The sequence below is a fragment of the Coffea arabica genome, chromosome 8e, assembly GCF_036785885.1.
Source record: "Coffea arabica cultivar ET-39 chromosome 8e, Coffea Arabica ET-39 HiFi, whole genome shotgun sequence".
Lineage (NCBI taxonomy): Eukaryota > Viridiplantae > Streptophyta > Magnoliopsida > Gentianales > Rubiaceae > Coffea > Coffea arabica.
The window spans coordinates 38,269,300-38,413,478 of NC_092324.1; the positions used below are offsets into that span (position 1 = coordinate 38,269,300).

Genomic DNA, 144,179 nt, shown 5'->3' on the forward strand with positions numbered 1-144,179 from the left:
TGTAGCACTTTTTGTGATGTGATGTATGTGAGATAAAAAGATGATTGGAAAGATAAAAAGGTGATTGGGATTTGTGAGGCAAATTATTATTTTTTCAAATATCTCAATCCAAACACGCTCATTGCCTCTTGTTGCATGCCGATCTTTTATGGTAATTTGGTTGAGTTTCAGTGGTTTGCCTGAGTTAGTTATTCAGACAAACATATTGTTTGAGTGGCAATATGGATTTATAGAACAGTGAAAGCTGGTAATCTCCCTCTCACCTGCCCTCACTCTTTGTTTCTCTTATAGTCTCTGTTTCTTTGTTGCTCAAATTGTACACGTTATGCATACACCTTTTTTTTTTTTTTTTTTTTTATTAATACCTCTGTTGGTAAGCTTACGTACCCCTTCTATGATGTTTTCATGCTGGCCCTATGTTGATTAAGTTTTGCCATACCTCTAAAGGTTCTAATTTGATTTTGCAAAATATGGTCTACCTTCGCTACTGGAGGGAAGGTGGCACAGAAAACCCTTCGGTTTAACTGGAGACTTTCTTCCGGCTGTCTCATCTCTTTTTTTCTGTGTTCCCTTTTAATCCCCATTTCCTTCTCTATTTCTTTTAGAACGTTAATCTCAGATCGTCATTAACATCAACAGTGTAAGATGCTGATGGCTAGCCTAAGGTGTTTGCTGGGTCTCAGTGTCAGTTGTGCAATTCCATTTTAGTGCTTCCCAGAATATGAAGAGAAAATAATAAAGAAACAAGAGGCTAAATGCAATTGGCAATGCAGAAGTAGTGAAAGCAGACTGAAAATTATGACACCAGTTTAAAGATTTGCTAAGTTGTTTAGCGCGACATGGATGATTCGCTGAATAATACATTGCTGACTTCACCACAATCGGTCAACTTCAATCTCACTTCTTTCATTCTCCTTGACTGTGGGACTCGAGTCTCTCTTTTTTTTTTGTAAAACCATTCCTCTCTTCCTTGACGTCTATTCACACTGAATTAGAATGAAAATGGTGGATGGCATTGGTTATTCTAGCAAAAGAAATATCTAGCTTCTACACTCAAAGAGTAGCAAGACTATGCAATGATCTTGTAATATGTTTTATACCTATTTCACAATATTTTTGGTGACTAATTGATGAAAGTATTGGAGATTTACATATAAGCCCATGACCCCAAAAGTAACGCTGTCCCCATGTCTGTGATTGCAGGAAGCTGGAAATGTGCCATATGTTGTTGAAAATGGATGCGGGAAGTATTCAAAATCTCCAAAAGACATAGCTAGAATAGTTTCTCAATGGTTTGGTCCAAAGCAAGATGAGCTAAAAGCCATGTCACAGAATGCACTGAGACTGGCAAAGCCAGATGCTGTATTTAAGATTGTCCATGATCTACATGAGCTCGTCAGACACAGAATTTTTGTACCGCAATACTGTTAAACCTACTGACTAAATTTAAGTTTTGATTCATTTTAATAAACAATGCGTTTTTACACAATATCTTTTGCTGTGTGAGTATTTATGCTGATTAGAAAAGGGTAAGGATAGAAAGGAATGTGACTACAAGACTTGTTCCTAGAGATGATTATTTTCCAAGGTTGCCTGTTGTTATGTTTCTGTTTTAGAAGAAGCAAATGCAAGCTGATATAGATGTCGTCTCTGTGTCCATTGGTCTTTTGCTTGATCATGGTTCGATTTCCGCAATTGCCTTTTCCCACACCTTTTCCGGTTAGATGACAGATCAAGAAATGGATGTCCAATTTTCCAGTAAGTATCAAGGCACTGCCATGAATGAATCCTGTCATGCGATCAGCTTGAGTATTGACCTACTAAAAGTGGAGAATACCTAATATGCCTTGAAATGGAATGGCCCATGGAATAGACTAACAGCTATTATGGAGTTAATCTGACCATTTTGTGATGGTTATACTTTAGCCTGGTATACTTTTTTAGATCAAGTCTTTCATTCTAACTATGATGTAGGTCTTACATGAAACTAACACACAATGAACGAGCGGAAAACAAAAGAAATTTATAATAGGGAGTCAAAGAGTGATTAAATTATGAAGGGACTTTGGGCCTATTTTGGCTCTGTCCAAGCGCACAATTTAGTACTTTATTATGCATTTAACATTATTCGTTTTTATAAATTAGTGATAAATTGCAAATTGTATACATTATAACATATATAATCAAATTATGCATATTTAAATGAATTACTTTTTGGACCGAGCTTTAATATGATCGAATTTAGTAATGCCCAAACTTGGTCACAACTAAATTGGGTTTCATAGTAATGTTCAAGTTATACTTAATTCAAAAACACATAAAGCTCGGACTCAAATTCTTTGGGCCAAGCTCAGATTAATCCAACCTATTAACAGTCCTAGATTGTAATGTGGATGGGATATCTTTCGACAATTTTAGATTGGCTAGCATAGGGGGTCTTATAAGGGACTTCTCAGGTACTTGGAAGGTGAGCTTGTCTAACAAAATAGGGATTGCTAGTAATTTTGGCAGCTGAGTTTTGGGCCATAGTGCTTGGATTGCAATTGGCTTGGACTCGGGGTTGGACAAAATTTATCCTGGAATTTGACTCTCTTTTTTTTGGGTACTGAGGGAGAGGTAAATCCTCTAAACAGCAACAAAAATTTTTTTTTTTATTTAATATAGCTCTAGCGTAAGGTGGGAGATTTCGAACCTGAAATCTTTCACTTACACTCCTTCCTCCGTACCACCTAATCAGCTTGTTCAGAAGCGTCCCCACTATAACTTAATCCATAGGTGAGGCATTAGTTGGATATGCCTTGTGATGGCTCTTTTAAGCAGGCTCGGAGAGAAGGGAATTATTGTGCTAATGGAATGACAAAATTGGCATGAGAAACGGGAGAGTGGCAAAAACAGTTTTCAATGCAATCGTTCATGAACAATGTAATATTTTTTTTGAATAAGTTGTAATTTAGAACATCTATTTCTACAACTTTGTAACAACGATATTATATTCAGATAGTATTCACATGGGCTTGTACACATCAGCTACATTAGAGTTAGTGGCGTGATTTAAGCTGTACATTTTCAAAATTCCACCAGCTTGCTAAATCCGGATAGTTGAATCTCACAACCACCCCCTTTCCCCAGAGAAGCTGCATGGGATTGACTATATTTGCTATAGGAATAATTTCATAAACCTTCCCTGAGGCATTTTTTAGTGTCATTGGTTTCCTGTAAAGTTTTAGAAATATTACATACCTTCTCTAATTCATATGTTTTTATAACATGTCAATCCAAGTGAGACTAAAAAACTGTTGATCTTGATCCCTATCTTTTGATGTTTACCAAACAAATGGATGTTACTAATATCTCTTCAAAGATCTATTCAGTTATGAAGCAAATCAGTTCCAAAGATCAAGTGCAATTGAAAGAAGACAAAGTATGCTGAAGCTGTCGGGCGCTCAAAAAGACTGCATCGGACGTCCGGCAACCATTGAGTATCTTCGGACGCAGAAAACCAGCCTATCGGACGTCCGAAAGAATTGAAGAAAATCTCTTAAACTCTCTGCCTGCTGTCGGACGCACAAAACAGGGCTATCGGACGTCCGACACTGCCAACGGATAGTTGACTGTTCAGCTACTTTCTATCTGTTGGAAGCATTAATGAGGCACTTTCTTGGTCCTATATAAATAGTGGTTGGTCAGATACTTCAAATAACTTTGGCACACTGAAGATACAAAAGATCTAGAGAGATTTTAGTGAGAAAATACTCTTCAAAGAAGATTTGTAGTCTTAGTGGTGTGAGTTCATTGTAAGCTTTTCATTTGTGAGTGAATCTTTCATGAGTGTAGCTCTGTGAGGGTTGTCCTGAGGGATAGTAAAACGTCCTGGCTTGACCGAGTGGAGTTCGGGGCAAGGAGGAGGTGAACCTTCCTTTGTACACAAGAGTGATTGTAATTCATCAACTTGAAGTAGTTTGTTTGAATTTATCTACAAGCTCAAGAGGAGCTGAGTAGTTAATTGGTTTGCAATCCTTTCCCTTTTATTTACTTATTGTTATATTGCGATCTTTTAATTGCTTATTGATTGGCTTTTCGATTGGTTGTCTTCGATCCTTACAATTGGTATCAGAGCTTGGTCTCCTAGAGATTAAGCTCAATCGGCTTGGGAGTAAAAATGACAACCAATAATGCTATGTTTTTTGAAGGACATTCTGTTATTAAACCACCTATGTTTAATGGGTCAAATTATGTGAGTTGGAAAGAAAGAATGATTATTTTTTTGCAGTCTATTGATATTGAATTGTGGTTTATTATTAGTGAAGGTCCTTATGATACCTCTCTTATAGATGAAAATACTCACAGATCTAGACAAAAAATGAGAAGTGAACTGACTGCTGCGGATAGAATTCATCTCACCTTAAATGCAAAAGCCATGAATGTGTTATATTGTGCCTTAGATTTAAATGAATCTGCTAGAGTCAAAGGCTGCAAGTCAGCCAAGGAAATTTGGGATAAATTGAGAGAATTTCATGAAGGTAGTGAGAATGTTAGAGAACAAAAGAAATCCATTCTAATTACAAAGTATGAATCTTTCAAGATGCAACCTCATGAAAACATTGATAAGATGTATTGTAGATTCAATGACCTCATTAAGGATTTAGAGGTGCTGGAAAAAGAATATTCTCTTGGTGAGAAAAATAGAAAAATCCTGAATGCCTTGTCCAATGATTGGGAAAATAAAGTGACTGCTATTGAGGAGGCTAAAGATTTGAATACCATGCCTATTGAATCTCTTATTAATTCTCTAACATCTTATGAGTTGAAGCTTAAAATGCAAGAGGCTGAGGATGCGAAAGTAAGAAGGAGCATTGCTCTAAAGGCATCTCAAGATGAAGATGATTCTACCTCCCCAGATGAAGAAGATGTGGAAGTTGATGACAGTGATCTTGCTCTCATCACAAGAAGTTTCAAGAGGATTCTCAACAAAAAGAGATTTAGAAGAGGAGGATCTAGCAATTCAGATTCTAATCAATTCAACAATGCAAGAAATAAAGGAAGATATGAGGCCAACAAAAAGTAAGGTGACAAGTGCTTTGAATGCGGCCAACCTGGACATTATGCAAGTGAGTGTCCAGTGAAGAAGAGAAAAGGTGAAAGAAAACCCAGATTCAATAACTTCCAGTTCACATGGAATGAATGCAACTCCGATGGTGAAATTGAAGAGGAAGAAGAATCTGCTCAATTGACTTTCATGGCCATTGGAGATGATGAGGTAACAACTTGTAACTCTCAAGTTGAAAGTGATGATGAAACTGATGATGATCTTGAATCTTTCATTATAAAATTGCATGATAGTTTGAAAGAATTCTATGCTAGAAACAAGGAGTTAAAACAGAAAATTAGTTTTTTGCTTCGAGATAATGCAAATCTTTTTCAACAAAATAAAAAGTTGAAAGCTGAAAATGATTACTTCAAAAAGAGTGAGACTGCTTTACATTTTGAACTTGATAGAAAAACAAAACTTTGTGAATTGTTCAAAAAGGAACAAGGTGATTTGAAAAGAAGAATGAATGGTCTAAATGAGTTGCTTAAACACAAGAAACAAGTCTGTTTTCAAAAGAATATGTTGAATTCTAATTCCAACAAATTTGCTATCCATAGGAAAAGGCAAGTCAGATTTATTAAACCCGTTCATGTGAATAACTCTTTGGTTATGTGTAATTTCTGTTGTCAAAAAGGTCACATGAAAAGTGATTGCTATGTGAAAAAGAATATAAAAAAAGGCATGAAATGCATGTGGATAGTTAGACATGATGCTAACTCTAACAAGTAGGAGATTTTGTTAATCATTGCAGTGATTCTTGTTCATAATGTTTCTTTTTTGATATTTCTGATACTTTGATATGAGTTTTTGAATTTTACTGAATCTGTATGATATCAAAAGGGAAAGAAAAGAACAATTCTGATCTAAAGATGATTTTCTTTGTCAAAACTCTCTGTCATATGTTGATACTTCTTTTGATATCAAATTCTCTGTGAAATGTTGGTGATTGCTGTCATTTTTCTATTTTTTTACTCTGTTATTGTTGCTGGATTATGGTTGCTGGTTATTACTCTCATCTTATGATGACAAAAAGGGGGAGAGATGAATGCTATGTGTTAGGGGGAGTTATTCTGAAATTATAAGTTTGGTTGCTATGAGTGAGGGGGAGTTTATGCTCATATGCTCAATCTTTTTCCTTCCTTCCATCCATTGTTTTGTCATCATCAAAAAGGGGGAGAATGTTGATCTTGATCCCTATCTTTTGATGTTTACAAAACAAATGGATGTTACTAATATCTCTTCAAAGATCTATTCAGTTATGAAGCAAATCAGTTCCAAAGATCAAGTGCAATTGAAAGAAGACAAAGTATGCTGAAACTGTCGGACGCTCAAAAAGACTGCATCGGACGTCCGGCAACCATTGAGTATCTTCGGACGCAGAAAACCAGCCTATCGGACGTCCGAAAGAATTGAAGAAAATCTCTTAAACTCTCTGCCTGCTGTCGGACGCACAAAACAGGGCTATCGGACGTCCGACACTGCCAACGGATAGTTGACTGTTCAGCTACTTTCTATCCGTTGGAAGCATTAATGAGGCACTTTCTTGGTCCTATATAAATAGTGGTTGGTCAGATATTTCAAATAACTTTGGCACACTGAAGATACAAAAGATCTAGAGAGATTTTAGTGAGAAAATACTCTTCAAAGAAGATTTGTAGTCTTAGTGGTGTGAGATTCATTGTAAGCTTTTCATTTGTGAGTGAATCTTTCATGAGTGTAGCTCTGTGAGGGTTGTCCTGAGGGATAGTAAAACGTCCTGGCTTGACCGAGTGGAGTTCGGGGCAAGGAGGAGGTGAACCTTCCTTTGTACACAAGAGTGATTGTAATTCATCAACTTGAAGTAGTTTGTTTGAATTTATCTACAAGTTCAAGAGGAGCTGAGTAGTTAATTGGTTTGCAATCCTTTCCCTTTTATTTACTTATTGTTATATTGCGATCTTTTAATTGCTTATTGATTGGCTTTTCGATTGGTTGTCTTCGATCCTTACAAAAACTAATTTCATGGGAGAGAAGATAATTTTATCCCCCAAATGCCCTTTTACTATCCTCAACATTAGTTTGTTTACATATCTAATTTTTGGCTTTAATTCAAATTGCCCCCAATAATTACAGGTGTATAGCAATTATACCATGTGCTTTCGTATCCATATTAAGAAATTTTTAATGCTCAAATACATACTTTTTATTTCTTATGAAAAATTTTAATCGCCATAATTAAACATCATAAATGAAAAAGTTAACAACCTCATATCATACAATAAATGTCAACAACAATAAAAGTTAAATGATCGATAACAATGTTGCACTTTTAATCCTATTTATTATTGCCTCTTATCTTTTTTTATCCTTATTAACATTTCTCTTTATGCTCAAATGTATATTCTTATTGTTTCAAGGAGAATATATAATTATGTGAAATTATATAAGAAATTAAATATATGCATATAGTATAAAAGTTTTATTAATTTTCTATTTTTATTAGTATTGCTAGTTATTAGCATACATTACTTTTTATTAACAATTAATGCTTCACCTAGAAATTAGTAATTTATTTTTGAACAATAACTAAAAAATGATAAATTAATTGTTAAAAATGTTAAAATGACATAAATGACACTATATATGAGAGAAGAAGCTTATTCAAATCAAAAGTTTACTTGAACATATACACCTGAATATAAAATAAAATGCACTAGCAACGTAAAAAAAGGAAGAAGAAAAAAGATGAAAGAGAAAGCAGGAAAAGAAATATGAATGTTAAACTTATAAGAAAAAACACATATAGAGTGAAACTTTAAAGAAACATATATGAAAATGTCGGCATTTCTATCCAACATATAAGTGGAGAATCATTAGAAGGTTAATGGCGTTAGTCATCGTGAGGCATTCTTTTATTTTGTAAAAACATGAAGAAAATTGTTATCAACGCCTATATATATTGGTGTAATCTGTAATTAATCCAAAATATATATCTCAATCAAAGTAGGGTGTAAGAGTCATTTCACTATTACTAATGTCAATAGTGGGCCCAATTGACTGTTAGGAGAGGTATGTGATATTTTTTTAAAGTTGAGGGCGAGTAATGACATTGCCAAAAACCTTAGGGGAGAGTTCAAAAATTATTCCTTTACCATACCACCATCTTAGTTAGGAGCTCGTTGGACTTTAATCTTGTGGGAGTAGTTTCTCCGCGTTTTGCACATTGCTAATGGCCCATTTGGCCCTCTTACCAAAAGCTAAAACTAAAAGTCAAACATGTGATTATTGGTAGCCGATTAACACACACAAACCCCCCCCCTCTTCCCCTCCTCCTCCTTCTTCTCCTTTCTTGGTGGATCAAAAGTTGTCCTATTTGTATTGTACTAATTGATTAATTGTATCCAAAAGTTGCAATTTAGCCCAAAGTCTCATTCTGCAACCTATATACCAATCCATAATTTGGAGGAACCCCACCCCCACCCCCCCCCCCCCGCTCCCGCCCTCGGGGTTTACTGATTTTGGATTTAGACTTGTTAAGTTCTTACATTAGAAAAAAGAAAAAAGAAAAAGAAAAAGAAAACTTTGTTATGTTAGAACTGGGTATTTGACTAGGCGACCACGAAATTATTATATTCTCCACTAATCATTGGGGAAATTTTTATTGGGATACCAAAAACACAAATGAACGTAGAGATGCCAGCGGATCAAACTCTTAAAAATCCATCATATCAAATCCTAACCTGTATATTTAAATCTTTTACAAAAATCTATCAATCAATCCTATGACTTTTAATTCTCATTACCAAATCCTTTCGTTTTGAGTTTGGATTACCTGTCAGGTACTCTTTATCTGCTAATATGAATAATTAAAAAAAAAGGAATTAATTTTTATGAAACTAAAATCAATACACATCATCTTAAACTAACACACTACATTGAATTTTAAACTTGACCAGAGCTATAAAGAAATTCAACATTTTTATGAAGGGTGAATTTACCAATCCTCTAAAAGATGATTTAAACAGCTATCTACAAGAATTGTAAATAGAACATGATAAATAACAGTTTACAAGACAAACATGTGTATCAACTAAATATAAATTAAAGAGAATAAGCAAGTTCTATAGACACACCAATTCCTTAGTACATACATACATACATATGTGTATATGTGTGTGTATGTGTATTATTGGTTTTTTGGGATTCTCTTATTAGGGAGAGGGTGGACTGGGTGATTTAGAAAAAGGGAGTATAAGTGAGAGATCTCGAGTTCGAACACTCCCGCTTATATTAAAAAAAAAAAAAAAACTCTTGTCTAATCAGATTAACCACCATTCATCAATATCAAACCCTAATACCAAACTCTAATAGATTATTTATGTGTCGTCTAAACTGATTAACCATTAGGTCGAATACCCACGGAGACTGGGTTTTACCCTACTCATTGCCATCTCTGAATAACCATGTTCAAAATCAAATGAATGACAATTGTATTCAAGATGCAATCCAATTTTAACCCCTTGCCTTGATAATTTAAAAAATGTTACTATATTTCCCATGTGCGTGTGTATATATATATATTTCCCATGTGTGTGTATATATATTGTGTAAATGAGAGATCTTGAACCCAGGATCTCTTATAGTTTCCATGCATATAGCTTGGAATGCAATGTAATTCTAATCCTAGATACATAAACACTTGTTAAGTTATTTACGATTTTAGTATAAAATTTTGGAGAAATTTTGAAAAAGGGGATAGAAAAATTGAAAATTCATAAACAGGGTATACGTTTTTAAAAATTTAAAAATAGAGTATGAGACACAATTCATGAATTAAAATAATTAATTTTTTATCATTAAATGACCAAGTTACCCCCACAAATGTGCACTTTTTTAAAATAAAAACATGTACCTTACCAAATGAGAATGTATATCTTGGTAAATATAGATATACATCCAAATGTACACATTTAAATTGATATATGTGCACATACATACATATATATATATATATATGCTCGAATGTGCATATTTCGTGTTTGTGCACACAGAAGTGCTAATCGTGTATGTAAGGGCAAATTCATAATTTTGACTACAACAAAAATACTTTTATAAATTATGAACAATAGTCCATACCCATTCACAATTTTTTTAAAACTTGAACACGGTTATAAATTTCTACTTTTCCTGTCTTCCCCTTTCCGGTTTCCAAAATAAACCGAAGCTCTAAAGCTATAAATAATTTTTTTTTTTGGGTGTGTAGTTTTGTCTTAAACTCCACTAATTAAGTTATTAGTACTCCGACTCAGATTATTACTCCAAAACTGCACACAAGGGAACTGAAGGCGAAAGCAGGAATCCTAACCGAAAATGCTTAAAAATTCTTCTTAAGGTTAATACTTTAACGTAGCTAACGTTTGACATCAGCCTTGTCATATTCACAGATGTTAGAACATAGAAGCTAGAACAAGTTCCAGTCAACCGCGCCAAGCTCCAAGAAAACCCAACTAACTTTCTACCATTTTGTATGCAGTGCACCTTTCCTAGTCAAATTGTTCTACTAAATTGAAACTCCTCCAGGGCATTAAATATTACGTTGAAAACCAAGAATATTTAATATTTTTATCCCTTTAAATAGTGATTTTGCTGGCTGGATTTTTTTTGTTTTTTGTTTTTTGAAATTTAATTGTTTCTCCTGTTTTGGGGTGATGGGGTGGAAGTACCATACCGGGTTGGGGTTGATTGGAACTGTTGTGTTGATATGGGTTGCTTCTGCAGAGATTACTCAGGTTGGATATATCTTGTTCATTTATTAGTTTATTGGTATCTGAATTTTTTCTTTTTTTTCTTGAATTTGACTGATGTATTTGTTATTTTTTCTTGGTTAATTGTTACTATAGCTTTTCTGATGGTAATTGATGCATGATCTCCTTGTAGCTATGCTAGGACTAATTAGGTATGTTTCAGGCATGCAAGGTTAGCTTAGTTGATTACCAGTCATGAAATGTTAGAAATTGTTGGAGGGTTTATTCTCTCTCTGTCTTCCCTTCCCCCCGCTCCCACTCCTTCCAACCCTTAATTTCAGTATTTTTTAGGTGGAGGTAGCAATTTTTAAGAATTCATATGAATTTGGGTGGGACAAGGGGCCTGATGTTAATACAAAAAGTTTCTTGTATGGTCTTCACATGGACTTATAAGAACAAAGAAAAAAAAGTAAAGAGAAAAGAATTGTTGATTGTAAAAGCAAGAAAGTCAGTTTTAGAAATGTTGAAAGGTGTATTCCAGAAAAAGAAACGAAAAAAAAAGGGACATTGCAGGAGGCTAGATGTTGTCAACAAGTCGAAGATTAGATGTCAATCAAACATAAAGATAGAAGGGGACGATGTTTAACATCTTGGAAAGCTGGATGGGTTGGGGAAGGAAGGGGATGGAGTGGACTGTACTGATATGATCAAGGTTGATATTTGAGAAGTTCTAGGATAGTGGATGCGTGGAAAGGAGGCAAACGATTAGAATTCTCAAAATTGAGGAAGAAGCTTGACAAAGTTGCAGAGAGAGGGGTGATTTGGAGTTTCTAACATGATAAATGTTAATCTTGTACAAATGTTTTACGATAGAGGATGTGTAAAACTGTGTCGTAACCAGTTTTAGGCATTCCCATTTAGCATTTTCTGGTTTGGGCTTCTTCATGAATTTGCTCACTGATTGGTGGTATAATTCAGTTCCTGTGTAAAAAAAGTGAGGAAAAAAATTATTAGATGCAATCATATGCAATATGGGAGGTATATTAGAAGTCTCATGACTCGAATTCATTCATAGCCTTTGACTTGTGAATTGCATTTATTTTGTCCAGTGCTTCCGTGCATTTTGATTGCCTGGAATTAGAGTATTATAATGTCTGACGGGCATTAATTGTGGTGTTGCTTGTGTGGCTTCTTCAACTCTGGTATGTTGGATATTCCAAATTTCACCTGAGTAAAAGGTTATTATAATTTATGGATATCTTTCAGGTACAGCTATGGTGCATACCGTGCTTAACATTTCACTAAGAAAACAAAGGAAAAGAGAAGTGAGAAAGAGTGCTAGTTTTTGTTCTGCTTTTTTCTGTCAGATACCTGGTTATAGGAGTGATAGTACTGTTTTCATTGATTTAGTACTGGACATTGAACAAGTATCTTAGATGCCTATTAAGATGGACTTCTATATCCTTCTGTGAAATTCTAGTGTCTAGCCTATCTATTGTAACCTATAGTTTTCCTGGAGTCATGGTCACTCTACATTCAGTAATCATTTGAGTTTAATCTTGTGCCATGCAATTGTTTGCCCTTTGAGTTTGTTCTTTCTTGCTGCTTTTTAATTTTAGATACTATAGATCAATCAGCTGGCTGTATGAAGACATATTTGTCACCAGGCTGGGTATTGTTTCTAGGATAATTAGTCTCATCCTCTGATTTAATTGGGAACCAGAAAGAACTTCCCTTTTTATATACTTTGGAAAGGACTACAATTCTTGAAATTTATGTCAAGTTCATATAAGTTTCACGAATGTCAAGTGCCAAAACAAATGCCATATTTCTTTTATTATTGGTTTAATATGTGATTTTATCCACTTCTAAATGAAAGTTAACCAATTTGTGGGATTCGATTTGTGCATTAAATCTCTAAAGTCAAGCACCTGCAACTTCTTGCAGAAAATTTTTGCTCAGTATAGACAACCGTTTGCTCTTACTTATCTGGGGGTATCCCTAATGGTGCTATTCCTGCCAATAGCAGTTTGTAAAGATTGGATTTTCCATTTATTGGGCAAAAGCTCGTCTACTAAGTTTTACGGGGACAATCTACTCATAGATCCATCAATTGAACTGGATGTTCCTCTAAGAGCAAGTGAAACTACCTTTGATTCAAGGGACATGTTGAAGAGCTGCGATCTTGATGATACAGACCTAAATGCAACAGAAGAAGGGCTTTTGACGTTTAACCGAGATGATGAAATTCCTATACTTGAAAAGGCTTATAAACTTAGTTCGTGGGAAATTGTCAAATGCAGCTTTTATCTTGCTCCAATATGGTTTGCGACTGAGGTAATTGTTTTTATTCGATTGTTGGCTTCAAAATCACATCTTATCTTAATACACACCCTCAACACAGTTGTAGAAAAAGTTTTGACTATACTTGACTTATTTTAGACTTCAAAACATGCATTTTTTGCCAACCAATTAAGAATTTTAAAAAAGAAGGAAAAGAAAGGAGAAGAGGAGATAGAGGACTCCGTAGAACAGGGTTTAAGAAATTTCAACTCTTACCTTAAACATCTTAAGCTATATGCAGGCCATACTTTTTTAGTCATAACACAAAAAATCTTATTCAACTACAATTTGATATTTCCACATTCACAAAGTAATCTTTGAAAAGTTTGCAAAGTGGTAGAGAGGTAGCAATCAACCTAAAGGATGGCTTGCTATTTGTTAGAAAAATTGTTTTCAATAGACTCGTATCAGTGCAATATTGATGTTTTTCATGTGATGTAAAACAGTTTTGACTCGTATCAGTGAAAATGAGTTTTGTTTGGCCAATAATTGTTATCCTAAGTTGCACAATGAAGCTTTTCAACATTTTGTTTGAACAAGTAAAAAAGGAGCTAAAGAGGTGGGAAATGCAAGTATTTAAATGATTCTCTTAAAAGTCAGCCATATGCACTGTTGCATGAATTGTGCCTACCATCTGTACCTATTGATGCTGGATCCTTTAGATTATCCGTTAGATGACCAACCATGATTGTCCATTAAATGTTGACCACTTTGAAACTTTTGCAGTATTTATCAAACTCTGCCCTTGCTAATACTAGTGTGGCCAATACGACAGTGTTGACTTCAACATCAGGGCTCTTCACTCTATTCTTTGCAGCACTCATTGGTCAGGATTCCATAAATGTTGCTAAGGTTCTTGCTGTATTTGTTAGTATTGCTGGTGTTCTCATGACCACCATTGGGAAAACATGGGCTTCGGATGAAATGCTGAGTGCCTCTCAGTAAGTATTATTCGTTGAAAGCTTTCTACATTTTCCCCTCAACAATCATGTACAATAAATTGCTCCCATTTTTATTTTTTTTGGAAATTCTCTTTATTAAGTTGCATCTTTGACACTTGATTTCTCCATATGGTGTAGACTCTTTTTTAGTATTTCACCTTAGTGACTTCTTCCAGAAGAATATCTGGCAAAATAAATGTTTTCCCAATATGCAAGCCCTCTAAAAATTTATGACAAGTTCTCCAAAAAAAGTGGAAATCTCTGAAAAATAAAGCGAACTGATGGAAACTAGATTACTATATGGCATTGACAATGGTTTGAACCTAAATGCTTAGTGGTCAAACTTGTTTATAGTACGATCTTATGGTGTTTCATTATCTGATGTGAACTCAACTTCAATGAATAATGGATGTAGTAATAATCAAACCAAACATATTGTATAAAAATGTACACCGTGTCAGAAATATCAAAGATTTTTTTTACTGAAACACAGACGGTAGGTGAAAATCTCAAAAGTTGGTACATATGTATGAAGATATATACGGTCATCTTTCTTTGTCAGTTGCCGCCATAACTAAAACTCTCACAACTAGCGGTGACGTTTCTTTCTACCCTCAGGAACTTTGCTCAGCCCAAAAAGTACCATTGTTGACAATCACTAATTCTTTTGAACACAATGTGATGGATATCACATCAGTTGTTAACTTGGCGTGTATGTCTAACACATCATCTGTCATGCTCTGAACCTAGGCATTTCTTGACAGTGCACAATTACATATATGCCCATTTTCATGAAAACCTTGGACAGTCTCATGCCTACAAGGCTACCAATCCCAAACTTAGCCATATGGAAGCTTATCATAAATACACACTACTGTCACCCAATCCTTTTAATAGGACATTCTCATTTTCTGCCTAGTGTTGATTTGTCTCTTTTTGTTTGGCACTATCTCAGTCCTGCCAAAACTTTGTGAGCCTCCTAGAATAACTGACCAGAGATTTACCTCAATGACCATTACTTTCCTCAGTATAAGTAGTGGAAAGAGTGTATTAACTGGCAAGAAATCCCACTCAGAATTTTCATAGCTTTCGTATTTGCAAATGCATGCATCTGAGTCAAAACATCAGGCCTACTTATAACTCGCCTGCACCTAGGGTCATGCTGATTCTCTGAAGCAAGTTTTTCCTGCACTTTTTATGTACTATTTGAATAAATACCACTAGGCGTTGTTTCACTTTCTATATTTGGACTGATTGAGGTTCCACATGTGGTTGGGCTGCTGGACAGTTAGCATTCCGCCATATTCAAGATGTTAAAACTGCAGAGCTCTATTTTTGTCAAGAAGATTACTAACTGGTGCATACAGTGGAGATCTGAAGTTTCCAAAGTGAGCTCTTGTAAATCTTGTACCTGAAGAAGGAAGTCAAAGGAATGTTTTGAATTGACAAAAAGCTATGTGACACAAATCATAAACATGCAAAGTTCTGAGTAATATACTATAAATTATAATAATCTAGTAGTACTGAATACATGCACTAAGCACCCATGCTTGTCATTCATCAGCTAATCATTTTTCAGTAGAGTATCCTCGCAAGTAACACACTTTATTTTCACTTAACACTTGCATTATTTCCCTTATACTGGCATTCTCATGTCAGGACCCAATGGTTATGATTTAATTTGCTTTTGAAGACAGATTATCAAGTAATATTTTGAAATGCTTTTATGACAGTGTTAGATATTACATTTTTTTTTGTTTTAATGAAATATATTCAGGTATAGCATGTGTCTCTACATTTTTATGTTCATGATATCATCCCGTTGTTAACTATGCTTTCCAAGCAGAAACCACGGGGGTGCTAGGATAAAGTTTCTCCCATATTGTTGTTTCATGTAGTGTACATTTTCACTTATCTTTGAATTTTTCCTATAGAATGAGGAGGCTTTTCCTCATATAGGACATTTCCAGAAAAAAACATTGTGATTGGAATTTACCATGCGAATTCAACAGCAGAAGCCTCTTCTATGTCTTTCCACTAAAGGGCAAACAGAAAGAGAGAAACCAAAGCTTTTACTCTCTACCATAAGAGTTACCTAGACTTTTTTCTTATTAGTCAAGTGGTAAGCTAGGGCACTATTTGACGAAGAAAATATACTTCAGAAAAATAGTTCACGTAGCTCAGCTGGTTAGAGCAAAGGACTGAAAAGGTAGCCACTACAAAGAAGTTCTGGGAGCTTAAGAATGAAGCGTCTAGCTCATATTGGTCATGAGTCGAGAACAGGAATTGAATTTATCCTTCGCCTCCCTCAGCTTCTCTTAAGAAACTTGAAATTGGATTGATGACAAAAGAGAATCCTGGGTCTCCATTGGGCCCTCTTATCTGTTCCTTCTCTGAGCTTGCACAATACGTCCAATTGATTAGAATTAAAAAATTCTCTCCCTATTGTTACAAGCATACAATTCATGGGGAGATAAAGAAATAGATCTAGCTGAGTGCCTGTGGAACTCCTGTTGATGGTTCAATCAATTACTTCGTTGGAATGTTTGCTAATGATTTTAATAAAATCTGGCCCAAATCCTTTTTTCCTTATTGATTTTATTCTTTTCTTTCAACTTCCAAATAAAAAGATCTAATGTTTATTCAAGTTCCTAGTAAATACCAAGCAAGATTTCATTGGTTCGGTCTTTTGTTTATTTGGATCATAAAAAATTATCGATTTGAAGAGGCTGTAAGAAAAGAAAAATCAATTTTTTCCATGTTTCATAATATGCTTAACCAACATGGCGACAGTCATGCAGTAAACAGAGCTACTGATCCATGCCGCTACGAAAGACATTGGAAATCTAAACTGCCTGGAAGTAACCATTCGGTAGCATTGAGAAAGGGCAGATGTATAGAACTTTTCGACGTGATAGTATTAGACATAACACGATCCATTACTTTATGAGGGAAAAAAGTCCACATCTATTCTTTCTTACAATTTCTTTGTACTAACATGACTTGCATGTCTATTTACTTGACAAGTCCAGTTTATGTGCTAGATCTTAATAAGATCTTCTTGCCTGATCGTCCTAGATTAGTTTTAATATCTAATTGCTCAAGAGGTCTCTGCTTTTTCCTCTAGTATTTCTTTATTGTTCACTTTATTAATTAAATTTGCTTTACATTGCCTAGGAGTAAAAGACATAGCATCATTGGAGATTTTTTTGGTCTTCTCTCGGCAGTGTCCTACGGCTTATTTACGGGTATAGAATATACTTTCATCGAGAGGTTCTGTTTATTTATTTTAATTTATATTTTGCTTCAGTGAAGTGGACGACTTTTTCTAAATAAATGCAACCTCAAATCCAGTGCTACTAAAGAGATCTGCTGGATCAGATGGCGAGAGAGTTGATATGCAGAAGCTTCTTGGATATATTGGACTTTTTACTCTTCTTGGCCTTTGGTGGATTAGTAAGTGACAAGTAATGCATTCCCTGCAGAATTTTGTGTGGCTAAAGAGGACTATCATGCAAAATTTGGAACATAGAATTACTACATTAGTTTTGGCACAATGCGATCACATTTGTATGGATTTTGATGTTAAGTTGGTGGAAAAAAAGGCCAACTAAATGGGCTTTAAGATGTCCTGGTTCCACAATAGTACATCGTACAATGAGGAGCCAACAATAGCGTTTCACAATAGCCTTCTAGAAAGGAGATTAATACTGATACTGTTCCTATGCCAAAATAAGGAACCTCCAAGTCATCACACCATCTGTACTTTTTAAGTGGTCATACATCCATAAAGTCCTGTACTTGTTCAGTTTTGCTAAAGCTTCTTCCTCCATAGAACAGTTTTAGCTTTTAGACCACTGCACTATCTTCGTTGTTCAAAAGGAAATCCAAATGCTCATTGTTTTTTCCCATTTTTTTCCCTCCAAATACTGTCTCCTTTGAAGTTCATTTAACTTTTAACTACATTGCTTTATTTACTCTCGAGTTATGTTTTTTCAGTATGGCCACTTAATGCTCTTGGAATAGAACCGACTTTCGAATTTCCAAGTTCAGCATCCATCAAAGAAGCTGTGCTGTTAAATGGCTTAGTGGGGAGTGTTATTTCAGATTATTTATGGTATGGTCTACCTTTCATACTATTACAAGTAGTTAGTCTTTTACATTATATATGGTATATTTTCATAGATATCTTCTGTGTCTTGGTTAATCTGCCTTGGCTCTTGGTTCCAGAAATGTATTTAGTGTGTGAGAGATATTTATTGAAGTTCTATAACTGGGATATGTAAACAAAGAACTTTTGGTTTGACACAATGTCAAGTGGCTTATGCCACCAAAGCACTTCACTATAATACATTTGCCTGGAAAACTCTACAAAAAAGCAGTTTAGTCATTTATGGTCTAAAGGGTAACAGGAAAATTAAGACCACTGGAGTTACATTTCCTTCTACTAAGGTAATGAATAGAATAAAGTGCTGTACTGGGTGATTTGTGAGTAGATCAACATCACTGGATCTTCAGTTGCAGTATTTAGTCAAAGCAACTTCAGATCTGTTTTCCCATTCATAGGACTTACTACTTTTTTTTTTTTTTTGTGTTTTTTTTTGGGGGTGGGGGGGGGGGGGGAGAAGAAATCATGTGTTTTAATAAATGTGGACATTTATCTTTTTGATAACCTCCAAAAGATATGCTACATGGACAATGTATGACAAGTTTAATACAGCAGAAAATTTATAGAAATCAGACGTTGTTTTGCTACTATAAAATACAACTTCAAACTTGACCAATAACAGAAGCTAACTAAGAGGTAACCTTGCTTTCAACTTTCAGGGAAAGCCCAACACAATGTCACTGAACTTAATCAACAACATTCATTTAATTCCAGTATAATTTTTGTCACAGTAAGCAGACCAGAGATCGGAAATCATAGTTATGGCTTCACGAGATGATTAAGTGGTTCCTGCCACTGATGTTTTGACTAACCTATGGTATTTTCTATTAGTTTTCTGCTTTTGAGCAAATTAATGAGCTAGTACCTGTTACTTAGCTGGAAAAACAGAAGTTAATAAAATGTATAAGGTATATCTACATGCATAAAAAAGAAGTGAACAAGAAAAGAGAAAGATTACAGGAAAAGGATTCCAACCATGTAAATCCAATTTGGAGTTTTACATATTTGGTAGAGTCTTCTTTTTTTAGTTCTTCCCAAGAAAGCAGGGAAAATTTACTGGAGATACAGATAGAAAAAAGACAATATGCTCTGTGTTTTGCGGTTTGTCATATGTGAAATTTTAATAAACCATCTGAGTCTATGCATTTCAGTATTTCCTTCATGCATAGGTTATAACAATTAATGAATCCCTCATCCTCTCTTCGTGGCTATGATTTTCTATTGTAGTTGTCTCACAAAGAATTTCATGGCCACAATTTAAAGGTGAATTACCAAATTTCATAAGGCACTCTTCTTCTTTTTCTTTTAATGCACTCTTCTTCTTTTTCTTTTCAAGGTGCTTAATCTCAATATTTTTATTTGAAATTGTTCTCATGAGAATTAGTTTTGGAATGTCTTTGAAAAAATTAACTATTATGTATACCTATTGAAAACTATGTGGCTGCCAAAAGTGATAAAAAAATAATAGGGCTAATATGTATTCATTCGTGTTTAGTTAATCAACCTAGGAAAAAAGAGAGTAAAAAAAAAAAAAAAAAACTAAACCCCCACTTGAATTAAAGCAGCACTATGAAAAGGATAGATCTTCTTGTTCGGATTTCCTAACTGGTCGTTATGAAACGACTGTCTCCCTACGGCGAAAGATGGAAAGATCTACCTTAAATAATGGATGTTGGTTAGATTGTGAGTAGGCAAATTGTTCGAGGTAGTCAGCTCTCTTGTTGATTAAGCTTTGCAGGTAGCAATAACTGCTGTTGATTACCATTTGTATTCATACGTGCCTACTAGCTCTACTCTTTGGAGTAGTCTTCTGTTATTTGAGTGCCTTACGAGCTTGATTTAAGGATATTTTGTATGTTTGACTGCAAGTCATGCTTCTATGTTCTGATGTTTCAATTTGTAATTTGCTTCTACAGCAAGTAGTTAGCCCCATGTGAGTGACTAAGGTTGTGAATTCGATTCATCTTAGCTAAACTTTAGGACAAGATTCTAATCACAACTGGATTAGCTTATTTTACTTGTGCAATTGTCTTTCCTATTCAATCAAACTTCCAGTTTTCTTTTATATGTCCCCTCCAACATTGTGGTACTATTATGGATTTATCTAGTGTTCTCTATGAAACAGGGCGCTTTCTGTGGTGTGGACTACGCCATTAGTCGCGACACTTGGCATGTCCTTGACAATCCCCTTGGGAATGCTGGCTGACATGCTTATCCATGGCCGTCACTACTCTGCAATCTACATCCTTGGATGCGTCCAGGTTTAGTTAACTTATTTTTCTGACTGACTTGGATATGGTGTATTCAGTTTGTAACTTACTGATAAATGGAGGACGCAATCAGGTGTTTGCAGGTTTTGTCATTGCTAACCTCTCTGATAAGTTTGGGGGTAACAGAAGATGAAGTGCTTTACCAACTACATGACCTTAACCTTTTGACAACGCTGGAAGAAAGTTAATTTTTCCTATACAGAATATTATCTATGTGTTAATATGATTAGGTGATAGAACTATATTCCCATATTTTTTGTGGTCAGTATGTAAAGTGTGTGAGGGCTGCAATGTTATGCATGCCTCTTTCTTCAACATCCTATTGCCTAGTGTTAATTAAGGTGTAATCTTGGATACTTGTTTTAGTATTCTGGAACAATGTTTGGTCCTTAGTCCTTTTCTGATGGAAAGCTGCAAATGTGAAGTAAATCCTCTAGCTTATTACCAGCAATTCTCATAATTGACCTACAACTTTGTCCTCCTCCTTGCTCAGCTGGAGGATATGAAATGCCAGAAAGATTGGATCCTCAATGGATCGTTTTATTTCTTATTAGACGACAAAATACGTAGAAAGCTAGAGATATTCAAGTAAATCACAATGTTTTACTTCTTTAAAACTTTTCAAGATGAATTCCCAAGTTTTGGATAATAAAAGGGGGTAAAAATAATCTTTTCAATGCACCCAATTTGAATTCTAGTTTGCTTCAAAGTAGAGTTTTAACTTTCTTAAACTTTTCTTTGACTTTTCGTATTCTTTAATTTTTAGGGATAATTTCAGAAACCTCCCCTGAGGTTTCTGACAATTTCACTCACCTCCCTTCAGGTTTGAATAATTACACTAACCTCTCTTTATGTAGTAAAATGATTATGATATCCTTCACTTATAAATAATTTTTACATACAAAAAAAGTCTACAATCACAACTAGTCTTTTATTCTAAAATAGCTGCTGACACACAAACTAAACTCTTGTTCTATCTCTCAAACTCTTTCTCTTACCTTTTTTCTCCTACATCTCTTTTTTAGCAAATAAACACACTCTCTCTTTTTTGTTTTATAAGTATTATTGAATTGAAATTACAAAATGACAAGTTGTCGGATCATATTTGTTATCAAACTAAATGAAGGTGAAAAAGATGGCCGGTAATACAAAGTACATACAAGAAAATAAAAATGATAGCTAAAAAAGGAATGTGGATTAAAGAAGGTTACGATATTATACCAATTGAGTAAAAAATAATTTTGAGATATAAAAACTATAATCAAATTTGCCTGGAGACATGGGATGTGGTCTTTAGTGTTGCTTTTGGTTGTTCCGTGTTGATATTCTTGGAAGGTTACATTATTTTAGTAACAACAAGGTTGAATACTGACATTGGTCAATTCAAACATTGAATTTAGGCAAAAAAATGAGGCTAAATATTAGGTTGAATGCAGACTTTAATTGTCACAATTGATTTGCATGGGAAGCTTTGGGGCGGCAATAGTAGGATGTCAAAATTGTAAGAATATGGGAATTAAGGTGAAGTGATTTATTGAGTTCGTTATAATGGTGGTTATGTTGTTTACAATAGTTGCAATGTGAAAGAAATTTATTAGTTTGTTTTTCCCCCTTCTAATTAATAAAAGAGTATTTTAGGATTTTTGAGGAAAAAGTTAGCATATTGGTTCTATATTGTAACTGAAATGCTAATCATAGGAGAGGTAAGTATAATTTTTTAAACTAGAAGGGAGCTTCTTGCAATAGTCAGAAACCACAGGGGAGGTTTCTGAAATTATCCCTAATTTTTATGTGAAGGTTCAATTTCAATTTTTAAAACATATTAGCAAAATTACCATTTTCTTGGAGTTCCAACCTTGAAAGCATCCTAGCCAATACAAATTAGTTTTTAAGTTTCTTGGCGCATGCCCCTGAAATTGCATTGTCAAATTCATTTTGAGACCTTAGTTTTCATGTCCCAAAACTAGATTGCGAATGACTCAACCCACGTTTTTAAATCTTGATTAGACCCAAAACTACTACTTACAAGACACATTGTCTAAATCTTGGATGGACACATAAATCCTACACTTACAAACCACATTGTCAAATCTCGAATGGACACATGACTACTACTCACGATTGGATCTGGCTAAAAGTCTACACAAGTTAAAACTAATGGTTAAATGCCAGGAGGATACTTATGATGTGCTGAATGTTTAAATTAGCTCTCTATGGTTTAAAAATCTATATTCTAACTATTTATAGTTTTAAATAAATTGAAACTCGGACAGAAAATGTCTAAACTAAGGGTTATTTGTAATTTGTCGAATGTTTAATTTAACTTTATATGATTTAGAAACCTACATTTAATTACTTGTAGTTTTAAATAAATTGAAATTTGGACAGAAAATGTCTAAACTAATGATTACGCGTAAAATATCAGAATTGTCCTTTATAAATATTAAATAATAACACTGGAAGCCTCCTTATCCATTTAGTCTTGTAATCTATTGCTGCTTCTGCGTTGCATCCATTCACCAGCAACCCACTGGAAGCTAGAAACCGTCAACTTCGTCCAGCATTGGATTGGCCCAAGTCACCTCTCTACTTTCATGCTCAAAATACACAATACACAGACTGAATCCTCACAAAAAAATATAGAAAAACAACAAAGATAAAAAGGAAATAAACAAAGAAAGACCCTCGAGCTTCAACTCTCCCGCCTCTCTTTTTGTTCTTTTTTCTTCTTTTCTTCCGGTTTTTCCCTTTTTAACTTCGATGGAAGTTAAAAGGTTAAGGCTGAAATTTTAAAGGTTCATGATAAGAATCAAATGGATGATGCCGATGATGGGTCTTGGGATTTTAAAGGATCAAGATGATGGTGAATGGGGAATCAAAATGATGAAAGGTGATGAATTGATAGCTCCTTAGCCACAATTGATATGAGAGTGATCGGATTGGTGCTTTTTCTCTATAATTATTTGTTGACTTTTGTGCAAATTCAAAATACCAAATAACCGCTGGGTCAGTAGTAAATTATTCCAAATAACTGTTTGAACAACACAAATGGTTATTTAATCTCTTATTGACTCTTTGGATCCAGTCAACTGCACAACTAAATTGACTAGCATATTTATAGTTAGACTACTACCATGCATATCAGGACAAACAGCCAACTTACAAAAATGATCGGGGAAATTACTACACCACCGATAAATGAAAAATGACATGATAGACACTCTAGCCACATGCAAACTTGATTGGCTATTATTCCTACTAAGAAGAAATTCTTTGGCACACGTTGCACCCCATTTAGGAACCACAAACGGCTAACAAAAGGAGCAAACAACAACATCGGTTGATCTATATGACAATTGCTTATGACTTGTTTGCGCATTCTCCTATGCTACACTCCATACATTTCACTCGCACTTGAGTCCCGTCTTGTTTCCCTGCTGTAACTTCAGCTCAGGAAGCATTTAATGGCTGAATATTTGGCATTGCAGCGCCTCCATCTTCATGCTTCAATCCAATGTTCTCTTGCTCATAGAATTGAAAGTGGAGTTGCCTAGTTGGTTCAACTTAAGAAAGTTGTGTAATGCACAACAAGCTATAACAACACTTATCTGAGTGGTCATGTAAAAATTGGGAACTAGTCTTCTTAAGAATGCAAATCTCTTCTTCAATACTTCAAAGGTTCGCTCAATGACATTTCTAAGCTTTGAATGACATATATTAAATCACTTCCTTTCGAGCCCCCTAACCTACATTCTTGTATGTAGGTGGAAACTCAGGAACATTCTTGTGTGCAACATTGACAAGGTACTACTTGCCTAAAATATGAATAGTTTGGCATTACCAAAACCATGGCCAGTGCCTCCTCAATCTCAGCATGATTTTGATAGTTCTGAGGAACATAGTTATTTTGCCTAAGTATGTCACATAGGAGGAGGAAATTGTTAATGGTAATACGATAATTCTCCATTATACGTTTGTTAGTAACCGTTGATCAATTCTTCTACGCATTGGCGGCTTGTTAATGATCCATCGTGGTGAGAAATTTTTAGTTTTGGCTCTCCATATCTTTCCGCATCTGGATATCCCAATTCAACTCCTCTCCTAGTGCAATGAACAAATCCTCTTCGTTATCATCAGATGTCCATGTCTTGCTTGAGCTCCTGATGCCACTACTATAGTCGTTCCAATCCATAGCCCTTGCATTAGTCAAGGAGACTTTGAGTAACCAGGAGATTCAGGTTCAATTATAAACTTCAAGTTAATTGAATTGACTTACTTTGGTGACCTTAGTTGAGCCTCCACCGAGTATGGTTGACTGGAGTGTACTTGGCCAAAATGGTGGACTAGGTGACAATTTCGGGCACTTGTAAAATGGCCATTTGAACCACATATAAAGGGCTCGAGAGTTGAACCAACTATTGTACATTTTGTATAATAAAAAAATAATGTATAGAAATGATGGACCAACTATTCTATAGTTTATGCAATCTTAAAAAATTGGATATGGTGCATTGAATCAGCATTTCTCACATGATATACTAAAGAAAGGGCTATTAATAAATGGAGATGCATATTGCAAACTACATCAGCCCAGCTAAAGACGTAATAACTTTCATTCAATAGTCGATAAAAATGGTCACTTCATCTTTAACAAAGCTGTGACCCGTTTGATGTTCCCCCATCGTATGAAGTTCATGTTTGATAATAGTAGCAATTGGATGATGTATCCAATTCACAAAATAGTCTATAAATCAGTAGTGGAATGTACATGTCAGGCCAAAAAAAAGTAACATATCAGACGGGTTGGACTTTTATATGTTTTTCCACTTTAACAACCTACTCATGTTCTTTTTTAGGCCTTTCTTTTTTTAATGAGTTGTTCACTCTGTTATTGAAATGTACTGATGCACATTTCATCTTCTTCAAATGGGAGATAATTTAAAAAATGTGAATCAAATTCAGGCTATACTTATTCAAGTCCGTTATAACGTGAACAATTAGGTGAGCATTAAGTAATTAAGCATTTGCCGACAAAAATCCAAGTTGTGGCATCTGTCTAGAGCTATTAATCGAATCAGGTAGCTCGCGAGCCGAGCTCGACCCGACTCGATAAGGGCTCGACTCAGCTCGTTTACTGAGAGAAACGAGCCGAGCTTGAGTTCAACTTTAGGCTTGTTTAATAGGCGAGCCGAGCTATGCTCGACTCGTTTAAGCTCGATAGGTTCGAATAGTAGGGTCATTAGCTTCATTTCATTGTATATTTGATACTTTTATCTAATTCATTCTTCCATTTCTAGCCCTAATTTTTTCTTTCCTCTTTCGATCTTGCCCTAATGTTCATCTCCCAAATAAGCTTGAGCTCGATAAGCTCAGCTCAATTTTGAGCTCGAGCTCGAGTTTTCGATCGAGTATACCGAGTCGATCTCGAACAGCTTGTGAAGCTCGAATTACTCGAGCGAGCTCGAGCTAGCTCGATTAGAGGTTTGAGTCGAGCTCGATTATCATGTGCTCGAGCTCGACTCGGCTCGATTAACAGCTCTACATCTGTCTAATCCATTAACAAATATTACATGCGTGCTAAAACTTGGACGATAAGGAAAAAATGAAAAATGAGAACCAACAAATGTAAGACACTCATACAAAGCAACGACCATCAAATAATAGCCACCTTCCAAGGGTTATTACACCCAATTCACAGTAAACCAAATATGTGAAAGAATAGAGGTCTCCAGTACTGACAATCAAACACTAGAATGCCGATTCACAAAGTACGTAGAAGAGGACTTTATAAAATAGTACAATTAGGAGTTATAGCTTCTCTTCAATCCACATGGAGCATATAAAAAATTCTCCGAAGTTGTCGAAGATCACTCACTGTAGTGGCATGCCACATTCAAGTTCCTCTATTATCAATCCAATATGGGCATATCGTTGAGGTTCATCATACCAGACGAACCTAATGCACTGCCCCTTGTTTCTGTCTTGAACAAAGTACATGGTTGCTTTCAACTTCATAGGTTCTGACAATTACATGGCATTCACAAGGTCCTGAACCATAGGCACACCATACTTAGCATTTTTCTCATGCCTATTGTGCTTATCTTTCATGGAGACAGTAGTGAAAAGGGTAATTTCACTAATTATATCATCTAGTCTTTCCCTATCAATTGAGGATCTAGTTGATTTTGTCCCTTTAGAACTCTCACGATCATAACTTGTTCCAAGACTAGAAATTGGAAGCTTTTCTAACACCGCTTATTTATTCTCACCTTTGGTGTATAGATGCTCAACTGAGGTGGAAGTCATGGCCTTTCCCTTACGACTCTTTCAGCTTTTGCGGTTTGAATGCATTGGTTGTACTATTGAGACTGGTTAACTAGTAGATTGGGCATAGTTGCCTATGGCAGTTTTCTCCATATATTAGGAGTGTAAATGTTATAAAGGAGGCAGCTTTTAGGCAATTTGAAATCCTTATAATTAGCATTCTCGTATGTTGAACACAGTATAGCTAAAGATTAGGCCATTCCTGAGGTCATTTTTAAGGGTTGAGGTACAGGCTATATGCTCTTCTTAGCCCCTACAATGGACCGAAATATGATGAAATTTGAAATTTTGTATTATGCTCATGTTTGCTTATTAAAACATAGGAATGGGGCATAGGGAAGAAATTATAATAGATAACAATCAACTATTGCGATAACTTACAAAGCAATGATGAAGATGTCGAGAGAGGAAGGAGAAACATAAGAGAAAACCGGCAAACATATCGATTCCAATTATTGGCTGTGAAGTAGTTACTTTCTTCATCCCAACCAATCTCAGTCTTGAATTTAGAGGACAACCCTCGAAGGTAGGTGAACAGATACCAATTTTTTATCAAACCTGTACATTCTAGACTGGCACTATCCACTTGAGACAGGCATGTCAAATTTTTTCCTCAAATAGGCTGCTAATAAATCATAATTGTGGGCAAAAGTCTTATTCTTGTCCCATGTTTTGGTGGTTTGCCAATCTATATAGGCGGTGATGAAATTATAGTCCATGGTGGGAGTCCAGACCAATTTTTCAGCCAATTACTAGGGTAAAAAGGGGGATGTGCAGCTGTAAGGATGATTGGAGTATAATAATACTACGACTTGTCAAATAGGAAACTTTATTTGTTAAAATTAAATTATTATTATCAATAATTTTTTCATCTCATATACATCCTATGTATTACATATTAATTGAAAAAAATCACCATTTTCCAACCAAATCCCTTCACTAACTCCCCACTCTCTCTGTCTTTTTTTTTTTTTCTCTCAACACATTGGTACAATAACAACTCCAACCCTCTCCCTGAATCTCTCAACTCTCGGCTCTCTCTATCTCTCAGTTTTTTTTTCCTTTTTTTTTTTGGTTCAAGAGGCCAAGACACAACCTAACAACTCTAACGACACAAAAAAAACTTCCCCTCGACTCTCTCAATTGGTTCTCTCAACTCTCAAGACACCATTACAAACACTCCCACTCAAAACTCTCCTGCACTCTCTCGGCTCTATCCCTCTCTTTTCTCTCAATTCACACAACACACCCACACACAAATCAAACACAATAAAGCAAGCAACAAAGGGTTGAAACCTGGGAATTCCTTCAAAAAATTTGACCGAGAAACTCTTGCTCACATTGAGGTATTTTCCAACTTTGTTAATCATGTTAAACCCCTGTTTTAATTGTTTAATTTCTCTTTTTTTTTCTGGTTTTGTTGTCATTATTATGTCATTGAAATCTAGGGCTAAGTTATAAACAAGATTAAGGAAAGGGAAATGATTTTTGTGTATGTATGCTAAGTGTTTGGTAAAATGCCTAAATGACGATTAAGTTAAAGGAGTAAGTTTTTGTACACATTTTCGTTAAAATAGATGATTATAGCTAGTATGTGGCCTGAAAAATGTTTGGTGATTCAAATTTTTGGAGTTTTTGAGCCTTAAAAAAGCATTGAAATATTTTTCTTGATTTTTTGGGTTGTTTTGCTTTAATGTATCATTTTGTTGTTTTTTGGCCAAACTAAGGTCATAGTTGTACCCTAGAATCCATAAGAATTATTTTGGTATAGATTTTATGAATTTTAGTGGTGATTAGAGTGGTTTTAAAAAATAAAAGCTGGACTGTTTTTTTTATATCAATTTTGCCATTTTTCTTTTTTTTTTTTGCAAAAACTAAGCCAAGAACGGATTCTATGCAAAAAATCGAATTGAGGATGTATTTTGGTGAATTTTCTGCAAATTGGAGAGGTCGCCGGTGATCGGCGACCGACGGTGGTCCAATGACGACCCCATCGCCGGCATCAGCTATGATCATTGGATGAAGCTTCTGTCTTCTCGGAAAAGAAGAAGAAGAGAGAAAGGAAGAAGAAGAAGAAAAAGAAAGAAAAAGGAAAAGAAATAAAGAAAGAAAAATGTTGGGTTTTTTGTTTTTTATTTCTGGTAGGCTGCTAGTTTATTTTTGTTGGGTTTGTGGTTGGATTGTTGGAGCTAAACCCAACGTTTTATTATCTGTAATTTTGTCCAAATTTTCTTTGGGCTTATTTGTATTTTTTTTTTATAGATTAGCCTGAGTTTTCTTTTGGGCTACAGAGTAGTCCGGCCCAACATATTAAAAAAACGGCCCAATTTTTGTTTCTCCATATTTTCCCCAAATCAGAAACTGAATTTTGCAAACTGGGTCCTGATCTTTTGAGTAATTTTATTGTGGCTCAAAAATTTTTAAATTTCTTTCAATTCTTTACTTAAATTAATCGCATTTTGGCCCATAAACTTTATCTTGATGTAATTTGACCCTTAAACTTTTGAAAAATTATATTTTGTCCCCAAAAATTTTCTAATTTTTGCAAATTAGTTCCTAGTGACTTTTTTATTTTCTTTATTATGAATGTTTTTTTTCTTTAATAGCTAATTATGTTACTCTCGAATATTTTCAACTTGTAATTTTTAAATGTTCTTAAGTTTCTTTATGTTTGACATATTTATGTGAATCTAGTACATTTATTATTATTATTATTATTATTATTTTCAATTAAATTGGTACCGTGATCTTTTATTGATTTTTAGTATAAATAGGGCAACTTTACCTCATTTAGTCACCACTTCAAAAGGGAAGTACCCCTATTATCCTTTAAATTTCGATTATATGTTCTTATGTGCTCCTCTATATTTATAAGTTTTTACATGTTTTGTTATTTATTTAATTTAAACGTTTATTCAAACTTGTTGATGTTTGTTTTGTTAATTTTATAATTATGTGGGAGGTACTTAAATACCTCAAGATGATGAAGGACTCAAGGCTGTGCAAACTCCACATGCTCAAGTTATTCAAGTTCTAAGTTGTGTCATTTAATTGGCATTGATAGCAAGGCTATAAATGTCAATCTTTACTATTTTGGGTCGTTTAAGTTAGCTAATTAATTCGGCCAGCTTAACCTTTAATTGTGCCGAATTCTAGTTGATTAATTTAGTTGTTTTAAGTCATTTATTTAGTATTTTAGTTTCAGCCAGATTAAGTCCTAATTGAGCCGAATTTTAACTAGAGTTTTAGTCACTTAAGTAAGTCCAAATCACATTAAGTTTTTGAGTCCATGTAGGGCTATAAACAACCTAATCTTTCCAATGTTTTTAGCTAATAAAAAAAGGACAAAATTCAGTGAGTTTTTTTATTCACTTTCTTTTGTCCAAGAGAGCCTTCTTGAATACTTGAGAGTTTCTTGAGAGTATTCATCGAACTTATCAATCAAGTATCCACCTTGGTTGTGGCGTTCTTTTACAAACAATTTTGGTTCGCTAAATTATTAAGTTGTGGGTTAAGAAATATTCTTAGTTCATAGTTTCGTGATTTAGAGGGGTCAAGAGTTCTGCAATTCAACTTGATTCTTTGTCTAGGTCTAGGGATTGGTGGAATGCGAGTTCATACCTTCGGACGGGTTAATATCACAAGATGTAATAGATAGGTAATATTTTGCAAAAATTATAACTAGATAGGACAATGTAATAGATAGGATAGATAGATTTATTTTATTATATTTTTTCCCATTTTAGATTGTAGTTAGGTCCCTCATTGTAATAGATAGGTTTTGCGTGTCTATGTGTTTATGTGTTTTACCGCTATTCTTAGGATTTTTACATCTAGATATTACGCTTATGTGTTATGTGCTATGTGTTCTTACATGTTTACTTGTTTTAATTCATGTTTTATTTGTTTTATTATGTATTGTGAATGCATGACATCACCACTCTAATTCAACGCTAGTTGTAATTTCTCCCTCTACTTCTTGACTAGTCCAATGTTAGTGAGGATTTCTAGAAATGGGTTAGTCTAACGCTAGATTTTTATGTCCTTCATGTGTTAGATTCATCTTTTGTGTGTCATTCATCGCATTTTCACTCATTTTTCCTATTTTAGGCCATTTTTCTCATTTACATAATATTTTCTCTTATATTATTCCTTTACCCTCTATATGTGTAAATCACATCATTTAGAATTGCAACTCATTTAGAAGATTAAAAAATAAGTTAATTCATTTGCTTGTCTAGGTTAGAAGAGTCGCTTTTCTAATATGGGAAATGGACAATTATAGTTTTTTAGTTTAAATACTCCATTAATCATCTTATAAGAAAGAAAATTGTGTCATGAGTTTTTGTCCCCCGTACCGTTATGTTGCATTCTTTTTTTTTTGATCACTTATACCTATATATATAATTTAATTCCCTTTTCTTCGAATTTCATCTTTGTATATTCGTAACTCTTTCAAGGGATTATTTTGGACTTCTCAATAATTTAATTGATACCAATTAAATTTTGAATGGATATTTTATCCCTTTCGATATCTTTTTTAAATTTAAGTTTGCATCCATATAGGAAGCATCTAAATGTGATAAATTTAAGAGTTAGATTAGGAAAATTTTGATTAAATCTGTCATTTTTTTTGTTAAAAACATTTTTGAATAATTTGGTACACCTAAATTTTCTTAACAACCCTTTTGGACTCAAACTATCGACTTCTTTAAAGTCCCATTTTAAGCCTTTTTTCACTTATTTTATTTTTCAAAAAATAAAAAACACATATTTTTTGTAAAAACCTTTTTCATCGCAAAAAATGGGGCGTGACAGTTTGGTGACTCCATTGGGGACCACTAGTGAATCCAAACATTTGGTTTAGTCACCTTTTCTTTTTCTAACCCTTTCGCTTACCATATTTGGATATTTTAGATTACATTTTTTCTTTTACGACTTTTTTATATTTCACACTCGTATTCGTTTCTCGTTCTTCGTACATGTGAAGGATGGTTTACTTATTTACTTTTGTTTATTTTATTTGTATTTATTTACTTGTATCGTGCTTTGCATTTTGGATTGGGGGTTAATTACTTTAGAACTTCTATGCATATTTAATGGTATTTAATTCCTCCCCTCGAAGGAAGCAATTCATACGTGCATGCATTACTTTTATCCTATTTTTATTATTTTTGTGGGCGCCATCCCACATTTTCTTATAAGATTAGAATTGATTTTTCTTGGATATGCAGATAGTGTGTCTTGCGCCCATAGCGGTACCTAAGGGATCACTCAAGTCATCGACTAGAGGCCTTGAGATTGATGACCCATTGGCTTTTGGTCTAAAGGTTTGGGAGTCTGAAACCTTATCGATTTTAGATGTATTAGTGAACCCCAATCTCATGCATCTATTTAGAAATCATTTAAGATAGAATTTACCTTATCCTATTAGGAGTACCGGACATGAGGGGAGGGATTCTACCCCTTTTTCTTTATCTTATATTTTCTGTATCATTTTGTTACTCCAATGTGTTATGTGTTATTTATCAAATGAGCTAACCATTATTTTCTTTTCTGTCTTGCATTTATAAGGTTTAAAAATAAGAGTCCTGACATAGTACTCATTTAGGACAGATTCACCTTTTTTAAAAAACACGTTTAAATTTCAGTTTATCATATTAATACTATATAAATTGCATGTCATCTTTAACCTTACTCCAACATTTAAATAGGGCACCTTTAGATCATGTTTCAATTATCGTATTGCACATTTATTCGTTTTAATAAACTGTCATCATGTATCAACCATAGAAGGAATGTCACGTAGGGGATCCCACGTTAGGGATAAGCTACCTTTTTGTCTCGGATATGTAATCCAATAAAACTTGCACATTTATACTTTTATACTATTCTAAGAGGTAAAATCCTAAGATAAGGTATTAAAAGTGAATTTCTGCTCAGATGGCTCTTTGTAGAGTACTAAATTAGATACCTCGAGAATTAATTGACTGAAAAATAATATGTCATATGAGGTGAAAAAATTGTTCAAGTATATGGGGTACTTATCAAGTCTTCTGAACGTGACACCTAATGTTGCAATCATTCGAGCTTTACTCGAATATTGGGATCTAGAGGGTTCAGTCTTTCGATTTGGAAAATGTGAATTGACACTGACTTTGAAAGAAATAGAAGGTCTGTTGCAAGTACCAGGGAAAGGTCATCTTATGGTGTATCCAAGTGGTGGGACGAGAGAGTAGTTTTGTAAATTTTTGGGATTGAGCCAAGATAGCATGGACCGACATCCAGATATAAAGTCATGTCTGTTGGAGTTTCTATACAAATGGTTTGGAAAAAAAGAATCTTAAGAACAATGTCGTGTCGATTTCTTCATAAGTAAAGATCAATGGGAAGAGAAGCGTGTTCAAGTATTTGGGTTAGTTTTAATCAATCTGTTATTGTTTCCGCAAAGGTATACAAAAATAATTTTCTCAACTATCAACGTGATTTAGAGTCTATTTTTAGGAGTCAACGGAAAGACGCCTACTTTGGTACCTGTTATCATTGCTGACATCTTTACAACCGTTACTGAATGTCAAAAAGAGGGAGGGGTTCTTATATGCATCAAATTTGATACTCCAAATGTGGGTAATGAAACATTTAGTGAAAAGAACGCTTAAACCCTTGGGATCTTATCTCTCAACAGAGGATTGGATCGAATCACACCAAAAAAGGGTAAAAGGTATACCAAATAGCATCTCCAAGTTAGTTTGTTCAAGAGTTTGATAGCTTGACACCGGATAAAGTGCAATGGATTTTGGATTAGACAAAAGTTAGGGATCCGACTTTCAAAACTATTTAGCATAATTTTATCCCTTTGGCAAGCACCAACAGATTGGTCATTTATATTCCACAAGGAGTCATGAGGCAAATTAGATATTTATAAAGAGTTCCGATGATACAAGAAATTGAGAAGGTCAGATTCAACACAGTTGTTAAGAAGATGCCAGATCGCAATTAAGAAAGAGACAAGGAAAACTAAAAAGTTGGAGATTGCATTGGATGCATTTGATAGAATTCAAGAAGAAATTCAAAAATTTAGTATAGAAAACTCTAGAGAGTCTCAACGTACCAATTTAGCAAGACATAAGAATTTTATAAAAATGGTTAGCCAAATCATCAATGAAGTTGTAAAAAATTATTGAACTTATCAGTGTTTTATGAGAATCTTTATTCTGATATCTACATTCAATTAAAGGTTTGGAATTGAGATTTTGTTCCGAAGGAGTTGCATCACGTTAGGCTTACTCTTGGCATAAAAGAGTTCTTCCATACGATATGCATCCGAATTATTTAAATACTTACTAACTCTATCCTTTTTTCTTTTTCTTTTTCTTCTTTTTGAACAAATGTTTGGCAGGTTTCATCGAGAATAAATTTTGAAATCAATTTCTCTTCTAAACCCTCAGGTACTCTTAAACATAACTTCACAGAAAAGCTCCATCATCATCAGGTCTCGAAATAGAGTCTTGAGACAACCTGCAAACATGAGTTCAGTGCCAAAAATTTTGAAAAGATCTGCTATAGTTGTGTCATCGGATTTGATAGCATTGGGAACTCAGTTAAGTGAGGTATTCGACAAGTTCAATGAATTGAGTGCTGATCAGTTGGTTGCAAATAATAGTGATGGTGGTGTGCTGAACGATCAAGAACCTATTGATAATCATCCACCTATACAAAATAATCAACCATCCCACACATCCAATATTCAAACAACTTTTCTTCAATCTTTCACTAATCCTCTTAAAAATGTCTTTCCCCGACTGAATCCAGACTTTTCCCATATGCACATGAGTTATCTATTAATGAATTCAATCAGTAGTCAAATTCTTCAAATTCATCCACAAACCAATCTGAATATTTCATCCAACCCTCAGAGTCCTCACCACTATATTACAGGATTTTTTGTGCTAGATACTGCCTCTCAAGGGAAGACAACGATGGAGGAATAGCCCGCACCTATTGACAAAGATCTGTTAAGAAAATTGGATCGATTCAATGAATTAATGAAGAAGAATCAAGGATTGAGCAGGTATGGTGGTTTGAACTATGATGAATTGTGTCTTTTCCAGATCTTAACTGTCGTTGGGATTCAAAACCCCTCAATTTAGTAAGTATGATGGAACTGAAAATCCTAAAATGCATCTCAAGATATTTATCAACAAGTTAGGTAAACCCATGGATGATGAAAATTTACCTATGCATCTATTTCCAAAAAGTTTGAAAGGAGATGCTCTAGACTAGTACTCAAATTTGAAGCTCGAAGAGGTCAAAACCTGATTGGATTTGTCAACAGATTTTGTAAAATAATATTAATTCAACTGAGTTGGCACCGATGCGAACAACACTAGAGGGTACTAAAAAAAAGTCATCGAAAAATCACAATACCTATGTAAAGTGGTGAAGAAAGTTAGCTACCAAAGTAGAGCCTCCTATGACTGAGGAGGAGATTATTTGTACTTTCATCAAGACTCATAACCTACCTTATTTTGAAGAGATCTTTTGCATGACTGAAAATTCATTTGCTGCTATCATTAACAAGTTAGAGGACTATGATGAATTTGTCAAGGTAGAAAAGATTGTTAATGTATCAGCATTGAAGTTGCAGTTTGAGGCTCTACAGAATCAAAACAACAATAGGAAAAAGCCCCCATTCAAGAAGAAAGAAGGAGAAACTACTTTTATATAGGTCAAGACCCGTCCTTCAGACCTAGAGTTCAAAACTATCCCACCTATTCTGTCCCTTACCCATATTATCCTAACCCTCAACTGATTTACCACACTACTACCCAATTTCATCATTCTCGACAAAATCATTTGAATACTCCACCGTTACCCCCAACCTCACAATTTACCTTTCAAAATCATTCTCGTCCTATTTATCATCCCAGATCAGCCCTACAAAACAACAATTCCATTCAAAACCCATTCCAAGTCAATGCCAATCAAACCCAAAAGTCATTCCGAACATTCACAAATTTGAGTCGACCAATTGACCAATTGTATAAGCAACTTAAAGCAGCAGGTAAGATAGGTATTGTACCCCCAAAAATCTATCCCAAAAGCGTGCCTATTGGCTATGATCTACAAGTTATTTGCGCTTGCCATTTCGAAAGTTCACATCCCCGCTTAGTACATTATTGATGAAACTGAGATGTTTGGCATAATGGAGGCTAATCATGTAAGAATAAAAAAGCTACTATCTATTGAAGAGTGTATGAATAAGAGTACGAATGATATCTTTGAAGGAAAGTTGGAATCTCTTGTGATCGGAAAAGATGAGCCGTTTGTAGTAGAAGGAGGACTTTCTGAGATTGACAATTCTAAAATTCCTTTTATTCTGAATCTGTCATCTTTTGAATGGGATATATCAGACCTTGTTATCCTCCAATTTTTAGAAAAAATGCCTGTCAACAACTTGCAAGGGGTGCCATGGAATTACGATGAGCCTATTCTATTGATTGGAAATAAGAAGTGTTTGAAGGAAGAAGAATATACTATCATCAGGTCTAGGAGAATTGTGAAAAATCTTGAATCGATGTTCAATCCAGAGCCAAGATTAATTCCCTGCCACCCAAGCCTCTTGTATCTAAAAATGAAGTTGTGAATTTTTTGAAAATGTTGAAGAGAAGTAAGTACAAAATAGTAGAGCAGTTGGATAGGATGCCTGCTCAGATTTCTTTTTTGAACCTACTCTTGATCTCTGAGTTACATAGAGAAGCACTAATCAAAATTTTGAACGAGGTTCAAGTGCCAAAAGATATCCCTGAGAACAAATTTTCTAACATCGTGGGAAATGTGCTTGCTGCCAATTATATCGCCTTCTCCGACGATGATCTGACTGCAAAAAGGATTGGATATAACAGAGCCTTATATATATCAATATGCTGTAATGAAAAGTTGTTGTCAAGGGTTTTAATGGATAATGGGTCAGCGTTAATTATCTGTCCATGAAACACCCTCATCAAATTTGAATTTCTTAACATCAAATTTCGTCCGTCTACAACTGTGATTATAGGATTCGATGGTTCAAAGAGAAAATCCATGGGTGAAACCGATTTGGTATTAGAAGTAGGGCCTGCTTAGTTTTAAGTTACTTGCCAAGTCATGAATTTTTTCAGTTTTTATAATATTTTACTTGGAAGACCTTGGATACATGCGTCTAATTCAGTTCCATCTTTTTTGCACCAAACGTTGAGATTTATCGTGAATGATCAGTTCATTACTGTGTTTGCTGAACTGTACTATGATCGTTAATACAAAATCCAAAGGTGAAGGTAGTAAAAGAACTCTAATTTCATCTCATCATATTACTGATATAGTTTCTGTGGGATAGGCATCCAAGGATAAGTCACTCACTAAATCAGATTTGTCAGAGGCTAGTGTCATGATGCTAAGGAAATGATCTGAGACGGATTTGAAATAGGAAAAGATCTTGGTCAAAAATTACAAGGAATCTTGAAACCGATAGAGATTCCAATGTAAAATGATACATTTGGACTGGGATTTCATTTAACTGCTAAAGATAGGAGGAAAATGCAAGTTCGAAAGTAAGTTGAAAAGGAGGAAAAGCAAATTATCTTATATGTCCCACCATTACATCACACTTTTTCTCCTCCGGCAAAGGTGATCAAGTCAGAGAAAGAAGATCCTGTTGAGGAGGTTGAAGTGGGCTTATCCGAATTATTTGTTAGGACTACTTGTCAGGAGGAGCCATTTGAGATATTCAGAATTTCTGTCAATTTTTCAAGAAACCATGCAAAATTGGACTGCTGATTATTTTGATCAAGATTCATATCCAGATGGAACTATAGTCTAGATTTTTTATTAAATGAAATTGTGTTTGTTTTTTGGACCTTTATTTTCGTTTCAGTTAACATAGTTTGTCTCACTTAAGGAAATTGATGAAACGAAAATAGTGGTTTGGGATAGATATGTCTTTAAATAACAATCATATCTGTATATATGTTATTTTGTTAAGTTTCGAAGAATTTTGAAATTAATGGAATGGAAGACTTCTCCTGCATTTTAAATTTTTTTCTATTTATTTATTACTTATGCTCTATTTTTTTTAGATGGCCACAAATAAAACCTTTGACCTTTTGAATATCACCATTTTGGAATTCGATAGTTGCAATCTTGATATCTCTCATAAATTTGAAATCATGCAATCTGAAATTTAAAACGAGAGCGATACCAAGAAAGAATATGAATCCATTTCAAAGGATCTAGAACAATATGAAGAGAAACTCAAATCAAACTTAGAAGAAATAGAAATCCTCAATATTAGTACTAAGATGGAGGTTAAAAAAATTAAAATCAATATTCATTTGCAAACAGAAGGAGAAAATGATCGAATTCTTAATATTGTTTCAAGATGTATTTGCATGATCATATGATGATATGCTCGGAATCTCTACAGACATAGTGATTCACAACTTGCAAACTGATCCAAAATTTTCTTCTGTAAAGCAGAAGCCATGTAAATTTAAACTAGAAATGAACCTCAAGATAAAGGAACAAATTATGAAACAGTTCAGTACCAAGATCATCGTGGTATCCCATTATCCTATTTGGCTCTCGAATTTTGTGTCAGTGCTTAAGAAATCTGGAAAGGTGCGAGTATGTGTTGATTATAGAGATTTGAACAAGACCAGTCCGAAAGATTAATTTTCTTTGTCAAATATTCATATTCTTTTGGACAATACTGTTGGACACGAAATTAAATCTTTTGATGATTATTTTGTTAGGTATTGTCAGATCTTGATGGTAGAAGAGGACAGAGAGAAAACTTCTTTTATTACTCCATGAAAAACTTTTTGTTACCAAGTGATGCCTTTTGGATTGAAAAATACTGAAACTACTTATCAGAGGACTATGACTACCTGTTCCATGACATGATCCACAAAGAGATGGAGGTTTATATGAATGACATTATAATTAAATCCAATAAGGTCGATAATCATTTGATTGATTTAAAGAAATTGTTCGAAAGGTTGAGAAAGTATAATTTAAAGTTGAACTCTGCGAAGTGTGCCTTTAGAACTTTGGCTGGTAAAATTATTGGAATTTATTGTCAGTAAAAAGTGTATAAAAATAGATTATGTAAAAATTAGAGCAATTCAAGATATGCCAATTCCAAAAACTCAAAAATATATGAAGATTTTTCTTGGAAAGATTAATTTTATTGACCGATTCGTTGCACAGTTGACCTTCACATATAAGCCTTTATTCAAATTATTGAAAAAGAATGCGCCGATAGATTGGAATGAAAATTGTCAGTAAGCTTTTGATAAGATCAAGAATTACCTATTAAATCCTTCGGTCTTAGTGCCATCTCAACCGAGAAGACCTCTGATTATGTATTTGTCTGTACTTGATGAGGTTGTTGGATGTGTTATGGGGCAGCATGAAGAATCTAGGAGAAGAGAATAGGCCATTTACTATCTCGGTAAGTAATTTACAGCATATGGGCCAACTATTCGTTCCTTGAAAGGAGTTGTTGCGCTTTAACTTGGACAACTCAGAAGTTGAAATATTACTTAATTAGTTATATTACTTGATTTCTTGCTCTGATCCTCTCAAATATTTGTTAGAAAAGTCAATGCCGACGGGGCTTATGGCTAAGAAGCAGATGGTCCTTTTAGAGTTTGATATTGTCTTCACAACACAAAAGGGAATCAATGAACAGGTCATAGCAGATCATTTGGCAGAAAATTCGAGGGAGAATGATTGCTAGCCACTACATACTTATTTTCCAAATAAAAAAAATTATATTCATTGGAACAGTTGAGGACATGAGTGAATAGTATTCTGGATTAAGGTTATTTTTTTATGGTATTTCGAATTCTTTTGGGGCTAAAATTGGAGTAGTTTTAGTGTTGTCGAAAGAGAAACATTATCCTGCTACTGTCCAGTTACGGTTTCCTTATACCAACAATATGACCGAATATGAAATTTATATTTTCGAATTGAAAATGGCATTAGACATGGAGATCAATGATCTGATAGCGTTTAGTGATTCGGATTTACTTGTACACCAGACGCTTAAGTAATGGGTAACTCGAAATTCGAAAATTATGCTGTATCATTGTAACTTGCTTAGTTTGGCCCGCAAATTCAGCAATTTGGAATTCAGACACATCCTCGACACTTGCAATATTTTTGCTGATACTTTAGCCACTCTGTCTTCGATGATCTAACATCCAGATGAGTTGGTAATTGAATCTATGTAGATTCAACTTCAAGATAAGACATCACATTGTCTAGTCATGGAAAAGGTTTTTGATGGTCGTTCCTGGTACAGTAATATTAAGGAATTCATAAATACATGATCATACTCTCCTGACGCTGATTCTGTTGCAAAAGGTTTCTTACACAGAATGTCGTCAAGATTCTTCTTGAACGAAGAAGTGCTATATAAGAAAACATCTGATTTGAGTTTTTTGAGGTGCATTGATGAAGAAGAAACCGATTATATGATAAAGAAAGTGTATAGTGACGTTTGTGCACCACACATGAATGGACATCTACTGGCTAAGAAGATCATGAGAATAGAGTATTTTTGACTTACCATGGAGCATGACTGTATAATTTTGTCAGAAAGTATGTCAAATGTCAAATGTATACTAATATAATACGCGCTTCTTCTACAGAGCTACATAGTATGATTGCTCTATGGTAATGTTCAATGTAGGGAATGGATGTGATTGGAGCTATTGATCCTCTTGTTTCGAATGAGTATCGATTCATTTTAGTAGCGATAGAATATTTTACTAAATAGGTTGAAACTGCATCTTATAAGCATGTGACTAAAAAAGTGATGTCAGATTTCTTGAGAAATAATATCATCTGTCATTTTGGGGTATCGAAAATGCTGATCACTGACAATGTAAAGAATCTCAATAATGACATGGTATATGGATTATGTGAGCAGTTTAAAATCGGACATTGAAATTATGCTATTTACAGACTTCAGATGAATAGAGCTGTGAAAGATACAAATAAGAATTTGAAGAAAATCATTCGTAAGATGACTGAATCACACCGGAATTGGCATAGAAACTACCTATGCACTGATGGCGTATAGGACTGCGATTAGGACCTCTACTGAAACAACTCCTTACTCGCTTATGTGTGGAATGGAAGCAGTGTTGTCTACAGAGGTTGAGATTCCCTTCTTACGCGTTCTAATGAAGGCCCAGATAAAAGAAATTGAATGGGTCAGGGAACGTCATGAGCAGTTGTGTTTAATTGATGAAAGGAGGTTAAATGATGTCTGTCATGGACAATGTTATCAACAAAAGAATGGCTCGTACTTACAATAAAAAAGTTAGGTCTCGCTTATTTGAAGTCGAGGATAAGGTCTTGAAGCGAATTCTTCCAGTGCAAGAGGAGACTAAAGAAAAATTTGTTCCAAATTGGCAGGAACAATTCATTGTTAGAAGAGTGCTAGTCAGGGGAACGCTTATTCTTATGAAAATGGATTGGTAAATTTTTTTTCAACCAATCAATTCAGACATGTGCAAAAAAATTTTCATTTGATTATGAAATTTTCCTAAAATTACTGCAAGAGATGGGTTTAAGGCAGGCCTTCTTTCCTTTTTTATATGGATATTTTATCTTTAGTTTTCTCCTTTGACCTTTTAGAATAACTTATCCATTCTCGCTTGACAGTCCCTTAAGATCGCAAACCCCCATATCGGGCCAATTTTATTTCTTTGAAAGAAAAAAAAGAAATAAAAAACAAAAAAAGAGAAGCCCAGACAGATGTAAACTGGGCAAAATTTGAAAGAATACGATCTCAAAATTATCTCAAACCCATCATATGATCTGCTTTCAAGATTTAACCTTTCTTTTATACTCTACCTGATCCTAATTACAAGAGCCAAAATGTTGCCGACTTTCATCTTTTATAATACTTTGAGAAATTTTTTTTTAATCAATTGGCAAATGTTGTAAATATAGCTTCTCTGAAGCATATCAGAGAACATGGTCTCATTGATACCAATAATTGTCAAAATATGACTGGATTGATACAGTTGAGATTAAAATTATCTTGTCCATGTCTCAAGGTGAAAACTTGAAAGGATACCTGTGAGGACCTGAACTTTTACTTATTTTAATCTTCTTTTAATGACTTAATTAATTATTTATTCACCCGTTTTCTCCGAATAATTTATTTCAACCATTTTAAACCCATTTACACGAAACAATGTCTCACTTACTTTTTTTTAAAACATTTCGTTAGAAAAATTTATTTTTCGGAGGCTCGTTCGGTAAGGAATAACGAGTATACGTTTTTTTGAGGTAAATTCGATCCGAGAGTGCATTAGTTTTGGAGAATTAAGAATGAATAATAATAGACTAAGAAAAGTTAATTGAGGCATTAGTGGTGAATGAGTTCAAAAAATTTCGCTTTATCGCGCGCAAATCGAAAATTCACGTATATCGAGCTGGAACGGCTAAGTGGAGATTAAGAAACTTATTCTACACTACCTACACTACTAAGAGTGAATAATTATAATGTTAAAGGAAGTACGTTAAAGGAAGTACATTAAAGGTACAGTGCACAATTGAAGCAAACCCGAGAGAAAACAGCGGTACGAAACTCTCGCGCGACCACTAGTGAGAGTTGACTTTTTGTACACAACCTAAAGCTACTATTTCATTCTTTCTCTCCATGTTTCATCACCCAAACAAACCCTCATCTCTCTCTCCTCACTCTCTCATTTTCGGCGAACAACTTCAAGGGAAGAAGGAAGAAAGCTCTTCACTCCATTTTTGCTCATTCTTGCTCCAAAACACTTCCAACTTTGCATCCAACCTCAAAATCACTTGGAGATTAACCTTGGCCTGGAGGAAAGCTTCATCTTGGCGGTTTTCTTGGGAGTTTTAGTGGTGAAATTTCTGGTTTCTTCAAGAGCTAAGAAGTAGACTTCATCCACTTCAAATCTTTCCATTTTCTTGGCTTTAATGGGTTTCGGTTTTGACTATGAAGCTTGTAACTTCCATATTGTTGTTGTTATTTGGATTGAAAAGATTGGAGTGGGCTCTATGAAATTCCACCTTGATGATATAGGACTGATATGATGATGATAAGTGTTGTTTGTATTAATTATGTGATAAACAAGATGAGATTTGTTGGAAAAGTGAAAGGAAAACCAAAGGAATTGCATAGGAAGCTTAGCCGAAAATCTGCCCTGTTTTTCTTGAAGCTTTGGTTCCAATTTTTGATGATCAAATGACCTTAAATCTGATGTAGATATGTTGTATAGGATGTGTGGAAAGTTTCCACCAAAAATCACTTGATTTGGTTGAGTAAAAGTTAGAATTTCGAAATGGTAAAAATCTGGAAAATGCTGTCCAGGTGTTCTGGACAGAGAAACTTTGAATGAACATAACTCTCTGCTCAGAGGTCAAAATTGAGTGCCGTTTGTGGAATTTGAAACTAGACATTTGTAGCTTTCCAATGGTATAAAATTCATCATCTAGTTCGAACTGAGTGAACTATAGTAGTTCACCAAAGTTTGCTGTTCTGTTCTGCTATTCTGTTCGAATGACAGTGGTAAGCTGTGTCTTGTCGCTTGAATTCGAACTACCTATGAACTGATTTTCAGAATGACTTCTTCTGATGAAATGTAGTATTTTGAATCTAGTTTCCAACGCCACTGACCATTCTCAATTTCAAGTTGTATTGAGTGAAATATGGTTCAATTTTCAAACTGCGGCAAAGCTGGAAATCTGGAAAATCCTTCTTTCTTGCTAGCCGACTGGTCTAATTTGATTTGGGACATGTTGTTTCGAAAATTTTGGTGTCAATCACCTACCAAATGTATAATAGATGTTTGTAGGACCTTGGTTTCAAAAATAGATTGAATTGGGACCGATTTCATTGTGCAAAATGTTTTGAAAAGAAAGGAAAGCAAGAAGACAGATTTGCTTTGAAACATTTTACAAACTTCAGTCGTTTTGTTAACTGCCTTCCCACTTAAGTTTTTGTATGAAATTTGATACACAGGTAGTCCACATATAGAGGTTTAAGTGTACAAAATTTGGTGTTATTTCAACAACCTTTCGATATCCAAATGATGCTACAAAGTTTGCTTTTCAAATTTGGAAAATTTCTGATTTGTGCCAAATTCCAGCCGACTTCAAACTATTATGTTTCAATGCTCAAAACTCCGAATTTAGTTCCGTTTGTCCTGTTTGAAACCTTGTTTGGACTTCTTATTGTTTTACAAATTTCGGAGACTAGTTCACTTTCTGTGAATTTTGCCGAATTTCCAAAGTTTACCAAAAACCAAGACTGAAACTATCTTGGAGATACAAATCAGCCATTTTGGGCTAAAATTTGAATGTCTTCCGTTTATAATCTTGGAAGAGTGTCTTCTAAGAACTTTTAGTACTTCAAACAGATTCCAATGGTGTAAAGTTTTCCATTTTTTGACATGCCAAACTCCAGATTCGCTTTTCCAAAGATTGTCGTGCAAAGTTAAAATTTGCCGATTACTTAGAAAATGCAATTTCGGGAACTTGACTTCTTTTCTCGATATCGATTGAACGTTTTGAACTCGATTTCATGGAAGATGCTAGTCTCTCTTCGGACTTTAAAACTTCACTCTTGAACCTCGAGTTGAGAGAATTAAAGGTCTCTTTTAAGACTTTGATTTAGTCTTCTTGGTAAATGCATGATTGTGAGTGAAGTTAATTATTATTTGCTTAGGCACTCAAGGAGACCTTCAAGAGGAACTCGAAGCGGACGCCTAAACACTTGTTTGAGCACTTACTTGTTTTGAATTGGTGAGTGTTCCATATAGGAGTACGTGACTTGAATAGTTTTACAACATGTTTACTCCATGGTCATTATGTGTTTAACTATTAAGTGCTACCGATAATTGCTCCTATGAACTTTTTCACTGTTTTAAGGCGAGTGTGTACTTTGTCTCACTCGACCTACTAAAATAACAAATTTTTACCGTTAACCGTGAACTACTTACCATTTACCGATTTATTTGATTACTTACCGTTTACCGACCTATTTGATTACTTATCGTTTACCGATTTACTTGATTACCTGCTTACTTGATTACTTGCTTACCGTAAATTCTGTGTTCATATGAAATTATGGCATATTGCTTACGTGTTTAAGTGTTAAGTGTTACCTATAATTGCTCTTATGAAATTGTCACCGTTTTAAGGCGAGTGTGTATTTCATCTCACTCGACCTACTAAATGACAAATTTCTACCGTTCAACCGATTTACTGATTTACTTGATTACTTGCGCATGTTGTAAGCTCTAAACTGAATTGGATCCTGTCTTTGGTTACTAACCTGCTCAAGCCAGGACTAGGCTCGATCGGGTAGGTTGGAACATTGGTCCACTGTTTCGGTATATTCGAGTATTACCACTGGAGGGATAAAGTGATGGCCAGATAAATCAAGGGGATCTGAAGTTATAAGGTGAAATTGATCGAAATGGTTCCACTGAAACACCATATCTTTCAATATGTGTTTATTTCTGTATAATGATAACTGTTTCATGTTAATGTGCCAATGTGCAACCTTGAATCATACATGTATTATGCTCAAATTACTTGATTTATTAGAACTGCTAGAGTGTTTTGGAACCTCACTGGACTGTTTAACTCATTCCACGTTTTTGTTTTCCTTAACAGGGTTCAAGACCGAGAGTGCTCGTGAATAGTATTAAGTTGTTTTCTTTTGGAGACTTTAAGTTGTATTATAGTAGATGACTATAGTACATATTCCGTTGGGTTATATTTAAGTTTGAAGGTTAACTAATTGTAAGTATGAAATGTTTTGAAGTACTTTAAATATATATTGATATTATTTGAAGTATTTCTAGTTTTGAATTATGGATTGGAGTGAGTTCCGGCAAGAGTTGGGCAGGCCTCCCGCCGATACCCTTGGGTTCGCCCTTGGGAGAAGTGGGGGCGTCACAATACCTTTCTTTAAAAAAAAAGAAAAAAAAACAAAAAAAAAAAGAGAACAAAAGCAACAAAAAGCAACAAAAACAAAACAAAAAAAAAAGGTGGGACAACCTTAGTGAAAATCCAAAAGGGCGCTAAGGTAGGGTTTTGAAATACAACAGAATCATAAATAGAAGGGAAGATGCTGAAATTTGGGAGAGTTGCTGACTATATTCATTTGGATTTCTCTTCACACTGTCATTTCTCTACTGACATTGGATTCCAGATAGATGACATCCAAAGAGGTCGAGTGCAGCATTTTGCTTTCTTCATCCAAAGGCCATCTGATCAAACATGTATCCCATTCATTTCATTGGATTTTGCCAAAATACTATCCTTACAATTTATCGTAAAAGGTTGCTAGAAAAGGACATTTTGTGATAGATGGTGAAATATGGTTCGCTGATACAGAAATTTGAAGGGGTTCAAAGCAGATAGCAAAATAGTTATGAGGAGAGTAACCTTTTGACATTAAAGGCTCATATTTACATGGTTATTGAGGCTAAAGAGATTACATGGTGATGGCATTATTTTCATCACAGTTATTTCTTTTTTCTTCTGCAAGTGGACTTATATGATGCAACACTGGTTTAGTTGAGTATGACTTACACTGGGGCAATTTTTTTAAAAAAAAAGGAGTGGATTTTGATTTTGACAATGCATTCCAAGTTGGCTTTGTGAAAAAAATTAATTAATTCTTCCATTCTTCTTCTTCCAAAGTTTGAAAAATAAAAAAGATTGCAAATCCATGGAGTAAGTTCGTAGTTGTATGCATTTTATGTTTATCATGTTTAAGCAACATGCATTTCACTCTTAAAGTCTAGAAATTCAGAACTTATATTTTCATTTCTCCTACTATTTTTTGGTTTCGGGTCTAATCCCATCAGCAATTTAGGATTGAGATACATGTTCATTTAATTTGTTATTTAATTGGATTCAAATTTTATCCTACCATCCGTTATTTAATTGAGTTCGAATTTTATCCCACCAATCCGTTATTTAATTATGTTTAGATTGTTATCCCACCAATCTGTTATTTAATTGGGTTTGGATTTTTATCCCACCAATCTGTTATTTAATTGGGATCAGATTTTATTCCACCAATCTGTTATTCAATTGGGTATGAATTTTTATCCTATCAATCTGTTATTTAATTGGATTCAGGTTTTATCCCACTAATCCGTTATTCAATTGGGTTCGAGTTTTATTCCACCAATTTGTTGTTTAATTGGATTTGAATTTTATCCTATCAATTTGTTATTTAATTGGATTTGAATTTTTATTCCACCAATCTAATAGTTAATTGAGTTCGGATTTTTATCTCACCAATCTGTTATTTAATTGGATTCGAATTTTATCCCACCAATTCGTTATTTAATTGGGTTCGAGTTTTTATTCCACCAATCTATTATTTAATTGGATTCGAATTTTATTCCACTAATTTTTTATTTAATTGAGGTTGGGTTTTTATCCCACCAATCTATTATTTAATTGGATTCAAATTTTATCCTACCAATTCATTATTTAATTTGGATCGAATTTTATCCCACCAATCCATTATTTAATTGGGTTCATTTTTTATCCCGCCAATCCATTATTTAATTGGGATTGAATTTTTATTCCATCAATCCGTTATTTAATTAGGATCGGATTTTTATCCCACCCATCTATTATTTAATTGGATTCGAATTTTTATCCCACCAGTCTTTTGTTTAATTGGATTCAAATTTTTATCCCACCAATCTGTTATTTAGTTGGATTCGGATTTGATCCTACCAATCTATTAGTTGTTTGGACTTGGTTGGATCCCACAGATCAATTTAGTTTTAAAATAAATTTTAAATTTTCACTAGTTGTTTGGGTTTGAATTTAATCCCATTGAACAGTCTGGATTCAGGACAATCATATTCAGTTTACTGTTGGCAAGTCTCAGCGTCCACCACTCACCCTTATATCCCTTTTCTTGGAGCGTAATTGCATCCCTTTGTGCATCTTTTTCCACTATAATAACTTACTTTTCTTGATTGTTTTTGTTTAGTAATTGCATTTTATCACATGTTTTGTGTTTCATGTTTGGAAATTCTGAGAGTTATGACTTCTTTATATATGGAGAGATCCCTGATGGGACACACATATGTTTTTTCAGAGTTCATTTGCATTCGAACTATGTTTGACTTGATTCCCATGGCGGAATACGTAGGCAACTCTACACGAGTTTGGTCACGTCTTTTGTTTTTGTTCAATAATTTTAGCCGAGTGCTGGCTTGTTTATTTTAGTTCAGGTGCAGTTAGAAGAGACCGGTATGTAATTTGGTGTCTACGTCTTTGTCTAAAATTTCTTCGAAACTCCAAACAAAGAGGGGCAAGCTGTGAACACCAAAATTTTGATAATTTTTGGTATTTTCTTGAATTTTTGTCTATTTTAGGGAGTCATTTATTTTTAAGCATTTGAATGTCCATTTTTCTTGCTTTTGTAGATTTTTTTTGTCTTTAAAAAAAAGAAGAAAAATTTTTACACTCTCTAATCATTTCTCCTACCAAAATCCTATTAGTCCATTTTTTACACCCAATTTTTCATTGATCCTTCTTTTCATTTGGTAAAAATCTATCATTTTATCCCATTGATATTTCTTTTCATTTGGTAGAAACTAGCATTTTATACCATGGCTTTTTCTTTTCATTTCGTATAAAAAATCATCGGTTGTGTATGGATTATGAGTATTCCATTGAATAATTTGTGATTATTCGGTCAAATAGTCTGACCGAATAAGAATAACTCAATCCCGTATGGATAGTCGATTTAATGAGAATACAATATAGGATTCGCGTTTGGATAATATATATTCTATTCTGCAAGTATTAAATTTTTTCTAAACACCGCTTTTTTGGTTATATCACATTATTCACCTCAAATTGTAACCTCTTTGAATGAAAGTTGATATTATGTGATTTTATTTTGTGGCGACGAAATAGTTCTTCATAAAATTATGATATACCAAATTAAATATAGATTACAGTACTTTCAATACAGAGACGTGGTCTCACACTTGTGAAGCAAGCATAAAGGAATTAGGAAACATACAGACATGACACAAACAAGCAAATTTTGCGGAATTTAAAATGATGCAGTAGTACTTGGATTAACCTTATTCGCATCACACTAGTAGTAACACACAGTAGTCATTCGCTTCTAATCCCTCACCCTCGCCTCGCACTCCGATACGCATTCCACATTCCGTTTGCCATTGCATCTCTCATTTCATGCCATTCATTGACCTCTTCTTGCGAGGCACTTAGGGGTTGAATTTCTGGCATTGGCGGGACCCCACCTTCTCCTTCGATATCCATCTCTTGCTCATGATCATTGAATATGTCATCATCTGGTAATTCGTCCCGTATGAAATTGTGTAGAGTGCAGCAAGCTATCACCACATTTATTTGTGTACTCATATAAAAATTAGGTACAGGACCGCGTAGGATGGTGAATCTCCTTTTAAGCACCCCAAAGCATCTCTCAATTACATTTCTAAGTGATGAGTGACGAGTATTGAAAAGTTGCTTCGGGGAGGAACACCCACGCCGACCCTGTGCAGGTTGTCGAGGTGTTCCACGATAAGGTACAAGAAATCTAGGAACATTTCTATATGCCGAGTCCACAAGGTAGTATTTTCCTACAAAATAAAGTGGAATAAAGGTAAAAAATAAGTAAGTACACACTACGATTTCTTTAGTCATTCACTCACATACAGTGGCAAGCACATAATTGGACAAAAATTTATAAAAATATTGTCATGCACCTGGAGGGGGCATCGGAAAATGTGTAGGTCCTGTTAGTGCTCCGTCCAAGACACGTGCATCATGGGCGCTTCCTTCCCAACCAGCATAAATATATGAAAAGCGCATATCAAAATCACAAATGGCTAGTACATTTTGAGTTGCTTGTCCATGCCTATTCGTGTACGCCGCTTGCTGTCCAAGTGGCGGATGTGCTGGAACATGTGTACCATCTAATGTACCTACAGCATTCTTGAACATTTGATAAGCTAGTTAGTTGGTAAATGCATAATGAAATTTGACACGATCATTGGATATTAATGCACAGCATGTTGGAACCAAAGGGTAAGCAATACTTTATACTACTTTACCGTAAACCACTGGGCAAATCTCCGATCAGTGTAAATCTTAGGATGCACTTCGTTCTGTCCTCTTGGACGAATGAGAATTTTTCCCAACTCACAAAGCCCCCGTAACACCTCATGAATGTTCCGGCAGATGGTCTCCGGGGAATGTTGGAATCGTTCAGCCAGGCACCGCATTCGATGATTGTGGCTTAACATAACTAATGTCATGCACACTACTTCCTCTATGAGGACTCTTTTCTGGGGATTTTGCGGTACATATCCTCCACTCACAAGAATGTCACATAAGCGCATGAAGTTATCCACCGTTATTCTACAGTTCTCAAGTACTCTTGCAGGATGACCATTAATCACTTCGTGCACATACGCGCGGCCAGATAGCATGCTATTTCTGCATGGTAGAGGCAATATATATCCTACTAGACGTTCAGCCACAGGGTTGAATAGAATAACCATCGCCCATTGGATGAGTTGCCAGTCGTCGTCATCATCATCAGCATTATTCGAAGACGATCCCCAAGTATTCCAACTGTTATCCATATTTGTATTTTGGCTGCCTATGAAATCTGGTACACCACCTGTCCAAACGAAACTTTAGCTAATCTATTGAACGGATGACTCCAAAGTTAGCTATAACATCAACAAATTTCATGCAGTAACATACCTATTGCCTAGCTAATATACCTGTTGCTAATAAATTTGTCTAGTTTAGCTAATATTTTTAAGAGTTTAGAAATGTAATACACCCTAGCTTAGGTAATATACCTTAGCTAATATTTTTTAATAGTAGAAAAAACCAAAACTGATTGTTATAGTAATATACCTTAGCTAATATTTTTAATAGCTTAGCTAATATACCACTGGGCTAATATGTTTTAATAGTAAAAATAACCAAAGTCCCGTTTTTATAGTAATATACCTTAGCAAGATATTTTTAATAGCTTAGGTAATATATCTTAGCTTAGCTAATATACGATTGGGCTAATAGTTTTTAATAGTAAAAATAACCAAAAGTAATTTTTATAGTAAAAGATAGCTTAGCTAATATTTTTAATAGCTTAGCTAATACACCTTGATTGATAGTTTTTAATAGTAAAAATAACCAAAAGTAATTTTTACTATTAAAAGATAGCTTACCTAATATACCTTAGGTAATATTTTTTAAAAGTAAAAATAAGCAAAAGTAATTGATATAGTAATATACCTTAGCTAATATTTTTAAGAGCTTACCTAATATACCATTATTCTAATATTTTTTAATAGTAAAAATAAGCACAACTAGTTTTTACAGTAATATACCAAATGTAATAGTTTTAATAGCTTAGCTACTATACCTTAGCTAATATATCAACTCATAATATACCAACAGTTGCATATACATATATATATGTATGTATATATGTACTACATTCAAAATTTCGTAATTAAGACTAGAGGTAGCTTGGTTGGAAGATTTACATTTATACAAACAGTTACTAAAATAACTAACATACTAATGGAAGCAACATATTGGTAGTTCACTAGGGAATTTTTAACAAAGATATGCTCAAAATAAGTATATAATATGGACGGGAATGAGGTAGGAACTTTATATAAAAAACACATTATTTTGAGACTCACATATTCTTGTAATTCCCAAAATAAGAGATATAACATTATAAATGAGAGATATAACCTGGGCTATGGCAAGCGCTAGTTACAAGAGCAATAAGGCCGGGGATGTACCAGAATGCCTATGGCTTCAACACTGCCTCGGTTTCTGAAGCTAGTAGTTCGATATAGGAAGTCTTGTAGACACTGATGAACTTATGGCTTTATAGAAATTTGACAGCTCTCATGGAAACCAACCAATTTCATCTACCGACTGTAGACATGGTGAAATAGCTGCAGCCACTTGTTCATAAAAAAAAAAGCTGCAGCCAAATAATGCATTGCATGTCCGTAGCTTATTTTTGATTGATAGATCACTGATGCTCGGACAAATAAGCACGCGAAGACAGCAGTGATTTTTACTTAAAGGGGCCATTGAATATGTTAAAGGCGTGTCCGAATATCCCGTGAACTACTGTGTTACCCATGTGCCGTTTCCTGCAAATAAGCTATCGGCCAAGCACCGCAATATCCCCCAGCAATCAAAAGAAGGAAAAGAATCTAGCATAGTAGTAGTCCATGTGAAATGCTGCCCGCATGTTCAGGCGTGGGCCTGTAGTATTTGAATGAGAGGAGTAGTGTCATATGCTATTTGAAAAAAAGAGTTGTCAGTTAGTGGGTGTCAGTAAGGCACCATTGTAGTCACATTGAATTGAAATCCCGGCTGGAATCTATCTTTTGTAAATGTACAAACTTTATACATACAGCTGCGTAGAGATGTTAAGGCATAGGAACTTTATATTTATAAATATTGGTCCTATATATATACATATATACAAATGCTTGCTTTTGATTCACAACAATAAGAAACGAACCAGAACGTGAGAGCTGTACTAAAGCTAGCATTTAAATAACCACAAGAGTAGCCAGCATTTAAATAACCAGCATTTAAATAGCTAGCATTTAAATAACCACTAAAGCCAGCATTAATCAATTGGCCAATAAACCAATGCCAATCAACTAAGGGGCCATCCAGACTTCCTGCGCATAAAGAAACTATCTAACATTTTTAATAGCTAATATAATTGAAGAAAATGAAGAAAATTCCACATAAATGAAGAAAGTGAAGACAAATAGGCATTCAAAACGAAGCAATACAGAATGTTCATAAGCCGCAGGAAAGTTAGTGTCTCAAATACAGACCTAATCCAAGTCTAAGTCAATTGTCAAGCAAAGTACATATAATATCCGCAAGACTGGGAATTTTTAGTCATAGACAAGCAATCCAAAATTGGTCCTCCAAGACACAGTTATAGAACCCAGCCAAATTTCCATTTGATGTCCAGTAAGGCACCATAAACGAAACTCCAGTTATAGTTGCCTATGCAGCAACTATTTCGGATCAAGAATGGTATCAGCATACCAATACTGGAAGCCTTCATCCGACTGGAGAAACATGTGGCACCACCTCTCGGAATTTTCAAACTCTTTCATGCAAGCAAGACGTTTCCGGGACCACAGTTCAACGGGCTCATGTCTTGGGTAGCATTTGTCCCAAACTTTTAGCGCCGCTACGCACCAGTCATTTCGTCTAGTGTTTTCCTCAATTTTGATCTAAGACAGCTTGCCGATGTTCGTTGCTGCGTATCGTAGAGCTTCCCTGGTCTTCTGAGACTTAGTGCTCCTTGAACCATCGTAGGATGATGTCCCCCGACTCGATACTGGGCGTTTACCCGGCGTACTAGCAACGAATTCGACTTCTTCATCCCGCACTGGAATGTAAACATCCTCCCCCCAAAAGTCTGAGGTTGGTCCATCAACCTTTGCCTTCCTCTTATGCCTTGATGCGGCCGCGGTGGTCTTTTCAGCAGAATAAAGAGAGTGGTGGACATCACTCTGAGCAGACGAATAGGCATGCTTTCCGGTGGCTGTTCAGCTCTCTAGAATTTCTCCCAATTCATAGAAGCAACCGCAGCTGCGGCCTTCTTTGAACCTCCCATAGAATTTGTTTTCCTGCAATCCATGTGAAATGCCAACTAGTTCAACTGGACAAGCTGATACGGTTTATATAAAAAGCATTCTTGCTGTGTACTACTAAGCTGTTATTTCAAATAAAGAGATTACACATCACCAGGCCAGCAATCAATCGTGATAAGGCCAGAAATGAAAGACATATACCTATAGCATTACACAGCAGTCAATCCAAGCCAGTAGTATCAGATACGTAGGCCAACAATGAAGCATAAGTCGGCCACAATTAAATTACACAGAACAGGCCAATAATCACCTTAAATTATTACTGTACCAACCTAATCAATGCATAGGAATTTGTCCTCCCCTCTCAATTACATTTAGGGGGCAATAGTACTCTACAAGATTAATAAAGCAGCCTCCAAACATAGGAGGGAAGCCTTAAAGTGCACATCAATACTATCAACCTAGTGCGGCAGCAATGAAAGTCATCAAACACTAGACCAAATATTACATAAGTCAAAGTTTCAGCGACCCTGAAGCAGTGACGACTCAATATTCCATAATATATCACATAAACACACAGGGAAACATATCTATCGAAGCCTAAGGGCATTTTGAGATACAATTAATAGAGACATAGAAGAAGTTTACCCGCTTTAGAGCGCTCCATTTTTCCTTCGTAGCCTGAAAGCATAGAAGCTCTGAATTAAACCCAACTCCCGTCTCAGCCGTGGTTTGGGACATCCCCGATAAGCGGACGAAACACTTCCACTCGGATTCCAACCTATAGAATTTTGAACGGTACTGTTCCCACCTCAAATTGACGTGGCACTTGTCGTTCATGTGTAGGCTAAGATGGTGCCAGTTTGACCTCCCCTTTTGGTGCTTGTCCCAAGCACCATTCCTGTGCCACTCTACAAGTGTTGCAACGAAAGTTGACTCAAGCGTAGGGTGATTTTTCCAATCGGCCACTTCAGATTCATCATTCATCTAATGCAATAAACCAGAATAATCCATAGTAAATAACATTTAGATTGTACAAGGAAACACATAATAGAGACAAGTGGGTGCTGGTACTTCATAGTAGGAACCGCTTGCATACCTTTACGAAATAGTTTCTCGCACAAGCAGCCAAATCGTTTGAACCGCTCTCGGAATGTGCTTGCTGGACTGCATGAAAGTGAAATATACGCAATGGTAGTAAATTTGGTTCCATTAATGAAGACAAATAGGCATTCAAAGCTGTCAGCAAGCCCAAGTGCACAATTTTTGGGTGAACATATTATGAGATCATTAACGAATGGATAGAAACTGAAAATAATAGCAACTGAAACCAAAATTATATGTCGAGGAAGCTCTTACCGCTACTCTTACGTACTCGACGACGCTTATGTGGCATATAAACCAGGATACAACGAAAAATGGCAGAACCTAAGAGCCACACACCAACTGGCTGCTTTAAAAAAAAAAGGCAGCAAAAATGAGAATTTGGTGACAAATAGTTCGTAGTAAAACCTTTAACATACCAGCAAGCCTATTATGATGCCTTTAATTGGACAGAGACAGCAGACTCTACATCGTGGACTACATAGAAAGGTAAAAATCAAGAAACTTAGGATCCAAAATGCAGCTACATGGATTAACCTGGGCAATAACCCTTTGCGTCAACTGCGCTTGGGATGCTCTAGTAATGACACTTCACTTATGTTTAGGAGCTGAATCAGATGATTCACAACAAAGGACTTGGGGATGGTTCTATACTTCTATCATTTCTGTCTACCTTTAACATATTAATATGTTTTTTTACAAGTGTGCAAATAATCTTGGATAACAAGACATATATGTTACATATCCAAAAAAAAAATAAAAATAAAAGGAAGGCCACACTTGTTATAGATTGTATTGAGATCACAAGTTTCATATATTATCAGATTGTATTGCAGTAGAAGCATTGAGAACTTACTTTCTTATGTAAATTTAGATTTATTTCAAATATGTCATGCAACTTGGAATTAGGACAAATTTGTTATGGCATATATACCTTAGAAAGAAATTTAAACCAAGAGTGCTCCTCCATCCTGGCATTCTATAATACTTTTCGTTATGCAGCAAAAAGCTAGGGAACATTTTTAAAGCAATTGGCCCCTTTAAACTGGCCTTCTTTTGTCCCACATACCTGGTAACTGGCGAAAAATGGCCACTTTTTTTGGGTATTATTTTACTCTATTAGACATTGTCAGGTCAGCAATGTGAAGAGAATAAATTTGAATCATGAATGTGAAACAGATATAACTTACACTTCAGTATCTATCCACAGTTTTCCATGCCAAGAATTTAAATAGTACTACATCAAGGCTTCAAGGAAATGGAGCATGGTAATTTTTTTTGTGTAGAAATTAAGGAATGAAATTATCATCTGAGGTTACATTTTGTGCAACAAAGAAGACAGGCTGCAGTTCCACAGGATTTCTTCTTGGAGCCTGGACAAAAGAACCACTGCATCTTCTCTGCTGGATGGTAGACTTAGAATTTGGATTTCAACAAGTCTTACGAGTTTTTGATGTTTCCACCTAGTTTGAGATGGTATCAACTAGGTAAAAGAAACCAATTTTTTTTATCCATAAAAAAGGGATCAGTGTACTAGTTCTATAATAAAATATTGAGACAAAGTCCTAAATTCACGTTCCTACTGTCTAAATTCATACCGTTAACGCAGCAATGACTCATACCATTAGTATTAACTAGAAAATGAAATTGAGAGTCGAAAGTGTAAATTTAAAATGGAGGCACGTGAATTCATCTTTTATATCCGAGATTGAAATTGTGCATGTTAGGAGGAGTAAAATTTTTGCATAAAGAATTAAATACCAATTCATAAATAAAATGAGTTAAGAATTGGCCGCCGCTGTGAAAGAAATTGACGAATCAAATACTGCTGCATATTTGTGTTTACACAATTTTCAGATTGTGCAGGGAAGCTAATTTTGCCAGTGGAGCTACCGAACGCTAATTACAGAATACAGAGAGGACTCGGGCACTACATACCCATTTGCTTCTTAACATAATGGCAAACTGGAATGGATCAGAAGAAATTTGAAAGAAAAAATCCCATATTCATCTGCAAGAATGGGGGAAAACGTACCTTGAGGCTCAAAATTTGGAAGCCACGCACACAATATAGTAGGGGCTAGATAGAAAGCATCAGCGCCGGCAACAGCCGCTGGTGTCGCTGCTGAAGCTTAATCGAAGCCAATTTGACAGCTTTAATGCAGATCCGTTCTTCTTGTTAATGCAAACTTCACAAATTGCTGGTCATTTGCTTGGCGGAACAATTACTAAACCCACCGGCTGAGATAAATGATATGTCAGTAGAGGTTGGGGGTGATGAAGAGGGGGAGTAAAGAAGAAGAGTAAAGGACTAGGCCAATTTGTCGGCTTCTCCCTGACACAAGACAACGGTCTGAAAAATTTTCAAGCGCTTTACTGTTTTGGGTCTGAAAAAGTTGGATGCATTATTCGGTCAAGAAAAGTTGTAAAATATTGTGAATTTACTGTTCCGGAATATAAAAAACAAAATATTATCAGTCCAAACAAAGCCATCATTTTCCAACCTAATCCCTTCACTAACTCCCCACTCTCTTGGTCTTTTTTTTCCTCTCTCTCTCAACACACTGACACAATAACAACTCCAACCCTCTCCCTGAATCTCTCAACTCTCGGCTCTCTCTCTCTCTCTCTCAATTTTTTTTCCTTTTTTTTTTGGTTCAAGAGGACAAGACACAACCTAACAACTCTAACGACACAAAAAAAAAAAATTCCCCTCGGCTCTCTCAATCGGTTCTCTCAACTCTCAAACACTATCACAAACGCTCCCACTCAAAACTCTCCCTCGCTCTCTCGGCTCTATCCCTCTCTTTTCTTTCAATTCACACAACACACCCATACACAAATTAAACACAATAAAGCAAGCAACAAAGGGTTGAAACCTAGGAATTCCTTCAAAAACTTTGACTGAGAAACTCTTGCTCACATTGAGGTATTTTCCAGCTTTGTTAATCATGTTAAACCCATGTTTTAATTGTTTAATTTCTCTTGTTTTTGCTGGTTTTGTTGTTGTTATTATGTTGTTGAAATTTGGGACTAAGTTATAAACAAGATTTAGGAAAGGAAAATGATTTTGTGTATGTATGCTGAGTGTTTGGTAAAATGCCTAAATGAAGATTAAGTTAAAGGAGAGAGTTTTTGTGGACATTTTCATTAAAATGGATGGTTATAGCTAGTATGTGGCCTGAAAAATATTTGGTGATTCAAATTTTTGGAGTTTTTGAGCGTTAAAAGCATTGAAATATTTTTTTTCATTTTTGGGCTGTTTTGCTTTAATGTATCATTTTGTTGTTTTTTTTTTTTTTTTTTTACCAAACTAAGGTCATAGTTGCGCCCTAAAATCCATAAGGGTTGTATTGGTATATATTTTATGAATTTTAATGGTGATCAGAGTGGTTTTAAAAAATAAAAATTAGACTATTTTTTGTCAATTTTGCTACTTTCCATTTGTTTTTTGCAAAAACTAAGTCCAAAAACAGATTCTACGCAAAAAATTTAGTTGGAGGGTGTATTTTGGTGAATTTCTGTTATCGGAGAGGTCGTCGGCAATCAGCGGCTGGAGGTCGTCCAGCGATGGCGCTGTCACTGGTGTCAGCCATGATCGTTGGCTGAAGCTTCTGCCTTCTTGGGAAAGAAGAAGAAGAGAGAAATGAAGAAGAAGAAGAAGAAAAAGAAAGAAAAAGGAAAGAAAAATGTTGGACTTTTTTTTTTTATTTCTAGTGGGCTCATGGCTTATTTTCGTTGGGTTTGTGGTTGGATTTTTGGAGATAAGCCCAACATTTTATTATATGTAATTTTGTTTAAATTTTCTTTGAACTTTTTTGTATTTTTTTATAAATTGGTCTGCGTTATCTTTTGGGCTACAGAGTAGTCCAGCTGACCATATTAAAAAAAAAAGGCCCAATTTTTGTTTCTTGATATTTTGCCAAATCAGAAATTGAATGTTGCAATCTAGACCCTAATCTTTTAAATAATTTTATTGTGACCCAAACATTTTAAGTTTCTTTCACTTTGGTCCTTAATTTAATTATATTTTGGCCCCTAAACTTTATCTTAATTTAATTTTGACTCCTAAACTTTTAAAAAATTATATTTTGATCCTAAAAATTTTCTTTTTTTTGCAATTAAGTCCATAGTGTCTTTTTTATTTTCTTTATTGTGATTTTTTTTCTTTAATAGCTAATTATATTACTCTTGAGTATATTCAACTTGTAATTTTTAGATGTTCTTAAGTTTCTTTATGTTTGACATATTAATGTGAATCTAGTACATTTATTATTATTATTATTATTATTATTTCCAATTAAATTGGTGTCATGATCTTTTTGTTGATTTTGAGTATAAATAGGTAACTTTACCTCATTTAGCCACCACTTCAAAAGAAAAGTACCCCTATTATCCTTTAAATTTCAATTATATATTCTTATGTACTCCTACGTACTCCTATATGTTTATATGTTTCTACATGTTTTGTTATTTATTTAATTTAAATATTTATTCAAAATTGTTAATATTTGTTTAGTTAATTTTAGAATTATTTGGGAGGTACTTAAATACCTCAAGATGTAATAGATAGATAATATTTTGTAAAAATTGTAACTAGATAGGCCAATGTAATAGACAGGATAAATAAATTTATTTTATTATATTTCCCCCCATTTTAGATTGTAGTTAGGTCTCCCATTGTAATAGATAGGTTTTGCGTGTTTATGTGTTTATGTGCTTATGCGTTTTACTCACTTTTCTTAGGATTTTTGTATCTAAATATTATGCTTATATGTTATGTGCTATATGCCCTTAAATATTTACTTATTTTAATTCATGTTTTATTTGTTTTATTATGTATTATGAATGCATAACGTCACCACATTAGTCTAACACTAGCTGTGATTTCTCCCTCCACTTCTTGGTTAGCCCAATACTAGTGAGAATTTCTAGAAATGGTCTAGTCCAACGCTAGATCCTTATGTCCTCCACGCGTTAGATTCATCTTTTGTGTGTCATTCAATACATTTTCTGGCATTTTTCCTATTTTAGGCCATTTTTCTCATATGCATGATATTTCCTCATATATTATTCCCTTGCCCTCTATATGTATGAATCATAACATTTAGAATTGCATCTCATTTAGAAGATTAGAAAACAAGTTAGTTCATTCGCTTATCTAGGCTAGAAGAGTCGCTTTTCTAATATAGGAAATGGACAATTATAGCTTTTTAACTTAAATACTCCATTAATCATCCTATAAGAAAGACAATTGTGTCACGAGTTTTTGTCCCTCGTACCTATTATATTGCATTTCTTTTTCTTTGATCACTTATACCTATATATATATATATAATTTAATTTCCTTTTCTTCGAATTTCATCTTTGCATGCTCGTGACCCTTTCAAGAGATTATTTTGGACTTCGCAATTAATGCGATTGGTACCAATTAAACCTTGAATGGACATCTTGTGCCTTTCGATATCTTTTTTAAATTTAAGTTTGCATCCATATAGGAAGCATCTAAATGTGATAAATTTATAGGTTAGATTAATAAAATTTTGACTAAATCTCGCAACTAGTTTAGATTAGGTTGAAAGGGTACTGTAGGTTTGAACCGATTAAACCTTTGCCTTCTCTTTCTTCAACCGTGACTCCCGAATTCATTTTCGCTTATTTTCAAAGATCGAGAGTTGTCGAAATGGGTTTTATTTCATTTTTATTTTGTTAAAAATATTTTTGGGTGACTTGATACATCTAAACTCAATACCAAATGACGATTCCTATTTTCTTAACAACCCTTTTTAGACTAAATTTTGGGCCTAAACTATCACCTTTTTTAAAGTCCCATTTTAGGTCCTTTTTCACTTATTTTATTTTGTAAAAAATAAAAGCACATTTTTGTAAAATCCTTTTTCATCGTGAAAAATAGGGCACGACACCATTTACATTTGTTGTTCTTCCAAACTAAGGATGGAGAAATTTAGGTTTTTACCATTGTTACAGAAATCTATGCTTATTCTAGGTTGTTTCTTAACCATATATTTCAGAAGGTTGCAAATATATGACAAAAGAAAAAGAGATTGAACGCATCTTATCATTGATTGAAAAGGTCCATATCGAAAGCTAGAATCTAAGCATAGAAAAAAAAAAAGTAAACAAGATGTTTTCATCCCTTCATATGTTTCTATTGAATTTAGCAACAGTGCCTTACAAGTTGGCTCTAAACTTTGTTTTGCGTCCTTACAAAGAAATCATGCAATCTTTTGTAAGGCCCGGGCATTCCACAAAAGTTCAGGTAGTATGTAGATGTATGCTAATTGCCTAAGCTAACTTAGTGAAAAAGTTGTGTCTAAAATTAGTAATTGACTACTGAAGAAATGAACCAATTCTGGAGTAGTTTAATTTTAGAATCAATATTTTTTACTCAAACTGATTGGATGGCTTTAGCACAAACCAAGCTAAACCCCGATCTGCAGGTTTGATAATGCGTATCCAATTTGAAGCATATCTTCTCAAGCTGCCTCTCTTATGAGACTAACCCTATCAAATGAAATGTTTCAAAAAGAAGATGGGATTAATATTAGAAAATAAACTGAAAATAACCAAACTTTTCATCCTTAAAACCTGCGTAAATGATACAGAGATAACTTGTAAATTTCACAATTAAACTAAAAGCTTGGTAAGGAATTTCATCTTTAAACAGTTTAGTATTTAGATACATTTTGTTGCTCAGATGCATGACCATAAATTACAAACACCGCGCCTTTTTTATAGATGATCCAGGCGGTATGGGAAAACCATTTCTCTATAAAACCCTTCTAGCAGATGTAAGAATAAGAGAATTTCTAGCACTCACAAATGCTATGTTGGGAATCACAACTTCTATTTCACTTAGTGGAAGGACTGTACAATCCCATTTTAAAATTTCCATAGATGTTTACGATAATATACCTTGTAAAATTAGTAAACAAAACTTTTTAAGATTGATTATTAAAGAAAATAAAACCAATCATTTGGGATCAAGTGCCTATGTGTAAGAGAGCTACTATTGAAGTTTTGGATCATCTCTTAGATGACCTAATGGATTCAAAAGATATTTTTGGGGGAAAAGTAGTTGTTCTAGGAGGTGACTTTAGACAAACACTTCCATTTGTTCAAAAAGGAACAAAAAATAAAATGATAGATTCGTGTTCAATAAATTCTCCATTATGGCAGAAACTTGAGAAACTCAATTTGAGTGAAAATATGAGAGTCAAGTCATATCCAATGTTTTCAGAACCGGACCGGACCGGCCGGTTCGACCGGTTGGACCGCGAACCGGCCATGTCACCGGTCCGGTCTAATGCTAAAGCCGGAAGTTCATGGAGAACCGTTGAAACCCGGACGAACCGTGCGAACCGTTAAGAACCGTGAACCGGCGGTTTTTTAAATTCTTCAATAAAATATCAAGAATGGTGTAGCTAAGATTCGAACCTGGGTCTCCAAGTTTGGATATGACAATCTCACCGCTAGACTGTAGTTAAGTTAGTTGAGAATTCTACTTAACTAAAAAATATATTAAAACATCAAGTTCTTCTCTTTATTTTTTTTTCAATTTTTTCTTCTTAACCATTTTTAACCCAAATATCCACAACAAGATTTTCTCAAGTCTTCACCATTATTATCAGGTTATTATCTTTAGCAAATTGTAAACAAATTGAAAATTTCAACTTTTCTTGTTTTCCAACATCTTAGTAAGTTTAATTTTTTTCTTTTCAAGGTTTTTTTTTCTATATTATTATCTTTAGTTGATTTTTTGCATTTTCTTCTTTTTCCCCTCAATTTTCATATGTTTCCCTCATTTTTGTTTTATTTTTATTCGATTAATTAAGGATGAAATTTTTGCAAAAGTAGTGCACATCCGTGTAGGAATTGGGTAGGAATTACAAATAATAACATTGGGCTGGTCAAAAATATGGTAGTTGGCACATAATCGAAGCTATTGATAATTGAATTTAAAATAATTAATGGTATAGGATCATTGAATTTAATATAACATGTTAATTAGTAATGTTTAGTAGCAATTAATTTTTTATGTGTTTAACTGTATATTTGTTTTTCAAAAATTTTTAGTTTTTTTTAGTTTGAGCAATTAGATTTATATTTTTATAATAAAATTTTAACTTTTTCAGCTTAAGTTGATGAAATTGTGAAGGTGGTGTGGTTGCTTATCATGCCACTGATAAAAGTTTGCTATTCAAATAGTTTGTCTTAACTTGAACTCTTTTATGGATTTTTTTAAGGGTTGTAAAAGAATTTCAATATTTAATTTATTTATTTTTTGTGTTTTTATTTGTGATAATTGGTGAACATTTGGATTGTATCTATTTATGTTTATAATGAATTTATGAAAACTTATGGTGAATTATGATATTTTAATGATATTTATCATTCCATGTTTTATGTATAACTTTTAGAAAATTTATTATTATCATAACTTAAATTAAGTTATGTTGGTAAAGTTCAAGTGTAGAATGAAACCTGCTTAGTACTTAACACTAAAAAAAAAAAAAAAAAAAAAAAAAAAAAAAAAAAAAAAAGTGAACCTTTGAACCGGCCGGTTGGACCGGTCGGACCGGTCGAACCGCGAACCGGCCACCTCTCCGGTTCACTGACCGGTCCGAGTTTAAAAACATTGGTCATATCCCTCATTTAGTGAATTTCTATTAAGAATTAGAGATGGGACATTACAAACAGAACCTAATGACATGGTAAAAATCCCATTTTCAATCTTAATCAATTATACATATGAAATTGATGCTCTTCAAAAGTTGATTGATATCGTGTATCCTGAGTTCAGTAGTCACTCCAAAACAGTGCCCTTTTCATAGAAGAGGGTAATCTTCACTGCAAAGAATAACTTTGTAAATCAGATAAATAATGTTCTCATAGATAAGTATCTAGGTGAATTAACTGAGTACTTGAGTTATGATGAGACGCTCAATGAAAACCAACAAGTTGAGTATATTGATCTATTAAATACCCTAACTCCTAGTGGTTTGCCACCATATAGATTATTGTTAAAATCAAATGTGCTAATAATCCTTCTGAGAAATATTGATCCTCCTAAAGGATTATGCAATGGTATGAGACTCATAGTTATATCCCTGAGTAAAAATGTCATTCATGCTAGGATTTCATTTGGTGATTTTTCTAGCAAAGATGTTTTTATTTATAGAATTTCTATGCAAGCACCAAATGATGAGTATTATCCAACGCCATATAAGAGAACCCAATTTCCTATTCGCCTGTGCTCTGCAATAACCATAAATAAAGCGCAAGGATAGACATTCAATTTTGTAGGGATATACCTAAAAGAATTAGTATTTTCCTATGGTCAATTATATGTTACTCTATCTCAAGCAAAGATAGCTTCCGCTGTGAGATTGCTAATAAAACCAATATATTTTGCTCCTCTTCAAATTGACCAAACAAAAAATATTACGTATAAAGAAGTTTTAAAGAAATTTTAGATCTCAATAGCTGCTTAAGTATAATTAAAAATAACTTGTTACTCTATATTTACCTCATCGAATTGCTCCTTACTATTACCATGGTCAAATACATTTGACAGAAATATCAACTCTCAATAACTGGTAAAAAAGTTGTCTAAAAATTCATTCTTACTTCATATTTAACAGACTAAATTCCTTCTTTTGAGTTTTATCATGATCAGTTGTGTTTTAGAAAAGTTTGAACTCTAGATAACAAATCAAGTACGATTAAAATTTTCTTCTTACTTTGTATTCAACTCACTGAATCTCTCCTTCTTAATCTCATCATAGTCAAATATGTTTCAGACTAGTGAGGATTTTTATTAACACAACTATGAACTTGCAAGTCAAAATGTCTAGGCATATCTCTCAAGTGTTAGACATAAAGAAAGAATCAAAGAAATGGAATGTTTTGGTCCAGATCATTGAAAAGAATCATATACAATACGCTCGATGAATTCCATCTTAAAGCATCCAATGCTTTGTTGTAACTGACTCTTAGGTATATACTTTATTATTAAAGTGATTAAAAAGTGAGAATTAAAAAGACAATATATGGGGCTCATTATTAAATGTAATACTCAATTTTGTTAGTACTCAATTCCAATAGTAGTACTCAATTTAATTCGGCACTATTCTCCTTCCTTACCAACTGATCTAGGGATATTAGTTAGAATTCATATTCTATCATGAGAAAAGGCCACGAGTATCCATAATTTAGTACATATGGGTCTTCTTTTATAAACTCATTAAGGTTTGATCTGGATTTGCATTCAAATGGATAAACTGTATATACATGTAGATATAGTGGATTTAATACAAATCCTATCCATTAATATACTCACAAAAAGGATCATATGTGTATGATGTATTATCAGTTGCACTGATCAATTCTTAATAGACTCAAGTTATACATAATTTATTTTGTGATTGCACACATTACCTGCTCCTTTTCTTTTTCTTTTTACACTTTTCCAAATTAATAGCAGTTTTCCAAATGATTTACACTTAAATTAGACATGACTTATGATATAAATGCACACATTTAAAGATTTTCCTTAATTAACTTCACTTTTCTAAATAATTAACACCAAGATCATTCAATACACATCCATTAATCAAATCATGAATAGGTTACACAACTTGAATATTTTACTTAACTCTCAACAAGCTTTTAAACTATTAAGCTAACCATTTTTGTGCTTACAAATGCTATTTTACTAAGAATATTCTCCAACAAAAATATATTCTACATGTAACTAAACACTTCATTTTACTTTACTTCCTTTAATTTGGACTTTGATATATTTTAATGTTCATATATATATTTTACTGACTAGGGAGGAGTGCCCGCGCATCGCGCGGGTGTTTGGTGCCTGTGGACAAGGAAGTTTTTTTATTGAACAAACAATAGTACATTGTGAGAATAAATAAAAATTAGTATGAAAAGATAAACGATATAATCAATCAATTCACACAGCGTTACAATAAAACTGTATCAAATTGAAGGTCGTTAATAATGCATAAAGGCAGAACAACACAGAAAGCTAACCTTATTCTAGAATCCCCACCGAGAGTTCTTTCTTGCAGTTGCTCCAAACCTATAAGATTATAACCAACCTAGACCAATTGGGGTTAGGTAAAGCAAAAAATGCTATCTTGCAGCTAGGCAATACGATAAGAGTCGCTAATTGTAAGTACTAAGAACACACCGACAAAATTAAGGGAGGAACTGAAAAATTGAGGAAGGGGGGGTGAAATCTAACCTCATGCTGAACCACCAGGAGTAGCTAAGACTGAAGAGCATTCTGAGCTGATTAGTATGAAGTCAGGTAGAATTATCTCAATTCTAGAATACGAATAGGGAGAAACTGATAATCAACCGTTTAGGCATTAACATACCAATGGTTCGGCAATTGAATTGGGTGTAATTAATGACGAAATAATAGGTAATTTCAAAGTTGAACTCGGATGGAAGAGAAAACGATGAGGCAAATCGTTGTAGACAAAAGCAAAAAGGGAAAACTTAACTCCTGAAACTGAAAGAGGATAAACTGACCAACGTTTGTGGCTCATAAATGCAGATTATAAATGATAGAAAAATGGGTTCCTACCATTGATAGAGAAATCGTTGGCTCATTTCCTAAATCTGATTGCCATTCAAACGTTTTAGACAAAGCAACATCTCAAACAGTTATATGCAGTTGAAAATGGGAATTATTGGTAGTTAAGGGATATTCCGGTAATTACACTAACACACAAGCATATACGAGTTGTAGAAAATGCAAAAACGGTTGCACACTAATTACACATTCCATCAATACCCAGATGGCTCATCAATGACAACTTTAAATGTATTACAATGGGGTCATTTCAGTAAACATACCCAAATACATGCTTCCTTAACTTGTACTTAAAGCTTTTAAACTAATACACAACATTTCACATTTCCAGAAAGCCCCCACTTATGCGGTTGAAATTTAATCTATTCTTTGACCAAAACTCAATCTTATATAGTATAATGATACGTTAGACTTTGATTTCCTCTAATTTGATGACTTCTCACAATTTCAGTCATTTTCTTATTTTCTTGCTAACTTTGCTTCTCAAACTTGCTGCTCTTGGCTACCATTAAAGATAGCACTCCACTACCAATAGCTCATAATCTATATCTCATTCAAACGTGTTATCTACTAGATACAGATTTATCTTATCGTTTCCATCAATATGAACAAAGAAACAAACATTAATCCAAAGCTTCATTTCATGGATGAGCTCTTTGTTTCCATGTAAACAATGAATGCTATTCACATTATATATAATCTAAATAAATGTATGTAGTCAGCTGATAATTTAGAACTCACACACACACACACACATATATGACAACTCATAATTTAGATCAATTAATACATGTATTCAAATTATAGAAACATGAATAGTAGATATTAGTATTAATTTGATTATCAACTAATTGTTGTCCTAAATAGGGAACCAAGTTTTTGCTTGCTGCATATGATAACTATCTCTGAATGTTCAAAAACATACTCATACCATACCATCGATATTACATATCTAGTGTGACTGTTATCACGGTTTCTCCTATCTACAAAGTCAGTGATTATGGATTCTCTTGGATTCTCAACTTAAACTTTGGTAGAACGATTTATTGAGCCAATTCCTCCTACACTTTCATGCTCATTCAAATTTGGCAAGTTTTATGATATACACAAGTTTGTTGAATAAGGTACTGCACTTACCAGTAATATCTTGATAGAAATGATTTGTTATTCCCATTTTTAACATTATAGTATTCTTATTTATGATGTTCACTAACATATTCCTTTAAAATCTAAGTGTCAAGACTCTTGTGATACATGCCTTTCCATGCAAAGAAACATTTCCAGATGTTATTACCAGAGATTTTGTTACTGTAAATGAAGATTATCTAGTTGAATCCAAGGAATACCATTTAACATTTAGGTTGAGAGTTCCTGTCATCTTACTCATTACTATTGTATTATTCTCAGGAAAAAAACTCATGCTCTTAATCTTGTAAAATGACTTTCAAGAAGATGAAGGCACCATACTTGTTAACACTGTTAGCAGTGTGCCTATGATATTTGCTATGAAAGTGAAAGTGACTTCCTTTAGCAATGAGTATTAGTAAACTTTAATAGTCATTTATATACTACCTATCAGATTAATTTATGAGTACTCTATGTTAACATTACATTTGTTTTCATGTCAGATTTATCTTTTAGCACAATTGGACTATCTAGAATCTATATTAATTGACCAGTCCAAGAAGAACTCCTACTGAGGCAATGGTAAATTGACCTACAACCTATCTTTTGTCAACTCTCTAGCTACTAAGGTTAGTATTTTTTTTTTTAGTATGAACAAGAGAATTCAAACCCAAGAACTCACGCTTACACTCCCTCCAGGTTAGTAATCTTTCACTATCAATGCTTAGATGTTTGTCTACTAAATATATGGTATAGGTACAATATCAACAAAAAGGAGATCAGACAGCTCTTAAATGCAAAAGCATATAAAAATGCTACTCTACTCTTGCCTCCTCCAACACAATAGGATACTAAGAGCATTCATGATGCTTAGGCTTCATTTGCAACTGTAAGTATCGAGTTATGCTTGTCATCTAAACTGAGAAATAACTTCTCCATCTTAAATCTAAAAAAGACTATGACCATGCTGACCATATGAGTACCCTCCCTTTTTTTACTCAACAAAGAGCAGCATGGATATCTGGAGATATAGCACTAATACCTGACCGAAACCAATTTTGCTACGCTACTTGTAGCAACAACTCAAAGTCAGTTAGTGCTGATATTGAATGGATCATCAAACGTCCATCATGCAAGCAAGGCATTGAGGTTGAAGTCAAGTGATCCTTGACACTCTAAACTATTAAAAACACATTTGTATCCTAGTTCATTTCTTTCTCAAACCAAAACTTGCTTATCTTATGTTATTTAAGGTGTCACATTGGAATCACAATTACTAATCCCTCAAGAAGCATTGAGTGTAGCATATATGACACAGATGCATAGAAGATGATGATTGAGTATAATGCTCTGCAATTGAAACAATCAGAAGAAAATGTTAGTTTATAAGCTTATAATGCTCTACAGATCTGTTACTAATATTTAGACAACTCTATCTATTTATTTGGACAGATATATTTCAAACTAATTACAATTATTTTAATGCAGGGTATTGCAGTCAACGATGAAAGTTGGGACTATCTCAGAAGATACAGAATAGGCTACTTTTTCAAAATCCACGAGACCACTTTTTAGGAATAGTCTCAAAGGAGAAATAATATCATTAAAAGCTATGCTACTGACGAAGTGTTGGGCCTTTCTCTAGCGACGCATAGCTCGGTAGATACTGCTACCAACCCTTAATTGACTACTGATCAAGCAGCAAGGAAAAGGAAGCAGCTGACCCACTACTCTTCACACCAACTACAAAACTCATCCTGTAAGAAATTGTTGACTCTACTGCCCAAAGAACAAGATTGATCCCTACAATGGCCAGCTCAAAGAGAAGCCTTCGGTTTCCTAAGAGTGAACATGAAGATGTGATAGTGACGATATCAACATCAGCCACCCATAAAATTGGTGATAAGTTTAGTGCTATAGCTTCACCCACCAAAAAACTGCTTTTGAGCAACCTTAAAGACAAAACTAAAGAAGAGAACTGGAATCTGGTAAAGACTTTGTCTGATCTTTTGGTATTTACACTGCCATGTTGGTTATCTTTTAATGGAGTATTAGAATCCATTACTCCAATATCTTTTGATAGAATAATGTATTTTAATATTTATGTTTAGCAGGACTTGCATAATGATATTATGGATGGCACATTATATGGACGATTTGTTTGACAACATATATCAGCAACCATTGCTCAAATAGCTTTTGATAGAGCAATGCATGCTAATATGTGTAAAGAGCAAGTGACTATTGGATCTATGTTTAATTATAATTTCAGTGACTTCCATTTTTATTTGCTTTGCCCCATAGGAAGTCGATTTTCTACACTTACTGAGAGTAATTTTTCCTCCCAAATTTGTTCAGAAATATTATTGAAAATGTTGGGCAGTGGCTTTGCCCGCCCTTATTGTAGTTTTATCATAAAAAAATTAACTTCGTTAGCAAAAAAAAATCTAAACAAACCCAATAATTAACTTTTACATTTTAAGATTAATGGAGCTCAAATCAATAGTAAAATGCTAAGGAGTAACTCGTAACTCATACTCAAATCAACAGCCCCCCACGGGTTGCTCGGCTGGGTTTCGCGTTCTTAGTTAAGGAGCCGGTCCTGGTTTCGATTCCGAAGCTGGACAGCCTGGGGTATCTTCCTGAGGATCGGTGGGGCCCGCTCTCCTCAGGGTTAGGGGACTAGTCGGGTGTAGGTCCGGATACCCCTAACTGAAAAAAAAAAAAAAAAAAAACTCATACTCAAATCAACAGTTAAATTTAAAAAAAATAGTAATACAATACATATTTTTTGGATTTTTAGGGGTAAAATTGTCCATGCGACTTTCTCTAACCGAGAATTGATTATCTATCCGTTGAATATCCAAACCGAATTTGCTGTGGGGTATTAATCACAAGGGCAAAGTCGTAGTGCCGCCTTTCAGGTGGGCTTTAGTGTAATTAGCCCTCTCAATAAATTGACACAAATCCAAAGTACCAAACAACATTGAACCTAAACGGCTAAACGATTCCCTTTTTTTTTTTCCTACAGTTTTATCGCTGAGTACAGATAACTGGTAAGAACTGATAGATCTTGTTCTCAGCCTTCTGCCGGCAATAGTGAAGAGTAGAATCAATCTTGTGCGATTAAATGGATAAGGGAAAAGCAATAATGGGTTCGGGTCGTAGATGGGCCGTCGAATTCACTGATAATTCTGCTTCCCCTTCATCGCGAGATATCCCTGACCCTCCTGGCTTCACTCGCTCATCTCATGATCAGGTTCGATTTTTATATCTTTTTATTTCTGTATATGTTGTATATATTTTACTATCTGGGTTTTATTTGTTTATTGATTTTATAGATGGGATTGTGTTACTTTCTTTAATAGGATGATTCATCGGTGAGTAAACAAAAGAAGGATTCTGAAGCCAATTGGAAATCCCAGGTAATTTTACTAGATATTTTGGTCTTTTAATATGAATAATATATTTTGCATGATTTCTGGTATTATATTTATATTTTCACCTTTCAAGGGTTATGCAGACTGTTTTCTTCTTTTGGGGTTTTTTAAAATTTTTTAATTTTAAAATTTTGCTATTATGTAGGAGATTTTCCTTGGTTTAGATTTTTTTTTTTATATATTTATGTTTTTGATAATGTATGATTGAATTTCGGTTGTTTAACTGGCTTTCGTCCTTCTGCCAATCCTTTAAATCTGAAGTAGCCAAATAGGGAATTCACCACTTGGCATATGTGAGGTGGCCCATTCATTAAGAAAAGTACACATGCAATATTCTGTGAGTTTTGTTCTTGTCAGTAGGGTGTTCCATCCAGGCCTAGGAAGTAGTGCAATGCCAAGTAAGACGATTGAGCCCTGACAGCAAGCTACCGTGGTGGGCTCACTTTAGGGAAAAAAAAATTGAGCTAATATCGTGTGGGTTGTGTGCTCATTTATCAGATATTAAACTGCTAAGAAGAGATACCCCACTGGATTTTAGCTAAAAGGCCGGGAAAGGTGGAGACTTGGCATAGTCAGATACCAGTCTTGTCGAGTATGATTTTGTCATATCTTGAATATGTCTATAGTGGATAGGATGAATAGCAAGACATTGAAAAGAAGGGGGAGAAGATGATAGAGTTGAATGATCCCTCGATCTTTTGTTTGTGTGAATGATTGTAAAAGGTTGGTGAGTTTCTATGATGTGGTTCCAGTACGTTAAATGGCCTTGATAAAGTATGGGGATTCAGAGCTGTATTATAAACAGCTTCAGAAAACTGATGGATTCATCATCTTGTTCAATTGAACACTGAATTAATGTTCCACCTCTAGTGCACTTGCTTCAACATGTGAGGAAGAAAAGTAGGATAATGAGTGTCACTTGAATGTTTCCTTTTTTATTTTCTACTTTTGCCTTGTTACAGAAACTTCAAAGTCTTAGGTATTTTGGACTGTTTTCTTCATTAGATGCAATAATACACCTTTATAGGATAGCTGTTTTTGAAAAATGAGAAATACTTTGCTTCAGAATGTCTTCTCTGGTTTTCTTTTTCTTCCCCCCATGATTATAGTTTGAAAATTTCTGAGATGTTGGTCAGACACCCTAAAGCCTAGAAAATGTCTGGTTATGAAAGATGGTGAAATGTAAAATTGGAAATGTAATTTGTCTTCTTATTCTGATTATGGATTAGCTGGTTTATCTCTGTACTTCTTTTTCTTTTGAAGTAAATATACATTTCTTCTGGGATTTTGGAAGGGAGATGCACTTGGGATATTAGAGATTCCCTATGATAGCAGAAATTATCTTAGTGGCTAATTTTGTTGTGGCAGTCAGTAAGCAATGCCCGAACTAGTGGCGCCATCTAATGCAGTCAATGTCTATCCATTGACATTTTTCTCTTTATTTTCCCATAGTAGTACTCACTGCAGTCAATGTCTATCCCTTGAAGTGTGCCTTAGTATTATTCGATATGGTTGGGCTATTATCAAATTTCTAGTTTTTCAATGACCAAGTTGCAACTTTTTTATATTCCCTTGTATTTTTGGGATCTTGTAACTATGTTCCAATGTTAGTTTACATGGGTCTAACAGCTTGTGTTAACTAGATGAAGTGTGACAATAGATATAAAAGAAAGAATCTATTATGTTAGACTGCCAGTTTGTTCATGAAGGGTTTGATTTATTTTTATATGTTTTAATACTCACACTTGAATCTCTTCATGTCATAATATTTTTATGAACAGAAAGCATGGGAGGTGGCACAAGCACCTTTTAAGAATTTGATGATGATGGGCTTCATGATGTGGATGGCTGGGAGCACAGTCCATTTGTTTAGCATTGGTATAACATTTTCAGCCCTGTGGCAGCCGATAAGTGCTCTTCAAGGAGTCGGAAAAGGTAAGGCATTGATCAGAACTCCAATAGCATTATTTCTATTTACTTTTCCATGTTCTTTTTCCTCCAGTTACTCTGGTACAAAATCGTGAGTTACATCTGAATTCTTAGGCTATTGCAGTGACCATAAACAAGAAATATTATGTTCTCACTTTTCTATCCACCGAGTCTATCACTCAACTAACTGGCTAGTTAGAATTTGTAATTTTCCTTGATCGATTATTTGGTTTAGAGAGAAGCATCACTGAGAGCGTTAGGGTCAGAGTGTTTTACTTTAGACTTGTAGCTCTTGTGGCTAAGCACTCGTGCTTCTCTGATTTGCATAAATTTGCACATACTGTTACAAGTCTGGCAGTCTGAAAGTGTTCTGTAGTCGTGAACATGGGCTCTTTAACATGATCTTTCTTCAATATCTCCTGTTATTTTCCCAAGTGAAATTGCCACCTAACTAGTTGTTGTCATTCTAGTTTAAGGAAATGCATCCCAATTGGTTTTGGATGGAGCGTCATATAACTTGAATATCCTGTCTCAAGATGTAATAGTAAATTTAGTGAAGTCTTAACATCTACCTTGTGTGCGTTCTGGAAGAAAACTACCGTAAGTCACGTGAAAACAAGGATGCAATACAGGACTGATGAGACTGATGTATAAACGAAAGTGGGTGAATTATCTTGCTTGGTGGAATTCTACTTAAACTGACTATATAAAACATGCTTTGAGACTTGGGTGTCCATCCTAGGATCACTTTGCAGTAAGTTAAGTTGCCTGTTTCATGGCACATTGGATTGCAGATGAGGGATTTTTCCTGTTTTCAGGTTTTAGTAACTCTTATATTCTCAAACATAAGACATTTTTGGAGGCACAAAATTTTGCTTTTATGTGGGCTTTTTCCTGATAGAGAGGCAGGTAAGAATTTGATTGCATACACCTTATGGAACGTATAATGTAACGTTACTTAACTCATAGTCCTGATGGAATTTTATGGCATTTCCCCTTCAATAGGATTCAGGTTGCATTCTGCAAGCAAAGAGTCTGGACTTGATATTGGTGAAACTCAACATGAATTTGTTTTGGAATAGAGCTCGAATGAGCTATTTTGATTGAGGGCTCATGGCAAAGCTTGAATTCTTTGTTTTAATAAGATTTGGTCTCTCATATCTGTGGTCCAAGGTCTAGTCAAAATTCCCAACCATTTCTAAGTGTGTGGTATAAACTGCTGCAAGATGGGCATGTCATTGGGCTTGAGTGTTAAGCTCAAGCAAGTCTGGGCTTTGCGCAATTGAATGTAGAAATAACAATTAACATGTGAAAATAGCATTAGGAGGCTATGCATTGTAATGAAAGATCACTTCTATGGTTATAATTTTTCAAGATGGCTGCCCAAAATTTTTAAGAAGAATATCTGGGATAACGTATTGCTGCCCCAATAAATTTAAATGTTCATTTGAATGAAATACCCAAATGATTTAAGGTAAAGATATGCTGCAATCATCTCATAATTTTGGAGTTGAATTACAAACATTTTGTATTAGCATCAATTTCCCTGTGTTTACAAAGAACTTGACTTGTATGAGAGGCATCAAGATATTCTCTCTAGATTTTGGAGTGTAAAAGTTTTTCTTCATCATGTAGAGCCTATTTTCTTCTTTTTGCGGATTTAATCATCGATTTCATTTCAAACTTGTGATATAACTTCCTTTTTCTCTTTTTTACCTCTTCACATCTTATGTAGGCTTGATAATGTGTTGAAGTTTTTCTGGCAAGTGGATAACATGTTATAGTTTCTCAGGAAGAATTTTAACCTTCAGTTTTATACCTTCACCAGCTACTTCAAACCCTTGGTAGTCACATCACTAGCATTGAATCTTGGTTACTAATCATTACTTTTGGCTGAAAGGGCAACTTGGAAGATTTAGTGAAAAGATTTCAAGGAATATCATTTGCAAAATCTCAAACATAAATAGTAAAAAGCAATGTGCATCCCATTATCTGAACATGCTATGGCATGGAAAGACATTGGTGGCGTGGATTCTGTGTTGAGATTCATTGTGGCAAGCATGGTGATTTTGGCTTTTATACTTTCGGTTAGAACAGTATAACCTCATAGGTGCATTTCCTGTTAATTCATATGATTTGGAGCTTTTTATATTTTAAGGTTGTTTGTTCAAGTATGGGGATTTTGGTAAAATTTTTGTTATTATTTTTCTTATGGATAGTCTTGTAGTAGTGTTTACAGCACTTTTTGATGCCAACTGCTGAGGCCTTATTGGAAATTCCATTTAAACAGAGCTTTTCAGTCTTCATATCTAGTAAGGCTAGGAAGTTATTACTTTTTATACAGTATTCAGATTAGTAGGTCTTAGGAGAGAAAATGACAATGCAGTGTCCAAATTTATGCAGGACAAATAATCCTTTTTCTCTCCTTGTGAAGTATTAGGGTCTATTCGACATATATGCTTACTCTTACAGATAACACAGAGACACACCTGTATGTGTGTGAACTTGGGCATGTCTTCATAATTGGGTCGGCATCGGCCTGTGTGTATATTTATGTTGGTAGCATTTTTTTAACTGATAAAAGATGGTTTTTGCCATGCCTAAATGGTAAGAGCCAGAGAGTCATTTCCCATGAGCTTTAGAGTAATGTTTTTTCAGAATAAATTTTCATGTCTTTGAAAGTTTGAAACTTTAAATAAAGTTATGTGTATGGCAGTCTCTGTCTCGAGTTTGAAAATAATGAATTTTCATGGAACTTTAGCTTTATTTCACCTTTCAAGTTTCCAATGTCAATTTTCTCTTAAAAAGGAGAGCTAATTGTTGGAACTTTGTTTTGCAGTTTTTGAGCCTTACAAGGACAATAAAGTGGACCTTCTTGGACCAAAATTGGCATACATTGCCCTTAATCTGGTTGGTCTAGGGCTAGGTGTATGGAAGGTAGGTTGTTTTCTGATGCTTTGTCTAGTTCTGTTAATTAACCATACAAGGTTTTAAAGTTTTCATCACTTGTTTGTTTTCTGGCAGCTCAATTCATTGGGCCTTCTTCCAACTCACGCATCAGATTGGGTTTCATCCTTGCCGCCTGCTCAGGTGGAGTTTTTAGAAAATCTGAATCCTGGTTTTTTTTTTTGTCTTCTTTTGTCTGCATTCAACTTTAAGAGATTTGTGACACTTTTTATGGCCATGAAATGTTGCTCATGCTTAGAACCAACAAGAACTGTTTCTACATTTAGCTATGCTCCATTAATTTGATGAATGTTTTATTTGTGACCGTCTTCAGTATACTACTGAAAATGATTAATAGCTAGCTCCTTTTAACATAAATTTTAATATCTGTTGTGACATCAAGGAGTCTCTCTTTTCAGGAGGTCGAGTATTCTGGTGGCGGTTTTCCTCTGTTCTAAACTGAACCGTGCACACTTCCAAATTTCCTTGCAGCGCTTCTGAATGAATGGGTTCTTGAAGTATGGTGAATTTTGCTCACCACCATCAGTGTTCAAGTTGCCGGATATGTTTCCTTTATTGTCATCCTTCTGTGATTTAAAAGTCCATCTGGCAGGAGCAATTTATGAATTTTGTTTGTAAGGGCTTCAGATTTGTTCTCTGATGACACCATTATTTATTTCCTAATTAGATCTTAAAATAACATTGTTAAGGCAATTTAAGATAATCTTTTGGATCCCTAAGCTCAAGAATTTGAATGCACGTAGTAGTTATCCTTTCTAGCATATGCATTGACTCAGTTTTGTTTATTCCTGTAGCATCTAAAAGTGCAGGATTTGCAATTTGATGCACTTTCTGCAGTTGACATGAACCGAAAACTGAAGACCTCTTTTGGTTGGTATTAGAAAGTGGCAGTGAGTTAATTATTGGCTAAAATTTTTTGGTCGAATAAGCTCTAATTCCTTGTCAATGCTCGATATGGAAGAAGCTGCAGGTAGCTTTAAGGCAATTACAGTCACTTTTGGGGTTGGTGTTCTAAAAGTTGAAAGAATAAGGGGCGCTAATTTATCCACATCTGTTGGAGAAAGGAAGCCGAGAAGCAAATGAGGAGTTCTTCATCTTTCTTTACCCTCTAGACGGTTCATGTTCAAAGCTTCAAAGCTGAACTCTTCGCCAGTCCCTCCTCGAGTAATATTAAGAATGGAGATTTAGGGCAGGAAGATGAGGCTTGAGTAGATCAGTAATTCTTCAAGGATGCAATCTGAAAGAAAGACTTGTTGAGCTGGCTTCTTGGTGCTGAAATAGCCTTGCAAATCCTGCAGTTTTTGTTTTGTTCAATGACCTTTGAAACCCGGACATAGGAGCCTCTTTTATCTTCCCTTCTGCCCTTGTTCACATCGTTTATATCTTTTCAAGTCATAAAGCTGTTAAGATAGTTTACCTCTTTAACTTTGCAGATAATGTAATAAGGTGTTGCGAGAAAGGTGTTTACGATAGTCGACCTCTTTGCCTCCTTTGCAGATAAAAGGTGTTAAGATGGTCATGAATAGGATGTACGCGAGCCGAGTCATAATCGAGTAGCTCACGAGTAGCTCGGTCAACGGCTTGGTTTGAACTTGAGTTGACCGAATTCGAGTCGAGTCTCGAGCTACTCGATTGTCATTCGAGTCGAGTTTCGATCCAATATTTTGAGACTCGAGACTTGTCGAGTTACTCGTCGAGTCGAGGGTATTTAAATAATATATTTATAATTTAAATAATATATATGTATTATAATTATAAAATGACCATTATGAATATAAGTTTTACGGAATTTACAATAAACTCTTCTTTATAATAAAATTTCATAATGACAAAAAAGTAATAACATAATTGGTCGAGTCGAGTCAAAAAACTTGATTAAGCTCGACTTGATAAGGCTTGACTAAAGGTCGAGCCTTATCGAGTCGAGTCTCGAGTTTAAAGCGAGTTTCTCAAGTCAAGTTTCGAGTATCGATTTTTTGTACTCGGTCGAGATCGAGCCTAGGTATATATGAGTCGAGTCGATCTCGAGTATAGCAATACTCGAGCTTGACTTGGCTCGATTACATCCCTAGTCATGAAGGTGTCTTATATCTCAACGATACGTAATGGGCTTTGGATATATTTGCTACAAAACTAAGGTTTGGAGCCAATTTATCACAAAATCCAGCTTAGCCTCCGCAGATAAGCCATTCTTAGACCCCGTTTGGCAAGTGAGTTTTTTGAGTGTTTGTCTAAAATTTTACTGTAGAAGTTGTAAAAATTTTTTTTGAAGTGTGTAAATTTTTGGATTTTTTAAAGTGTATAGTTTAAAATTTGTGAAAAGTTTTTTGAGATTACTGTAGTTAAAGTTGTTAAAAAAAAATTTGTAGCAGAAAATCTTGGCCAAAAATTTGCTTGCCAAACAAGGTCTCAGATTGTAACCCTACATTTGTATGAAGCACTTCTTATCCAATTAAGTAAGAGTTATCAGATTATCGTTTCCAAAAAAAAAAAAAAAACGTAAAGAGTTATCAAGGGAGGTCAAGTATTGTGCTCAAGTCAGTCTCTTGCAAAGTTCTCTGTGGCGACCCAATACTTCGGCACTGTAGAGCTCTTTCCAGAGCTCCAAGTGCCTCCCGACATCTCTTCGTAGTTGGGATGCATGATCTATCCCTTCACATGGGCTGTTAGAATCTTACATCTAGGACATCGGTCATCTTTTCTTTTCACAATCTATAAATACTCCCCATAGTCTATTTATTCAAGGTAATAATGAACAAGTCCACATATTCTCTCTTTAGATTGTGAATAATTTGTACTGACTTGAGCATGGGAGTCATCACGGAAGATGAGATCCTAATTATATATTGCTGTTCCGTACTTGAAGGTGTTTGGATAGGAGTTCTTGGTCTATCAGCTTGTACTTGACCTAAGCTACTTGGGAACACACTCAGTGGTGAATCTCCATATCCTGTTTATTGAAAGAACCTTTTGCAATATTTTGACTCAAACAAACACCCTAGAGTCATTTTTGGCACTAAAAACAAAACTAAGTGGGCTTGTTAGCGTTATTGAGTTAGCTCAGTTCTTGAAACGATTTGACTAGGTATTAACCAAGCAATGTGATTAAGCTCTTAGGTCGAACTCGTGTACAACAATTTAATTAAAAGTTTAGGATGTTTAATAAAATAGTTTAGATATATATGCCCCTTCTAGATAGACAAAAAAAATGGTATTTAAGTCATTAATAAAATAATTGTGTTGTTGTAGATTTTGCCCAAGGTAATCTACTAAATAACTTGGTTCACTTAGAAATTTTACCCACATAGTTATAGTAAAGTTTGTTCAAAAACCCCTCTAGAAACACTGACTCATAAGTTTGTGGATAAATTGCTAAAAACACAACCATCAAATTAAAACCTCTCAGATGGCAATTTATTATTGGTTTAAAAATAATGATATGGTTCTCTTGAAAATAATAACAGCATTAAAGAATTTTTCATATATATATATATATATACATATCTTGTTAATAAGACTAATTTGAATATGAACGTGAGTTCAAGCCCAATTGAGCTCGAGTAAGCATACATAAAACTCTAATAATTTGTATAACTAGATAAATCACACATGTATATATGCATTATATATAAATGGGTAATGAACAAAAAAAAAGTGGAGTTGAGAGGTGGAAGGATGGCAATTTGTAATATGGGAGAAGGGTCTCAAGCGAGTAATAGATAAAATTACAAGGGCAAGTAGGAGATGAGATTATTGACTGGGAGAGCAATGATACGCGACTTGTAGGATAGGGGTAAGGAAAAGATTGGGAGGATAGGAAAAAATAGGTCTGTTAGGTAAGAAGAGAGTAGAAAATTAAGACATATAGTATTGGGGAAGGAGAATGAAGGAAGGGAAGGGAAGGGAAAATGAAAGAGATAAAGTTACAAGATGAGGGGAGTATGGCAAAAAGAAGGGGAAGAGTACCAGAAATGGTGCAATTACAAGGTAGAAGAGGTGGTAGAGAGGAAAGAAGAGAGCGAAAGTGATGAGTGTGTTTGGTATATTTTTTCGACCTTATTTGGGCATTTTTCTATTTAATTTTGCTAATTGCTTTATCTTTTATTGAAGATTAATTATTTGAAATCAATTATTGTGTAATAACGCATTTGGAATTAGATTTTTTTCTATTACTCATGCAATCATAGGTAATTTAAAAATATACAAAATTCTCATGCTACAATATATAATGAAAGAAAGGAATTTTTCTAAAATAGCACAAATTTTTATAAGCAATTGTAAAAAAAAAAAGGATGACAATTAAACACAATTTCCAGGCAATTTCATAGTTTCTTTCAAGTGCATGGGTATGGATTTTTTTTCCTTTGCTTTTTTTTTTTGTCAAACGGTAATATCAAAATAACCTTGGTTTTTTTTTCCTTTGCTTTTATTCAAAATAACACCATTTTGATAGTGATTGACACTAAAAAAATAATTCTGCTATTTTGATTTGAAATGGGGACCGGTGGGGTCAGAATTCTAGTAGAAGATATACGGACCAGGGGCTAGGACGGTTGTCAATCAACCGTCCAGAAACTTTTCATGGCCAAGATGTGATGGACCCATCATCAACGGCCAAAAATTTGGGGAACAAAATGGAGATGAGTGTAGAGGATTGTAGCTTTAATAGAAACTTGACTTTTAACTCCGTTTGGTCTGGCCGTTAAGGGTATGAAAAATTCAAAATCAAAATTTGAAAATAAACTTTTGGTACGATCGGCGGGCTTTAAAACTCTTTCAACTTAAAAGAGGTGGGAAGAAAATGGCGGTTGTGGGTTTTCTTTGAACACAATACATTGTCACTGCAACTCCTTCTGTTCTTCTCCTCTTAACAAATTATTTCGCACAACATAGACATAAATCTTTGTTTTCTTCTCTTTCAACTCTTAAATAAATCCTATCAAAACGGGCATCTTGTCTAAGGTGTGCACAAGATAATTATGAAGATCCGTTACAGCAACAATACACGCCGATTTAACTTGTGGATGACTGAGATAGATATTCATCGAGTAACAAATGCATAGCCGAGACTTGTGAGCAGCCCATCTGAAATCCACTGCATGGTGAACTCTGTCCAAGGTAAATGCTAATATTATATGTAATTTGATTGTAATAAATGTGTTATCTAGTGAATCATGATTTGAAAATTATAAGAAGTATGTCACTATCCTTTTACAGAGAATGGTTAACTTGTACAATAAAGATCCCGTACAAATTTCAAAATATAAATGAGAATGTGTACAAATAAAATAACATAAGCGTAAAAACAACTTAACAATGTGACCAACTTAAATAACTACACAAACGGTATAAATGACAATGTACAGATTTTGAGAACTCTATCAAACCTTACGCTATGTAAAAGTGTATTTTACATACATGCATTTGTTATATTACAAGTTGATATAAAGGGTGTACACATTATTATAAAGTGTGTACATATGATTGTAAAGTATATAAATACTGATATTATACACAAATTGGTTATAATATTTGTTTGAAATGTATATATTATATAGTGAAATATACTATGCAAATTATTAGAATTATGATTACCTATTACAGAGAAGATACATATCCATAAAAATTATTTTACAAAATGTTGTAAAGTGTGTACACGTCGTTATAATGTATGTACATATGTGAATACAAATAATTAAGTGCTTATGATGTGAATAAGGAAATAAAAATAAATATAATAGTTTGTCCTGAAAAACAATAGCAAAAAATGCTTTTGTCGAATACAACATAATGGAAGAAGCATTATGTCCTAAAATCGGCATCGAGTTTCAGTCAGAAGATAAGGCATACAACTTCTACAATAGGTACGGATTAGTTGTTGGGTTCAGTGTTCGGAAAGATTATTTGAACAAGGATAAAGACAGTGTAGTTACATCGAGAAGGTACACATGTTGCAAAGAAGGTTTCAAACGACGATACGAAGGAGATGTAAAACCAAAGAGAACTCGGGGTGAAACAAAAACTGGATGTGAAGCTAAAATGAGGATAATTTTGAACAGAGAAACAATGAAGTATCAGGTTCGAGATCTGGTAATCGAGCATAATCACACACTACACATTTCAGAATGTGCTCATATGATGCGTTCGCAAAGAAAAGTAAGTATTTTTCAAGGAGCCCAAGCTGAGATTGCAAATGATGCAGGAATATCCTTGAAACAATCCCATGAACTCATGGGAAAAGAGGCAGGTGGATTAGGCAATATTGACTACACTCATGATGACTTAAAACGCTATCTACGAACAAAAAGAGAGAGGGGATTAAAGTATGATGAAACTGGTGCAATGCTACGATACTTTGAAGAACAAAAATTAGAAAATCCGTCATTCTTCCACGCAGAGCAGCTTGATTGTGAAGAACAAATTACAAATATATTTTGGGCTGATGCATCAATGCTGATGGATTATACCTATTTTGGGGATGTGGTTACATTTGATACCACATACAAAACTAACAAGGAGTACAGACCATTGGGCGTATTTGTGGGATTCAATCAATTTAGACAATTGGTTATTTTTGGAGCAACTCTATTGTATGATGAGACCATTGAATCATTCAAGTGGGTGTTCGGTACATTTGTAGAGGCAGTTTGTGGAAAGCACCCAAAAACCATCTTCACAAATCAGGATGTAGCCATGGCCGCTGCAATTTCAACTGTTATGCCTTTAACATACCATGGTTTGTGCAATTTTCATATTAGAGTCAATTTCTTGAAACATCTTGGGAACTATTACAAGGATGATAGTAATCTCCCATATAAATTTGTTGAATGTATGTATGAGATAGAAGATAAAAATGAGTTTATTATGGCCTGGGATGCGATGCTAAAAGAACACAAGTTCGAAACAAATGAATGGTTGCGTGGCATTTATGCATATTGAAAGAAATGGACAAAATGCTTCATGAAAGGTGCTTGGACTGTAGGTATGCGTAGCACCCAACTAAGTGAGAGTCTAAATACTTCCATAAAAAAATATCTGAAACTTGATCATGATCTGGTTCAATTCTTCAAACATTTTAACCGAGTTGTGGATGAAAAAAGATATAATGAACTAAAAGCTGAGTATCACAGTCGACAGAAGCTGCCAATGTTGGGATTGCAATAGACTCCTGTACTGATTCAGGCAGCTTCTATATACTCTCCATGCATATTTGTTGCATTCCAAAATAAATACGATGAATCCAATACAATGGTGATCTTGGACCAAAAGCATACTACAATGCATGTGAAATACAGTGTCAGTCAGTATGATGGAGGAAGGGAGAGAAGAGTGACATTGAATCCAATAACTAAAGACATTACTTGTAGTTGTAATCTTTTTGAGCAGAAAGGAATCCTATGCTCACATGCTTTGAAGGTGTATGATATGGTTGGAACAAAGTTTATTCCTGATCAATATGTGACAAAGAGGTGGACAAAGAAGGCAAGATCCGGAGGCAGCGTCGATTGCAAGGGTAGAGAAATATCATCAGATCTGTCTCTCTCTATTTCCCATCGATATAGGCTATTAGCACCCGAAATAGTAAGACTTGCTACCAGAGCTGCCATGTCAGAAGCCGCTACAAAGTTAGTCGGTAGCGTAATGTCTGAATTGTCAAAGAGAGTCGAAATACTATTTTGTGGAGAAATAGATGAAATAACACAGAATAGTGCATCAATGGATCTATGTAAGGAAATACAGGTGCAGAATGCAGCTGGCCACTTTGTGACTCCAACGGGTTTGAAGAAACGAAGTGGCAAAAAAACTAAGAAAGTATTGTGTAGTTGGGTGGACAGGTTTCATAGGCAAAAGAAGAACTCTAGATTGTCTAAGGCAAGCACTCCTGAGATGGTTAGTACTGAATCTTATTTTTGGACTTACATAACTATATCATTTCAATTGACTCTACTATTATAAGCCGACTCAGTTGTTGTTTATTCTTCTCTTTTCAGTCATCAGAATCCTATCAACCTATCCAAAGCCAAACATCAAGCAAATGTTTGTCATCGAATAATTCTGTGGCAGTAAGTAGCTATTTTTATACTTTACATAATGTGCATTATAGTTCACTGTTAGTTATTTAGTTGTTACAAATTAATGTTTTACTTGAACACATTGGTTATTAAAGTGTACATATTAGTGATAGGACATTCATCACATGTTATATATTTTTGACATAGTAATATCACATTTTGTACATATTAGTTGTACACATTACGGCGATCTCTTGATTTAATAGCATTTACATGTTGTTGTTTTATGTGTACAAACAGATATATATGTTGTACGCATTAATTGATACTATGTACCGCTGGTTACTTTGTTTTAAAATATCGTTATTGCATTTGGACACATGATTACACCTTTGAAGAAAATTTTTTACAGATTATTAATTTATTTGCTCGCATTTATTTTTAAATCGTACAAGTTATAATTATTTATCACCCGTTGTTTAGTTTTGACATCATGTTATTATTCTGGTACACGGTGTATTTTAGTTGGTACACATTACGACGATCTCTTGATTTAATAGCATTTACATGTTGTTATTTTATGTGTACAAACTGATATATATGTTGTACGCATTGATTGATACCATGTACCACTGGTTATTTTATTTTGAAATATTGTTATTGCATTTGGACACATGATTACACCTTTGGATAAAATTTTTTACAGATTACTAATTTATTTGCTCGCATTTATTTTTAAATCGTAGTTGGTACATATTACGGTGATCTCTTGATTTAATAGCATTTACACGTTGTTGTTTTATGTGTACAAATTGATATATATGTTGTACGCATTGATTGATACCATATACCATTGGTTACTTTGTTTTGAAATAACTATATCATTTGGACACATGATTACACCTTTGGATAAATTTTTTTATAGATTATTAATTTATTTGCTCGCATTTATTTTTAAATAGTACAAGTTACAATTATTTATCACCCGTTGTTTAGTTTTGACATCATATTATTATTCTGGTACATGATGTATTTTAGTTGGTACACATTACGGCGATCTCTTGATTTAATAGCATTTACATGTTGTTGTTTTATGTGTACAAACTGATATATATGTTGTACGCATTGATTGATACCATGTACCATTGGTTATTTTGTTTTGAAATAACTATATCATTTGGACACATGATTACACCTTTGGACAAAATTTTTTACAGATTATTAATTTATTTGCTCACATTTATTTTTTAAATTGTACAAATTACAATTATTTATCACCCGTTGATTAGTTTTGACATCATGTTATTGTTCTGGTACACGGTGTATTTTAGTTGGTACACACTACAAAAAGACCTTTTCAAATTTGTTGCATAGTTACTTCAATTTAATGCATTAGTTATGTCTTATATCATAGTAACCCATAAGTTTGTAGTATAACTTTACAATGTATTCATTTATGGTCACGTATGTACTAAATTTTGATTTTTGTTTAGATTACTTTCGGTTGATTTTTGTTTACATATTGTTAATTCAATTGAACACGTTGTTATACATTATGTACACATTTGCATCATAATTTTCGTACATCATAGCATCTTAAATATTGGACACATTGTGTATTTAATTTTGCAAATTAGTTATTTTGCTGTTATACACAGTGTTAGCATGACTTTGCAACTAATGTAATGTGCTACTCTTGATAACAGTCATTCAGTAAATCAAATTTTGGATCATCCCCAGTTATTCACTTAGATATGCAGTCTTTGTAGGATGGTAAGTGAGATATTGCACTTGTGTGGATAATCAAGATTTTGGACAAATTTACTGTATCTTATTCAGTACAATACTGAAATCTAGCCCGGTAAACCTGGAATCACTCCTCAAATACTGGCTGCTCATAATATCCGTATTCAAGATTGTAACAATCTCCCACTTTTGATTCCTAACGATCCTGTGAGCAAGACAAAGTACAACTCATTTACCGAATTCTTAATGGTCAGTAATTCTTTAAAAAAATTTATTTAAAGTTATTATTTAGAATTATTCATACCTTGTTACAAGACTATTGTAGGGCATGCTTTTATGAACACTGTATATTTGATTTCAATAATTTATTGCTTGTTTCAATGATTGTCAGACCCTCATTGTGGTTTCTGTGGAAAGGTCAAAGAGCAATACTCCCATACATATAAGCGACGAAGAAGTGCAACTACCTACGATATAAATGGGTAGAAGCTAATTGCATTCCATGAATATGTATGCTAAGATGTCAAATCTTGTGACTCTTTGGAACTGGATTGGATCAATGTAATACTAAAATGATTGTTTTCTTTTTATATTAGATAGTAGTTTGACAATTGCAATCAATGTAGAATAGTTTTAGACCATTTGCATCTCTTTAATTGAGTACAAGAAGTTATATATTAATCGTGATGTGCCAACCCTGTCCACCGCAAACAAAAAATTCTACATGTCCCATTAGTAGTAAAAACTTCATAACTAATGAACTTTGCTCCCAACAGTAATCCCAAAAGGAGATAATTCTACACAACACAAGTACAAAATTCTACGCAACACAACTATAAATTACTAGATATTTGCCAATCATTTATTACAACTGATTTTTTTGTCGGAGAGGGATATTTAACAACTCAAGGATGGATTCGGCCCATTCGTTATGCTCAGTTGCAACCATCATAGACACATATTGCACTCGATACTTCCACATGTTGTCCTATCCAAACATTGAAATAATCAGCACCACATGTTATACATAAGTCATCATAAAAATACTTGCTTCCAAAAAATTTCCATAAATCAAAATAATATATATACCTCCGTAATGCGTATGCCTAATCTTCCATTCCAGTGCTCCAGAAATTTTATTATGAACACACCACAATCATAGCTGAAACACGAGGTATACATTGTCGTGAGAACCAGAAAATTGGACATACAAGTTTTACCTTACCATCCTAATAATATAACTTAGTATTTAGTTATATTCCAAGATAGAATATACATAAACTCTTATTTACAGTACATATACCTATTGTGTGGAGACTATTGAGGCACATCTGCGACTTGCAATATAAATTCCTTGAAATTCACCGACTTATCAAATTGTTTTGCTATTATTAATCCCAAGATTCGCTTCTCCAACATACAAATATAATTTTACTGATTACAATTTCACACTAGTTATATAATTTAAAGCCATGGAACAGATGCATTAAAAATGCAAGTTATAAAGAGTATTTAGATTTCACCAGTCGTCGTAAGATGTTAGTCTCTCGAACCCGTGATGAATCAACTCGTGAGTCAAGGAAATGAACAATGCCTTGTGCAATATCAAATGAGTATACAAACCCAATTGTGAGTCAAATGAGTATATATTAATCATGGTGTGCCAACCCAATTGCACCAGTTGTAACTTAACCTTAACTATCAATCAATTTTGTGATTTCAAATAAGAGACATTTATGGTCACCTATGTTCCATTCATCCCCAATTAACTGAGTATTCCATCACAAAATTTTAATTTTCATGTGAACAAAATATGATAATGAGAAAATTGTGTAGGATGAAATTTTCAGGCAAATAAGAATATCTCACAAATAAGAATTTCTCACAATCGATCATGCTTTTAAAAATCATCTGGTAACTATGTTCAGTGCTCAAACACATGGACAATTTTATGGAATATTCAGCATCTTCAGTGGTTGGCCGTTCCAAAATTGAATCACTGCAGCATATAAATCACCCCATATGAGTTACTTATGCAGCTAATTATCACGTGAAATTATTTCCAATTAGAGTAAAACCATAAATTAAGATTGTTGCAATTAGTAAAGGAAAGTATATTTTAGTCATTTCAATCAAAGAAAAGCTTAAACAGTTTAAACAATTAGACATCAACAAATCATAGCTTACCATTGATTGGGTCAGAAAGGACATTAAACAAATAGGCATGCGGGTTTCAACATCATGCAGGTTTCAACATCATTTTGGGCTACTATGAGAATTCAGGAATGTGGGCAATAGGGTTTTGGGCATCTACTGCATCTGCCTTGGCAGCATTGGTGTGACGCCCGAAAGAAAGAAAAAAAGAAAAACTCTGGTGAATAGTGATTTTGGTGAATCCGGCCGGATTGGGTTGGCCGTTTGAAAAAAAATTTGTTCAGCTACTGCCTTGAATCCGGCCTGGAATCCGGCCGAAAATCCGGCTAGATTCTGGCAGGATTGTGACGTGTCGTCTCAGCAGCCAGGTTTGACCGGCTGTTTTTCCTTCATTCTTATCTTGTTTTGGCTGAAGTTGGTCTTCATTTTTGCTCCCTCTTGCCCGGCTCTCTTGATATAGGCAACCCTAGGGGAAGACCCTCCTAGAACCTCCTAACCTTGTAATTATCAGAGTTGGATCTTTTCTCCCAACAGAAACTGAACTCGATTGTTCTCATGAACTCAAGACCTCTGACACACAAAGGTAATCAGCAACCTTAAGCAAATAAATATGGATGAAGAGACACCACGATTAGGGAACAAACTAATCGATAAAGTCAGATTTGAATCCTAAGCAATGAACTCAAGAATTCAAGAGTAAGTTCGATTAAGAACTTGAAGGAAAATTCCTCACGATTTCTGGTTGTAATTGTCTGTCTTTTACTCTTACAAGAGGTGCCTTTTTATAGGCTAAAACTAGGGCAAAATCCGGCCCACATAAACCTGGAAGAGATTCGGTCCGCATAAAACAGCTTAAAGAGCTAGCTCTTTAAGCCTTTCTGATAAGGCCCGATAAGTAATAAAATACTCAACGCCTAACAACTACTAAACTAGACAGTCTTAAAACAACTACCAACTAAGCTACAAGTATGAGATCATTCCTTCGCTTGAAACGTACAAGTGAACAAAGTAACTTCATGGTCCATCAAATCTTCAAACCTAGCTTGCTCCTTACTTGTATGGTGAATGATCAAGGCTCGTAAAGCTTCCTTCACCTTCTTGGTTCTTGATCTTGTCATCGGACCACCAATGTTGATCAAAGGATCCTTGCCCCAAGGTTGAAGTTATTGCACACCCGTATCCGCATCATTCCCTCTTTTCTCGAAAAGATTCGTCCTCGAATCTTCAAAGTCTCCTCTTGAAAGTGAGTTGTCCACAAATCGATGCTGCGCGTAAAGGACAGCAATGTTGGAAGTAGACGAATGACTACAAGCCATGTTGCATGTCGTTTGGTCAGCTTCGAGAAGCTCTCAAACAAGAACATGCGCCAAGGTAGGAAAGAGCTTGTGTAAGGCATGTGAAAATTCCAAGTGGCAATGAAAAACTCTCTAATTAGTCTTTGGTCATGGATCTTCACATTGACACCTTGATTGTGCAAAGGTGTAAAATCCAGCACTAGTTGACATTGATTTGAATCATCTTGCATGGATAAATTGTGAGCATGTTGTTGCATGGATGAGGCACTAAACAACTCGTGGAGGACGGCTTTGGGATCTTGCGTGACACGCAATTTCTCTTCTTCCAACATATAAGGTAGCAAACAATTGAATTCCACTTCATGAGGGTTACTCGAACTAGCACAAGTTGAAGTTGACAAATTGAGCACTTGGCCACCAGCTTTTAGTTGTGTGACTAAGCATGAAAGATCACCACCTTTAGTTGGAATAAGCACGAAATCAGGTTGTAAGTCTTTAATCAAAACTGAAAAATTTTGGACAGCTTTACAACCTACAAAAACAAAATAACCTTCAACTTGAAACAAATTAGAAATTGGGTAAAGAAGTAATGGTACATCATCAACTAAATGGTAAGAAGGTAAAGAACAAGTTTTAAATGTGAATACTCCCTTTGCCACTTCATTATTCCTTCCACCAATTGATTCAACTTGAGAAGGCATTGCTAGCCTTTTACACTTTTCTTCAAAATTTGGATAAGAAATACAAGTGTTATGATGGAAATTATACTCAAAAGAAGGTAAAGATGAAGAATGAACCATAGGTAGTAAATGAGAGTCAAAGTTTGGAATTCTCCCTTCATGGTTGGTTTGAATTGATTCCCCTTTGGTATGGACAGATTTGAATTGAAATTGTTCCATGAGGTGATCCCAAATAGATTTAATTCCTAAAAGACAAACTCCATGGAAACTAGTGAATTGTACAAGTGACTTTGGAAGGGAGCATGGCATGACTAACTTCACTTGACTTTGTTTAATCTGCACAAATGAAGAAACACTAAATAAAGCAAAGGTAAGTTCGTTAGAAAAACAATAAGCCCTCACATTTTTGCTCAAAATCGTCTCACTTTCTCTCTTTTCTTCCTTTTTACCACTCATCTCATCAAATTTTTCCATCTCTTTATCTACTTTAACGCCCTCGATTGTTTTCTCATCATCAACCTCCTCAACAAATGGTTCAATAGGATGAGATACTCATTTGTTGGGAATAGGGTCAGCTATCTCCTTATTAGAAAACTCACTTTGATAGCATCCATTTGACTCCATTTGTTTTTGGTGTAGAAGACGTTGATATGTCTCCCAAAATGACTCCGCATGAGGTGGTTCAACTCTAAGTTTAGTCTTAGAAAATGCTGAATGAACCTTCTTATCACCTCTTGCATAAATCGGCTTTAAAGAGGTAGATTGCATGGAACCCCTCCTCTTGAGAGATTCGTTCTCTCGTTGGAGCCGATTGTACAAGTCCGCAGTATAATGGGAGGGTACAAATCGTTTCCTCATCACTTGCTTCATTTCAGCCCAAGTGTCAATTGGTTGTTCCCTATTTCTCCTCCTTGTGGCACATACTTGCTCCCACCAAATGGATGCATAATCTTCAAATTCAATAGCCGCAAGTTTCACCTTTTTCTCTTCAGAGTAATTGTGGACTTCAAACACTTGCTCAACTCTCCTAACCCAATCTAAATAAGGTTCAGGATCATTTTTCCCATGAAAGGTAGGCATCTTAGTCTTGATGGAACCAAGATTGTCATCGGTTCTCCTAGGTCGGTCTCGGCCTTCCCTCGCTTCCCTGTGGCTTTTCCTTGATCGGAATGAGGTGTTAGAATGATACCCCTCATCATCCACATCATGATCAGCACTCTGAACACTCGAAACCCTATGGTGTGTATCTCCGGTACCTCGCATCTCAATGGCAGCCAACCTGTCGGATATTTGTGCCATCGTAAATTCATGTCTCTCCGCTTGTTTTTGAAGAGTTTGGAGCACCAGTTTGAGTGACACGTCGGTCTCAGACGGCTCAGGCATGTTCCCATCTTGAGAGATATTGTCCAACCTGCAAAACAAATGTATCCTAGTCTACCTTGCAAGCACTCGTGTATCACTCAAGAAAACACACTCACTCTCAATTTTCCTTCTCGAAGTTCTTAAAACAACTCAACTCTCAAAAATTCCAGAATGAATTACCCTATAAGTAATAAGACACAAAGCAGAATTTTTTGCGAATCCTAGAAAACAAAAACTCTACTTGAAGCTGGAACTTTTTTTTTTTTTTTCTTTGAGCTGTTGCTTTGCTGAATTTCTGGTCAGTATTTTGGAGTATAAAGGGTGCTTTTGGGGTGCTCAAATAATGTACGAACCATTCCTCAAATTTCAGTCAAATTGGATTGCAAAACTAGCGCAACCGATTTTAGAAACTTAAGAACTCCCAAGGCGGTTTGGGCTAAGGTGTTTGGTTTGGTTTTGAAAACGGAATTGGGTGTGTTTGGGGCTGGTTAGGTCGTTTGGGGCCTTTGGAATTCAATCAAGATTGGAACTCAAGAGTTGGAAACCAATCAAGATTAGGAAACTCAAGTTTTGGGAAATCAACCAAGATTTGGAGATTAACCAAGATTTGGGAACCCACCAAGAATTGGAAACTCACGATTTTTTTGGAAACTTGATTTCCTTTGTATGAGAGCCAATTCCTTCTCTTCTTCCTTTTTTTTTTTCTCTTTCATTTTTTTTCCTTTTTTTTTCGGCTCTTCAAGGAACACAAATTCAGATCACACCAACAAGTTCAAAAAAACGGATGAAAGGTTATGCCAATTCCAAGAAAATCCTAGTTCTTGGTTTATTGTTCAAGAATTTTTAAAACAAGACTTGGTGGTCCAAGAACTTCAAGAATTTGTTCAAGAAACACAAGAATTTCCCCAAATTATATTGTGGTGTCTAGGGTTTGCAAGAACAACAACCAATATTCAAGAAATAGGCAAAAACAGAATTTCAGCAATACTCAAAAGAAAATTCCAGCAATACTCTAGCAACTTGGACACTAAAACAATATAAGGTATGCGACTCTATTTTTTTTTTTTCTTTAAACCCTAACAACCCAAACACAAGTATAACAAACCCAAGAACTTGGACAGAAAAACACAAAAAGACAACACCCAAACAGTTTTTTTTTTTACTCGGATGAACAGTAACGTGAACAGTACGCTACAGTACGATGAATAGTAATTCGGAACAGTAACGATGAACAGTAATCGCTACAGTTTTTTTTTTTTTTTTGACAGAAGACACAAACTAACAAGATATGAACAACTTCAATTAAAAGAGAATTAACCTGATGCTCTGATTACCAACTGATATAGGCAACCCTAGGGGAAGACCCTCCTAGAACCTCCCAACCTTGTAATTATCAGAGTTGGATCTTTTCTCCCAACAGAAACTGAACTCGATTGTTCTCATGAACTCAAGACCTCTGACACACAAAGGTAATCAGCAACCTTAAGCAAATAAATATGGATGAAGAGACACCACGATTAGGGAACAAACTAATCGATAAAGTCAGATTTGAATCCTAAGAAATGAACTCAAGAATTCAAGAGTAAGTTCGATTAAGAACTTGAAGGAAAATTCCTCACGATTTCTGGTTGTAATTGTCTGTCTTTTACTCTTACAAGAGGTGCCTTTTTATAGGATAAAACTAGGGCAAAATCCGGCCCACATAAACCTGGAAGAGATTCGGTCCGCATAAAACAGCTTAAAGAGCTAGCTCTTTAAGCCTTTCTGATAAGGCCCGATAAGTAATAAAATACTCAACGCCTAACAACTACTAAACTAGACAGTCTTAAAACAACTACCAACTAAGCTACAAGTATGAGATCATTCCTTCGCTTGAAACGTACAAGTGAACAAAGTAACTTCATGGTCCATCAAATCTTCAAACCTAGCTTGCTCCTTGCTTGTATGGTGAATGATCAAGGCTCGTAAAGCTTCCTTCACCTTCTTGGTTCTTGATCTTGTCATCGGACCACCAATGTTGATCAAAGGATCCTTGCCCCAAGGTTGAAGTTATTGCACACCCGTATCCGCATCATTCCCTCTTTCCTCGAAAAGATTCGTCCTCGAATCTTCAAAGTCTCCTCTTGAAAGTGAGTTGTCCACAAATCGATGCTGCGCTTAAAGGACAGCAATGTTGGAAGTAGACGAATGACTACAAGCCATGTTGCATGTCGTTTGGTCAGCTTCGAGAAGCTCTCAAACAAGAACATGCGCCAAGGTAGGAAAGAGCTTGTGTAAGGCATGTGAAAATCCCAAGTGGCAATGAAAAACTCTCTAATTAGTCTTTGGTCATGGATCTTCACATTGACACCTTGATTGTGCAAAGGTGTAAAATCCAGCACTAGTTGACATTGATTTGAATCATCTTGCATGGATAAATTGTGAGCATGTTGTTGCATGGATGAGGCACTAAACAACTCGTGGAGGACGGCTTTGGGATCTTGCGTGACACGCAATTTCTCTTCTTCCAACATATAAGGTAGCAAACAATTGAATTCCACTTCATGAGGGTTACTCGAACTAGCACAAGTTGAAGTTGACAAATTGAGCACTTGGCCACCAGCTTTTAGTTGTGTGACTAAGCATGAAAGATCACCACCTTTAGTTGGAATAAGCACGAAATCAGGTTGTAAGTCTTTAATCAAAATTGAAAAGTTTTGGACAGCTTTACAACCTACAAAAACAAAATAACCTTCAACTTGAAACAAATTAGAAATTGGGTAAAGAAGTAATGGTACATCATCAACTAAATGGTAAGAAGGTAAAGAACAAGTTTTAAATGTGAATACTCCCTTTGCCACTTCATTATTCCTTCCACCAATTGATTCAACTTGAGAAGGCATTGCTAGCCTTTTACACTTTTCTTCAAAATCTGGATAAGAAATACAAGTGTTATGATGGAAATTATACTCAAAAGAAGGTAAAGATGAAGAATGAACCATAGGTAGTAAATGAGAGTCAAAGTTTGGAATTCTCCCTTCATGGTTGGTTTGAATTGATTCCCCTTTGGTATGGACAGATTTGAATTAAAATTGTTCCATGAGGTGATCCCAAATAGATTTAATTCCTAAAAGACAAACTCCATGGAAACTAGTGAATTGTACAAGTGACTTTGGAAGGGAGCATGGCATGACTAACTTCACTTGACTTTGTTTAATCTGCACAAATGAAGAAACACTAAATAAAGCAAAGGTAAGTTCGTTAGAAAAACAATAAGCCCTCACATTTTTGCTCAAAATCGTCTCACTTTCTCTCTTTTCTTCCTTTTTACCACTCATCTCATCAAATTTTTCCATCTCTTTATCTACTTTAACGCCCTCGATTGTTTTCTCATCATCAACCTCCTCAACAAATGGTTCAATAGGATGAGATACTCATTTGTTGGGAATAGGGTCAGCTATCTCCTTATTAGAAAACTCACTTTGATAGCATCCATTTGACTCCATTTATTTTTGGTGTAGAAGACGTTGATATGTCTCCCAAAATGACTCCGCATGAGGTGGTTCAACTCTAAGTTTAGTCTTAGAAAATGTTGAATGAACCTTCTTATCACCTCTTGCATAAACCGGCTTTAAAGAGGTAGATTGCATGGAACCCCTCCTCTTGAGAGATTCGTTCTCTCGTTGGAGCCGATTGTACAAGTCCGCAGTATAATGGGAGGATACAAATCGTTTCCTCATCACTTGCTTCATTTCAGCCCAAGTGTCAATTGGTTGTTCCCTATTTCTCCTCCTTGTGGCACATACTTGCTCCCACCAAATGGATGCATAATCTTCAAATTCAATAGCCGCAAGTTTCACCTTTTTCTCTTCAGAGTAATTGTGGACTTCAAACACTTGCTCAACTCTCCTAACCCAATCTAAATAAGGTTCAGGATCATTTTTCCCATGAAAGGTAGGCATCTTAGTCTTGATGGAACCAAGATTGTCATCGGTTCTCCTAGGTCGGTCTCGGCCTTCCCTCGCTTCCCTGTGGCTTTTCCTTGATCGGAATGAGGTGTTAGAATGATACCCCTCATCATCCACATCATGATCAGCACTCTGAACACTCGAAACCCTATGGTGTGTATCTCCGGTACCTCGCATCTCAATGGCATCCAACCTGTCGGATATTTGTGCCATCGTAAATTCATGTCTCTCCGCTTGTTTTTGAAGAGTTTGGAGCACCAGTTTGAGTGACACGTCGGTCTCAGACGGCTCAGGCATGTTCCCATCTTGAGAGATATTGTCCAACCTGCAAAACAAATGTATCCTAGTCTACCTTGCAAGCACTCGTGTATCACTCAAGAAAACACACTCACTCTCAATTTTCCTTCTCGAAGTTCTTAAAACAACTCAACTCTCAAAAATTCCAGAATGAATTACCCTATAAGTAATAAGACACAAAGCAGAATTTTTTGCGAATCCTAGAAAACAAAAACTCTACTTGAAGCTGGAACTTTTTTTTTTTTCTTTGAGCTGTTGCTTTGCTGAATTTCTGGTCAGTATTTTGGAGTATAAAGGGTGCTTTTGGGGTGCTCAAATAATGTACGAACCAGTCCTCAAATTTCAGTCAAATTGGATTGGAAAACTAGCGCAACCGATTTTAGAAACTTAAGAACTCCCAAGGCGGTTTGGGCTAAGGTGTTTGGTTTGGTTTTGAAAACGGAATTGGGTGTGTTTGGGGCTGGTTAGGTCGTTTGGGGCCTTTGGAATTCAATCAAGATTGGAACTCAAGAGTTGGAAACCAATCAAGATTAGGAAACTCAAGTTTTGGGAAATCAACCAAGATTTGTTGATTAACCAAGATTTGGGAACCCACCAAGAATTGGAAACTCACGATTTTTTTGGAAACTTGATTTCCTTTGTATGAGAGCCAATTCCTTCTCTTATTCCTTTTTTTTTTTCTCTTTCATTTTTTTTTCCTTTTTTTTTCGGCTCTTCAAGGAACACAAATTCAGATCACACCAACAAGTTCAAGAAAACGGATGAAAGGTTATGCCAATTCCAAGAAAATCCTAGTTCTTGGTTTATTGTTCAAGAATTTTCAAAACAAGACTTGGTGGTCCAAGAACTTCAAGAATTTGTTCAAGAAACACAAGAATTTCCCCAAATTATATTGTGGTGTCTAGGGTTTGCAAGAACAACAACCAATATTCAAGAAATAGGCAAAAACAGAATTTCAGCAATACTCAAAAGAAAATTCCAGCAATACTCTAGCAACTTGGACACTAAAACAATATAAGGTATGCGACTCTATTTTTTTTTTTTTCTTTAAACCCTAACAACCCAAACACAAGTATAACAAACCCAAGAACTTGGACAGAAAAACACAAAAAGACAACACCCAAACAGTTTTTTTTTTTACTCGGATGAACAGTAACGTGAACAGTACGCTACAGTACGATGAATAGTAATTCGGAACAGTAACGATGAACAGTAATCGCTACAGTTTTTTTTTTTTTTGACAAAAGACACAAACTAACAAGATATGAACAACTTCAATTAAAAGAGAATTAACCTGATGCTCTGATTACCAACTGATATAGGCAACCCTAGGGGAAGACCCTCCTAGAACCTCCCAACCTTGTAATTATCAGAGTTGGATCTTTTCTCCCAACAGAAACTGAACTCGATTGTTCTCATGAACTCAAGACCTCTGACACACAAAGGTAATCAGCAACCTTAAGCAAATAAATATGGATGAAGAGACACCACGATTAGGGAACAAACTAATCGATAAAGTCAGATTTGAATCCTAAGAAATGAACTCAAGAATTCAAGAGTAAGTTCGATTAAGAACTTGAAGGAAAATTCCTCACGATTTCTGGTTGTAATTGTCTGTCTTTTACTCTTACAAGAGGTGCCTTTTTATAGGATAAAACTAGGGCAAAATCCGGCCCACATAAACCTGGAAGAGATTCGGTCCGCATAAAACAGCTTAAAGAGCTAGCTCTTTAAGCCTTTCTGATAAGGCCCGATAAGTAATAAAATACTCAACGCCTAACAACTACTAAACTAGACAGTCTTAAAACAACTACCAACTAAGCTACAAGTATGAGATCATTCCTTCGCTTGAAACGTACAAGTGAACAAAGTAACTTCTTGGTCCATCAAATTTTCAAACCTAGCTTGCTCCTTACTTGTATGGTGAATGATCAAGGCTCGTAAAGCTTCCTTCACCTTCTTGGTTCTTGATCTTGTCATCGGACCACCAATGTTGATCAAAGGATCCTTGCCCCAAGGTTGAAGTTATTGCACACCCGTATCCGCATCATTCCCTCTTTCCTCGAAAAGATTCGTCCTCGAATCTTCAAAGTCTCCTCTTGAAAGTGAGTTGTCCACAAATCGATGCTGCGCTTAAAGGACAGCAATGTTGGAAGTAGACGAATGACTACAAGCCATGTTGCATGTCGTTTGGTCAGCTTCGAGAAGCTCTCAAACAAGAACATGCGCCAAGGTAGGAAAGAGCTTGTGTAAGGCATGTGAAAATCCCAAGTGGCAATGAAAAACTCTCTAATTAGTCTTTGGTCATGGATCTTCACATTGACACCTTGATTGTGCAAAGGTGTAAAATCCAGCACTAGTTGACATTGATTTGAATCATCTTGCATGGATAAATTGTGAGCATGTTGTTGCATGGATGAGGCACTAAACAACTCGTGGAGGACGGCTTTGGGATCTTGCGTGACACGCAATTTCTCTTCTTCCAACATATAAGGTAGCAAACAATTGAATTCCACTTCATGAGGGTTACTCGAACTAGCACAAGTTGAAGTTGACAAATTGAGCACTTGGCCACCAGCTTTTAGTTGTGTGACTAAGCATGAAAGATCACCACCTTTAGTTGGAATAAGCGCGAAATCAGGTTGTAAGTCTTTAATCAAAACTGAAAAGTTTTGGACAGCTTTACAACCTACAAAAACAAAATAACCTTCAACTTGAAACAAATTAGAAATTGGGTAAAGAAGTAATGGTACATCATCAACTAAATGGTAAGAAGGTAAAGAACAAGTTTTAAATGTGAATACTCCCTTTGCCACTTCATTATTCCTTCCACCAATTGATTCAACTTGAGAAGGCATTGCTAGCCTTTTACACTTTTTTTCAAAATCTGGATAAGAAATACAAGTGTTATGATGAAAATTATACTCAAAAGAAGGTAAAGATGAAGAATGAACCATAGGTAGTAAATGAGAGTCAAAGTTTGGAATTCTCCCTTCATGGTTGGTTTGAATTGATTCCCCTTTGGTATGGACAGATTTGAATTGAAATTGTTCCATGAGGTGATCCCAAATAGATTTAATTCCTAAAAGACAAACTCCATGGAAACTAGTGAATTGTACAAGTGACTTTGGAAGGGAGCATGTCATGACTAACTTCACTTGACTTTGTTTAATCTGCACAAATGAAGAAACACTAAATAAAGCAAAGGTAAGTTCGTTAGAAAAACAATAAGCCCTCACATTTTTGCTCAAAATCGTCTCACTTTCTCTCTTTTCTTCCTTTTTACCACTCATCTCATCAAATTTTTCCATCTCTTTATCTACTTTAACGCCCTCGATTGTTTTCTCATCATCAACCTCCTCAACAAATGGTTCAATAGGATGAGATACTCATTTGTTGGGAATAGGGTCAGCTATCTCCTTATTAGAAAACTCACTTTGATAGCATCCATTTGACTCCATTTGTTTTTGGTGTAGAAGACGTTGATATGTCTCCCAAAATGACTCCGCATGAGGTGGTTCAACTCTAAGTTTAGTCTTAGAAAATGCTGAATGAACCTTCTTATCACCTCTTGCATAAACCGGCTTTAAAGAGGTAGATTGCATGGAACCCCTCCTCTTGAGAGATTCGTTCTCTCGTTGGAGCCGATTGTACAAGTCCGCAGTATAATGGGAGGATACAAATCGTTTCCTCATCACTTGCTTCATTTCAGCCCAAGTGTCAATTGGTTGTTCCCTATTTCTCCTCCTTGTGGCACATACTTGCTCCCACCAAATGGATGCATAATCTTCAAATTCAATAGCCGCAAGTTTCACCTTTTTCTCTTCAGAGTAATTGTGGACTTCAAACACTTGCTCAACTCTCCTAACCCAATCTAAATAAGGTTCAGGATCATTTTTCCCATGAAAGGTAGGCATCTTAGTCTTGATGGAACCAAGATTGTCATCGGTTCTCCTAGGTCGGTCTCGGCCTTCCCTCGCTTCCCTGTGGCTTTTCCTTGATCGGAATGAGGTGTTAGAATGATACCCCTCATCATCCACATCATGATCAGCACTCTGAACACTCGAAACCCTATGGTGTGTATCTCCGGTACCTCGCATCTCAATGGCAGCCAACCTGTCGGATATTTGTGCCATCGTAAATTCATGTCTCTCCGCTTGTTTTTGAAGAGTTTGGAGCACCAGTTTGAGTGACACGTCGGTCTCAGACGGCTCAGGCATGTTCCCATCTTGAGACATATTGTCCAACCTGCAAAACAAATGTATCCTAGTCTACCTTGCAAGCACTCGTGTATCACTCAAGAAAACACACTCACTCTCAATTTTCCTTCTCGAAGTTCTTAAAACAACTCAACTCTCAAAAATTCCAGAATGAATTACCCTATAAGTAATAAGACACAAAGCAGAATTTTTTGCGAATCCTAGAAAACAAAAACTCTACTTGAAGCTGGAACTTTTTTTTTTTTTTCTTTGAGCTGTTGCTTTACTGAATTTCTGGTCAGTATTTTGGAGTATAAAGGGTGCTTTTGGGGTGCTCAAATAATGTACGAACCAGTCCTCAAATTTCAGTCAAATTGGATTGCAAAACTAGCGCAACCGATTTTAGAAACTTAAGAACTCCCAAGGCGGTTTGGGCTAAGGTGTTTGGTTTGGTTTTGAAAACGGAATTGGGTGTGTTTGGGGCTGGTTAGGTCGTTTGGGGCCTTTGGAATTCAATCAAGATTGGAACTCAAGAGTTGGAAACCAATCAAGATTAGGAAACTCAAGTTTTGGGAAATCAACCAAGATTTGGAGATTAACCAAGATTTGGGAACCCACCAAGAATTGGAAACTCACGATTTTTTTGGAAACTTGATTTCCTTTGTATGAGAGCCAATTCCTTCTCTTCTTCTTTTTTTTTTTTCTCTTTCGTTTTTTTTCCTTTTTTTTTCGGCTCTTCAAGGAACACAAATTCAGATCACACCAACAAGTTCAAGAAAACGGATGAAAGGTTATGCCAATTCCAAGAAAATCCTAGTTCTTGGTTTATTGTTCAAGAATATTCAAAACAAGACTTGGTGGTCCAAGAACTTCAAGAATTTGTTCAAGAAACACAAGAATTTCCCCAAATTATATTGTGGTGTCTAGGGTTTGCAAGAACAACAACCAATACTCAAGAAATAGGCAAAAACAGAATTTCAGCAATACTCAAAAGAAAATTCCAGCAATACTCTAGCAACTTGGACACTAAAACAATATAAGGTACGTGACTCTATTTTTTTTTTTTTTCTTTAAACCCTAACAACCCAAACACAAGTATAACAAACCCAAGAACTTGGACAGAAAAACACAAAAAGACAACACCCAAACAGTTTTTTTTTTTTTACTCGGATGAACAGTAACGCGAACAGTACGCTAAAGTACGATGAATAGTAATTCGGAACAGTACGATGAACAGTAATCGCTACAGAAACTGATGCTCTGATTACCAACATATATAGGCAACCCTAGGGGAAGACCCTCCTAGAACCTCCCAACCTTGTAATTATCAGAGTTGGATCTTTTCTCCCAACAGAAACTGAACTCGATTGTTCTCATGAACTCAAGACCTCTGACACACAAAGGTAATCAGCAACCTTAAGCAAATAAATATGGATGAAGAGACACCACGATTAGGGAACAAACTAATCGATAAAGTCAGATTTGAATCCTAAGAAATGATCTCAAGAATTCAAGAGTAAGTTCGATTAAGAACTTGAAGGAAAATTCCTCACGATTTCTGGTTGTAATTGTCTGTCTTTTACTCTTACAAGAGGTGCCTTTTTATAGGCTAAAACTAGGGCAAAATCCGGCCCACATAAACCTGGAAGAGATTCGGTCCGCATAAAAGAGCTTAAAGAGCTAGCTCTTTAAGCCTTTCTGATAAGGCCCGATAAGTAATAAAATACTCAACGCCTAACAACTACTAAACTAGACAGTCTTAAAACAACTACCAACTAAGCTACAAGTATGAGATCATTCCTTCGCTTGAAACGTACAAGTGAACAAAGTAACTTCATGGTCCATCAAATCTTCAAACCTAGCTTGCTCCTTGCTTGTATGGTGAATGATCAAGGCTCGTAAAGCTTCCTTCACCTTCTTGGTTCTTGATCTTGTCATCGGACCACCAATGTTGATCAAAGGATCCTTGCCCCAAGGTTGAAGTTATTGCACACCCGTATCCGCATCATTCCCTCTTTCCTCGAAAAGATTCGTCCTCGAATCTTCAAAGTCTCCTCTTGAAAGTGAGTTGTCCACAAATCGATTCTGCGCTTAAAGGACAGCAATGTTGGAAGTAGACGAATGACTGCAAGCCATGTTGCATGTCGTTTGGTCAGCTTCGAGAAGCTCTCAAACAAGAACATGCGCCAATGTAGGAAAGAGCTTGTGTAAGGCATGTGAAAATCCCAAGTGGCAATGAAAAACTCTCTAATTAGTCTTTGGTCATGGATCTTCACATTGACACCTTGATTGTGCAAAGGTGTAAAATCCAGCACTAGTTGACATTGATTTGAATCATCTTGCATGGATAAATTGTGAGCATGTTGTTGCATGGATGAGGCACTAAACAACTCGTGGAGGACGGCTTTGGGATCTTGCGTGGACGACGGCTTTGGGATCCACTTCATGAGGGTTACTCGAACTAGCACAAGTTGAAGTTGACAAATTGAGCACTTGGCCACCAGCTTTTAGTTGTGTGACTAAGCATGAAAGATCACCACCTTTAGTTGGAATAAGCACGAAATCAGGTTGTAAGTCTTTAATCAAAACTGAAAAATTTTGGACAGCTTTACAACCTACAAAAACAAAATAACCTTCAACTTGAAACAAATTAGAAATTGGGTAAAGAAGTAATGGTACATCATCAACTAAATGGTAAGAAGGTAAAGAACAAGTTTTAAATGTGAATACTCCCTTTGCCACTTCATTATTCCTTCCACCAATTGATTCAACTTGAGAAGGCATTGCTAGCCTTTTACACTTTTTTTCAAAATCTGGATAAGAAATACAATTAAAAGAGAATTAACCTGATGCTCTGATTACCAACTGATATAGGCAACCCTAGGGGAAGACCCTCCTAGAACCTCCCAACCTTGTAATTATCAGAGTTGGATCTTTTCTCCCAACAGAAACTGAACTCGATTGTTCTCATGAACTCAAGACCTCTGACACACAAAGGTAATCAGCAACCTTAAGCAAATAAATATGGATGAAGAGACACCACGATTAGGGAACAAACTAATCGATAAAGTCAGATTTGAATCCTAAGAAATGAACTCAAGAATTCAAGAGTAAGTTCGATTAAGAACTTGAAGGAAAATTCCTCACGATTTCTGGTTGTAATTGTCTGTCTTTTACTCTTACAAGAGGTGCCTTTTTATAGGCTAAAACTAGGGCAAAATCCGGCCCACATAAACCTGGAAGAGATTCGGTCCGCATAAAAGAGCTTAAAGAGCTAGCTCTTTAAGCCTTTCTGATAAGGCCCGATAAGTAATAAAATACTCAACGCCTAACAACTACTAAACTAGACAGTCTTAAAACAACTACCAACTAAGCTACAAGTATGAGATCATTCCTTCGCTTGAAACGTACAAGTGAACAAAGTAACTTCATGGTCCATCAAATCTTCAAACCTAGATTGCTCCTTGCTTGTATGGTGAATGATCAACGCTCGTAAAGCTTCCTTCACCTTCTTGGTTCTTGATCTTGTCATCGGACCACCAATGTTGATCAAAGGATCCTTGCCCCAAGGTTGAAGTTATTGCACACCCGTATCCGCATCATTCCCTCTTTCCTCGAAAAGATTCGTCCTCGAATCTTCAAAGTCTCCTCTTGAAAGTGAGTTGTCCACAAATCGATGCTGCGCTTAAAGGACAGCAATGTTGGAAGTAGACGAATGACTGCAAGCCATGTTGCATGTCGTTTGGTCAGCTTCGAGAAGCTCTCAAACAAGAACATACGCCAAGGTAGGAAAGAGCTTGTGTAAGGCATGTGAAAATCCCAAGTGGCAATGAAAAACTCTCTAATTAGTCTTTGGTCATGGATCTTCACATTGACACCTTGATTGTGCAAAGGTGTAAAATCCAGCACTAGTTGACATTGATTTGAATCATCTTGCATGGATAAATTGTGAGCATGTTGTTGCATGGATGAGGCACTAAACAACTCGTGGAGGACGGCTTTGGGATCTTGCGTGACACGCAATTTCTCTTCTTCCAACATATAAGGTAGCAAACAATTGAATTCCACTTCATGAGGGTTACTCGAACTAGCACAAGTTGAAGTTGACAAATTGAGCACTTGGCCACCAGCTTTTAGTTGTGTGACTAAGCATGAAAGATCACCACCTTTAGTTGGAATAAGCACGAAATCAGGTTGTAAGTCTTTAATCAAAACTGAAAAATTTTGGACAGCTTTACAACCTACAAAAACAAAATAACCTTCAACTTGAAACAAATTAGAAATTGGGTAAAGAAGTAATGGTACATCATCAACTAAATGGTAAGAAGGTAAAGAACAAGTTTTAAATGTGAATACTCCCTTTGCCACTTCATTATTCCTTCCACCAATTGATTCAACTTGAGAAGGCATTGCTAGCCTTTTACACTTTTTTTCAAAATCTGGATAAGAAATACAAGTGTTATGATGGAAATTATACTCAAAAGAAGGTAAAGATGAAGAATGAACCATAGGTAGTAAATGAGAGTCAAAGTTTGGAATTCTCCCTTCATGGTTGGTTTGAATTGATTCCCCTTTGGTATGGACAGATTTGAATTGAAATTGTTCCATGAGGTGATCCCAAATAGATTTAATTCCTAAAAGACAAACTCCATGGAAACTAGTGAATTGTACAAGTGACTTTGGAAGGGAGCATGGCATGACTAACTTCACTTGACTTTGTTTAATCTGCACAAATGAAGAAACACTAAATAAAGCAAAGGTAAGTTCGTTAGAAAAACAATAAGCCCTCACATTTTTGCTCAAAATCGTCTCACTTTCTCTCTTTTCTTCCTTTTTACCACTCATCTCATCAAATTTTTCCATCTCTTTATCTACTTTAACGCCCTCGATTGTTTTCTCATCATCAACCTCCTCAACAAATGGTTCAATAGGATGAGATACTCATTTGTTGGGAATAGGGTCAGCTATCTCCTTATTAGAAAACTCACTTTGATAGCATCCATTTGACTCCATTTGTTTTTGGTGTAGAAGACGTTGATATGTCTCCCAAAATGACTCCGCATGAGGTGGTTCAACTCTAAGTTTAGTCTTAGAAAATGCTGAATGAACCTTCTTATCACTTCTTGCATAAACCGGCTTTAAAGAGGTAGATTGCATGGAACCCCTCCTCTTGAGAGATTCGTTCTCTCGTTGGAGCCGATTGTACAAGTCCGCAGTATAATGGGAGGATACAAATCGTTTCCTCATCACTTGCTTCATTTCAGCCCAAGTGTCAATTGGTTGTTCCCTATTTCTCCTCCTTGTGGCACATACTTGCTCCCACCAAATGGATGCATAATCTTCAAATTCAATAGTCGCAAGTTTCATCTTTTTCTCTTCAGAGTAATTGTGGACTTCAAACACTTGCTCAACTCTCCTAACCCAATCTAAATAAGGTTCAGGATCATTTTTCCCATGAAAGGTAGGCATCTTAGTCTTGATGGAACCAAGATTGTCATCGGTTCTCCTAGGTCGGTCTCGGCCTTCCCTCGCTTCCCTGTGGCTTTTCCTTGATCGGAATGAGGTGTTAGAATGATACCCCTCATCATCCACATCATGATCAGCACTCTGAACACTCGAAACCCTATGGTGTGTATCTCCGGTACCTCGCATCTCAATGGCATCCAACCTGTCGGATATTTGTGCCATCGTAAATTCATGTCTCTCCGCTTGTTTTTGAAGAGTTTGGAGCACCAGTTTGAGTGACACGTCGGTCTCAGACGGCTCAGGCATGTTCCCATCTTGAGACATATTGTCCAACCTGCAAAACAAATGTATCCTAGTCTACCTTGCAAGCACTCGTGTATCACTCAAGAAAACACACTCACTCTCAATTTTCCTTCTCGAAGTTCTTAAAACAACTCAACTCTCAAAAATTCCAGAATGAATTACCCTATAAGTAATAAGACACAAAGCAGAATTTTTTGCGAATCCTAGAAAACAAAAACTCTACTTGAAGCTGGAACTTTTTTTTTTTTTTTCTTTGAGCTGTTGCTTTGCTGAATTTCTGGTCAGTATTTTGGAGTATAAAGGGTGCTTTTGGGGTGCTCAAATAATGTACGAACCAGTCCTCAAATTTCAGTCAAATTGGATTGCAAAACTAGCGCAACCGATTTTAGAAACTTAAGAACTCCCAAGGCGGTTTGGGCTAAGGTGTTTGGTTTGGTTTTGAAAACGGAATTGGGTGTGTTTGGGGCTGGTTAGGTCGTTTGGGGCCTTTGGAATTCAATCAAGATTGGAACTCAAGAGTTGGAAACCAATCAAGATTAGGAAACTCAAGTTTTGGGAAATCAACCAAGATTTGAAGATTAACCAAGATTTGGGAACCCACCAAGAATTGGAAACTCACGATTTTTTTGGAAACTTGATTTCCTTTGTATGAGAGCCAATTCCTTCTCTTCTTCCTTTTTTTTTTTCTCTTTCATTTTTTTTTCCTTTTTTTTTCGGCTCTTCAAGGAACACAAATTCAGATCACACCAACAAGTTCAAGAAAACGGATGAAAGGTTATGCCAATTCCAAGAAAATCCTAGTTCTTGGTTTATTGTTCAAGAATTTTCAAAACAAGACTTGGTGGTCCAAGAACTTCAAGAATTTGTTCAAGAAACACAAGAATTTCCCCAAATTATATTGTGGTGTCTAGGGTTTGCAAGAACAACAACCAATACTCAAGAAATAGGCAAAAACAGAATTTCAGCAATACTCAAAAGAAAATTCCAGCAATACTCTAGCAACTTGGACACTAAAACAATATAAGGTACGTGACTCTATTTTTTTTTTTTTTCTTTAAACCCTAACAACCCAAACACAAGTATAACAAACCCAAGAACTTGGACAGAAAAACACAAAAAGACAACACCCAAACAGTTTTTTTTTTTTACTCGGATGAACAGTAACGTGAACAGTACGCTACAGTACGATGAATAGTAATTCGGAACAGTAACGATGAACAGTAATCGCTACAGTTTTTTTTTTTTTTGACAAAAGACACAAACTAACAAGATATGAACAACTTCAATTAAAAGAGAATTAACCTGATGCTCTGATTACCAACTGATATAGGCAACCCTAGGGGAAGACCCTCCTAGAACCTCCCAACCTTGTAATTATCAGAGTTGGATCTTTTCTCCCAACAGAAACTGAACTCGATTGTTCTCATGAACTCAAGACCTTTGACACACAAAGGTAATCAGCAACCTTAAGCAAATAAATATGGATGAAGAGACACCACGATTAGGGAACAAACTAATCGATAAAGTCAGATTTGAATCCTAAGCAATGAACTCAAGAATTCAAGAGTAAGTTCGATTAAGAACTTGAAGGAAAATTCCTCACGATTTCTGGTTGTAATTGTCTGTCTTTTACTCTTACAAGAGGTGCCTTTTTATAGGCTAAAACTAGGGCAAAATCTGGCCCACATAAACCTGGAAGAGATTCGGTCCGCATAAAAGAGCTTAAAGAGCTAGCTCTTTAAGGCTTTCTGATAAGGCCCGATAAGTAATAAAATACTCAACGCCTAACAACTACTAAACTAGACAGTCTTAAAACAACTACCAACTAAGCTACAAGTATGAGATCATTCCTTCGCTTGAAAAGTACAAGTGAACAAAGTAACTTCATGGTCCATCAAATCTTCAAACCTAGCTTGCTCCTTGCTTGTATGGTGAATGATCAAGGCTCGTAAAGCTTCCTTCACCTTCTTGGTTCTTGATCTTGTCATCGGACCACCAATGTTGATCAAAGGATCTTTGCCCCAAGGTTGAAGTTATTGCACACCCGTATCCGCATCATCTCTAGAGAGGAAAAACAAGAGAGATTTCTTCATTTTTGCTAGCTTCAATCTTTGCTCAAATCTTGAGATTTCACTGGTGATTTTGGAAACTACTCTGTACAAAGTGCTAGCTAGGAAGAATTAAGGAGGTTGTTGGAGTTATTTGGATGGGGCAAGCTCTAAGCTACCAATTTTCTTGAGGTTTGAAGGTATCTTGTCAAGGACTTCCTCTTTCCTTCAATAAATTGTGTATTAGTGGATTGGAGAGGTTAAATAGGTTGTTTTGTGGATAAGTTTATGGTTTGAGGTAGTATCATGGAATATTCGGTTTTATTGGGGATTTTTCTACCTTTATATGATGAGTAATGATTGGCCATGGTTTGATAGCTTTGGTATGAGATATATTGAAGTTTTATAGACTAGTTTAACTTGCCTAGAGAAAATTTCTGGTTTATGTGCATAAATTCCAAATTAGGGTTTCCACTTGTGGTAGTAATCTGTCTTGTTTTTACACTGTATGTTTGACCTTGAGAGAGACTGAATCGGCCCTTGCTCAAAACATGAAAATTGTAGATATATGCGTTAGCTATCTACCTGCAAAATTTCAGATCGATTGGAGTACTGTAGCATGTGAAATGACTAAAATACCCTTGACTGCCCTTAAACCCTGTTTCACGGCCAGTTTCCATTTTCTCTAAGATTTGAATTTTTGACTGTGAAAATGCATGATTTGGCTTTGGAGGTCTTCATAAGAAATGTTGGTATATGTCTTAGTTTCGTAATGTCATAAGATTCGTTTCAATCGGATAAATGTAGCTTCAGTTGTTGTTATTGTACCGAATGGTGTCTTTTATAGTCTAAGATTTGTGTGTGCTGTTTTGAATGGATATTGGTGGTTGTTGTAGGATGGAAATAAGAAAATGTAAGGGGAAGTGCTGTCCAATCTTTGAGGACGTTTGTTTGCTATGAGTTTGAGATGACTCTTGGTAGAAATGAAAAGCTTGGACTTGAACAAGGCAATGTCTGTGATGGATGGTTCCTGAACTGTGGTTGGTGAGTGATTCCTCAACTATTTGCAAAGTTACTTTTCGAACTAGTTCTTGCATTGGTTACTCGATTGCATATCATGAGTGCTTGCATGTGGACCATGACATATTTTTGGCTCCAATGAGTACTTGGAATTCATGTGCTTAGAGCCAACGTCTCCACCCCTGATTACTTGAAGCAAATGGCTCCCTTGTACTGTTTGACTGACTGGATCCGTTTGAGCGTTGGAGTTCTAAGTACGATGATTTCACTGGCTCACAAGAGCAATAAACGTACATTTGATCATTGATTTATCATCTCATTTAAATGCACTATTGTGAAGTTTATTTGATTACTGATTTTATTGGACACTCGCTGAGCTTTTAGCTCACCCCAAAAATATATTTTCTCCCCACAGGGCTCGAGGCAAAGGAAGCGCTTGTACTAAGTTCTTCGTGTGACTGGATGGATTATCTCCTGTACAGTTGGAGTTTTAGATTCATCTTGTGTAATAGTTAGGATTGTATGAATGTTTGGAATTGAACGAGTGTATGTATATGTTCCACACTTGGAACTAGTATTTGCTTCGTTTTGATATGTATATTCATGGAGAATTTGATGTCTTATTTGAACGGTACCTTGTGGTATGATTGTTCGTGGAGCTTTTGAAGATGTATTATTTGAGATGTGCATTGTAATTTATTTGAGGACTGTAGTGAGTGAATGAGTCCCGGCGAGAGTTGGGCAGGCGGTCCGCCGAACCCTTTGGTTCGCCTTAGGGGGAGGTGGGGCTGTCACAATTGGTACTCTTCCTCGCAGGCACCACAAGATACAGGCATTTCAGCCCCTATGGAAATCCTATTTCCAGGTTTACCCAAGTAATAGTAGCAGCAATAAGGAACTGGAGAGTGGAGGGGCCGCAAAGTGATGATGAATTATTTGAAGTTGAAGGAAAGGAAAGTTCTGTAACTGGTTCGAGAAAGATGCTCCATACCCATGGTTTCAAGTAAGTTCTAAAAGCTTTTGATGCCCAATAGAAGCCAATCTAACTACAAGTCTGCTCCTAGCTTTATAGAATTTGTTTGATCAAAATCATAAGTCAGGATTGCCTTGTGTACGACAGGTTCTTGGGTACAGCTGCATTCATTGCTTCAAGAGATTTCAATGAGAAACAGGGATATCATAACTGGTGGCGTCTATGCCCTATTTCTCAAGTTGAAGAAGTTAAGTGCATACTGAGACTACTGCCAATTTGGCTATGCACTATAATTTATTCAGTGGTATTAACTCAGATGGCATCCATATTTGTTGAGCAAGGTGAAGCCATGAAGACAAAGATGTGGAACTTCGAGATCCCTCCTGCGAGCATGTCTAGCTTTGACATATTGAGCGTGGCAGTTGTCATATATTTCTACAGGAGAGTCCTCAATCCAATAGTAATCAGAATTAAGAAGAGTGGTGCGAAAGACCTCACTGAGACTAAAGATTCCAAAGGGCTCACAGAGCTTCGAAGGATGGGGATTGGATTCGCAATAGCAGTAATAGCAATGCTTTCGGCAGGAACTGTGGAGAATTATAGGCGAAAATATGCTAGAATGGTTTTTCCAAACTGTGAAGGCTCAAGCTCATTGAGCATTGTCTGGCAGGTCCCTCAATATGCTTTAATAGGTGCTTCAGAAGTTTTCATGTATATAGGCCAACTGGAGTTCTTTAACGATCAAACTCCTGATGGACTTAAAAACTTTGGTAGTGCACTTTGCATGACCTAGATTTCCCTGAAAAACTATGTTAGCAGTTTTTTCTATCGAGCATGGTCATGAGAATATCTGCCAGAGATGACATGCCTGGTTGGATCCCAATAAACCTTAACAACGATCATTTAGACAGGTTTTACTTCCTCTTGGCTGGTCTAACCATAATAGATTTGGCAATCTACATGGCCTGTGCTAAGTGGTACAAGAGTGTCAAGATTGAAGGGAAGTATGTGGAAGACACTGAGAAAGAGGACTGTGGAGTTTGATACCAGTGACAAATATAATGCCTTACAGGCATTCAATGGTAAAATTATCTAAATAAGACTAAGAAATTGTGGTTGCAACAGAAGTTTTGTACAGATTTAAAATAAAACTGTCTGAATTTTATTCCTCCACTAGATTATGAGTTAAGAACTTTTAACAATCACACACTTTTCATGACTCATGTACTGGCCTTAAGTTATGCAAGACCGTATGGTCCAATTGATTTTTTCATGATGCAAATTGTGAATAAAAACAAACTCTACATAGGCGAGGAGAGATGAGAAGTAGATGAACTGCAACTAACTCCAATTTGATGGCAAATACTATTCAATCAAGACAAATGAAGATGAGATACAAACTTTGCTCTTGCAAAAAATTGCAGAAGCACTTCACTAGAGTAAGAAATTCAACCTTAACAAAAAAATCACAAGCATAAGAGACCTACCTGTAAAATAGTCAGGGAGAAGCCAATGCTATAACCACCAGTATCATGTGATGCCTCAGGATCAGGGTTCCAATTGGAATCTCCAACTATGGATTTGGGTGTATTCTAGTCAACCTGCTGGGCAGCTTTTGTCTCAAGAAGCTCTTCAACAATAACATGGTTTTCTGCAATCATAATGATTGTTCAGAAAGTAGTGAAGTAATTACAGGCATTAAATTAAAGAAAAGAGAGGTACTCATATCTAACCAAAAATCCTAATAACAGTTTCCACAATGGAATCAATAAATTCTTTTGCAGAAGCCTGTGCTGTTCCACTAGGAGACATTACAGGAGACATTACAGAGAAATTACTAGTTCTTTTCTCTTGAAACAACGAACCTCTTCAAAAGGGTTATTTGCTCACATTTATTTTTTAAATCTTACAAGTTACAATTATTTAGCACCCGTTGTTTAGTTTTGACATCATGTTATTATTCTGGTACACGGTGTATTTTAGTTGGTACATATTATGGCGAACTCTTGATTTAATAACATTTACATGTTTTTTTATGTGTACAAAGTGATATATATGTTGTACGCAAACTAACTTAAGCTTGAAACCTAAAGAAGAAAAATAAAAAAAATAACTTTTTTACAAGCATAATTTCAACATTTTTAACTGCTCAGCTGAGCTACCCAGCTCGAAATAAACAAAGCTCCAAAATTTCTCCAATCCATCCCACGAAAACTAATGTGAAACTTCAAGACTCACTAAAATAAGAAATTAACTCAAAAATCCCAGAAAATTTTGACCCCAATGAATTAAAAATACGTAAAGAAATGAAGAGTATCAATGTTACGAATAAACATTACAAGGGCAACAGAGGAGACAAGGGCATAGGCAGCGCAGAGAGTGTAAAAGATCCCATCTTGCCATTCAACGGATTCGTTGATCTTGTGCCACTAGTTGGCCTCGATTAAATCTGAAATCTCCAACTATTGCAACACCCCAGGGCCTTGGATTATGCAGTTTCTCCTCTTCCAAAAATTACCGTGGGTCTTCTTTAGAAGGAATTCAGGCAGTTGTTTTGGAAATTAGCAGACAACGGGGAGTGAAATGGGAGTGATTTTGTGGAGTGAAATGGCAGTTCTTTTGTGGAGTGATTTTTTGCATTAGCAGACAACGGGAAAAGGGTTTAGGAAATGGGGAAAGTGAAATGGGGATTTCTGATAAAAATGAACTTTTCATTAATAATTTGGACGGGATAAATTTTGCAAACGCCGTTTGACGATGATGCTCCATCTGTTTCCAAAATTTTTATTTTTTAAATTACCACTCAATAAAACGACGCCGTCTTCTTCAGTTGATATAAATTTGCGACGTGGCTTCGTTTTGACCGTTGATGATGGGCCATCACATCTTGGCCATGAAATGTTTCTGGACGGTTGTCTGACAACCGTCTAGGCCCCTGGTCCAAGGTATACTGATGGATACGGGGCAGGGACGGTCATTCTCCCTGAACGGTCCCCTCACAAACACAACAATGAGGACTAGAAATAACCACGTCAGGAAGGCTAAAAAATTATGGGTGCTTCAAAAAAAAATTGCACTAGCCCAAACGATAACAGACGGAGCAAACGGAAGAGTTGAAAATTTGAAAGTTGAAAATTTGAAATAGCCGCACAAAACAAACTCGACTGAAAAGGGTGCTCTCCGAGTCCCTAATAGCAGAAGCAAACGACTGAACCAAGGAAGAAAACGACTGGAGAGTGGTTGTCCGACTGAACTGTTTGCTAACAGAGGAAGCAAAGAGAGAGGAAACTGAAGCAAACTTGGTTGAAAATGAAGGTCGTGAATCAAACTATTATGAAGCAATCTGAAGGTCGTGAAGCAAAGTATTATGAAGCAAACTGAAGCAAACTATTAGAAGCAAACAGGAAGCAAAGTGAAGGTAGAAGCAAACAGAGGAAATTCATCATCTGACGAACTTGATTCAGTCATGCAACTTAATAGCAAAAGTAACTGCGCTCTCCGAGTTCGGTGAAACATAAAGTGTATTAGCATACCAAGGTAACGTGACTGAACCATCGTCTTCAATTGTGGCCAATCATTTGTCACCCAATGCACATCGGTTTAGGGTTTAGGGATGAAATTAGAGTCACTAAAAACATAATATTGGTTGTGAAGAATAGTAAATTTGTACCATATGTGTGTGCGTGTGAGTATTCAGCTTTTCAGTGATGGACTATAATGAGATAGTAGTTATCCGAAAATCCAGGGGTATGTATTGAAGTAAAACATCAAGCGGAATTGGGGAAAAATGAGAGAAACAAAGTCATATGTAACAAGTGAATGAATGTACATCTTGTTATAAATAAGTTACAGGTTATAGCCACCATATTACAATTGGTATGAATCATTGTGCATCTGGTAGTTGGTCCATACTCATTATACAATCTTAGTTTGCCCTTCTCCGGACCATGCAGTGTGTATAAAATAGAGGTATAGAGTTGAATGAGGTGAAACAGAGAAAAAGAGGCAAATAAATGTGAATAACAAATGGGTGTACCTAGTGTTGTAAATCAATTACATGATGTAAGAAATATATTACAATGAGTAGAAAATACTTGTTTGGCCCTCAAAATGTAGAAATAGTATAAAATGCGGAGTTGGCTTAGACTTATATAATTAATGAATGACATAAGGTCCAGTGAGTTAAGGAATCTAGAATCTAAATATAATCACCAGAGTGGATGTACATACAGTTAAAAAAGACTTACATCGTGTGACCAACATATTACAGTCCGTATAACTTAGTGTACATAGAGTTGTATTTGTACATAAATAATGCCGTTGTCTTAGAGTCAAAGTAAAGTGATGTGAATCATTAATCATATTCATAAGTATAATAATAGGATTTGGTATACGAGTAATGTGTGATTTATAACACATTATGAATGGTAATATACATTTATGCTGTTGTTTATGTACATACTATTCATGAAGTATTGCAAATTAGGGTATTTGATACATAATTGATAGGAGCAGAAGTAATGGATTGCAGTAAATTGGCAGAAGATAGGACCCTTGAGTTAAGAATAGAGTTCAACGGTGAAAAGGATGCGTACAAGTTTTACTACAAATATGCCTCTAAAATGGATTTTAGTATACGCAAAGACTATTTAAATAAAAACAAAGACAGAGTGACCACGTCTAGGAGATATAGTTGTTGCAAGAAAGGTATGAAGCGCAAGTACAAAGGTGATGTGATGCCAAAGAGGGCACGAGCGCCGACGAAAACAGGGTGTGGAGCTAAAATGATTATCGTATTGTTTAGAGGGACAATGAAGTACCGTGTGCATGACCTTGTCTTAGAGCATAACCATGAGTTGCACATTGAAACTGGATCACGACCTTGTGTAGTTGTTTAAACATTTCAATCGAGTGGTTGATGATAAGAGACATAATGAACTCATTGCAGAATATGAAATAAGGCAAAAACTGCCCATGATTGGGTTGAGGCAAACACCTATACTTGTGCATGCAGCAGAGACGTATTCACTAACAGTATTTGATGCATTCCAAAATGAATATGGCGAGTCAACAACTATGATTATATTAAGACAACAAGATGCAGGGATGTTTGTGGAGTTTGCGGTCATGAGGTATGATGGAGGACCTGAAAGAATAGTTGTATTCAATCGAAATGATCTAAATGTACGCTGTAGTTTAAAAAAATATGAGAATGAAGGAATTTTGTATAGGCACGCGTTGAAGGTGTTTGATACCGTAGGTATAAAGACAATTCCTTCTGAATATGTTAAGAGGTGATGGCCATGGCTTTAGCTTTTATTTAAATGTTTCCAACGGTATAATTAGTTACATGGATGTTATATTATGTGATAATTTTGTTACGCCTGACATACCTATTTGGTCTGTCTTAGACAATGTAGGAGCCATTCAAAACGCGTAGATGCATTCAAGGAGCCAATCAGTGAATGACCCTCTAAACGCCGTTGCTCCCGAAATCGAAAAAATGAAATAGTATGCATACATTTAGTTGAAAAAATAAAGATGTTGTTGTTCGTATCGTAAAACTACTTTTCTGATTATTGTAATGGTGGACTCCTGAATGCTTCAACGCATGTATATTATGTAGTTAACGTATACTCGCTTCTATGACATATTATTTTGTATTATCCGAAGGTCCACCGTTTGGTTAATCAAGAGCCTCCTGCGACAGTCCCTACAGAATAGATGCATCCAAATTTTCTATTTTTTTCAAACATAACTCCGTCAGAGATATTTTAATGGTTTGATATATAATTTTTTTATAATATCTAGTCCAATTTAGCTTTTGAAGTGAGCAATATAGGCACTGGTAATGATTTATTGACAGTTGAATAGTTATATTATATAATGTAGGAGGAGCGTGTGACAAACAATATGATATTGATGCATATCATATATTTTCACCATCACCGCGGGTGACAAACTTTTATCGTTACATCACATATTTATGTAGTATTGTTAATTGGATGTCTTGGACATCGTATATTATTAACCGTATGTTCCATTACGTGTATTTAGTTCCGATTATCCATTCACCAAGTTGACCTCATTTATTGATGTTAGTACTTTTCTGTTGAAAATATTGTTCAGTTTCAATCGCTTCCCTATTATCAGTTTCTTTTAATCTACAATGTTGAAATGAATTAGTGCATGTTGACTGTAACTGACTAGATTTTTTTTTATTTTCATACATTAGTTATCTTGAACGAGATTTGCTGTGTTTTTCGAAGAAAATTTGTTATTGGACCTCCATGGCGGCCTAATTGGGAATGCTGCATATCTATATTACAAGCAGTTAATAAACTATTACAAGTTATTCATGTGCCTAGATAGGCACCTTCAATATTTCACTCTATTCAAAGTTAGACAAGTGGGTTACAATTGTAATCATATCCAGTATTAGTAGTCATCAATTGTTCTGTAATGGGTTGTATAAAGTTGTTAAGAAATTATAAAGTTGACTGAAAATTAACATTTTTACAATACCATTGAACGTGCTTCTTTATGATTATGGTATTTTTCATAGAATACCACAACAAATGACTGTCGTGATATATGCGTTCGTGATATGTCGTGATATATGCGCTCGTGATATACCATAAAATGGTCCTGCTTGCTTCAACAAAAAAAGGGTATGCGTTCGTAATAAAAGTAATATTTAAAAAGTTATTCATGTTATTCATGTTACAAGCAGTTAATAAACTATTACAAGTTATTCATGTGCCTAGATAGGCACCTTCAATATTTCACTCTATTCAAAGTTAGACAAGTGGGTTACAATTGTAATCATATCCAGTATTAGTAGTCATCAATTGTTCTGTAATGGGTTGTATAAAGTTGTTAAGAAATTATAAAGTTGACTGAAAATTAACATTTTTACAATACCATTGAACGTGCTTCTTTATGATTATGGTATTTTTCATAGAATACCACAACAAATGACTGTCGTGATATATGCGTTCGTGATATGTCGTGATATATGCGCTCGTGATATACCACAAAATGGTCCTGCTTGCTTCAACAAAAAAAGGGTATGCGTTCGTAATAAAAGTAATATTTAGAAGCAAATATTATGTAAAGAAAGTTGTTGTATTAAAAGAGTAGGTGTCCTAAAATCTAAACTTAAATTTTGGACGGAGTTACCACGTAATTGTAAACATTCACCAAATATTCAACTTAATTGGCTTCAACGTTTGGCGTAATGGTCATGGTAAAAGGTCAATTTAGAAACAAATAACAACTATAATTACTCAGTTTGCATTAAAAAGTAGTCATGGACTTTTTTATAACAAATCATGGTCATTCATTCATGGCCACTCTATTTTCTCGAGTGGTAATATGCGGCATTAGAAAATGTAAACTAGTAACTAATATTGGCTGTGAAAATGAGTACGTATGAAATCCCAGTCAATTTTGTTGTTAAAGATACAGAAATGCCAGTGTAACTAAGGCCGCATATGTTTTGATCTCTACTATGATAACAATGCAAACAAATTTTATAGAGCTATGTTTGTTAGTCGACATGTTCGGATCGATGTTGTATAACAATGCACGTGTACTAACTTTAACAATGCTCTGTGTAACAAATTTTGAACTACGAAAGCTATTCTTGGGTCCAAACGTGACATGTATGGACCTCATACTTGATCCAAATTTATATGTGGTCTGCTATATGGACCCCATACTTTATATGTGTTCTGTTGTATGGATCACACTGTAACTGCTAAAATAACTATTTTGTAACAGTTTTCAAACACATTGTGACTTTTTAATAACTATTTTGTAACAACCTACAAACACACTGTAACATGCAATCATCAAATATGGAGTTTTGTATTAATTTTCAATCTCTAACTTCCCAATTAAGTATTTTGTAACAGTCTTCAATAACATTCAACTGTTCAATAACTATTTTGTAACAACTTACAAACACTTCGTAACTAACAGTTTTCAAATATGAAATTTTGTATTAATTTTCAAATTGTAACATCCCAGATAACTATTTTGTAATAGTTTTCGAACACACTGTAACTTTCTAATAACTATTTTGTAACAACCTACAAACACACTGTCAACAAATAGTCAAATACGGAGTTTTGTATTAATTTTTAATCTGTAACTTCCCAAATAATTTTTTTGGTGACAGTTTTCAAATACACTGTAACTTTCAATAACTTTTTGTAACAATTTTTGAACACAATGTAACTAACAATTTTTCAAACACACTGTAACTTTCCAATTGGCTTAACATGACATTAGGCTTATCTGGATGTAACTTGAATAAAGTCGCACTTAATTATTATACTCAATTCAGTTTGTCAGATCCGCTTCATATGCAGCTGACATTGGTGTGTTATGACAGTATGCCTACTAACAGTAATGTTATACAACTCATTTAGCTCAACCTGCAGTTACATGACGACATTACCAATCCATAAATGAGCTATATTCTCTCCAGAATGGAATACAATACACGCATATACAATAGTACATCTAAGTGAAAGTTATAAATTTAACATTTGTCCTGTTGGCATAGGTTCTATAACTGTAAGTTCTACGGCAATAAATAAAATGGTCACCGCGAAAATTGAATTTTCATTTATTTATAATATGATTATCCAAAAGATCACTACATTTATGTATTTACATGCATGTGATTTAATTCAAGATAACTTATTTGTTCAATGTAATATTGGGATTGGTTTCATATATTAACTGTAACTGTATGTAGTTACAAGTTGATAGACCTATCAATGACCCATAATGTTGACAATAATATGCAGTAATTACGTCAAACCAAACAATAAATTTCGTTAACCATGGAACAGGCTCATTTACACCGATATCGGCATGCTCGCTGTTCATCATCATCCCTACCAAATCAGGGGGTAGTTCAGTACGCCACGCACCATATTATTCTCGTCCGGATCATGTCGTCCAACCTTTAACATCAAATTAAACTAACCATTTCAATAGCAAAGCCACGTAATACATACACCAGTACTTTTTATATGAAATGAGGTAAACAATAAATAACATGTTACCAACTTTCCTTTTCCATAAACCCCAAGATTCTTAATCTCCAATGCATCCCTTTCAGAGATCAGAGCATCTGTCCATTTAAACTGGAGTTTTACACAGACAATTGCACTTCAGTTCCATTATGCTTTCCCCATTTATTCTTAATGCATTACAAAGTACTAACATAAATAATATATCACTTTCAAATCTTAGTAACAATAGTTATGAAAACTTGTAACTTATTTTTCACACTCTGTTTGTCAAAATTAACAGTAGATTAATTATTCTGTCTCACCAATTCTACTTACAATCTACTCTCACTCATTTATCAAGTTTGATGGGATTAACTTCTTCTTCTATTTCTTGTCCTACTCTATAAATATGAGTTAATGTAACAATCAGGAGGTACCAATTTCACAGTTATATTCACAAAATTTTACAAAGCAGTTCTTATATTGTAATTGCTAACTCACTGTATGTTACAGTTATTCAACTTCATGTCCACGCACACTAGCAAAGTAAAACTTGTAACCTTTTTCCACATTGAGTGTGCCAAGTTAAAAACTATGTTATTCATTCTGCCTACCCTTTTCAGATTGTCGTCGGCTGCCCTAACTATCAAGTTTCAAACAATTAATTTCTTCTTCTATTTATCCTGTGATTATGCAAATACGAGTTAACTAACAAATAATAGGTAACAATTTTACAGTATGCTCACGCAATATTACATATCAGTTCTTCTACTGTAACTGTTGACTAACTGCATGTAACAGTTATTCTGTGGCGACTCCACTTCCTCCTAAGGCGAACCAGAGGGTTGGCGGGCCGTCTGTCCAACTCTCGCCAGGACTCACGCAAGCACACTAGCCCAAAACCTTTCGAACTTTAACCCAAGCGAATACAATAGCGATTCCTCCAAAATAAATCAATTGCTAACACCACATTAACTTCAAAGATAACAGCATCCGAAGTTAGCCAATCGGCGGCTCCTAAACACCTCACGCGTTACATTCAAGAGAAGAAGTCTTACAGCTTCCAAAGCATATAAATTCATACAGACCGAATATAAACACATACAAGCCAAATGTCATAATCAGGGTTTCCACTTTTCCAACTTCAAGTGGCAGTCCAAAATAAAAGTACATTATCCAAGTTAACGCATTACAGCCCACAAAAGTAGTCATAGTATTCAAGTACACCCCAAAAGAGAAACATGAGTAAGTTTCAAGCTTTCAATTTCCAGAACCTGTAAGGAAAACAAATAAACGTGGGGTGAGCTAAAACTCAATGGTGCCCCAAAACATGCATCTAAATAAACAAATAGCAAGAATCAATATTGACTAAGGTAAACAAGTAGGAAAGCGGATAACAACACAAGGTAGGATACAGGGGCTCTCAGGATCCATTTTCCTCGCTTGATCACCATTCATCGTAGTTGACCCTCCGTCAACTCTCACTACTTATAGTCCATGTAGATCCTCTCATTTTTACTCCTAACCCGTCACCGTACGTACCCCTGTCCCGGGCCCGAACACCGACTAAGGAAGCAGTATACTCGAGATATACCCTTAGAAAATTGGAAGCAGTATACGTGAGTATACCCTCAGGAATTGGTCGAGGGATTCACCCAACGACGTTATGTCCAACACGTGGTTACTAGGTCAGGATAAGAGGCCCTCCCACCTTTAAGGTGTGGTACATTCCCCTGCCTAGTGATTTAGTACTTGAGATAGGATAAGAGGCCCTCCCACCCTTAGGTGTGGTACATTCCCCTACTCAGTACTTAGCACATGAGATAGGATAAGAGGCCCTCCCACCCTCAGGTGTGGTACATTCCCCTACTCAGTGCTTAGCAAGTATTCCAAGGTTTTAGCAATTGAGATAGGATAAGAGGCCCTTCCACCCTCAGGTGTGGTACATTCCCCTACTCAATGCTTAGCAAGTGCAAGCAAGATATTTCACGAAAGTATTTCAAGTAAGTCACCACTCGAAAGAACTAGTGCGATAAAGTATACACTGCCCACTTCGATGGATCAGAAAAACCATTTTCCGATTATCACATATCAAGTCAAGAAAGCACTTTAATCAAGTAGGCGTAGAACAAGCAGGGACACTCACCAAAAGTGAGGCTCAAAAGTCGAGTTGGGAATCGTAGTCCACGTCCTCGTTCAGCCCTAGAAAGTTCAAGTTTTTAAAAACTATAAGTTTTACTAAATGAACCCTTGGTTTAAAAATAAGAGATTATCTTGTGTACAACTAGCTTAGTTCCTTGAAGCAAATCAATAACTTTCTCTTAAAGTTAAAACTGGAAAAGGAATAAAATGTTTCGTGTGGTTTCTTTTTAAAGATATTTCCCTTCTAGAAACAAATTAAAGCTAAATTAGTTTTAACAAAGTTTCTTGCCGAGTAATTTTTTCCATGTCTTTTATTTGAAATTATTCAAATCTGATGTTTTTAACAAATTCTCTCTAAAACAGCTAGTCAAGGGTAATTCTACGAAAACTTAAAATTTAGTAGTTATTGCAATTACTCTCTAAAGGTAATAAAACTGGTTTAAGCAAAGGAAAACATAACTAGTCGGCATGGTTTTAAAAGTCCCAATATCTAAGTTTTAATATTAACGTACTAACTCAATATATATAACTTGATATTAGGGTAAAATATTCCCACGAGATTTGATTTAAAGATACTTGAATTAAAAAGACTAGAACGAACTTCGCGATTTCATTCCATTATAGCGAACACACAATTCACATATAAATTCCACTAGGGCTTCATCAATCATTAGCCCTAGGTCTTAACAGATTCAGTTCCAAATAAAACTTGATAAAAGAAATCCAAGGTATCAAGACATTCCAGATTGCAAACCAGGGAACTTCCAAGCACATTTTAGTCAGCTACTTGAACACTTTATTAAAATTAAATTTTGCAGAAATTACTCAAATGGCCAAGAGCTTCATCAATCATTAGCTCTTGACAACAGATAATCACTTTCAATCACAATACAACCAGGGTTTCAATCCAAAACAAGAGGAAAAACCATAGTCAACTTGACTCCCCATTGATTCTAAAAAAATTCAGATTTTCTTTCCTTGTTTCAATAATCAAGAAAATTCCAGCAAATTTTGGTTCAAGATGTCCATTAAATCTCCATCTTTTACTTGCTAGAAACACTAAACGTATAGCTTATAACCTGTCCAAACCAAGCTAAAGTAAATACACAAATCCAGCAAATAACCTCATCAAAAGTCCCAACCAATTCGGCCAGCAACCTTGAACAATATCCAGCAATATAACAGTTTGATTATAGAGCTTTGTCCATAATTTCCTTCAAGTTTTACTTCAACTCAGCATAAGGTGATTAGCAAGCTACAAACAAATCTTGAACATCTAATATAAGAATCTTAGCTAACAATCAAAGGAAAATTAGTCAAGTGCTCAACTCTTTTCTCTTGGCCATGCTGGAAAATATTTTCCTTCAATAATTGCTTCAGTTCATGCTTAAAACTTTCATGCATGTCCAATCCAAGTTAATGTTCCATACATATTACCGTTTAATAAAAGAATTCAAAACCAAAAATTCATAGCAATAGGTGAGAACTTCACCATTTCCCTCATTCGGCCATCCTGGAAAAATTCCAGCAACTTAGTTCAACATTTCCGGCTAGATTTATCATATATCAGGGTTTCACAGTTGAGCAGCTGACACGGCTTAAGACAAACATATATATCCTGCATCTCCATGCATTAAGCTTTAAAAAAAAAAAACAAGGACAAATTCCAGAAACAAGCTGTGATTCCAGCTCTACCTCCTCGGCTGTTACAATTTTTTTTCCAGCAGCTAATTGGTCATAAAATCCAAACTTTTTCTCGGCTGAATCATTGTTTTAAGTACCCAAAACTAACATGCAAGGCTACTTAATGAAATTACTTATCATTTGCAGTTCAAATCAAGTTCGGTCAGCAGCTATAATCATCCACAATCCAGAAATTCTGTTCACTACCCTCGGATGAACTTGCATGTAGCAGTTTTCTGTTTCATATATATATATATTTTTTCCTTGCTTAGCCGAACTAATGAACTTCATGCAAAGCTTAATCACCTACTTCTTAGCTAGTTAATCACATTTATAAGCTCAGCCTGCCTCAGGAAAACGAAATTAAAATTGCATTTCCATTTCAGCTTCTCGGCAAAGCTGGAAAATTGGTTTAGCAGTCCAATACTTCCAATAAAAAAATTCCAGCCATGCAACCGAAATCCTGCCCATAAAGTTCACATGCAGTACCAAATAAAGAGCTGTCTATCAATTTGGATCCAAAACTAAGCCCAGATCATCACAAATTAGCAAGCTGAAGCTGAAATTTCCAACTCAAGCTCTCGGCAGCTTTAATTCTTTCCAAATCAGTTTTCTTGTAACTTAATTTTGTCATCCAACCGCACAACCCCACATGCATGCTTATAAACAACTTCATCAACCCATAATCAACTAGCTTAAGTCCAGAAATTACCTCAGCTTAAGGCTCAAATCACGCAACTAGCAGCTGCAAAAATCCTCTACTCTCGGCTGTCCAGAATTTCAGTCCGCAACTCTCCTTCTCCTTTGCTCTAGCTTGCGACTAGTATGAAGACAATATGGCTCCCAATCTCTTTCTAGTTTACAGACGAAAGGAAAAGGATGAAAAGCTCACACGGACAGCAGCTGCAATTTTTCCTCTCGGCAGCTCACGCACGCGAGGATGGTTAGTCTGAATTCAGTGGTTGCAGCTGTAGTGGTTGTGACTGAATTGATCACGGCTAGTTGAGGGTGAAAAATGGAATGGCAGCTCCCTCTCCCTCGCTGGTTTCCTCACTTCGATGATTCCAAGGCAGAGGGTGTTGTTGTGGTTGAGGTGAGTTAGTGGAGAAAAGGAATGCACTTCGGCAGAGATGGAAATGTTGTGGAATGTTGGGCTGCTGAAGTGGGTAGTTAAGCCGCGAATGAGAGAGGTGAAACATTTATATATTGACGTGCTGTGAGTGGAGTTGAGTCGGCAATGTCAATGGAAGGTGCTGGAATGAAGAATGAAGCGTGGAAAGGAAATGGAACCGGCAGCAAATTGAAGTGCTTTGTTCTTAAGGTTGGCCGAGGAAGCTTTGGTGGTTGCATGGTGAATTTGAATTGGAGAAGGGCCAATTTGGTCTTTTCACATCTCATCCGAATTTCCACTTAAGCCCTCAATCCTAAACTAATTCCAAAATTTATCCCAAATATAAATCGAACACCTACTAGCATACTAACATTGCAAAAATTCAATTATCGAAATACAACGTCCTAAAAATAATTATAAGAGCTTTAACCTAAACGTTTCGTCTTAATTCTAGTTTTCCTTAGCACCTATCGTCGTTAATACTTAAAATTAGTTATTGGAACCAAAGAATTAAAATAAAAACAATGGCACACTCAACATTAAGAAAAATTACCTTTACTTGGCAAAAATTCAAATAATCTAATATCTTGCACAATTGAATTGTTTGTAATCTAAAACAAATTATTTTTGCACACTTATTTAAGACCAGATAATAACAACGTTTATTAAAGATCTAAAATGTACATGCAACACGTACATATATGTATATTTATAATTTCAAGGTTTTTATGTTCTAGGTGAACTTAGTATACTTGTATCGATTTTATCTAGAATTTACCAAATTCATCTTATTGCTAAGGTTCCTATTAACACTTAACATTATTAACGATTAAAACTAGCTATCGGAATTCAAAGAAATTAATTGTTAAATCAATGAAATAATTTACCTTCGAAATATGAATTTAATGTAACTAATCTAGGAAATTTAATAGTTTAGCACAATTCTTTTATTTTGCACATAAAATTTATTTCTACGCACTTATTTAAAAACAATTAGATTTAATGCTAAAATCTATTAAAGAATTATAAATGCAAATGAAATATGCACTAATATTTATATATATATTTTCAGGGTTCTCACATATTCAACTTGGTGTCCAACCCCACTAGCTAAAAAAACTTATAACTTTTTTCTCTGCAATGCATCTACCAATCTGAGTGTCATGTTATTTTATTCCGCATAATAATTTTACTCCGCGCTATTATTTATTCATGTGAAATGTCTCTTATATAACATGCTGTAAGAGGCATTTTTAAGGAAATTATTGTAGACAATGGAATTTTAATTAAATTCTAAAAAATTACCATTGGTCTATAAATCATTTTTATGGTTTATTTTCATCAAATCGGATATTATCATATGTCATGTACACCTGGAAAAATCGGTTATTAAATGGCCAATTATATTTGGCCACGTGTCAAGTTGAGGTGTTCCAAATCAATTCAAATTGCAGGGATATCTCCACCAACCAAATCATATCATGTCACATGTCTATTGGATAAATATCTAAATATTTATTTTTTATTAAAGGGATAATATTTAGAGTTGTTTAATCCAAGTATATTTCTTATGTACTGCGATAGTTTGGCCAGTCAAACGGTGCCACGTCACGTGTCCCCACGAGTTTGGCCAATCGATGAATTACTTATCTCTTTATTAATCAATATAAAATGAAGAGATAATATTTGACTAGCACGGTCCTAATATGACTGCACGTCTTGCAAGACAAGTAAAGTGGTACATAGGTTTTCAACCTCTACCTCTTGCTATAACTATAAATAGGGGCCTCTCAACCAAATCAAAGACATACAGAGACACACACCAGAAGGCATCTCATACGCTCAAGTGGTGAAGTTCCAAGCTACGAAGGTCTGGATCTTCAAGTTCTTCAAGTCTTCCATATATCAAGGCTTGAGCCTCAAAATATCTTTCAAGTTCTTTAAATCTTCCATATCAAGATTTGAAGGAATCGGTGGTGGATCCAAGAATAAACTGCGAAGCCCTTGGATTGGCGTTCGAGGAGAAGAATCGAGGGAAACTCTCCACAAGTTCGAAAAAATCCCAGAGATTGTACTCACATATTTTTCTTAAATTTATATATCACATATTTGTCGTGTATATTTCTTGTTTCTGCAGACTTGAAATTTAATCGCGTACAAATTTTTGGCACACCCAGTGGGACCATCTCTGTCTTCCATCTTTTCTCTTCGGATATTCAACTACATATATCGCTGATGGCACCCAAGAGCAATAAAACCATGGTTGCACTTTCCAAGGCTACTGATGCTGCACATGTTGCCACCAATACCCGCGCTATTGGTCCTGTGACAGGGAGTATGACGAGAGCCTCGACCCAAAGTAGCATGGAAGCTCCATCGGCGTCAACTCCCGTCTTTGGTTCAATATCACCAATGAGCTATTCTTCCACGATGGGAATCCAAGACGTTCCTGCCTCGATTGAGAAGGCTCTTGCCATGCTCGAATTTGGATCCGAATCCAAAATTTCTAAGCATGATGATGATTCATCAAGCACTGGATCAGCCTCTTCACATGAAACTCTTCAATCAAGATTTTATATTGAAGATTCTGCTGCTTCTTCTGCTGCAATGCCTGCCATGATGACAAACACTTTAAATCTCGAGGAACAAGTTTCGAACATGTCCAAGATGATGGAGACCATGATGAAACACATCAAGGATCAAGATACTCTTATCGCTCAACTGCTCACTCAGAAAGATCACGTTCTTGAAGGAACCCATGCGAACCCTAAGGAGCACCAAGAACGTGAAATTTCCTCATCCAAAGGCAAGGACAAGGTGAAGAAAGTATATGTGACTGTCGAGGGAACTATCCCTGTAGAACAACTGAAGGAACTTGTTAAAGACGTGATTAAAGAAAAAAATGATGGTGGTTCAAAGTCATGCTTTACTTACTCCAAACCTTACACTGCTAGAATTGACAACCTAGCAATGTCTGCTGGATATCAACCACCTAAATTTCAACAGTTCGATGGGAAAGGTAGTCCAAAACAACATGTGGCCCATTTTGTCGAAACCTGCAATAACGCTGGAACGTATGGTGACCTGCTAGTCAAACAGTTCGTCCGATTCTTGAAGGGCAACGCGTTTGATTGGTATACTGATCTCACTCCGGGGTCCATCGACAATTGGGAACAGTTGGAACAAGAGTTCTTGAATCGCTTCTACAGCACTAGAAGAACCGTTAGTATGCTGGAGTTGACCAATACTCGTCAATGGAAGGATGAACCTGTGGTCAACTACATCGATAGGTGGAGAAGTCTGAGTTTCAACTGCAAGGACAGACTGTCTGAACCCTCTGCCATAGAAATGTGCATCCGAGGAATGCATTGGAGCCTAAGCTACATTCTACAGGGTATACGTCCAAACACATTTGAAGAATTAGCTACTCGCGCTCATGATATGGAGTTAAGCATCACGGCTAATGCAACTGATGGGATTCCTATTCAAGCTCCGCGAGTGCAGCCGCTTCGTCAAAGCAATGAAAGGCAAGAAAATAAAAAAGGGGGCAAGCCTTCTTCAAAATTCAGTAATAAGGAGTCCATGGCAATAAACACAACTCCCATGAAAATTGTCACCAAGGTGAGCCGAAAGGTCACCGAAAAGGTAGACTCCCCTCAAAATAGGTTGGTAAGAAGACCCACTCTAAAAGAAATGCAGGAAAATGAATACCCCTTCCTTGAATCTGATTTACAAGGGATGTTCGATGATCTTTTCAAGGAGAAACTGCTTGAACTTCCCGACATGAAATGCCCAGAGGAAGTCGGTCAAGTTAATGATCCAAATTATTGCTGTTATCATCGCTTGATTGGCTATCCTCTCACTAAATACTTTGTCTTTAAAGATAAAATTATGAAATTAGCCCATCAAGGAAAAATCCTTCTTGAGGAGGATAAAGTATCGCCAAATCAAACAACAATAATGTTTGGGTCTGTGTGTTGTCCGATAGAAGTTTTTTCCAAATCAAGCAGTGCTTTGTCTAAGGAGCTTGAAAAATCCTCAATTGAAGACGTTATTGAAGATGACAACGAAGGATGGACTTTAGTCACTCGACAGAGGACTTGCAAGTAAAAAATAAAGAAGTACATTTTTTCGAAAAGTATTCATTCGACAAAACCTAAAGTGACAATGAAATAACGAAATGCAACAAAGAAACAAAAAGGAGTGATCACAACGTTAATTCCTTCAGATTTTCAGCTCCTTCAAGAGATTCGACAGTCCGTGACACTGAGAGAATTTATATCCAAGGGGTATTTAAGTGACGATACTGACAATTTCACTTCCTGTAATGTCGTCAAAGTTGAAAATCCTCAAATCACACAAATTGGCACTAAATTTGAGGAAAAACTCAAAATCGATGATAAATCACCAGTGGATTGTGCAACGACCATCATTTTTGATGATAACGATTTAACTGTTGAGTTCAAAACCCACAATCGACCTTTGTTTGTTAGCGCGTATGTCCGAGAACAGAAGATGAATCGGATACTCATTGATGGGGGATCTGCTGTCAATATTATGTCCGTACGTGCTATGAAAGAACTAGGAATCTCAAGCGATGAACTCTCCCAGAGCCGCCTCATGATCCAAAGATTTAACCAGGGGGGCAAAGAGCAATTGGTCTCATAAGACTTGAATTGCTCATTGGTGAGTTGTCTTTAAGTGCGTTATTTCATATCATTGAAGCCAAAATCTCTTATAATATGCTCTTGGGACGACCCTGGATTCACGAGAATGAAATTATACCGTCTACTCTGCATCAATGTTTCAAATATTGTTGAGACGGTACAGTTAAGAAGGTTGTTGCCGATGATAAACCTTTCACTGAGGCCGAGACTCACTTTGCCGACGCCAAATTTTACCTTCAGAAAGAAGCAAAAAGAGAAGAATCAGTAAAGGAAGAAAGTCAAGATTTCAAAGTACCCATTTTGCGGTATATTCCAAGATCAAGGAGAGAAGAAGGTCAGTCTTCTTTTATTAGAAATGATACATTAAATGTTCCGCTCACCAAGATAAAGCCTGTTAAAAGTGAGAAAGCTAGCTTGCAAGGATTTGTTCGTCCCAAAGAAGAACCGGTAGTAGAACATTACTCACTACCAACTAATCAGATTCAAGAAGATTTTGATCCAAACGCATACAGACTTCTTACTAAGGTCGGTTATAACCCAAATGAGAAGCATGCATTGGGCAAACTCCCTCCTGAGGTGACTGGCGAAAAGACTCATGGATTAACACCTACACAGAAAATGTTGAAAGAAAAAGGCTATAATGTTGAAAGTTCATCGATAGGTCTTGGTTATCAACCGCCTTCTCCAGTGCGTATAATGATCAAAAGAGCAAGTTGTAACTACGTGAACGAGGAAATGGAGGTCACAAGGCGAAGGAGATCTGTGTTCGATAGGTTGCGATATAAGTCAAAGCGTACTTCTGTGTTTGACAGATTTGACCCGCAGCCGAAAAATTTGAAACCGCCTGTCTATGAAAGATTAGGCAGTAAAAAGCAAGAGTACCAAGTTGCCAAGGAAGAAAGTCTTACTCCAATAAAGAAGAACGGACTAAGAAAGCGAGTCTCCAATTTCTTCATGCACTATGGAGACTTATTCAATGTAATAATTGAAACCATTTTTGAAGAACAGGGTCAAGAAAGTATGGCTTCCAGTCACCATATTACGATCAGTGATCTCAAAGAAGAAGAACAAGATGCGGATGACGCTCCCCCTGAACTTGAACAAGGGGTAAAAAATACAGTCGATGCGCTAAAAGAGATTAACCTTGGCACAAGCGACGATCCTCGCCCAATTTACGTAAACTCTTGTATGACTCCTGAAGAAGAGAAACAGTATGCTGATTTGCTGCTCGTGTTCAGGGACGTCTTTGCTTGGAATTACTCAAAAATGCTTGGTTTGAATTCAAGGATCGCCGTTCATAATTTGTCTGTCAAGCAAGGAAAAAACCTGTCAAGCAAACTCAAAGGCGCTTTTGGCCCGAATTGATTCTTCTGATAGAAAATGAGATAAATAGATTGATTGAAATTGGGTTCATACGGGAAGTGAAATATCCAACATGGATTTCAAGTATCGTCCATGTAAGGAAGAAGAATGAGCAAATTCTAATTTGTGTTGATTTTCGAGACTTAAATGAGACTTGCCCCAAAGATGATTTTCTACTCCCCATCACAGAATTGACGGTAGATGCTACAACCGGACATGAAACACTATTTTTTCTCGATGGATCATCTGGCTACAATCAAATACGCATGGCGCCCGAGAATGAGGAACTCACTGCCTTCCGCACCTCCAAGGAAATTTATTGCTATAAAGTAATGCCATTTGGTTTGAAAAATGCTGGAGCGACATATCAAAGGGCAATGCAAAGAATATTTGATGATATGCTCCATAGAAATGTGGAGTACTACGTTGATGACCTTATGGTGAAATCAAAGAAGCGAGAGGATCATATTCAAGACCTTTGAAGAGTTTTCCAACGCCTTCGGAGATACCAACTGAAGATAAATCCTTTGAAGTGCGCATTCGGAGTCACTTCTGGCAAGTTTCTCGGTTTCATCGTTCATCAACGGGGAATAGAAGTCGATCGATCTAAAATTGATGCCATTGTGAATATGCCTGAGCCGCAAAATATTCATGAATTGAAGAGCCTTCAAGGGAAGTTGGCTTATATCCGGAGGTTTATCTCTAATTTGGCCGGATGATGCCAACCCTTCAGTCGACTGATGAAGAAAGGGGTACCCTTCGAGTGGGATGAATCGTGTAGGAATGCTTTTACAAGCATCAAAACGTACCTCATGAATCCCCCAGTGTTGGCTGCACCCATTCCAGGAAAACCATTGATTCTCTATATTTTCGCTCAAGAACGGTCGGTTGGGGCTTTACTTGCTCAAGAAAAAGATGAAGGTAAGGAGAATGCGCTGTATTACCTGAGTCGGATGATGACATTTAATGAGTTGAATTACTCACCCATCGAGAAATTGTGTTTGGCGCTTATATTTATCATTCAGAAGTTGAAACATTATTTTCAAGCACACACTATTCGACTCATAACTAACTCTAATCCCATTAAATATGTCATGGCAAAACCTGTACTATCTGATCGGCTCACGAGATGGTACCTCCAGTTTCAACAATTCGAAATTATTTATGTACCTATGAAGACTGTCAAAGGACAAACATTGGCAGACTTTTTAGCCGATCATTCCATACCTACCGAGTGGGAGTTGACTGATATGAACTCTCCGATGAAAAAGTGTTTATGGTCGAATTCCCATGATCGATGTATTTCGATGGAGCCGCGCACCGTGACGGGGCTGGTGCAGGAGTTATCTTTTATACTCCTGAATCAGATATATTGCCACACTCTTTCACTTTAACATGTCGGTGTTCAAACAATGTGGTCGAATATCAGGCATTGATTCTTGGTCTGAAAACGGCCGTAGACATGAAGCAGTTGCATCTTAGGGTCTATGGTGATTCAAAATTAGTGGTAAATCAATTTCTTGGTATTTATGATGTCAAGAAACTTGAATTGATCCCATATTATAAGTATGCAAGACAACTCATGGGATATCTAGATAATCTCACTATAGAACATATCCCTAGGAATTTCAACCAACAAGCTGACTCTTTGGCAAGGTTGGCGTCCATGATCACTCAACCTTCTCATCGAAATCAAATTTCAATATGTCAAAGTTGGGTCATACCTCCGATGTTTGATGAAGAAGATGATGGTGAGGAAGAAAATGCTTATCATATTTTTGTCCATGAGATCGAAAAAGAGGATTGGCGTCACCTCATCGTTGATTACCTTAATCATGGGAAGTTACCAGAAGATCCCAAAAAAAGGGTTGATATACGTCGTCGAGCGCCACGTTTCATTTACTACAAAGGGACGCTTTACCGAAGATCATTCGATGGGGTATTTCTACGATGTCTTGGAGAAGATGAGGCCATGCAAGCAATGGAGGAGGCTCACTCTGGGATATGTGGTGCTCACCAATCTGGCCCGAAATTACACTTTCACATTAAGAGAATGGGATACTACTGGCCAACGATGGTAAAAGACTGTATCGATTTTACTAGAAAATGTCAAGCTTGTCAATTCCATGGCAATTTCATCCGTCAACCTCCTGAACCATTGCATCCAACTGTAGCTTCTTGGCTGTTCGATGCTTGGGGTTTGGATATAGTTGGACCGCTCCCAAAATCTTCTGGATGACACATTTTCATTTTGGCGGCAACAGATTATTTCTCAAAGTGGGCCGAAGCGGTTCCTCTAAGAGAGGTCAAAAAGGTGAATGTAATAAATTTCATTCGCTCGCACATCATTTATCGATATGGGGTCCCGCGTTATATCATCACCGATAATGGTAAGCCTTTTTGCAATATAGCAATGAGCAAATTTTGTGAAAAGTTTCATTTCAAACAATACAATTCGTCAATGTATTACGTTACTGCAAATGGACTCGCTGAAACATTCAACAAGACCTTATGTAATCTGTTGAAGAAAATTGTGGATAAATCAAAAAGGGATTGGCATCTTCGAATTGAAGAAGCACTTTGAGCATACCGAACTACTTTTCGAACTCCCACGCAAGCGACCCCATACGCACTTGTTTACGGTATTGAAGCTGTTCTTCCACTTGAGTGTCAAATATCTTCGCTAAGAATTGCAATTCAAGAAGGGTTCAGTGAAGAAGATAATGTTCGTCTTCGCCTTGAGGAGTTAGAAACACTCGACGAAAAGAGATTGGAAGCTCAGCAACGGATTGAGTGCTATCAGGCTCGCCTTTCAAAAGCATTCAATAAGCACGTTCGACCTCGCTCTTTCCAAATTGGAGAGTTAGTGCTTGCCGTTCGGAGACCAATCATTCTCACTCATGGCGGACAAAAAAAGTTTACTCCTAAGTGGGATGGTCCATATGTCGTTCGAGAAGTATATACAAATGGCTCATACAAGTTGGTTGCTGAAGATGGATTAAGGGTTGGCCCCATCAATGGCAAATACCTAAAAAGGTACTATGCGTAATCGGAACCGCTCGATGCTCTTGGACCGCATGAGCTAAAACTGTGGATGGCAACCACCAATAGTGTAGTATGTGGTTAAACTGCTAAAACACTCCACCAAGTCTAAGGTGAAAAACAAATAGATACTCTTGACCCGCATGAGGTTAAAATGTGAACGGCAGGAACTACGTGTGACTTGATTCCCTTGTTGGGATACGTAAGCAGTTTGGAGGGCAACTTCTAAGTTCAGTTACACCACTCCAAATCAAATCCTTGTTCCTTGCAAAAAAAAAAAAAAAAAAGAATCTTCTCTTTCCAAAAAAAATATAAAATAAATAAAATGCTCCATTTGAGTTATTGTATCTCAAAAAAAAAAAAAGATAAGGAATGGAAAGCATTTTATTATTCAAAAGAAAAAGGGAAAATTTCATTAAAAAAAATGGAACAAATTCAGAAAAAAGACAGGGTGAAAAGTCTAAATGTCAAATTTGTAATCCACTACAGCTATTTTGCATGATTCAAGTGCAGACTTCATGTCTTCAAGTTCCTTCACTGCGTCATCAGTCAAGATGCCGATACCTTCAATAGAGGAGAGCTCATCATGTGCCCGGGCTACTTCAGTTCGGATCTCCTCAAAAGTTTCATGCTTTTGATCGATAGTTGAGTTGATTTCCAGGCCTTGTTTCTCCAAATTGATAAGTTCCTATTGCAACACTTTCTTCCTGTCTTCAATGGACTGCAACTTTTCTTCAAGACTTTGCAGATGACAAGTTAGATTTTCTTCTTTCGCCTTAACTCTCCCGAGTTGGGCGGTCACTTTGGAAAGGAGTTCTGTATGTGCTTCTTTACTCATCTTTTCTCATGATGAAGATGCCAAAACATCATATGCCTCCGCCTTGACAAACAATTCTATCAAATAATCTTTTAAAAGGAGACCATTGGTAGGATCCGTTCTTGTGATTTCTGTAATGATCTCCTCCGCACACTCTTTTAAAGAAGAGATCTGCTCAATAGGAGTGTCAAGAATCTGCCCGCGAAAATTCATCCACAAACTCTGTAAATATCTCTTTCGATGCGCTTGGATCAATTTTTGCCCATGAAATTCTAAAACCAATGCTGGTTTAGGTCTCTTTCGGGTCTCGTGCGAACCAGTTAACTCCTTCTTACACATTGATGAGGTACCTCCACTGGGGGCAAATTGTTTTGGAGTACTGATAGCTACTTCGTCACTTTTATTATTTGAAATTATATCATCAGCTTCGAGTTCGGGTGGTGAATTGTTACCAACACCTTCCTGACGGAATTCAAGAAACGGGGGCTGGAAAAAAAAAGAAGTTACAAAAAATAAATTTTACAAAAAAAAGAAGAAAGAAAAATGGAGAGATGATTACCTTAAGTGGTGACACTCCAACTGACGGTGGTGTAAAGGAAACCTCCTCCAAATCAGAGGATGTCCTCTTCTTTGATCGGGTCCAATGACGGTCTTGACTACTGCTACAGCTCGCCAATGAATGGGCTCCTTCTTGGGTAGATACGATGCCCTGAACTTGAGTCCTTTCCTTTTCTATGTCCTCGATAGAGTCACGATCATCCACCGTTTCAGTTTCGACATCTTCTTCTGTGCGAGTCACCGATAAGGATTTTGAAACTTTGGGCGGCGTCTTCTTTGCTGGAATCACTGGTTACGCCTCTTTGACGGCCTGTCGAGAGTCCTTGGAAAACTTATTTTTTGCGGCAATGTTTTTCGAGGGACTACTAATAATTTTGTTCTTCCGCAAGGTAGATGAGGTAAGACCCGTTACAATCTCTATAACTCCATTATGATGCACTAAGTCGTTAGCGGAGGTGACCTTACCCTTCTTCAATGATTGCTGAGGGATCTTAACGGTTAGTTTCAAGGGAGCTGAAGAAACACTATTTGACCGAGTCGACTACCAGGCGTCCTAGTCTTTTGTGATCAATGGATGCTTCCTGTGCGTGGGTATAGTCATCCGAGATCGCGTCTACGTGCGAACTGAGGAGTCCCATAGTTGAATAGCCTTACCCAAAGTATAAGTATGAGTGATCTCTTTCAAGTTGTTGGGAATGTCCTGACAGAAGTCGAATTGTCGGCTAAACCTGCAAGGATTATATTTTTCAATAATGAAAGTATTGTCCTTACGTAGAGTTAAATGGCAAGAGCGTTGACTAATGAAGTAACTCGTAAGCCTCGATGATAAGGATCCATCATCGATCAACACCTTTTCTTCATTCTCGGTCCAGCACAATTTGGGAAGCATCAAAGGATTCACTTCTTTGAAGATTTCCTCAGCTTCTGATCGGCCATAAAATATTGTCATTTTCTCACCACTAAATCTTGTCATGCGAGCGTGGTGGCTACTCACTTGATTGTTTTCATAATATACATCGAAGTATTGGCCAATCCAAGCATAGACGTAATGGATTGGAAAAGTTACCCCACATTCTCCAAGGTTAGGAGCGTGGACAATCTCCCTCAACCCATGATATATGCTCGCAAGAACGGAAATTGCAAGGCAAAATCTTTTCCCTGTGGCCATCAAGCATGCAACCTTGAAGACACTTGGGCGAATACCATCGACCTTTTTGCTCGACAAAAGAAACTTGCAAATCCAACACGCTATAAATCCCGCAGTATAGGTTTCCTTTCTTAAAGACCCGGGATACCCAGTGTGTCGAAAGGGACGTTGAAGTCCTTCGTGTCAGCAAGGTCGTGCGGCTCCAAGCTTCCAGAAGGGTTGTAAGTCATTTTCGGTTTAGATATGGTCTTTCTTCTATTCGCCCTATTCAGAAGAGCCCTATACCTAGCCTCTCCTTTGAACCAGAAGCGAATCCGGTCCTTCATCCATACCCCTTGGTCATTCGTCCAGAGGTGGTAGTAAGCCGAAAAAAGATGCCTGCAACTCTCAGGGAAAAGTGGCTTCCCTTCTTTGTCACGAGTAAGAATCTCCTGCGCCGAAAGAACAATCTCATCAAAGAACAAGCCATCGATCGAAAGGCCATCAAGTCGATAAAGGTCCCAAAGCGTGATGGACAACTCCCCAACGGGCGTATGAAGTGTGTTTGTCGAAGGGCACCAATATTTGAAGAAGGCTCGCAAGATATTCTCACAGCGGTCGTAGGAGTATCTCGACGCGTAGACAACTTCAAATATGCCGGCACGGGTGAGCACTTCTTTATATCTTCCAACGATGTCCTCAACCCACTTCCAATAATGAGAGGTGAAGCAGGCCTCGCCAAAGAAGGAAGAAGGAATTTTCCACGTAGTTTTATCGATATTGAATCCCACGAACAGAAGCGTGAATTTGGCTATTCTGGATCTCCATTGTGAAGTGACGAGTTTAATACGACCACTTCTTCTTCCCTCGACGTAGTAGAGAAAGTCGACAGGGCCACAACTTCTTTGGTCCACTTACTAGTCCAATTTTCAAGATGAAAGCATCCTTCAAGGGGTATGAAAGATTCAGCGAGCGGGCCGATTGCTGGTTTATGAACATGTAGTGACAAGCTCTTTGATTGAGGTCCACCCCATTCGTCCGTCAATGAAATATGTGGCAATGGCGTGGCGTAGTCCTTAATTTGCATATTTGCTGAAATTTTGAAAAAGAAAATATTAGATGGTGAAGGGAATTTCTTACAAAATTTTGGTAACTAAATTACCTGTTCGGTTGAGCCTTTCCCAAGTCCCTGAAATTGCTTCAAATTCTCCTCCAAGCACGGTTTTGGTTTTCTATGAAGAAGCAAGTTAGTAAAACTGAGATCGAAATCATGCATGGCAATAATATTTGGGACGTAAAACGACTGGTGCGAAAATTGATATCAAATTTCTAACCATAAGGAGTAGTTCAGAGATAATATTTTGAGCCAACCTTCATTCTCAAATAACATTTAAAAGGCATACATGATTTTGAATAATATTTAAAAGGCACCTCAAATAATATTTCGAGCCAATCTCCATTCGGTCAATTTTAATTTGCCAGCCGAGACCCGAGCTTCATTCTCAGATAATATTTTGAGAATTTATTTGGTAAAGTCGTAGGGGCTCTAAGCGTCTCAATTGACTAAAGCTTCTTGTAATAATTGAATATTGCAAGTAAAAAAAAAATGATGAAGCCGCCAGTACCTAGTACAAAGGAATTTTTTTTGTAACCAACGGATGACGACTGACTCTAGCGGCAGCGGCAACTTGACGATGCAGCTGAAGAGACAAATAAAACTCGTTCAAGAGTTTGCCACCTAGGGATGGCTATTTACAGGGAAAAGTTTGATGTGAATCCGAGCCAAAAAGAAAGTCTCCGTCCGTGGGAATTCGGGAAGTCGATTCCTCGTTGGGATGACTTTACTGAGCCGAAATGGATTTGTCAAGAGCCTCGTGGAAATCAGATTCTTGAATGCGATGTTTCAGCTGATGGGAGCAGATCAAATATGATGCTAAGTATTGGATTTGAAATAAATGGAAACTGTGCGCAAGATGACTAGAAGGCTATGTTATCCTACGGGTTCAAAATGCAACATGCGTAAGGTGCAAATTTCAAGTACCAATGATGAATCAAAATAAACAAAGTCTATTGCCGAAAGTTCCTCATAATGGTTAGGTGTTGAAAAAAAGGGGGTCTTGGGTATCTAAATGTCAAATATTTACATTAAAGACATGGCTGGCAGCCATAATGTAATCAATTCCTGCAATAAGAAGCTTCATGCGAAACCAATAAAAAGAGGTACATGTGATGCTTAGTGTCTTGCACGAAAATGGAAGAAAAAAAAACAAAAAAGAAAGAGCATACAAAGCGTAGTGTGTGTACCTCCAAGTCAACAATGGTGACTAGTTGCTACGAGAAGACAACAAATTGAGGCAAATTAGTAGATAACAAGTAGCGACGGCAACGGCAACGGCAAATAAAGGCGTAGCAGCAATCCGGTAACACGAGCGAAAAAGAAACGAGGGAGAGTTTGCCTTTGGATTGTGGGTAAACTGATGCCTCAACCATCGGGTATTTATAAAAATATGCATCCTATATTCAAGAAGGATTCTGGTCATAAGTGTTTCAATTTAAGACACTAAAGGGTTCATTATTCGAAGTACTTGCGGTTTAGCAGGCTAATTTGTCGAGCTGAGGAAGTTTACTTGCAAAAGGAATCGGGTTCTTCTTGCTTTGTATAATGGGATGAAGAGAAAGGAAGAGATGCAGAGCTCTGACTCAAGGTGGTTTTCGAAAAGAATTGTTCTTGCAATTGGTTTCCTCCGCGAGTTAGGTTCTTAGCGTTTATGTTAGAGTGCTCCTTGAGTGCCGAATGTGATAAGTGAAGAAATTAATTGTTTAGTTCATCAATGATGCAAATCCTAACTTCAAGCGACCGAATACTACAAAGAATGGAATTGGTCTAAATAGCAAAAATGAAGCTACTACGTAAGATGATCTGGCCTCGGGAAATTGAGAGCACTAGTACATGCAATCATCATTCTATGTTATCAATTAAGAGCCATGACTAGTTTCAAAGAGCTTCATACATTAACGGCTTTGGATTTGGGGATTTGTAGAAAGGATTTCTACTACAAATTCGGAGAGGAAGGTGAGTTCAAATGTAATTAGCTTCCTAGTTCACCTAAATTGTCTAGGGAGTACCTTCGCTCTAGAGGTTCCTAGCAATTAAATCGGTTGGCAGGCTGATCATCTAAAAGAAAGTGAATTCTAAGCTGGTTTCGGGGGCTTGCTTTTCCATAGGATTATAAGGGACAAAGCTTCAAATCAGGTTGGCCTTGGAAGGAATTATTTTCGCAACCAACTTCTATAGGCTGATTAATTCCTTGAAGAATTGTGTTGGGTTACTCTTCAAGCCTCGGCTTTATCACAAAAAAGAAGGAAAAAAAAAAGAACTCAAATGTTTAAGTTCATCAAGGATACAAATCCTAGGATTTCGACAAGAAGCTGACTGATTCGGACCTTGAATCTTGTGAAGCGGTGGAATTCATCAAGGAACAATGCACTTATCTTATAATTGGAGTTGGAAACCTCCTAGGCCAATGAAAAGGTGTTTTGCATGTAAGGTGCACTAGTGCACTAGTGCTTGATCAATCACTTACGAGAATGAATTCCATGAAGTTTGATTAATCACTTATGTGCCTATTTGGTCATTGAAGTCTTTGTGCGGCTGGCTTCTTACTTAGGAGACTTGATTCACAAAGTTTCGAAGTCCAATTTGGCCAGAAAGGAACTTAAGCGAATTAAAGAAAGTCAAAACTTGTCCGTTCAAGTTGTACTCTTCGCAAACAAGTTTTGAGGGGGCATTTGTAGACAATGAAATTTTAATTAAATTCTAAAAAATTACCATTGGTCTATAAATCATTTTTATGGTTTATTTTCATCCAATCGGATATTATCATATGTCATGTACACCTGAAAAAGTTGGTTATTAAATGGCCAATTATATTTGGCCACGTGTCAAGTTGAGGTGTTCCAAATCAATTCAAATTGCAGGGATATCTCCACCAACCAAATCATATCATGTCACATGTCTATTGGATAAATATCTAAATATTTATTTCTTATTAAAGGGATAATATTTAGAGTTGTTTAATCCAAGTATATTTCTTATATACTACGATAGCTTGGCCAGTCAAACGGCGCCACATCACGTGTCCCCACGAGTTTGGCCAATCGATGAATTACTTATCTCTTTATTAATAAATATAAAATGACTGGTACCAGACGGGACAAGGGGTTAGCCCCTTAAACCAGGAAAAATAATAAAATTAAAGAAATAAAAAGTATAAGAGTAAGGAAGTGGGTCGCAGTCGGACTGCCACTAGTTAGTATAGGCGGTTAGACCGGCCATGTATGAACAGAATGTAAGAACAAGTTAGAGTGTTAGATCAGGCAATATAACCAGTTATGTATGGTTAGTATAATCAAAATGAATAAAAACAAGTAAATGAATATGAATATAGGCGGCTCAGCCGACCATTTGATTGAATTAGAATATAAGAAAATAAAAGAAAACTTACAAGGATATGAAGCTCGCACAAAGGCTTGCTCCTTTGTTTGATCCTAAAACTAGAAATATAAAAACTAAGAACTTGTTTGTAGAGAGAGGGAGGAGAGTTTCTTCAAGCTAGAGAGAGAATGAGACTTGAAGAAATGATGTTAGAATGGTGTATGGAATGTGTTGGGTTTGAGGGGTATTTATAGCAAAATTTTCGTAGTCCTACAGTACTCGCTACAGTGTTTTGCTACAGTGCGCGCTACAGTGCAACATTTGTCTTTTGTTGCCGTGTTTGCACAGTAACTTGCCGGATTGCTACAGTGCTTCAGGTGCTACAGTAAAATGATTATTTTTTCTGAATTTTGTTCCGATTGAGCCAGCTTGAATATCTTGTTTTGAGAAGATAGTTACGGATAGCTCTTGTTTTGTTTCTTGAATCATTTTGTCAATCTCAGGTGCTTGTGTTCCCCCTTGATGCTTGATCCAATGTTTGTGAAGAATTAGTCTCTGAATTTTTCTTCGCCTCATGAAGCTTTGATCCTTCAGGCTGCAAACCGTATTGTTTGTTGGTTTTGCAACAATGTTGTTATGTTGATACCGAAGATAGGGAGGAATGCTTTGTCCAGTTTCAAAGTTGTAAAATACAACATTGAAGAATCTGATCCTATCTTCCCTGCATTGATGTTTGTGAGAATAATATTCTTTTGCGATAGAATTATTGGCAAGGTATTGAGGTATCCATTCATCGACTGTTGCTGAATTTGTCATTCTTCCTGCAAAACAAAATTTGTTAGTTTTTTAGAAAAAGGCAGGAGGGCATTTGAATCAAGAAGTTGGGGTATTATGCCCTCGTTTGTAGTAAGATAAGGAACAAGTTTTTTAATAAAAGGTGTTCCAAGAATAACATTGTTGGATAGTTTTTTGGCTAGAAGAAATGTATTTGGAATAGATAAGGAGGAGAATTGGATTTGAACATTTGTTAACTTGAAGTTAATTTCAAGTTTGGATCCATTAGCTCCTCTGAGAATTTCTTTGTTTTGTTCAAAGAATTGAGGTGGGATAAGGCTTTCAAGAATACAATTTTGGTCTGCCCCAATATCAAATAGGGCTTCAGTTTCGATCACATAATTATTATTAATTAGTAATCGAATCTGGACCAAATAATCCTTGTCTTCCTTGGGTTTTTTAGAAAGTTGTTCTAGGAATTCAGAATCCTCCTGGTTGATAGGTTCCTCAATTGGTGTTAGGTTTTGAAGAACAAGGTTGCTAAGGTCTTGTTTGGCTCTATTTGATCTAATCTCCTCTTTAAGCAGATTAATTTCTGTTTGAAGGTGTTGTAGGGTCAAAGGTTTAACAGGTTTGGAGGGAAACCTTTCAAGAATGTCTGTGAGATTATAGGTTTTAAGAATTCTAGGGTCTCTGGCTAAGGGATTTGAAGAATTTGTGGCTTGGTTCAGGGATTCTTTGAATTTGTCTAAATAGAGTTGTATCTTCTCTATTTCAGGAGTATCTTTAATGATGTCAAGAAGAAGGTTTTGGTCTTTTGTTAAGACATTGATGGTAGGGCCTTCTCCTTCTTTGTCACTGGCGGTTTGTGAGGAAGTAGATGTTGAAATATCATCTTCCAATTAATTGAGATAATCTTCTTCTTCTTTTTCAGAATCAGTTTCTGAATCAATTAGAAGGTTTGATATTTGAATTTTGACTTGGTCATCTAGTCCTAAAGTATTAATTCTTTGGTTGAGTTTGCAATATCGAGCTATATGCCCGGGTTTATGGCATTTGTAGCAAACTAGAGAGGGGTTTGTTATTTGAGGAGACTGTATGGGTGGAGACTGTATGGGTAAAGGTTGTTTGGGCTGATATTTCTTTTTGTATATAGGTGGTTTTTCAAAATGTTTTGTGGGCTTGGGTCGTTTGTGAGGTTTTTTGTAGCAATTGGGTAACCCAAACTGTTCATAAAAGGATTCAAGACCTTTTCTCCTTTGGGCTCGATCCTTTGCTAGTTGTCTGAGCATCTTGTCTTGTCTGCACACTTTGAGTGCCACTTGTTGAATTTGACTAGTTAACTGTCCATAGGTTATTTCTTCCCATGGTACAGTCTCATTGTATTGAGTCCTTAATTCTTCTCGAACAAGGTCTCGTAATGATTTTGGAAGACCATCAAAGAATTTTTCTTTCCAATAGGCCTTGTTGCCATCCGTCCTGGAGTATATCCTGGTTAAGAATGTATCTTTATACCATCGAAAGTCTGAAAGACTCTTGTATTTGAGATTGTTTAGTAGCTCCGATGATTTTTCCCTGAATATCCCTGGATCATCGACGAATGTCTTTGCAATAGTGAATATTAATGTTGCCACCGTATCTGAGATGGTGTCTCCATCTTGAAGAATAGGTTCACCATTGGTATCCACTTTAATTGCATTAAGAATGTTGTCTTTGTCTTCTGTGGTAAGATGTTCATCCCACCAACCCTTAAGTTGTCCTGTAAAACTTGTAATAAGAATATGAGCAGCTAATTGGTCAGTACAGCCATGTGATGTTCAATAGGCTGTTGCCACCATTGCCATTTGCTGAAGAATTGTAAGAATGTTGTATTCAGAAATCCCATCTATGCTCCATTCATATATGTTGTTAGCATTATATGAATTTTGCAGGATGTTGGATTTTTCTTCAAGAAGGATATCTGGATAAGTGGCTCTGGAATAGTATAGTTTTTGTGGATTTTTTCAATTGGAAATTTGGTTTTGTGAAGAAGAAGGTTGGTGTAATTTGTTTAAGGTCAAAGACTCTTGAGGTTCTTCTTTGGTAATGGTACAAGCTGTTTGACTAACACTTGCAGAACCTTGGTTATTTGACCCTTGGTTGGACATTGGGGTAGAAAAGAATTGTTCTATTTTGGCTATTCGTTTTTCTAATTGGGTTAAGGGTTTGTTTTGGAGTTCTTTTTGAAATTTGATTGGTATTTCATGAGATTTGAAAATTGGGTTTGATGAAGAAGTGGTTATAGAAGGAATTTTGGGAATAGGTTGGTTTAAGAGATATTCTCCAAGGGTTTGGAGATACTTGTTGGTGTAGTTGTTTTGCTCATAAATTCCTTGGATGTCCTTGCTATTAATTGCTCCTTCATCCTGGATGTTCTTGAGCTTGAATGGCTTAGCATTAATCTCCGTTGATTTGTATGTAAAGGTGATTGACTTTGGTGGTGGAAGCTGTGCTTGAATTTCTCCTTCAGTTGTCTGCCACCTTGTCACCACATTTGTTGTTTGCAAAAAAGGATAATTAATTTCCTTTCTTTGTGAATATACTTCAAACCAATCGAAGAACTGAATACGTTGTTTCGTTCTTCTGAGAAACCAATAGAAATCTTCTTGTATTTTTTGTCGATGTTGTCCCTTGTATTTATCAAAGAACCACATCCTTTTTGGATAATTGTTGTCAGCATAAAATTCTGTTTTGATATCTTGTTTATCCAAAGAAATCACCCTTAACTCATCAAGTTGAGGACGACTCTCTGTTATTGAAGAATATGTAGGAGATCTAGGAAGTCTTTCTTGTTCCGCATCATCAGAGGATTCATCTTGGGCCTCTGAAGGAGTAGGTCTGCTGGCTGCATACCTTGCTTGTGAAATCTTAGAAGAAAGATCTAGATATTGAAGTTTGGTTGAAATGGAAAGAGTCAGCGGTCTGTCTGAAACTGACTTTCTTCCTGTTGAGTATCTAGGCATATCTATACCAGTTGTTGATAAAGATGATGCCCTGAAACTCATGGATCTGTTGAATTTGATTTGAACAGCTCCAGAAGGAAATTGTTGAATGCTTGAAACTGATGTATTTTGTATTGGATCTGCTGGAGCTACTTCGGGAAGAACCCAGCTTTCTAGTAGTGAGATCTGGTTCCAGGTGATAGATCTTGGGACTGTATTCCTAGATCTGGCCAGATCTGTTTGGAATAGGACTGTTTCTCCTTTTTGTAATGTCTTTAAGGCTCCTGTCCTGAATGCTGAATTCATAACTTTATATTGAATTCTATAAATAATAGCCACAGGAAGAGTCCCAGTTTTGACTCTATAATTGGCAGTTTTTATGTTTAAAGTTAAAGTATCTAGAATATTTTTGTCTTTTAAAGAAACTGTAAAGTTTGGAAAACAATCAAAGTATACTGGTCCTCCACAAAGGCTAGTTTCTGCCATGCCTAGGAGGGAATCATTGAATTCTAAGAATCTGCTATCTCTAAGACAAAGGAGTAGGGATGTATCTAGTCCTTCTCTTGTCAAAGGTTTAGCTGCAATTTGTACTAATCCAAAATGAATATAATTGTATTTTTCTTTATGTTTTTCTATTGTTCTTTTGGATAATAGTTTGATTTCTTCATGATCAGCATCTAAGGCTATAGTTTGTTCAACTGTTTTAATTGTATAATCCGAGGTGGAAAACATCCATTTTCTATCTCTTTCGTATATATCAGTTTGAGTATATTTTGGAATTTTCCAATTGTCTATGTCTTGATTGACATCTTGTATATGAATTTCTTCTTTTAGTTTGTTGTTTGAAGAAGAACTAGAAGATGCAGAATTTGTTCTAAAAAAGGAAGCCATGTAAAAAGACAAGTAAAATTAAAAATAAGCTTAAATAAATGAATAAACTTTATAATCCTCTTCCCTTTGGCACAGAATCTTTCGGGATCCATGGAGGATAAACCATTTTTCTTAATCAGATTATAAAGGATAGTGTGAAAATTTACAAGAAAATATCTAACCTTTTGAGAAGAATTAACTATACATGACAACCATATTTCCATCATATTAAAGATAGTAAAAATAAACCTACGAGAATAGATCTAAATCTTTTG

The 144,179-nt window shown here is 35.8% G+C and overlaps 6 protein-coding genes, 1 long non-coding RNA gene, 1 other non-coding gene and 1 pseudogene across 9 annotated transcripts in view; 7 read left to right on the plus strand and 2 right to left on the minus strand.

Annotated features, from left to right (window-relative positions):
• Positions 1-1,489, plus strand: part of LOC113703050 (probable monogalactosyldiacylglycerol synthase, chloroplastic) — a 9,280-nt gene extending 7,791 nt beyond the window's left edge. Inside the window, exon 8 of the mRNA XM_072061543.1 lies at positions 1,204-1,489. Coding sequence (XP_071917644.1) covers positions 1,204-1,431 — 228 coding nt within the window. The 3' untranslated portion in view covers positions 1,432-1,489. The remainder of the gene's footprint in view (positions 1-1,203) is intronic.
• An 8,856-nt stretch (positions 1,490-10,345) lies between these two features.
• Positions 10,346-20,985, plus strand: LOC113704236 (thiamine-repressible mitochondrial transport protein THI74-like). Of its 2 annotated transcripts, none has more exons than XM_072061585.1 (8): positions 10,346-10,857; positions 12,760-13,149; positions 13,882-14,096; positions 17,274-17,344; positions 17,451-17,552; positions 18,096-18,213; positions 20,390-20,525; positions 20,608-20,985. In XM_072061585.1, the coding sequence occupies exons 1-8, from the start codon at positions 10,777-10,779 to the stop codon at positions 20,665-20,667; spliced, it is 1,173 nt and encodes a 390-aa protein (XP_071917686.1). In that variant the 5' UTR covers positions 10,346-10,776; the 3' UTR covers positions 20,668-20,985. The 2 variants fall into 2 exon arrangements, with proteins under 2 accessions (XP_071917686.1, XP_071917687.1); XM_072061586.1 differs by having other exon boundaries at positions 12,842-13,149.
• A 6,804-nt stretch (positions 20,986-27,789) lies between these two features.
• LOC113703618 (uncharacterized) lies at positions 27,790-45,692 on the plus strand. The gene is made up of 4 exons (XR_011819738.1): positions 27,790-28,204; positions 32,093-32,188; positions 45,245-45,360; positions 45,576-45,692. It is a non-coding gene; the product is annotated as an uncharacterized lncRNA (long non-coding RNA).
• A 3,168-nt stretch (positions 45,693-48,860) lies between these two features.
• On the minus strand, positions 48,861-50,569 carry LOC113704744 (uncharacterized). Its single transcript, XM_027226618.2, has 3 exons — positions 50,036-50,569; positions 49,688-49,916; positions 48,861-49,561 (listed from the first exon to the last, which is right to left on the minus strand). Exons 1-3 carry the CDS (start codon positions 50,567-50,569, stop codon positions 49,089-49,091), a joined length of 1,236 nt encoding a protein of 411 aa, XP_027082419.1. The 3' UTR covers positions 48,861-49,088.
• Positions 50,570-70,357: 19,788 nt separating this feature from the next.
• Positions 70,358-76,563, plus strand: LOC113702908 (uncharacterized). Its single transcript, XM_027224084.2, has 6 exons — positions 70,358-70,725; positions 70,835-70,891; positions 72,688-72,841; positions 75,675-75,772; positions 75,860-75,925; positions 76,201-76,563. The coding sequence occupies exons 1-6, from the start codon at positions 70,597-70,599 to the stop codon at positions 76,237-76,239; spliced, it is 543 nt and encodes a 180-aa protein (XP_027079885.1). The 5' UTR covers positions 70,358-70,596; the 3' UTR covers positions 76,240-76,563.
• LOC113705144 (U2 spliceosomal RNA) lies at positions 71,267-71,465 on the minus strand. Its single transcript, XR_003451791.1, has one exon. It is a non-coding gene; the product is annotated as a U2 spliceosomal RNA (small nuclear RNA).
• Positions 76,564-81,592: 5,029 nt separating the features above from the next.
• LOC113704745 (protein FAR1-RELATED SEQUENCE 5-like) lies at positions 81,593-82,741 on the plus strand. Its single transcript, XM_027226619.1, has one exon. The coding sequence runs from the start codon at positions 81,593-81,595 to the stop codon at positions 82,739-82,741; it is 1,149 nt and encodes a 382-aa protein (XP_027082420.1).
• A 4,739-nt stretch (positions 82,742-87,480) lies between these two features.
• Positions 87,481-110,440, plus strand: LOC113704746 (protein NRT1/ PTR FAMILY 7.3-like; annotated as a pseudogene).
• A 20,158-nt stretch (positions 110,441-130,598) lies between these two features.
• Positions 130,599-132,350, plus strand: LOC113704747 (uncharacterized). Its single transcript, XM_072061052.1, has 2 exons — positions 130,599-131,052; positions 131,953-132,350. Exons 1-2 carry the CDS (start codon positions 130,599-130,601, stop codon positions 132,348-132,350), a joined length of 852 nt encoding a protein of 283 aa, XP_071917153.1.
• The last annotated feature ends 11,829 nt before the right edge of the window (positions 132,351-144,179 follow it).

Coding starts and splice junctions, on each gene's coding strand:
- LOC113704745 (XM_027226619.1), top strand. CDS start 81,593: ATGGAAGAAGCATTATGTCCTAAAATCGGCATCGAGTTTCAGTCAGAA.
- LOC113702908 (XM_027224084.2), top strand. CDS start 70,597: ATGGATAAGGGAAAAGCAATAATGGGTTCGGGTCGTAGATGGGCCGTC. Junction 72,842..75,674: donor TCTTCAAGGAGTCGGAAAAG/GTAAGGCATTGA, acceptor TTTGTTTTGCAG/TTTTTGAGCCTTACAAGGAC. Junction 75,773..75,859: donor TAGGGCTAGGTGTATGGAAG/GTAGGTTGTTTT, acceptor GTTTTCTGGCAG/CTCAATTCATTGGGCCTTCT.
- LOC113704744 (XM_027226618.2), bottom strand. CDS start 50,569: ATGGATAACAGTTGGAATACTTGGGGATCGTCTTCGAATAATGCTGAT. Junction 49,917..50,035: donor GATTTGCCCAGTGGTTTACG/GTAAAGTAGTAT, acceptor CAAATGTTCAAG/AATGCTGTAGGTACATTAGA. Junction 49,562..49,687: donor TTTTCCGATGCCCCCTCCAG/GTGCATGACAAT, acceptor TTTATTTTGTAG/GAAAATACTACCTTGTGGAC.
- LOC113704747 (XM_072061052.1), top strand. CDS start 130,599: ATGTATTTCGATGGAGCCGCGCACCGTGACGGGGCTGGTGCAGGAGTT. Junction 131,053..131,952: donor GTTTGATGAAGAAGATGATG/GTGAGGAAGAAA, acceptor ACGGTATTGAAG/CTGTTCTTCCACTTGAGTGT.
- LOC113704236 (XM_072061585.1), top strand. CDS start 10,777: ATGGGGTGGAAGTACCATACCGGGTTGGGGTTGATTGGAACTGTTGTG. Junction 13,150..13,881: donor CAATATGGTTTGCGACTGAG/GTAATTGTTTTT, acceptor AAACTTTTGCAG/TATTTATCAAACTCTGCCCT. Junction 14,097..17,273: donor GAAATGCTGAGTGCCTCTCA/GTAAGTATTATT, acceptor TACATTGCCTAG/GAGTAAAAGACATAGCATCA.